Source organism: Mobula hypostoma, chromosome 8, assembly GCF_963921235.1.
Source record: "Mobula hypostoma chromosome 8, sMobHyp1.1, whole genome shotgun sequence".
NCBI classification, from domain to species: domain Eukaryota; kingdom Metazoa; phylum Chordata; class Chondrichthyes; order Myliobatiformes; family Myliobatidae; genus Mobula; species Mobula hypostoma.
In genome coordinates, this window is record NC_086104.1 from 71,858,723 (window position 1) to 72,002,901 (window position 144,179).

The following is a 144,179-nucleotide window of genomic DNA, read 5'->3' on the forward strand; positions in this document are numbered from 1 at the left end:
GGTCCCGGGGATTTATCCACTTTAATTTTCCTCAAGACAGCAAGCACCTCCTCCTTTTCAATCTGTACAGTTTCCATGGTCTCCCTACTTGATTCCCTCAATTCCATAGATTTCATGCCAGCTTCCTTAGTAAATACAGACGCAAAAAACCTATTTAAGATCTCCCCCATTTCCTTTGATTCCGCACAAAGCCGACCACTCTGATCTTCAAGAGGACCAATTTTATCCCTTACAATCCTTTTGCTCTTAATATACTTGTAAAAGCTCTTTGGATTATCCTTCACTTTGACTGCCAAGGCAACCTCATGTCTTCTTTTAGCCCTCCTGATTTCTTTCTTAAGTATTTTCTTGCACTTCTTATACTCCTCAAGCACCTGATTTACCCCCTGTTTCCTATACATTTCATACAACTCCCTCTTCTTCTTTATCAGAGTTGCAATATCCCTTGAGAAACAAGGTTCCTTATTCCTATTCAATTTGCCTTTAATCTTGACAGGAACATACAAACTCTGCACTCTCAAAATTTCCCCTTTGAAGGCTTCCCACCTACCAATCACATCTTTGCCAGAGAACAACATGTCCCAATCCACGCTTTTTAGATCCTTTCTCATTTCTTCAAATTTGGCCTTCTTCCAGTTCAGAACCTCAACCCTAGGACCAGATCTATCCTTGTCCATGATCAAATTGAAACTAATGGTGTTATAATCACTGGAACAAAAGTGCTCCCCTACACAGACTTCTGTCTCTTGCCCTAATTCGTTACCTAACAGGAGATCCAATATTGCATCCCCTCTAGTTGGTCCCTCTATATATTGATTTAGAAAACTTTCCTGAACACATTTTACAAACTCTAAACCATCTAGACCCCTAACAGTATGGGAGTCCCAATCAATGTATGGAAAATTAAAATCCCCCACCACCACAACTTTATGTTTCCTGCAGTTGCCTGCTATCTCTCTGCAGATTTGCTCTTCCAAGTCTCGTTGACTATTGGGTGGTTTGTAATACAATCCCACTAATGTGGCCATACCTTTCCTGTTTCTCAGCTCCACCCATAAGGACTCAGTAGACAAGCCCTCTAATCTGTCCTGCCTGAGCACTGCTGTAATATTTTCCCTAACAAGCAATGCTGCTCCCCCACCTTTCATTCCTCTGCCTCGATCACATCTGAATCATCGGAACCCTGGAATATTAAGCTGCCAGTCCTGCCCCTCCTGTAGCCAAGTTTCACTAATTGCTACAACATCATAATTCCACGTGTCAATCCACGCCCTCAACTCATCCGCCTTCCCCGCAATACTCCAAGCATTGAAATATATACACCTCAGAAGATTTTTACCACCACTCACAACCTTCATCAACTTTACATATCAATACCAGAATATACCTACTTAATTTCCATAATTGTCATACAAACAAGCATTTCGATCAATATTATTATCATATGCTTGCATCATTATAACAGACATACCCCAATGGAACTGTTTCAATATTACAACAGTTACACCACGTATAACTGTTTCTATGATATGGTAATCACAGACACATAAATCACTTTGGTCTTTATTTGTTTCAATTATATAATGTTACACCAACATTTAATTTTATGACAATAATTTCATTTAATTTTATAATGTATTTTCCAATCTCAGTTTTATAAATGTTAACGCAACATATACCTCAGTCAAAGTGAAAGGTACTTCCTTCAGTTTTAGTAACATTCACACAAACATCTACCTTCTTTTACTTTTCAAACAATCACAGAAGTGTGCACTTACTTCAGATTGCACCAATATACTTCAATTCTATTACATTTATGACTTTCTATTTATGCTTCAGGTTTATAATATTTACTCCAACATACAGTATATCAACTTCAGGTTAGGGTAATTATTAAATGCTCTTCTCCAATTCTGATCTCATTATTGTCCACAAGTAGGAAGCGGGAAGCGCAGAATCAAATATCGCTGTGACGATTGTATGTTCTAGTATCAATTGTTTGGCACCAGTAAAGTATGAAGTATAAAGTATTAAGTATTTGAATTTGATGAAGAGTCCAACGTGTGACACTGTGTGCAACTGTTCAATCATGACACACCAACTGCCCCATCATTAATTTAATAAAATTATTAACATGGCCAATTATGCTTTAACTTTATAACAGTTACTACAAAATATAATTCTTTCAGTTTTATAACTGTTACATGAGTGTGAGCTCCTACAATGTATTAGCAGTCTCACTGGAACACAAACAAAAATCACAGAACATAGGAGCAGGAACAGCCCATTTGTGCTTGTTCTGCATTCAGTATGATCATCAAATTTATTGCCCCATCTGTGCTTCCTCTCCACTTCCCTTCAACCTCTTTAGCCATTAGTACTATGTATAACTCATTTTACTTTTCTTTTCCAATCTTTTTATTAATATAAAATGTTAAACATAACATAGTATTAATACAAAGCTATTGGGATTACATTGTTAATAATTAGCATATATAAATATAAACTCAGTTAACACACAGATATTAAACCTCCCAAAATCTTACAGATTACGAATATAAGAATAAGGATATAAGAATATAAACTGAACTAAAGTAAAGAAAAAGACATGGGCTGTTGTGTTACGTCAAATAGGACCATTAGTGTCATTAACTCCGCTCCTCCCTCCATATATTTGAAAGTAATAGAATAGGTTTGGAAAAGGTCAAATTATATCATATGGAAGTGTTGAATAAATGGCCTCCAAGTCTTTTCGAATTTAATAGAAGGATCATAAACAACATTTCTAATTTTTTCTAAATTTAAACACAACATAGTTTGAGAGAACCAATGAAATGTAGTGGGAGGATTAATCTCTTTCCAATTCAGCAAAATGGATCTTCTAGCCATTAATGTAACAAAAGCAATCATCCAACGAGCTGAAGAGGTTAAATGATTTGGTTCTATCATTGGTAAACCAAAAATTGCAGTAATAGGGTGAGGTTGTAAATCAATACTCAAAACAGTTGAAATGATATCAAAGATATCTTTCCAGTAATTTTTCAAAAAAGGACATGACCAAAACATATGAGTTAAAGAAGCTATCTCAGAGTGACATCTATCACGTACAGGATTTATATGAGAGTAATAACGAGCTAATTTATTCTTAGACATATGGGCCCTATGTACTATTTTAAACTGTATCAGCGTGTGTTTAGCACATATAGAGGAAGAATTAACTAATTGAAGAATTTTTTCCCAATTTTCAATAGGTAAAGTAAGCTTAAGTTCCCTTTCCCAATCGTTCTTAATTTTATTAGATAAGTCTGGATGTATTTTCGTAATTATATTATAAATAGTTGCTATTACACCTTTCTGGAAAGGATTTAAATCTAAATTTTTTTCCAAAATATCTGTTGGATATAGATTTGGAAAGGTAGGAAGAACAGTATTTAAGAAGTTTCTAATCTGTAAATATCTAAAGAAATGGGATCTAGGCAAATTATATTTATTAGATAATTGTTCAAAGGACATGAAACAATTATCCAAAAAGCTTTTGACAGAGTTGAATAGCCATATTTATTTAGTGTGCTTGAGAATTTAATTTTAGTCTAATATTTGGATGGGGAGGAGAAGATGGCGGTGAGATGCAGCGCGCGCGGCTGCTCCGAAATGATATCGTATTTGTTAAGTAGGTACCGTGCACAATCCTGATTTGATGGAGACAGACGTGAGAAGCACAGAGGAACATCTGGAGAAACTTCTGAAATGCCTGCTTCGCTGTTGTTGCTACTGTGAGATCGAGAATCTCCAGAGGGGAAGGCCCCAAATCCTCAGCTTTGCCTGTTGCTGGTGGCCTGGGCTGGGGTCGAAGCGCTCGGCAGAGGTGGTTCTCAGTGCTCGGTGTCGGAGGGCTGGTTGGAGGCTCGAAGTTTTCGGACAGACTCAAGAGTCAGCTGTGGTCGGGTGCTTCCAGGGTGCTGCATCAGCAAGTTTGCGGCGCTGGAGGTTCATGGCAGGAAGAGAGTTTCTCTTCCTCCTGCCATCTGTGTGAGATGATGGGACTTTCGAGAGACTTTGAGACTTTTTTTTACTGTGCCCATGGTCTGTTCTTTATCAAATTATGGTATTGCTTTGCACTGTTTTAACTATATGTTATAATTATGTGGTTTTTGTCAGTTTTTTTAGTCGTGGTTTGTCTTGTGTTTCTGTGATATCATTCTGGAGGAACATTGTATCATTTCTTAATGCATGCATTACTAAATGACAATAAAAGAGGACTGCGTGTCCTCATAATCTAATCTAATCTCATATTTATATCTTGGATTAAATTGATATATCGTACCCCTGTAGTTTTGGTTTTTACTAATAATCAAAGATCTCCCTTTTTTCACTTATTTCGGGGTACTAGGCAGGGATGTCCTCTTAGTCTGTTATTATTTGATATTACTGTAGAACATTTAGCAATTGGTATTTGAGATTCACCTAATATTCTTGGTATTACCCGTGGGAATGAGATACATAAGTTATCACTATATGCACACGATTTGTTATTACTGTATATATTTCCAATCCTGAGAAATCTATTCCTGCAGTTTTATCCTTGTTGGCTCAGTTTAGTAATTTTTCTGGTTATAAATTGAACCTTAATAACAGTGAACTCTTTCCGTTAAATATGCAAGCTTCAATTTATGGATGTTTACCATTCAGATTGGTTACCGACTATCTTACTTATTTAGTGGTTAAAATCACTAAAAAGAACAAGGATTTATTTAAAGCTAATTTTTTTACCTTTAATTGATCAGATTAAACATCTGTTTACTAAATGGTCACCAATGTCTCTGTCATTGATAGGTCGGATCAATGCTATCAAGATGATTATTTACCTAAATTCTTATATTTATTTCAAGCAGTGCCAATTTTTATTCCAAAATCCTTTTTTGATGATGTTGATTCTACAATTTCTTCATATATATGGCAGAATAAAAATCCTAGGTTAGGTAAAAGATATTTACAGAAGTCTAAAAAGAAGGATGGTCTGGCATTGACGAACTTTAGATTCTATTATTGGGTGATTAATATTCAATATTTAAAATTTTGGACATGGGACTTGGACATAATTTCAAGTCCACATTGGGTATGTCTTGAATGTAAATCTGTACAACGGTTTTCACTGGGTTCTATTGAATGTAAATCTGTACAACGGTTTTCACTGGGTTCTATTTTAGGGACTTCACTTCTCTTTGCTTTTTCTAAATTTGCATAAACAAATGGATAATCCAATAGTTAAATATACTTTATGAATATGGTTTCAATTTCAAAAATTTTTTGGGTTGAATCAATTTATTCCAGCAAGCCCTATTATATCTAATTTTTTTTCAACCCTCTATTATGGATCAAGCCTATTTGGCTTGGAAATCCAAAGGTATATTACGACTTTGTGATCTATTTTCGTATAACTCATTTTTGAATGTATTTAATGATGTCTTCTCCATTACCTTCTAAGGAAGGGAATTTCCACATTGTTCCACCACTCACTGGGTGAAGAAATTGCTTCTCTCCTCAGCTCTAACTGGCCTACCTTGAATGTAAAGGTTATGATCCCTGATTCTGGACTTCCCCACCATCAAAAACATACCTCCTGTATTGAACCTGTCCAGTTCCATCAGGATTGTATACATTTGAATAAGGTCGCTTGTTTCATTCTTCTAAACTTTAGTGAATATAAGCTTACACTTCACAACTCTCTTCACATGTTAGTCTTGCCATTCCAAAAAAATCAGCGTGATGAACTTTTGTGGTTCTCCTAAAGGCATCCTTTCTCAGAAAGGGAAACCAAAATTGTTTAAGGTATTTAAAGTGTGGCCTCATTATGGCCCCGTGGAGCTGCAACATAACTGCTCCTGAACTCAATTCTTCTTGCTATGGAACCAAGATGTAGAGTCATTGAACACTACAGCACAGAAACAGGCTCTTCATCCCATCTTGTCTGTGCCAAACAATCAATTCGCTTGGTCCCATCAACCGGCCCATAGTCCTCCCATCCATGTACTTATCTAAATTTCTCCCAAATGTTGAACTCAAACCTATATCCAGCTCAGTATCTTGTAGTGAGTGACTATCTCCTGTCATCCCAAGACCTTGCCATCATTAACAAGGTAAAAATCAAGAATATCTTCATTGATCTGGATAAATGCAAATGCAGAACATTCAGGATGTTCTACACTCTCCAGCATGTAACAGTCCTTTTGATTGGTATTCCCACTCACCAGATTAAACATTCATTTTTTCTATCACTGGGACACAGAGACTGTGGTGTCTCTCACTTACTGATTGGATTACTGTTACTTGCCTGAGCTACTCAGACAGCACCTCCCAAACCCGTGACTTCTCCCATGAAGATAATGACATAGAACATAGAACAGTACAGCACAGTACAGACCCTGTGGCCCATGCTGTTGTGTCGACCTTTCAACCTAATCCAATGTCAATCTAATGCTTCTCTCCACATAACTCTCCACTTTTCTTTCATTCATGTGCTTATTTAAGAGTCTCTTAAATCTCCCTAACGTATCCACCTCTACCAACACGCCCAGCCGAGCATTCCATGTATTTATCACTTTCTGTGTAAAAGACATACCTCTGACAACCCCCCGCCTGCCCCATACTTTATCCCAGTCACCTTAAAATTATGGCCTCTCTATCTGCCCTTTCTGCCCTGGGCAAAAGGTGCTGGGTGTCCACTCTATCAATGCCTCTTGCACCTTATACACTCCTGTCATCCCACACTTCCTCCTTTACTCCAAAGAGAAAAGCCCAAGCTCACTCAACCTCTCCTCATAGGACATGCTCTCTATAATGAGGTGACCAGAACTAAACACAATACTTCAAGTGTGGTCTAACCGGAGTTTAATAGAGCTACAAATTACCTCATAGCTCTTGAACTCAATCCCCCAACTATTGAAGGCCAACACACCTTATGCCTTCTTAACCACCTTATCAACTTGCACAGCAACTTTGAGGAATTTATGGATGTGGACACCAAGGTCCCATTGTTCATCCACAGTGCTAAGAATCCTGCCATTGACTTTGAACTCTCCCATCAAGTTCAACCATGCAAGGTGTATCATTTCACATGTCTGGATTGAACTCCATCTGCCACTCTCAGCCCAGCTCTGTATCATATCCATGTCTTGTTGTAACATAGTACAGCCTTCTAACCTATTCACAACACCAGCAAACTTTATGTTATCTTCAAACTTACTCACCCACCTTTCCATTTCCTCACCACCAACTGCCCACAACTCTCCAAGTTGCACATTATCCTCACTTGGTATTATATCCTCGATCCTTCATTATCACTAGTTCAAGATTTTGAAACACACTCTCTAACTGTATTACTGGAAGGACCTTTGTCAGAAGAACTGCAATGATTCAAGAAGCTGACTTGCAACAATCTTCCAAGGGCAATTAGAGTTGAATAATAACACCTGCCATGCCAGTGATGTTCTGATTCTGAAAAATTCAGTAAATGAAGAAAACACTAACACTTATCTGCCTCAATATTACACTCAGATCAAAATAAAACCTTTTCCCATTTTAATTTGTTGGAACAAGTTGGATCGTTAGTGAACAATGGCACCATTCCCATTGATGTTGAAACATGTGAAGGTAGTGATAAATCCCATAGCAAATGGAAGATGATGAAAATTTTTGCATGTCTCCAGGTACAAATGCAATGCCCAGACATGTCCCTTAGACCATTTTTCTCTGTTATTTCTTCTTCTTTGAAAATGGAACAACACATTTGCATTCAAGTAATACATAATGCTACTTTAGGTATCATTATTACTGACTATCTGATGAGACATAGCAGTGCCCGGGAATATATGAACATGAAAATGTCAGTGTGTTTTCTCTTATTCAATGAGATGCTGGCTGATGGGCAACCTACCTTCATCTGCCTGCCTTTCCCCACATCCCATGCTGACTTGTCCATTCCTCCCAGATTTAAAATTAATTTACCTAATGTTCAATTTCCCTGGTAGAATAGAATTTTAAGTTCCCATCACCTTCTGAGTGCTTCCTCTTTGAAAAACCTGGTTCTGATTTTTAGGTTATTCTCACCAGTTAATCAAGAGAGCTTCTCTCCATCTACCTTATCAATTCCCCTTAGTATCCAGAGAATCGATTAAATCAGCACTCTCCATTAGTGTGGAGAAATGCAGCTACAATAACTCTTGCTTCAAATTTCAAGCAACACTGTTGTAGCTTCTGTAATGTCCCCTCACAATTTAACCTTTGGTGGGCAGATGTCATTTGTCTAAATCCACCTTGCACTCTTTCCAAGTCGATATATACACACTTCATCAGACAATGCACAGAACTGCACAAGTTTTCCAGGTACTGTCAAACCTGGGCTTTGTACAGCTGCAATACACCGGCCACTTGCAGATCATGGAATCAGAGAAATACAGCACGGAGAGGGGTGTTGCGTTTGTGCTGACAATCAATCACCCATTTAAACAATAGTACAGTAGTTTCGATTTAAAATTTCTCTCTCCACACTTTCAGCAATTCCACACTGCACCCCCCCCCCCATAACTGAACTATATAAGCCATAGTACCCGAAGGAAATCCACATGATCACAGGAAGAATGTGCAGAGTTCACCTGCACAGTAACTGTGGTCGGGACTCAGCCTGGGGCACCGCCACTGAGAAGTTGTGGGTCTAGTAGCTGTGCCACTGTGTTGGCCTATTCCAATTTACAAAACAAAAAGGCCCGAATTCCCAGACATTTAACTCTAGCTGGATGAAGTCTCTTGATTGGGATTAGACTGGGATGAGTTTCCAACAACATCTTCTGCTCTACTTTGTTGTCCCAATGATGAGGTCATCCTATTTTTTTTAAACTGTAGGCAGTGTATATCTATTCTTGGATCAGGATATAGTTTTGGCCAAATACTAACTGTGGTGTATCTTGAACACAAGAGATTCTGCATATGCTGGAAATCCAGAGTAATGCACACAAGTTGCTGAAGGAGCTCAGCATGTCAGGCAGCATCTATGAAAAGGAATAAATTGTCAACGTTTTGAGCTGAGCCCCTTCACCAGGACTGTTCTGATGAAGAGTTTCATCCTGAAATGTCGACTCTTTATTCCTCTCCATAGGTGCAGCCTGGCCTGCTGAGTTCCTCCACTGAGTCCTAGGCGGTGCACTTGCATCTGAGACAAAAGCGATTGAACACAAACCTCACCCTGGGGTCATTCACAAAAATATGGATGTTGCTTTGCACTGCTCACTCAAGTTGACATAACAGTTTCAATTATACTGTTTCAAAGAAGTGTAGGAATGTTACAAACACCCTCTGCTATTCCAGACCCTATTTCCTGAGCTAGCATTTATTCCTCCATCAGTCCCACAAAAGCCAGTGTATTAGATCAATAACACAATGCTGAAAGCTACAACTGGCTCTCATAATTTTCTCTATCACAAGTGTCTACATGTTTACATTGTTAGTTGTGAGGATCTTTAGAGGCTTTTGACTTTTTAAAGGGTGCTATGTAAAGGAAATTCTTCAAATCAGAGCCAGCATGCTTTTCCAGGTTAAACGAAATGGTATGGTCAAAGAGGATAATTGTTGGCCAAGAATTACAGTGCTATATTATCTGTTCATGTTTGTTTCTCTTCTGCAATTCCTTTGCAAAGATCTTTATATCTGCCACTGTTTTCTGGTGGGGTGAGGTGAGGAAGCAAAGATGTAGTCAGCAGAGGTATGGCTGCAGTGGTGAATAAAACTCTGGGGGACCAAGAAACCTGCATTGGAAGTGTACAGAGGTATGGACTGGATTGTATGGCTGGAGGAGGTTATGACAGAAACATCACAGATTTGAGAAAGGTCAGATTTGAGGAAGAACATGGAGAAGGCAGGGCAGACTTTACCCTTCAGCATTTGCAGGTACTGCACAACAGGTCATGTCCCCTAGGTAGGAAAGTGGAGTGACTTTTGAAGTGGACAAGGGATCGCCACCTCTGAAGGCAGATGCTACAGTAATGAGAGCTAAAATCCTTTGCACACACAGCAGGGTGACTCCCGTGACTAACGTATGCTCTGCTAGAAGGTTATATTGATTACATTCATGCCTGGTGTTGTCCGACTTTCCGAGTCGGCCATGACTTACAAGAAGAAGAGACTGCAAGCTTTCATATGTAGTGCTACTGCTTCATGACCAAACGCTGTAAATAATGGGGAAAGCTGGTCTCTCCTCACTCTCAGAGCTCTCCTCCAGCCAGCTGTCCCCGACTGAAATCTCCCCCTGTAAACCCTCTCTGCCTCAGTCTTCCGTACAGACTGCGTCCATGGTCAGGCAGCACAATGTGTTTTTGGTTGAAAAGGCAGCAATGGTCAGAAGCAATGTTGTTGAAATAGCCTAGCTCCTCTCTGCCTTTTTCAGGCAGGCTCATTACTTGACTGCAGCCGTACTCAGGATTAGAAATGTCCTCTTGAAGGAAAAGGAGCCATTTTGAATCACTGCATTTCCTCTGAGCTTATTACTTTCCTGTAAGCATGCTCCTACTTTCAAATATTAAATAGACCACTTTCCATAGTGCATGCTCTTGAGACCATTATTGAAACCTATCACGCCTTGACTAAGCTGGAAAGTGCTGGGTTTAATCTTTGCTTTTAACTGTTGCTTTTGGGTGAGGTGAGGTAGAAAATTCCAGCCAAGTGTCTGTGGCAGGCATCGCCGGATCAGTGACTATGGGTAAAGGCTACGCAATTTGCTTGATTAGGGCCTCAGACTGAAAGACAGGGAGTGTAGTGGAGTGTATCATCCTCTCGTCTCATTTACAGATCTGCAGAATGCAGGAGGCCCTATTCCAAGGGACCTTTGATATAGGCCACCCTCAGGTGAAACGTCACTGCTCAGTCACCTTTTCGTAAATCTGCTCAAATGATATGCTGCCGTAAGCCCTCTAACTCCTGACATTTATTAATCATATCAGCCATATCATGACCTGCAGGCTAGCTTGAATACAAGCAGATGTAAAGCATAATTGAACATTGATGAGCAGTTTTATAAAAATATCATTTAGGGAGCCTTCACAAAATGTCTGTCTGTCTCAGTAAAAATAACAGGTATAATAACAGGCCCTTTCAGACACAAAATGGCTATTACTAAAGCATATATATTTACTGTAGTTGTGGATGAATCCCTTTGCAATTAGGGGCAAAACCACACCATATCTGCACTGCGTCCTACAAGTTCATGAAACAATTACATTATGTAGTCAATTTCAAACAGATGTGAATGAGACTAAAATGATCGATGCACTTAGCATTTTAAAAGAAAAAGGTAAGTTTCATGTTACCTTTAAATTACATCAAAGATTTCTACCTGAAGTATTAACCTACCATTATAGTCTTTCCTAGATTTATTACACTGAAATTTTGAAGAATGGGTGTTTATGAATGTACCTTATGCAGACATTGTATATGTTGATTACATGTTTGCTTGCGAGTAGAATACAGTGACAGCTGAATTTTTCTCTGTGCAGTTGTTGTGGCGGGAGTGATATATGTCTAAGAGTTGAAGAAATTTTACTAAAGTTGAAGTGAAAAATGTAACAAATATAAGCAAGAGCATGCCATTCGTTCTACAGTGCTTGATTCACTATTGTTATTATAAGAACATGAATGATCTTTAATCTCAGTACACTTATTGTACTTGCCCCTCAATGAGATATTATATCCCTTAATTTCTAAGAAACTATTGATCTCTACCTTAAAAGAAATTGGAGTCTGAGCCTTTGCAGCCATTCTGGAAAGAAAATTTCAAAGAATTGCTACTGTCTGAGTGAAAATAAAAACTTTTATCCCTGTGCTGAATGGTTAACCCCTTATTTTGAGAATGTAGCCCCAGGGTTTAGAAATCTAGATTTGGTTAACTCCTTGTTTTTGCTGGGTAAAAATTTATCATTAGCTTTATACCTATGTATTTTTTAGATTTCACCGTGAACATAGCAGAGTGGAGGCTTGGGCGGTGTCAAGGAAGTCGTGGTGTTTTCCTGCAAAATGGTGAAATGGTAACAGTGGTACTCACTATGGCCATGGTATATCAACTGGGAAGAGAGTTGATTAGGCAGGGTGGTGGATGGATGTGTATGGGCTGCTTATCAAGCCAGATTCAATGTCCTGTACATGTGTTGAGCTTCCTACGTGTTGTTGAAGCTCTACTCATCCTGGCACCTGGACAGTATTCTATCACATTCCTGATGTGACTTGTAGATAGTGGACAGATTTTGGAGAATTAGAAGGAAAGTTACTCACGGGAGGGACCGTAGCTTTTAATCCACTCGTGTAGCCATATTGTGCACATGGTTACTTCAATTCAGTTTCAGATTTGAGTTTCCTACTTGGTGCAGTAGATCAGTAAATTTGGCATGCAGACAGTCATAGAGCCATAGAGTGATACAGCATGGAGAAAGGCCCTTCACACCAACTCATCCATGGTGACCAAAGTGCCCATCTAAGCTAGCCCAATTTCCCCTTATCCCTCTGAGCCTTTCCTCCTATGTTCTTGTCCAAGTATCTTTTAAATGCTATTGTATTATAGGTGGAATTTATGCCAACTTATAATGAAAAAAGTTGCCAGATATTTTTTCCTCCTTTTTTTGCTGCTCCCATCAGCTATAGTATGGAATATATTTAGTTTCTCTCTGCTATCATTTGTCACGGAGGAGAACCTGGGGCTACGGTTTCAAGAAGGTCTGTATAGTTAGTGATGGAGGTTTAGCCAAAACATGGAAGAGTTGATCTCATAGTCGGATTGGCAAATCTGCAACTTGTTATTGGTTTTCTGGTATAATTTTAAAGGTTTCTTTATTGGATAAACAGAACATATTTCAGACTTTATGTTATAGCGATGAAAAACAGTTCATCCTTTTCAGAGAATCCAATTGTTTGCTATATGAACTTGATTTAAAATAATTTCACAGTTGTGTCAGAACAAATGGTCATTCGATTTGAATGTAGCATCCTAAAGCACATTGAACCTTGATTAATAATTCTTTACACAGCATGGAAAACATTGCCCAAATACGTTCAATAATTTAAAATATCAACAGTATTAAATAAACAGACTATTTTAGAAACAGACTTTAGAAATTCCCCAAACTTAAAGAGAGTAGAATGGGAAAGGTTGGTCAGGAATAATCATATATGAACCTTTAATATATCATTATGTGGTTTGAAATAGTCCTAGGACCTTCTCAGTGACAACCAAGAATGAGCAGCAAATATTGATCTTACCAGCAATTCACAAGATACAAAGCTAAGTATTCAGAACTGGATCAGGTTTAAGAGGTCCAAAGTAATATTTATTCTCTGCAAGTTACCTCTTGAACCATACTTGACCTAACTCTGTTAATATATCCTTTCCAATTTGAGTATTAATTGAACTTCCCTTTAAATATAGCTTGCTCCTTAGCTTCACTGTTCCCTGTGGTAGTGAATTCCACATTCTTCAGGATTTATTAATGACTTTGTTATGTTAATCACTCTCAGTTCTAGTCTCATCCATTATTCCATGTTCTGTCAGTGAACTGAAAATAGAAATAGAACTTCTGCAGAATAGAATTCGTCATAAGCATGTTTATATCTCTAACATTTTGCTCTGATAGCAGAACTTCTGAAAAGCATAAACAATGTTGGCTCAACTATTAACTCAGTGTTGTGGATAGTAAAATAAGAAATAAATGATTCAAATGGCAAAATAATAATTTGATAGTAATTCAAAACTCTCTGACAAATTAAATACAAGCTCAGTTTCCATGTAGTCATGAGAGGACATGCTTTAGCATTAAGGGTGTTTTCAGGCAGACAAACTGGACATTTTTCTCTCCAGGCACGTTTACATTAACTGCATGAATGTTTGTTCTGAGTAACTCACATATTGTTGAAGGCTAATGCACTATTAGTGAAAGCCATGACTCGGTTGATACCATCCATTTCACTGAGAAGTACAAATAGAAACAGGCCCCTTGGCCCACTGAATTTGTCCCTACCATCAGCCACTCACTTACAGTGATTCAATGTCAATCCCATGTTTGTTCTCCCCACTTTCTGTGACTGACCCACACATAAGGGGCAATTTACAGAGGCCAGTTAATCCACCAACCAAGATTGTGGAAACAAGCAGCCTGAGCCTCGGTCCAACAGCGGATGATCGGCTCATTGTGACATCGATGCTTGTGTGGGAAATTGACATGGGCAAATTGCTCACTGCATTTGCACAATAACAATGACTATGCTTTTAAACTGCTTCGTTGCTTAGGGACGTATTTGGTCATGAATGGTTTTATGTACAACCTGGAGTTAAAAGACATTTTGTGAATGTTAGATTCTGCTGCTGATATCTTCCAAGTTGATTAAAAACTAGAGAGAAATTGATTTTGGCTCATCCAAGCACTATTCATCCTAACATGTCTGACATTTTCCTATTGAAAAACACACATCTAATAATGTCATCAGGTATGCAGCACCAGATCTATGTACACTGACAGAAATAGTTTGGTAAAGCTGCAACCCTTGTCTTGCATTTCAAACTTGTAACATCATAAAACAAAGCTTAAATCCTACAGCAGGCCAGCAAACGGATGGTTCAAAATATTTCTTCATTGTATAGATGCAGCCTGACCTGCTGAGTATTTTCAGCATTTTCTGTTTTCTTTAGTTCTGAGCCTACTGGGACATGGAACATTTTCTCCTGCAGCCTGTAATACAGCCATTTTTTTCTGTGTTCAACTTTTGTCTCCAAGTCTCACCGACAAACGCTGCAAAGGGCCCACATTTGGCACCTCTGTGCAGCATGCTGTGATCACTGTCGATTTAATTAGATTGTAATGCACAGATGCTTGGGAAAGACTCTGGTAGCATTGGGTGGATTGGTTGCTCAATCGCATAAGAGAATGTTGTGGTCCCTTCACTTTTCATCAGACAATTATGCTGCTGTAGTGTGACTGCCATTCAGTGTTCTTCAATAGCTGAATTGTAGGAAGGATGTGGAAGCGCTAGAGAGGGTGTAGTGAAGATTTACCTGTCTAGATTAGAGACCATGTCTTATGAGGAAAGACTGAATGAGCTGGTGCTTTTCTCTTGGGAGCGAAGGAGGATGGGAGGTGACTTGATAGAGGTATATACAGTAAAATTATAAGGGGCATTGTTAGAGAGGACAGCAGGCACCTTTTTCCCAGGGTGGTAGTAGCCTATATGAGAGGGCATAACCTTAAGGTGATTGAAGAAAAGCAGAGGGGGGAAGGTGTCAGAGGTAGGTTTTTTAAACAAAGTGGTAAGAACATGGAGCACATTGCCAGGTGTGGTGATAGAGCCAGATACATTAGGGAGAGTTAAGAGACTCTTAGATAGGCACATGGATGAAAAAATAACGAAGAGCTACGTGGGAAGGATAGGTTAGAATGATCTTAGCACAACACCATGGGCCAAAGAGCCTATAGTGTTCTATGTTCTTTGATGTATTTCCTAGCATTCATACCAGTGATAATACAGTGGATGCCATCGTGCGACAGTTGTGCAGGTAATGTTTGACTTATGATTCAAGGTAAAAAAAAACTCTAATTATTTTATTCACCAGTTTTTTTCACCAATTTCCTAATTATTTGCATGACACCTGATTAAATATTGGTATCAGAAATGAATGATTGCCTTGTTCTATGGAGAAACTTGAAGTAGGAATGGAGAAATTCCTTTGTTATCCCTCCTTGTCCTTTCCAAGATGATTGAGCTGTGGTTTAGACTCTAGGCCACATAGATTAAATTTCTTAAGAAGTGTAGTTATCCCATTAGATTGTGGTGGCATAGTAGCCCAAAGGCAAAAGCATGCTTGGTACAGCTTCCTTCTTTTGCTTGCACATATCCCAAAGTATAACATTCTGAATAAAGAATCAAATGTGACCTGAAGAACCATCAGATCTAATTTTTCTTTGCAATTAAACTTTAGGTCCTTGCCTAATAACAGACGAGAATCCGTCTAAAGGCTCCAGTCTTTCTGTTTTAACTGATCATTAATTCAGCACCACTTTACATGAATGCTTTAAATGCAATTCTGCAGATCAAAGATATTATGTGAACATTTCATTCTCTGAAGTGTAAAAAAATGTCAGCAATCAATTGGTCAGATCACTAAAATTAATTTCCCAGACCTGGTGAGAATAGTGGAGATTGGGAAAAAAAGAAATACCACATACAGATTTTAAAAAGGTACATAAGGATGAGGTTTGAGTAATCATGTGTTAGCGCTGGGAATCTTCCTGTCCTATTAACACCATTGATTTGTCCAATCTGAAAGAGGTCATGTGATAGGTGTCCGAATTGATCAGCCAGTTTAGGCAATATGACTATTTTAATATTAGAAATTAAGGACCTTTGATGTAAATTGGACTCTGATTGCCCTTTAAAGTTATCAGTGGTCACATCTTATACATCATAGAGAGATACAGCATGAAAATAGCTGCCCTTTGGTCCACTGATCAGCAACTACCCATTAATAATGCTAGTTCTACATTAATCTCGTTTTAAAAAATTCTCCCCACAAATTCCATCAATTCTTGGTCATCTCTTCCACTGACCTCCACACCGGGGGTATTTTATAGTGGCTAACTAACCCATCGACCCACGCACCTGTGGGCTGTTGGATGCTATTAGAGCATCCAAAGCAAGGCCATGTGGACCCTGGGAGAATGTGCAAACTCCACAGTGATATGAACCTGCCTATTACATAAGCCACCACGGTATTCACCAGGCCCACTTCTAAAGGATACAGGCCCAATTATGGCAAGTTTTGAGATGGCTTTGTGGTCAACTTCATGACCTGTTTATAAAATCCAAGTTCATGTTGTTGCTTCCTACATCCATTATCCTGTCTGCCTCTCTAACTTCAGTGTAATAACTCCACATCATTTTCCCTTGGGCTATTTGATGTTCCTGCAGCTTGTCTGATCAATGTCTCTTAGACCAAAGCCTCAATTTCACAGGGTAGATGGGCCACCCCACATTACCCAAGATAAATGCCCCTGTAAAACAGAGCATTATCATCATCATCATTATCTAAGCACATCTATCACTGACCCAGCACTGACTTGTTTGAGCCTTTTGCTCAAGTGCTAGGAGGCTTGTGGAGGCAGGAACCCAACATCCTCTCTTCCTTTGTTTGATGATTATCTCATCCAATTGGTAACCACTGCAGAGTTCCCTTAAAATAATCCTTTAAATGTGGGTGAAGGTGTATCAATTACAGTACCCTTGCAGTGATGCTCTTTGCACACATCCCAGCAGCTGAATTGTCACTCAGCTGGATGAGACGGTGAATCCCTTGCTCGAAGCAGCTGAACTATGGACTGCACTTAGCAGCAAAGTGTGAGGATTTTCCATTGTTTGCTATTGCTGGGCTGAAGTCATGATCAAAAGTGATCACTTTGACCTTGTAATAATGAAAAATAGATAATATAATTACAGAGAATTTACAGACACAATACATTCTATACAACAGTGCCAATGGTTATGCTCTGCACAGGCCTCCCACCACTATCATTCAGCTCACCCTATCTGCATTTCCTATCATTCCTTTATCCCTCCTGTACATATCCAGCTTTCTCTTCATCATTCTATCTCTTCCATGTGTCTCACATGTTTTCTTTGATATCGACTTCCACATTTTCATTGTTCACTGGGTGCAGAAATTTCCTCTAAGTTCCCTGATGGATTATTAAATCCTCTATGGCATTTCCAACAACATTCAATTTTGTTTTCACTTTAGAATGACTTTTGGGAGAGCTTTGTCTAAGCAGCCATCATAACTTCAACAAAAGAGCCATGGTAACCTTTGAGTTATGGTAAAGATGACTAAATGTAGTTTCTCCGATTCCTTGACCAAAATCATATCACATTCTTTTGTCTGCAGTCTTACAGTTGTCCTGGTCCAATAACAATAAAAAAAATGCTAAAGTAACTCAACGGGTCCTGATGATTCTCACCATGAAACATTGTCCTTTTCGCTCCTCAGATGCTGCCTGACCTGCTGAGTTCCTTCCTCTTTGTTACACGCTTGCCTATTTTTCAAGCTTCACCATTGGCGCTTAGCATCTTGCTTGTTGCTCCAGATTCCAGTATTCAGAATCAGAATCAGGTTTATTATCACCGGCATGTGACGTGAAGTTTGCTAACTTAGCAGCAGCAGTTCAATGCAATACATAAGATAGAAGAGGAAAAAAAAATTTTTTTTTAAATAGATAAATAAATAAATTGCAGTATATGTATATTGAATAGATTTTTAAAAAGTGCAAAAAACAGAAATACTGAGTGTTAAAAAAGTGAGGTAGTGTCCAAGGGTTCAATGTCTATTTAGGAATTGGATGGCAAGGGGAAGAAGCTGTTCCTGAATCACTGAGTGTGTGCCTTCAGGCTTCTGTACCTCCTACCTGATAGTAGCAGTGAGAAAAGGGTATGCTCTGGGTGTTGGGGGTCCTTAATAATGGATGCTGCCTTCCTGAGATACTGCCCCCTAAAGATGTCCTGGGTACTTTGTAGGCTAGTACCCAAGATGGAGCTGACTAGATTTACAACCATCAGCAACTTATTTTGGTCCTGTGCAGTAGCCACCCCCACCCCCCATACCAGACAGTGATGCAGCCTGTCAGAATGCTCTCCACGGTACATTGATCAAAGTTTTTGAGTGTATTAGTTAACATGCTAAATCTCTTCAAACTCCTAATGAAGTATAGCTGCTGTCTTGCTTTCTTTATGACTACATCGATATGTTGGGACCAGGTTAGATCCTTAAATATCTTGACACCCAGGAACTTGAAACTGCTCACACTCTCCACTTCTGATCCCTCTATGAGGATTGGTGTGTGTTCCTTCATCTTACCCTTCCGGAAGTGCACAATCAGCTCTTTCGTCTTACTGACTTTGAGTGCCAGGTTTTTGTTGCAGCACCACTCCGCTAGTTGGCATATCTCACTCTTGTCACCACCTGAGATTCTACCAACCATGGTTTTATCGTTAACAAATTTCTTAATCCCCTTGGGTTTCTTAGTCCAATATTACCTTGATTTGAAAATTCTCAACCTTGTTTTCAAATCCTTTGTGGCCTCCAATGACCTCTTAAGCCCACTCTCCCCCAGAGATCTTAAGTCCTCTGATCACCTGGTTTCTAATCATTCCTCCATTTGAGGCAAATATGAATTTGTGAGCTGCTTTGGGCCTAGCTTGAGAGGCTCTTCTTCAGCTTCTATATTGATTATCAATGATGATTGGATAAGGATGTAGCTAAAGATGGCTCCCGATTCACTGAAGACTTTATCAGTGTTGAGTGCAAAAGATGTTGGAATTGAACTTACAACTTTGTTTTCATTATCTGAACATTCTTGTTCTGTTTGTTTCCATCTCCTTTCGAAACTGAATACTGTAATAAGACAAGGAATTTTTAAAAGTTATGTTTTCCTCACTCTAAAAATGTGAAAAGCAAAAGTGCGGCTTTTACATTGGAGTACTTTATATTTTATTGTCGCCAAACAATTGATACTAGAACATACAATCATCATAGCGATATTTGATTCTGCACTTCCCGCTCCCTGGATTACAAATCGATAGTAAATATTAAAAATTTAAATTATAAATTAGAAATAGAAAATAGAAAAATGGAAAGTAAGGAGGTGCAAAAAAACCAAGAGGCAGGTCCGGATATTTGGAGGGTACGGCCCAGATCCGGGTCAGGATCCGTTCAGCAGTCTTATCACAGTTGGAAAGAAGCTGTTCCCAAATCTGGCTGTACTATTTGTGACTGTTTTGAAATAGTCACATTTACATCTCACTTCTTTGAACTGAAACATCAGTAAACAAAGTGTTTTAAAAAGGCCTGTGCCCTAGTTTTAAAAATATAATGTATGGTGTCTCTGGGCTGACAAAGTCTCTTCTACAGTTGACCCCCGCAAATAACATGATCACTAATGGTGCACTTGGCTGCAATGAATATAAAATAGCCAGACCAATGCACTTAATCCTATTGGTAATCCCTTGTAACACACAGATTTAGAAACACTTGTCCCTTGATATTTTTTATGTATGGGTGGGGGTGGCTGGGAGAACACAGTGTAATAGATAGAGACAAAGATTCAAATACAATCCACATATACAGGGGCTTGTATGTATAAAAAAAAACATTGTTTATAAATACTGTGAAGCCACTCACCCAGAAAAAATGGGGCAAATTAGCATGCATCTTGCCCAAGGGTGTCAGCCGTACACTGACGAGATGCTTAGCTTTTATTGGAAGGTTAGTCAGCGAGAAAGCTTTGTCAGATGCCTTGTAAAGATTCAGACATTTGTCACTCTCCTTTGCTGTAAATAGGTTCTGGCTCTCCAAAGGGCATAAGGACTACAGGATGCACAAGGTGTGGCTCTCCAAACACAATTAATTAATGATGTTGGCGCTTGAAAGGAGTGAAGAGCAGGGGCATGACTGATGGTGAGAAGGATAATTACTTGACTGTCACCAGCCAGTGTTTTGATTAGGAAATGAATGTCCTCCCTGTGCAGATTATCATATTTCCATTGATGCCTGAGATTTTATGATGGGTTCAGGATGACCAGCGTACTGTCAGTTATTCAATACTGAAAGACCTCATGCATCCCAATTCATTAAAACACCAGTGCCTTTTTACAACTTGAATTAAACAGAGATGACAAGTAGAGATTAATGCCAGTCTTAAAGTGACACAACAAACTAATTGTCATAACCCATTATGAGCTGAGATCCTCGGCTTTAGTTTTTGTGTAAGCTTCAATGATGCAGAAATTGTGTGACATTTTCAAAATTTGCAGCTGGTTAATCAAGCTATTAAAATTGATGGCTGTGGACTGATAGGATCACTGGCTTGAATTAAAATTCACATCTTTGTTTTTAAATTCCTGCAAGGCCTCGCCCCCTCCTTCTTTCTGAAATCTCTTTGAGCCCTCAGAGGGTTCAGCAATCCTCCTGTTGTGTCCTCTTGACATCCCTGATTCCAGCCACTTCCATTGCCTGGATGCTAAGCTCTGTAACTCTCTCCCTGAACCATAGCAGAGAGATTACTTTCCTCTTTAAAACCTACCTCTTTGTCCAAGATTACACAGCTCAGCAATAAGTCTGGTGCTGTGGCTCAGAAGGATAGGGAACTGAAGAGAATGGCAGCAGTAAGAGGGGATTCTATAGTCGGGGGACAGGTAGGTGATTCTGTCAACACAAAAAAGAAACACGATGGCAGTTTGCTTCCCAGGTGCTAGGGTCCAAGATGTTTCTGGACGCATCCACAATATCCTGAAAAGGGAGGTACAGCCAGAAGTCGTGGTACATATTGCTACCAACAACATAGGAAGAAAAAGGGATCACATCCAGCACATTATCCTCCACAACTTCTGCCACCTTCAACAGGACCCCACCACTAAGCACATCTTTCCCTCTCCACCCCTCTCCCTCGGTCCCTCTGCGACTCCCTGGTCTACACGTCCCACCCCACGGATCTCCCACCTGGCACTTATCCCTGTAAGCGCAAGTGCTACACCTGTCCCTACACCTCCTCTCTTGCCACCATTCAGGGCCCCAAACAGTCCTTCCAAGTGAGGCAACACTTCACTTGTGAGTCTGTTGGGGTCATCTATTGCATCCGGTGCTCTCAGTGCGGCCTCCTCTACATCGGTGAAACCCGACGCAGATTGGGAGACTGCTTCGTCGAGCACCTCCGCTCCGTCCACCAAAACAGACAAGATCTCCCAGTAGCCACCCACTTCAACTCTGCTTCCCACTCCCATTCAGATATGTCCATACATGGTCTCCTGTACTGCCATGATGAGGCTAAACTCAGGTTGGAGGAGCAACACCTCATATACCGTCTAGGTAGTCTACTGCCCCTTGGCATGAACATAGAATTCTCCAACTTCCGGTAATTCCTTCCCCCTCCCTTCCCCTATCCCTATGTCACTCTGCCCCCTCCCCCAGCTGCCTATCACCTCCCTCATGGTTCCGCCTCCTTCTACTACCCATTGTGTTTTCCCCTATTCTTTCTTCACCTTTCCTGCTTATCACCTCCCTGCCTCTCTTCCCCCACCCCTTTAACTTTCCCCTTACTGGTTTTTCACCTGGAACCTACCAGCCTTCTCCTTCCCACCCTCCCCCCACCTTCTTTATAGGGCCTCTGCCCCTTCCCTCTACAGTCCTGATGAAGGGTTCTGGCCCGAAACGTCGACCGATCTTTTCCACGGATGCTGCCCGACCTGCTGAGTTCCTCCAGCATGTTGTGAGTATTGCTTTGACCCCAGCATCTTCAGATTATTTTGTGGTTAGAAAAAGGGAGGAGGTCCTGAAAAAAGAATACAGGGATTTAGAAAGGAAGCTGAGAAGCAGGACCTCAAAGGTAGTAATCCTAGGATTGCTACCTGTGCCAGGTGACATTGATCGGAATAGAATCAGGTGGCAGATAAATGTGTGGCTGAAGAATTGGAACAGGAGGCAGGGATTTAGGTTTCTGAGTAATTGGGACCTTTCCTGGGGCAGGTGGGACCTGTACAAAAGGGATGGGTTGTGCTTGAATCTGAGGGGGCCAATATTCTTGCAGGTAAGTTTACTAGTGCTGTTGGGAGTGGTTTAAGCCAATATGGCAGAGGGATGAGAACCAGTATGATAGAGCTGAGGATGAGCCAGCAGGCTTACAAGTAGATGATGGGTGTAACATTAATGTAAGGAAGGACAAGCCAATAATTGGGTACAAATACAGACAGAGCAAAAAATTAAATTGTATCACAGAGGCAAAACTCAAAATGGTGCGGAGTGCAGGACTGAGGAAGCTGTATGTAAATGCACGTGGCATTTGGAACAAGGTGGATGAACTCGTGGCGCAATTACAGATTGGTCAGTATGATGTTGTGGGCTGCGTCATGGCTGAAAGATGGCCATAGTTGGGAGTTTAACATCAAAGGATGTACTTTGTATCAAAAGGACAGGCAGAAAGGCATAGGGGGTGGTGTGGTTCTGTTGGTAAGAGATGGAATCATATCTTTAGAAAGAGGTGACATAGGGTCAGAGAATGTTGAATCTTTGTAGGTGGAGTTAAGAAACTGCAAGGGTAAAAAAACCATTACGGGAATCGTATATAGGCCTCCAAATAGTAGTCAAGATGTGGGGCTGAGATTGCAAAGGGAGCTGGAAAAGGCATGTAATAAGGGTAGTGACCCAATTGTAATGGGGGAACTCAATATCCAAAGGGATTGGGAAAATCAGGTTGGTGTTGGATCACAAGAGCGGGAATTTGTTGCATGCCTATGAGATGGCTTTTTAGAGCAGCTTGTGCTTGAGCCTACTCGGGGAAAGGCCATCTTAGATTGGGTGTTGTGCAATGAACCAGATCTTATTAGGGAGTTTAATGTAAAGGAACCCTCAGGAAGCAGTGATCATAATATGATTGAATTCATACTGCAATTTGAGAGTCACATGTATCAGTATTGCAAAGGAATAAAGGGAGTTACAGAGGCATCAGAGAGGAGATTACCCAGGTAGATTGGAGGAGCATACTGGCGGGGATGGCGGCAAAACAGGGATGGCTGAAGTTACTGAGAAAAGTTCACACTGTGCAGGATAGATCTGTCCCACAGAGGAACAAGTTCCAAAATGGCAGGGGTAGTCAACCGTGACTGACAAAGGAAGTTAAGGACTGCATAAAAGCATACAAGGTAGCAAAAGTGAACGGGAAGTTAAATCATTGGGAAGCTTTTAAAATCCAACAAAAGGCAACCAGAAAAGCTATAAGAAGGAAAAAGATGAACATGAGGGCAGACCAACCAATAATATAAAACAGGATACCAAAAATTTTTTCAGTTATATAAAGAGTAAAAGGGAGGTGAGAGTTGATCAGGCAGGGCATCAAAGGATATGGCGAGAAGGCAGGAGTATGGGGTTGAGTGGGATCCGTGATAAACCATTATGGAATAATGGGCATAAAAGTTGCTGGTGAATGAAGCAGGCCAGGCAGCATCTCTAGGAAGAGGTATAGTCGACGTTTTGGGCCAAGACCCTTCATCAGGACTAACTGAAAGCCCAAAACGTCAACTGTACCTCTTCCTAGAGATGCTGCCTGGCCTGCTGCATTCACCAGAAACTTTTATGTGTGTTGCTTGAAATTCCAGCATCTGCAGATTTCCTCGTGTTTATGGAATGATGGAGCAGACCTGATGGGCCATTCAGACCATCAAGTCTGCTCCACCATCTCATCATTCCTGATCCCAGATCCCATTCAACCCCATACACCAGCCCTCTCACTATATCCCTTGATGCCCTGACCGATCAAGAATCTATCAACTTCCGCTTTAAATATACCACGGACTTGGCCTCATATATACTTGGCCTCAACTGTAATGTAATAAGTGTAATGTCACAATTGTAATGGGGGATTTCAATATGCAAGGGGATTGGAAAAATCAGGTTGGTGTCAGGTAGCAAGAGAGGGAATTCATTGAATGCCTATGAGATGGCTTTTTTGAAAGATCTATACTTGGCTTCAACTGCAGTCTGTGGAGCATTCCACAGATTCACTACTCTTTGGCAAAAAAAATTCTTCTATCCCTCTGTCCTTAAAGCTCATCCCTCAATTTTGAGGCTGTGCTCTCTAGTTCTGGATACCCCCACCAGAGGAAACATCCTCCCTACGTACACCTTATATAGTCTTATCAACATTCGATAGTTTCAATGCATTCTTCTAAATTCCAGTGAGTACAAGCCCAAAGCTGCCAAACACTCCTCAAATGTTAACCTCTTCATTCCCGGAATCATCCTTATGAACCTCCTCTGGACTCTCTCAATGATAACACATTCTTTCTGAGATAAGGGGCCCTAAACTGTTGACAATACTTCAAGTGCGGCCTAACTATTGTCTTATAAAGCCTCAGTATTATCTCCTTGTTTTTATATTCTATTCTCTTTGAAATAAATCCCAACATTGCATTTGTCTTCTTTACCACAGATTCAACCTGTGAATTAACCTTCTGGGAGTCTTGCACAAGGACTCCTGAGTCCCTTTGCACCTCTGATGTTTGAATTTTCTCCCTATTTAGATAATAGTACACACTCTTGTTCCTTTTACCAAAATGCATTATCATACATTTCCCAACAATGTATCCCATCTACCACTTTTTTTGCCCATTCTTCTAATTTGTCAAAATCCTGCTGCTGTCACGTTCCTTGCCCAGTACTACCTACTCCTTCACCTATCTTTGTATGATCTGCAAACTTTGCCATAAAGCCATTATCCAAATCATTGACAAACAATGTGAAAAGTAGTGGTCTCAATACTGACCCCTAAGAAACACCACTAATCAATAGCAGCCAACCAGAAAAGCCCCCTTTATTCCCACTTACTGCTTCCTGCCCGTCAGCCATTCCTCTATCCATGCCAGTATCTTTCCTGTAACGCCATAGGGTTTTATCTTGCTCAGTAGTCTCATGCGAGGCACCTTTTCAAATGCCTTCTGAAATTCTAAGTAAGTGCCATCCACTGCCTCTTCTTTGTCCACCCTGCTTGTTACTTCTTCAAAGAATTCCAACAGATTTCATGCAAGATTTCCCTTCGCAGAAATCATGCTGACTTTGACTTATGCTATTATTAGTCTCCAAGTACTCCAAAACCTCATCCTTATTAATTAATTTTCCAACCACTGAGGTTAGGCTAAATGGCCTATAATTTCCATCTTTTGTCTTCCTATCTTCTTAAAGAATGAAGTGACATTGGCATTTTTCCAGTCCTCTGGGACAATGAAGAACAAACTGATTCTTGAAAGATCATGACCAATGCATCCGGTATCTCTTAAGCAATTTCTTTCAGGACTCTGGGATGTAGTCCATCTGGACCAGGTGACTCATACACCTTAAGATCTTTCAGTTTGCCTACCACCTTTTTCCTTTGTAATAGTAATGGCACTCACTCCTGCTCCTTGACACTCACGGACCTCTGGCACACAGCTAGTGCCTTCCACACTAAAGACTGAAGAAAAGTACTTATTAAGTTCATCTGCCATTTCTTTGTCCCCCATTACTACCTCACCAGCATCATTTTGCAGTAGTCCAACACCAACTTTCACCTCCCTTTTATTCTTTGTATAACTGAATAAAAAACTTCTCGTATCCTGCCGTGTATTATTGGCTAGTTCACCCTCATATTTCATCTTTTCCCTTCTTATAACTTTTTCAGTTGCCTTTTGTTGAATTTTAAAAGCTTTCAAATCATCCTACTTCCCATTCACTTTTGCTACCTTATATACCCTTTCCTTGGCTTTTATGCAGTCCTTAACTTCCCTTGTCAGCCACGGTTTCCTAGCCCTGCCATTTGAGAACTTCTTCAGTGGGACATATCTATCCTGCACCTTGTGAACTATTTCCAGAAGCTTCAGCCATCTCTGTTCTGTTGGTCATCCCCACCAGTATCCCTCTTCAATCAACCTCATCTCTCATGCCTTTGTAATTCCCTTTATTCTGTTGCGATACTGATTCATGTGACTTATGCTTCTCCCTCTCAAATTGCAGTATGAATTCAATCATATTATGATCACTGTCTCCTAAGGGTTCCTTTATGTTCCCTAATAAGATCTGGGTTATTACACAACAGCCGATCTAAGATAGCCTTTCCCCGAGTAGGCTCAAGCACAAGCTGCTCTAAAAAAGGAATCTCATAGGTATTCAACAAATTCCCTCTCTTGCTTCCTGACACCAACCTGACTTTTCCAATCCCCTTGCATATTGAAATCCCCCATTACAATTATGTCATTACACTTATTACACGCCCGTACCTGCTCTCTTTGCAATCTCAACCCCACATCATGGCTACTATTCGAAGACCCATAATAGATTTTTTACCCATTTTCTTAACTCCACGCACATAGATTTGACATTCTCTGACCCTATGTCGCCTCTTTCTAAAGATGTCATCCCATCCTTACCAACAGAGCCACACCACCGCCTGTGCCTTCCTGCCTGTCCTTTCAATACAAAGTACATCCTTTGATGTTAAACTCCCACTATGACCTCCTTCCAGCCACGACTCAGTGATGCCCACAATGTCATATGGACCAATCTCTAATTGTGCCACGAGTTCACCCACCGTATTCCGAATGCTATGCAAATTTAAATACAGCACCTTTAGTCCTGCGTTCTTCACCCTTCTAAATTTTCCCTCTGTGTTACAACTTAACTCTTTGATCTGCCTGCATTTGTTCCCAATCTTGCAAACCTGCTGGCTCATCCTCAGCTCTATCATACTGCTTCCCACCCACCCCCACCATATTAAAACAAAAAAAAAGAACAATTTGGATTTGACTCTAACTGCTCCTGTTGGATTGGAGCCAGGATCTGGCATCATTTGGAGTGCCTGACTTCCCATTCTACGGAGGGGGATGATGAAGTGTGTGAAATGGGTAGCCAGGCAGGATACACCAGTCCCTTCCTCTCTGGCAGGAACTGTTACTCTTAGCCAGCACAGGATAAATAGAAACTTCTCCCCGTGCATGCTGCCATTGTGCTTATGTGGGCTTATCTGTACACTTACAGTGGATTTCAGCCTCTATGTTTGCATCTGGAACTGAAGCCCCCTTAATCGGGGATTTGGCTTAAGCCGTTTATTTGTGATAGGAATTGGCTGGTGAGTGTGAATGGTGTTACATGGTACAGAACGATCCCACAAGGGTAAGGTGATAGGAAGGGGAGGATATGACTTGCAGGGAACCCAGGGATGAATAAACAATAGTTACTTATGTCTTCTGATCTGGTGACAGCACAGTGTCATTCTCGGACAGCTGCATAAGCTTCTCCAGCAGCTGGCAGTGCTCCTGGTCAGAGCAGCATCACCGGCGGGCACCCGTGGCAACCAGAGCAGTGATGTCAGTGATTTATGGTGATGACATCATTGCCACACAAACAGCCTTAATAGTCACTGGGTTTCAGCCACTCAGTCAGTGTCAGAAGCTTCAGTATGGCTCACAGGTCAAAATGGCCATAAGAGTGAATGCGAACTGACTCTCAAAGAACATAAAACATAGAATAGTACAGCACAGTACAGGCCCTTCAGCCCACAATGTTGTGCCAACCCTCAAACCCTGCCTCCCATATAATCCCCCACCTTAAATTCCTCCATTTACCTGTCTAGTAGTCTCTTAAACTCTCACGCAGATCAAATTAATAAACACAGGAGTTTCTGCTGTGGCTGGAAACCTTGAGCAACACACAAAAATAAAAGTTGGAGGAACTCTTCTAGACAGGCAGCATCTTTGGAGGGGAATAAATCGTCAACATTTTGGGCTGAGGCCATTCATGCTTCTGCCCCCTTCCTTTCCAGTCCAGATGAAGGGTTTTGGCCTGAGATGTCGACTGTTTATTCCCCTCCATAGGTACAGCCTGATTTGTTGAGTGCTTCCAGCATTTTGAGAGCAAATTCATGCAACTTTCCTGCATGCCGGTCCCAGATGTTTGTACACCAGTTGAAATAGTCTCAAGTTCAACACAGAAAAACCAGGGCTATCAGAGAACAAGCATGCACAACTGAAATTGTAGAGTCAAATAACCTTCCTCGTCCATTTCTCCCCTTCAAAGTCTTAGGTCAGAGGTTGAATGGGAAACAAACCATTTACTTCATAATAATAATAATACATCCCATGATGGCTGGAACCTCTATTCCAAATCACATCTGGAAGCCTGAAATCCATCAAAATGAGAATAGTTCAGGGGAAATAAGCCAGAACCCAGAACCATTTGGTAACTGAGTATAACTGGAAGGAGGTGAGTGTGTGCTGGTTGCCATTTTAGATACTTCTCCACCCATGCCCATAGGAAGAGAAACCAGGACACACTGACAGACTAAATCTCACGAAAAAGCAACACCAACTCCCTCTGATAGATACTGTAGGTCAAGACATTCAACTGCATAACTTACATCCCTCCAGACTGATCCTTTACTCCCAGCTGAAGGAAGGCCAGCAAGCCTCGTGGGCAAAGGAAACACATCAAAGATAAAATCAAAATCAGTCCGAAGAAATTCAACATTACATTTAAAAATTGGGAAGACTTTGCACTCAATAGATACAGTTGGAGGAAATCTGTTGAAGAGGGGAGCTGGGCTACATGAAACCATCCACCATTGTGGCACAGAGAGCAAACAGCAGCTGTGAAAGGAGAGATTGAACAACCAAAGACCCAACTACTAACCACAGTCACCGCAATATGTGGATCAGCCTGTACAACAATTTGAGCAAGTAAAATTAGAGTATGTTCAAATCAATTTCACTTATCCTATTCTAGTGTTTATGTGCATGTCTCATACTTGCTTACTTAAGGATTGTTATTTTAAGGGACAGATCTGATGATCAGATGTGGAAATTTTTCATCTCAAATGGCCTAAATATGGCAGCTCAATAGGGAAATGAAAGATTGCACCTTAATTAATGTATTGAAGTCACATGCACTTATTTAACTTTGTTCGTGATGCACTGTCAAAAACAGAGTTGGATACGTATGAATGTTTAAATTTACTACTTCATTCACATTTCCAATTGACACCGATCAATTTTAGCAACTGTTTTAAGGTGACATAACTGCAGAGTTTGGACAGTCTGGTTTTGTTGTGGTCAGCCCCCTGTTAATCAGTTTTAGACATTGTACCATTAACTGAGAAAAAACATAGTACGTACACACACACACACACACACACACACACACACACACACACACCCCTGTACTGATGATCTATTAGCAAGTGTTCTTGATGCTGAACTGAGCCTCAGGGATTGTGAAAGCCCAGTGTTTGATCTGTTCTGAGTTTGCTGATCTCAGCTGCAGCAGCATGAGAAGATTTATAGTTGGTCTCTGTGATCATTGGGCTGGGGAGGGGAGAACTAGCCCACATTTGTAATGTCAACTGCCAGCTACTGCCACCTGCCACTGATGTGTATAAATGTATGTGTTGGTGGGGTGGGGGTTGTTCTCACAACTGCAGAGACTTTAAATATTGCATATTTGTCACTTCTATTTTCCTACTTCGAAATCTCGGGACTCCAGATGGATTTCCGATCTATCTGCATCAACAGTTTTGTTATGTACCATTATCAACTTTGTAGCATCAGTCAAATGCACCCCTGCCTCAGCCTTCTGCTTCTGGAATGCTGCCCCATGTCATTGCTACCCCCTGCAACCCAATAGTCACTCAGACAGTGCAAGCCCTGCAAATGCACCCCCTAGTACATTAAGTTAAATTGCACAGGCTTGTGTGTGTTTCTGTGTGAGTGTGTGTGTGTGTGTGTGTGTGTGTGTGTGTGTACATGTATGTGCATGTTTCTATGTGTGTGTGTGAAAATATGTGTGTGCTGATGAAGCTGTTTTGAACATCATAATATAGAACTTACTACCTAGACATTTATCTCTGATTGATCGCTATTTAATAGCTGCATATACAACATCCAGTTCCATTACAGTCAATGAAATTGATTTTGGAAGCAGACTATAGCATGCTGAGGATACAGTAAAGCACCTTTATTATTATGAACGAGCCAGGACTGAACTTCTGGACAATTGCTTTTTAGCTAGAGATTTGCCTGCCTGTCCCCACCTGGCCACAAAGTAATACTTTTGTTTTATAGACCAGGGGTTACTCAGCTGCATTCATCCCATTCTCCTTCCTCCCCCATTGGTCCTTAATTTCATAATATTCAATTTTTAAAAATGTGCTATTAAAAGTACACTATACATTACCTCGAGATTCATTTCCTTTTAGGCATTTACAGGAAAATAAAGAAATGGGAGAGCTAAGATCACTATTTGCCAGGGGTATAAGCAACTTGAGGGATGTGTGGGTTTCAACATTGGAAGTAGACTCTAATCAAACTGTAAATTGTCTGTGATTTGCTTTGCTCTTTCAAACTAATTTAGAAGCAAGGTTGTTGGAATTTTGACCCCTTAGTCTGATTCTAAGGAAATGTCCATAGTTCAAAAACTATCCTTTACAATGCTGATTATGACTGGCCACAGAGCAAATGCTCCCAAAAGGCCTGAGCGCAGACATTGGCTTTTTAAAGTATAACGTACAATATGTCTGGTTGTAAAACAACTCGTGTTCCTCCTGCAAATTGAAGTGTAAAGCTGAACATTAAAGGGAGAAACTCTATGGAAACAAGCTGAAGAAAGAATTTGATTGGCCTAATTTCTGATTTGGTGAGGGATAGCCACATTACTCAGACCTTGAAAGATGAAAAGGTAAGCTTGCAATAATTGAAGAAATATCACATTTGGATAATTAATGTGCTTTTGATATTTTCTTTTACTGATTCTCCCTGTTCTGTCAGTGCAGTACATTCAACTTCACTCTGGCACCTTCCAAAATGGCCAAGTTTGACAGCTTCTTGTAGTTGATCTGGAAAAATAACCTTTTTGGCATTCCCCTGGCCCTAGAGGATGATTTCAGTGGGAAAGAATGTGAATGATACGTTGAAAATAAATATGCACAAGAAATTACAACTATGCCTGAATGACCCTCTACCTTGGAATGTCTCGAACTGTGAGAATTATAAGGACAGGAAAAATGTGATTAGCATGACACTTGAAAACCCAGTATTCCTTATTAGGAGTCTACAAAAGCAGACAAGCCCTAATTGTATAAACTAAAGGCAGAATTTCCTGCCCGTTACAGATCTGGACCTTGAACTATTCCATTTATAGTTATTGTTTAAAATGATAGCAAGTATGGGGGGATTTTCTTAGTAATCAGTGCATGAAATAAAAGTTGGCAGAATACAGCATGCCGTTCCCTAAAAGCATTGTTGCAATGATCAGTCCTCCTTTGTGATTGAATGTTCTTTCCTTGTTTGATTGCGTACAGGAGGAGGGAGAACAAAGTACAAGGAAACAGATATCCCCCTTGGTTGGATATTGTTCATTCTCTGTGATAGGGAATAGCCATTCATGTTGGGTGAAGCTTGACCTCACAGCTTATGTAACTTGTTTTAAAATTTTCTCCACCCTGATACTGAAGACATTAGGATCTTTCTCGACTTCACTCACAGAGTATGTGTCTTGCTAGCAAGGCCAACGTTTCTAATTGCCCTTAAACTGAACATCGTGTGAGGAGAGCAGTCAAGAGCAAACAACTTTACCATGGACCTGAATTCACATACACTTCAGACCTGGTAAGGTTATCAGAATTGTGATTCCAAAGGCTATTAAACAGGGCTTCAAATGACAATCCAGTTGCTTTTCTGGTTATATTTAATACCAGATTTAATTAATTGACATCAAGTGCACAACCTTCTGTGGTGGGATTTGAGTTAGGGATCCAAGTTAGAAATGAAGGCCCCAGTGCTCGACCAGGCCTAGACTTGTCTCAGTACCTCAGTGATGTCTGGTGCTGAGACAGATCTTCAGGCAGACTGCTCCCCTCTGACACATCACACCGATGGCTTAGTCTCACCTGGGTACTTCTTGGCTCTGAATGCTAATGATGCCACACACTGGACCATTACCTAATGCCGTGAATCATATCGTAAATTAGGAGGCTGAGTAATTTTTCACATTAAGTGGAGAACAGGTGTTACAAATCCTACCTCCAATTGTTAGGGTAGGCCTGAAGGAATGTGAGCAGTCTCTCGCAATTGCACATTAAATAATTGTTAACCTGAGGAAGGAAATGAGATGTATAGCAGGTGAGGGAGGAGCAGCGGGGAACAAAACCAGATCAGTGGCTGTGATTCAGGAAGGCAGTAGGACTTAAACATGGACCCATCTACTGCTCAAGCAAGAGAGCTAAGGTTGTTTCCTCTGGAGTGGCAGACACTGAGGGGAGACCTGATAGAAATTTATAAAATAATAAGAGACACAGATAGAATAGACAGTCAGTATCTTTTTCCCAGGGTCAAAATGTCTCCTACCAGGGTGAGAGAGGAAATTTGAAAGGAGATACGCAGGTTACAATTTTAAAACTGGATGGTGGGTGCCTGGAATGCACTATGAGGGGTGGCGGCAGGTATGATAGAGGCAATTAAGAGGCTCTTAGATAGGCATATGAATGTGCGGAATAGAGTCATATAGACAACGTGCAGGTAGAAGGGATTAGGTGTCATTGTTTTAATTGGTTCGGGAGAACGTCATGGGCTGGAGGGCTGATACACTTCCATGGTCTACTTAAAGAACTAAAGGAGAGAGAAAAAAACAACTTTTCCAACTACGGTTGCATCCAGATTGACATAACAACTGAAAAGCTTCAGCTGAGAGCTCTGTGTCTTCAGACTGGGGAGCGGGAAAGGAAGCAATGATATATTTGTAATTAATGACAGAGATCAGGCAAAAACAGTTACAAGAGGGAAGTCACTACACAGGGATTGAAAATGTCTTGGCTCCCAAGGTGCTCCCAAGATATAACGGGAGTAGTTAAGGTGAACTCTTTTCTTACCCCAATCATTTCTAGCTGTCTCACTATGTCTGCAATACCTTCTTTTTTATCCATGCTCAGAATACTCAGATTACACTGCTAAGATTATCCATGCTAAGATTACACTCTGAATTTGAGATCCCTTCTCCTTTTCATTTGTTGCCAATTAAGGTATAAGATATTGGAAGGGACCCAATGTGAGCTGCAAATCAAGTTGGATAACATTTTAATTTACATGTATAATATTTTGAAAGCACAAGCATATCCGTAAGAAGCAAACCTGTATCTCAAGTTGTCACAATAGCCAACTAATATTTTTTCTATTTCCCTTTTTGGCTTTTGCTTAACAAAGACAAAAGGCAGCCAAGAGGCCAAGAAAAAGGAAGAGGAAATAGACCGAACACGGGGAAATCTGCAGATGCTGGAATTTCAAGCAACACACACAAAAAATGCAGGTGGAACGCAGCAGGCCAGGCAGCATCTCTAGGAAGAGGTACAGTCGACGTTTTGGGCTGAGACCCTTCGTCAGGACTAACTGAAAGAAGAGATAGTAAGAGATTCGAAAGTGGGAGGGGGAGGGGGAGATCCGAAATAGACCAGTCATCTTTTATCTCAATAGATATGTTAAGACAGCAATAATACCAACATTCATCCTTTCTTGCTCACCACGCCAGGAAACATCACCAAAGGAGGTGCAGGTAATTCTGGTGGAGATATGTTACTGTATGATTGCTGTAAATGAAGGTAACAGATGTGTGAGATGTGGAAGTGTAAATTCACAGTGTACTACTACTAAATCCGGACTTCAGTAGCAGAACTTAAAGCACGAATCTCAGCAGGTCTGGCAGCATCTGTGGAAAGAGGAACAGTTTAAACACTCTGGAGGCATTTTCTATTTTTATTCCAAATTTCTACTCTTTCTCATTCTGTAACAGAACTCCTGATGTAGGAAGCATGACCGTTTGAAATGAAGCTGCTAGTATTTAGCTCAAAGGGCTTGAAGGAGATGGCAGAGGCTCTAAGTTGCTGAGCCAAGGTCAGTACAGATTCTGGTCCCATTCCTATCGGTAGGTACCTTGATAGAACAATAGTTGATTAACAACACAGAACAGCAGAAAAAATTTGCATGGTGATGAGAGGAGTTAACATTTATAAGGGTTTACATGGGCATGAGATGAAGTCCAATGCATTTTAAATATGATTTTGTTTTTTTGTTTTTGTGTCTGAGAGGTTATTTGAATATAACTGCAGCAACACGCAATCTCCTCGATGAAATTCTGTCTGCCTAAACCATATAACCTCATCAGTAGATTCTGATGGAACAGTGCTTTTCACTCTCTCTTCTCTTTTCTTGAACAATTACCTGCCATTTCTTTCATGTGTCTTTAGCCTTCTGTCTCCATCAGGAGGGTGTACAGGGAAATGTCCATGATGAGGGCAAAAGTAAGGACCACAGAACAGAAGGATGGGATCTGTCAAATTCCCTTGCCTGAAGCTGCTGAAACAGCTCATGCAGAATCTTTCCTTAGTAAACTAGCCAATTAGTCAAAATAGAAATTTCAGAATAAATTTGTGGATAAATGCTGGGAACTTAACCGCTTCCTGTCTAGAAAAAAGTCCTTGGTGTTTTTCGTGGAGTTCAAAGGCTGCACAATAGCTAACTCATTGACGAAGCAATTAACCTGCATGTCCTGGGAACACAGGAGGAACCTGGAGCACTCTGGGGAGCCCCATGCAGTCACAAGGAGATCGCGATAGCAGCAGAGGTTAGGATCGAGCCTGTATTGCTGAAGCATCTCAGACAACTCTGTCTACTGTTCCACTGTCCCAGCCACAGCAAAACCTGTGGACAGCACTGTTAATCCAGAGGCCTGGGGTCACAATTCATAGACCTATTGCAACTGTACAATTTACAGTAAATTCAATTTACAATCAGGAATTCAAGGAAAAACGTGTCAACAGTAACAATGGCTAGAAAATTACAACATTGCCATTAAAACCTACCTGGTTCACTTGTAAATTCCACATGAGGAACCCTGACACTCTTCTCCAGTATGATTTAAATGTGACTGAATCTATGAATGCAGTTGACTCTCAAATGTCTCAGCAAGCCATTCAGCTCAAGGGGTGTGCTAGAAATACTGGCCTCACTAGTGATACATAGAACTGTGCAGGCCATTCCGCCCATGATATTTAGCCGACCTTTAACCTACTCCAAATTCAATCCAATTCTTCCCACCCACATAGCCTTCCACTTCTCTTTCATCCCTGTGCCTATCTAACAGTATCTTAAAAGTCTCTAATGTATCTGCCTCAACTACTAAGCCTGACGACACATTTCAGGCACACACCACTCTCTGTGTGAGAAAAAAAACTACCTCTGACATTCCGCCTGTACTTTCCACCCTATACCTTAATACCCGAAAAATAACTATGTGAGAAAGAATATTAATAGAGATGTTTTGCTTTTGAAGAGCAATGCAGGTCACACAACAAGGGCAACGTGATATTCGCCCGCTTTATTTTTTACTTTGGTGATTTTGACTAACATCGACTCCTGATGCTGGGGGAATCCAATAGTCTCGTTCAAAATAGTATGAATAAACCTTTTAAGTTGAGTTGATAGAGCAGATGAGCTTACAGTTTAAATCCTTTCTGGAATGATAGAGTCCTCTTATAGTGCTGCATAGGAGCATCACACTCAGCTTTGGTGCCCCAGCCTCTTAAACCTACAAACGGATGCTAATACCAATGACACAGGCCAGGCAGGTAACCATCTTCATTTAAATCAGTGTCATTCTCATGAAAAATAGAGGAAAGTGAAAGGATTTATCAATTTCAGTATTCTTTCCTTTGCACACAACCCTGAAAACTTAGAGAGGAGCAGATGACGTAATTAGAGCAATGCTAGAGTTATCAGTGAACGTGGCCTGTAAGTTAAGGCAGCGTTACAACTTGGAATTACATCATGGATGTTCACTGCCCTCGTTCTATTATCCATGGTGTCTGCAGGAATTTCTGATCTCTAATTCAGTTATGCAATCACAGAATTTCACAGCACAGGAAGGTATTTGTCCTGTACAGTTTGCATGGATTTATTTGGGAATACCTAACCGGAATGATAGGAGTAAGTTCTGATGGAGGATGATGGTGCAGGTAAATTAGAAAGCCCAGTTGGCTTCCACTCCACCTAATGGTCTTTTCCATTGTTCGGAGTGTGCAATCCCTATGTGCATCATCTTATGGGGATTTAAGCCCCAGGTGCCCCCGATCTATCGTTCCAACATCAAAAAAGCCTATATCAAATTCCAAATGCGCATCAGGCTGCAAATTCTGCCAGAAGTTATCTGCTGTTGAGTGTTATATTAGCATAAGTAGTAGAGCTATTCTTGGAAGCCACCTCTCCTGGACAACCACAGGACACAGACAAAAGGTGATTAATAAAAGAATTAAGCTACTTGAAGAAAAATCTGTTCTTCCAGTGCTTGTTAAGAACTGGCTGATGGCAAATGATGTAATTGATTTAAAAAGGAGGAAGCTTGAGTGGAAACTCCAGCAGAACAACATGAGAGAGGTCTGGAGGGGGTTGAGGACCATCACTGGGTTCCGGCAAACTAGCAACAGAGGAGCTGAAGGCAGTGTGGACAGGGCCAATGAACATAACCTGTTCTTTAACAGATTTGACATTGTGGCCCCTGCCCATCCCCCACATGAGTCATCTGTTGTCGGCCCCCAACCAACACATATTCCACTCTCCCCTCCTACCCCTCCTCACAGTCCCCCACCCTGCTCTCATGACTATACCCCTTCCCCATACGAAACCACCACAGTGGGCTTCACAGCTGAACAGGTGAGAAGACAGCTGAAACGTCTCAACCCAAGCAAGGCTGCAGGACCAGATGGTGTCAGTACCAGGGTGCTCAAAGCCTGTGCCCCTCAGCTATGTAGAGTACTTCGCCATGTCTTCAACCTGAGCCTGAGGCTCCGGAGGGTTCCTGTGCTCTGGAAGAAGTCCTGCCTCGTCCCTGTGCTGAAGACGCCGCGCCCCAGCGGCCTCAATGACTACAGACCAGTGGCATTGACTTCCCACATCATGAAGACCCTGGAGAGACTTGTTCTGGAGCTGCTCCGGCCTATGGTCAGGCCACGCTTAGATCCCCTCCAGTTCGCCTACCAGCCCCGACTAGGAATTGAGGATGCCATCATCTGCCTACTGTCTACACCCACCTGGACAAGCCAGCCAGCACTGTGAGGGTCATGTTTTTTGACTTCTCCAGTGCGTTCAACACCATCTGCCCTGCTCTGCTGGGGGAGAAGCTGACAGCGATGCAGGTGGATGCTTCCATGGATTCTTGATTACCTGACTGGCAGACCACAGTACATGTGTTTGCAACACTGTGTGTCCGACAGAGTGATCAGCAGCACTGGGGCTCCACAGGGGACTGTCTTGTCTCCCTTTCTCTTCACCATTTACACTTCGGACTTCAACTACTACACAGAGTCTTGTCATTTTCAGAAGTTTTCTGATGACTCTGCCATAGTTGGATGCATCAGCAAGGGAGATGAGGCTGAGTACAGGGCTATGGTAGGAAACTTTGTCACATGGTGTGAGCAGAATTATCTGCAGCTTAATGTGAAAAAGACTAAGGAGCTGGTGGTAGACCTGAGGAGAGCTAAGGTACCGGCGACCCTTGTGTCCATCCAGGGGGTCAGTGTGGACATGGTGGAGGATTACAAATACCTGGGGATACGAATTGACAATAAACTGGACTGGTCAAAGAATACTGAGGCTGTCTACAAGAAGGGTCAGAGCTGTCTCTATTTCCTGAGGAGAGTGAGGTCCTTTAACATCTGTCGGACGATGCTGAGGATGTTCTATGAGTCTGTGGTGGCCAGTGCGATCACGTTTGCTGCTGTATGCTGGGGCAGCAGGCTGAGGGTAGCAGACACCTACAGAATCAACGAACTCATTCGTAAGGCCAGTGATGTTGTGGGGATGGAACTTGACTCTCTGACGGTGGTGTCTGAAAAGAGGATGCTGTCTAAGTTGCATGCCATCTTGGTCAATGTCTCCCATCCACTACATAATGTACTGGGTGGGCACAGGAGTACATTCAGCCAGAGACTCATTCCACCGAGATGCAGCACTGAGCGTCGTAGGAAGTCATTCCTGCCTGTGGCCATCAAACTTTACAACTCCTCCCTTGGAGGGTCAGACACCCTGAGCCAATAGGCTGGTCCTGGACTTACTTCCTGCATAAATAATTTACATGTTACTATTTAACTATTTATGGTTTTATTACTATTTATTATTTATGGTGCAACTGTAACGAAAACCATTTTCCCCCGGGATCAATAAAGTATGACTATGACTATAAAAGAGAATCGGCTAATTACATGAAGGAGAATAAAACTGCAAGAACATTCAAAGTTCAAGGTAAATTTATTATCAAAGTACATATATGTCAGCATTCACTACCCTGAGTTTCTTTTACTTGTGGGTAATTCACAGTAAATACAAGAAACACAACAAGACAAACAGCCAATGTGACAACAAACTGTGCAAATACAAAAAGAGGTAACAATAATAATATCAAATAAACAAGCAAAACTATCAAGAACATAAGATGAATGTCTATGAATGTGAGTCTGTAGGTTGTGGGAACAGTTCAGTGCTGGGATGAGTGAACTTGAGTGAAGTTATCCCCTCTGGTTCAAGAGCCTGATGGTTGAGGGGTAATAACTGTTCCTCAACCTGGTGGTGTGGGTCCTAAGGCTCCTGTACCTCCTTCCTGATAGCAGCAGTGGGAAGAAAGCATGTTCAGGGTGGTGGGGAAAATAATAGTGGAATTATTTGGCTGCCACTTAGAAAAAAATCATCAGTCATTGAGCTGAATAGCTTAGCTCAGTGTTGTATGTTTTTCTGATTCCAGATTACAGGCGAGACGATCAAAAGGAAGCAAAAACTCCTTGAGAAATTAAAGGCTTTTTCATGGGTCTACACTTAAGTGCTAGGGACCAGTTTTGATTTTATGCATTAGTGGTAAATGGTTGGGAGTGAATTGACCACCCATTTTAACACTTATCCCCATATCTATTTCCAGTGACATCAATCAGCGGTGTTTTAAAATGGCCGGTTAACTCACCATTACCTGCCTTACACTGCTTCACCATGAAATTAGCTCTCACAGACCACTAAATGATACCACCCAAGGATCTGAGGCACAGTCCAAACATTAAACACAGTCATGTAAAATTCCTCAGCCTATTGTGTAACTGAGGTACCAGTTCACTTAAACTAAAATAAATGTAATTTGAATGTGGTAATCTTTTACACTTTGGAATTTCAAAAGCATGATTATCTGTTGATGAGCAGCTTTTCCCAGCAGGCAGCACAGCAGTATTACAGCCTGTTTGTAAGATCTCCACTGAGGTGGCAACAGTCTTTCAGTGCATGCTTATTTTGATCAAATTGCTCTTAGGCAAGGCCCAAGGGTTTCAGAATACTGTTGGCTCATGAAAGCCATTCAGGTTTATCTAAAGCTAGGCTGTTGCCAGTTGAATGCATTCCTTGGCATCTGTTGGTTGTAACCATAGGATTAAAGAATAATTGTAGATTTACATTGCTTCACACCTCTAAACCAGGCGTGGTGCCAATGAATTTCCAGGCTGATGTATTTTGGAAGAGACATTTAACTGATTCACCATCTGCCCAGGTGGATGCAGAAGATCCCTCAAGACCATTTGAAAAATAGCGAGGCTGGCCTCTGATGTCCTGGCTAACAATCCACAAACATACATTACCTGATCATCCACCTCATTTGTGGTTTTGTGAGACTTAGCTTTGTGTGAAAAGGCTCCACGTTCATCTCAGAAAGACCCGGTGGCGTTTTGAGGTTATGAAAGGGCCATTGCCCTGAATGTTGTGACAGGGAGCAAAGGAACTAACATCTCAGTATGCTGAGAGCTTTCCATGGAGACTCTGCAGGCCCTTAAAAGGGCAGCTTGCTATCATTAGGTGCCTGATCCAGTGTGGAGTCCTCTGTAAGGTAGCTCTGATGTCTACAAACAAACAGAGCAACAGTATTTTTTAAAAATGCATTTTAAAACGCATTTTTAAAGAGCAACAGTATTGTTGTGCAGCTAATCAGATTGATGAATATTCTTAACCACACTAAACCTAAACCAGAAAGTATAAATTAGATTTAAATATGCACAGAAAGCAAAACAAAAATCAGGAGAGACAAGCTTTCAATTTTTTCAGCTATTACTTCAAAATTTCTAACATTAATTAAAATCTCAGGGATAAAGATCCCACTTTTAAATTTTCACTGCTGGGGATATTGTTAGGCAGGAACTATAAAATTTCACATTTTTCAAAGCTTACCCGCTTTGAATGGCCCATTATTTTTTTTTCCAGTGTGTTTTTTGGGTAACTAATGCATGGATACCATACTTGTGCACTTGGATCTGTCAGTGAGGTATTGGTATTGTATGGACTGGAGGAGCAGGATAACTGGGATTGTATATTCCGGATTTTCACATGTACAGTAATTGTGTATCTATTGACTCTGGAGTTTACCATCCTTTAAAAATGTCATTCCTAAGATAAAGTTCAGAGCAACAAGAATTTAGTACCTTTCTCAGTAAAAAAAAACTATCAAAATATACACAGATATATCTTAAACATGTGTTATATAATTACATAGAAAATTCTATGTTTTGGCATATTTTACTGTAGTTTTGCTTTCTCTTTGGGAATGATTGGCTGCTCTGTTGAAAATATATTAAATGGAGATTAAGATAGTAATCAGTGTTGCTAAAGCCCTGGATATCAGGTATTTTTTCTGGCTGGTAATGGAGATACCGAATATCTTTATCTCCATGACTGAACAGGATTTCAAAAGTTTATATGTAGCAATTCAATTTAGTTCCGCAATTTGCTCCAAGAAGCTGCTGCGTTTATTCAGATACCAAAAGCTACACAGCCATTTAAGGCATTTGTAGTGTGCAGATCCCAAAATAGACATCCTCCTGAACTTGCAAGTTAAAAGCAGAAATCCTGAATCCAGCCTTTTCCATAGTTCTTTCCGATTCAGAGCATGGAGACATTTACGGGCCTGATAACTATATTGAGTTAAGGAGAAGTACTTAAAGGAAACCTACATCGAGTATGTTTCAGATTGAACTACAGACTGCAAATTCTTACTGTTGACGAGGTGCCTGGAATATGACTGCATTGATTAAATTGCAATATAAACCCAAAGTGCATAGGATTTGGCAACTGCTGCCTGAGAAAGTGATGGGCAGGCTTGATGAGCCTATTGCTTAGTCCCAATTCATATGTTTGTACAGTCTTCAAAAGGGTAATGGATGAATACTTAAAGTCGGAAAGAACAGCGAAATGGATGAAACTAGACTAACCTCTGAAAGGGCTGGCGGATACAGTCACTATTCTGTAATTCTATGCACAGGTGAACAAGTTGAAAAAACCCATGGGTGTAATCAAAGTTGCAACACTTTTCATTTTGTTATATGTGCATGTTTCCATTCATTTTTACCCTGAGATGAATCTACAGGCTGCCTCTTAGTGAACACCACAATAACTCAATCCTGGTGCGATCTTTTATACTATTCAGCTGCATATTTCACCCAGACCTGATCCTTCAATAGTGTACAGCTGGCTTGGTGTGTTTTCACCAGTCAGAAGTAGGAACATGATTGTTTGTTCTGTCTCTCAGGCCTAGGGATTTTGAAGGATATCTTAGCACCACCCAAACAAAGTGAGATCAGCTACCTAGACATGTACAACATGTGCCTTACGAACTAAGTATGGAAGCAAGTTCCTTTACCTGGCCCTGAAACTCCTGCTAGCTCTTCTGATTTTAAACACATAAAGCTGATTATGACTTCAGCTTAACTTCAGCTCATTAAACTCCTTTTTTCTGGAGGACCCTCAGAAAGCCATTCTTTGATTGGCAATTTTAGGCTAACCAGGAAACACCTTTACATGTAAATCAATCCAATAGCCCAAATTAGTTTCAGGGTTTGCCGTAGCATGGAAACAGGACGTTTGGCCTTTCAGATTTGGTGCTAACCATGAGGCACACAGTTGTATCAATCCCACACTAGTACCATTTTTATTCTCCCTTACATTCCCAAATCCTACTACACATTGTCTGAAGAGAGAGACAGAAAGGAAAAGCAAAAGAGAACAAATCCAGAAGAATGCACATTGTATTTTAATTCTAGTTGTTTGGAAAAGTCCCGCATCGGAAGCCCAGTCTTCTGTGTAATGGGGAGGGGTGCAACAATAACACCAGTCTTGCTTACGTTACAACATCCAGGTCTCCGACCAGCAAAATAAACATCAGTATGTGAAGGAGAAGGGAAGAAGAAAGAAAGAGTTGGAATTAGAGAGAGATGGAAATGGTAAGAAAGAAGAGGGAAGAAGGAGGATGGTGAAGGTACTTGAGAATGAGAGAGACAGAGAGAAGAACAGAGGGAGAATAAGAAGAGAGGTGATGTGACGGACAAGAAGTGAGGAAGCAAAAATGTTAAGAGTACAGAGAAAGAGGAAAGGGAGTAATATAGAGGGCAAAGACCAGTGGAGGGAGAAAGAGAAGGAGAAAATGAGGGGAAGAGAGGTGGACAGAAATGGGTGAAAAGGAGAAGGAAGCAAGTGAGTGAAATACCGACAGGATAAGAGACGAAAACAGGAAAGGGAAAGGGAGAGTTTAGTGGAAAAAAAGTTCAGGAGAAAGAAAGCAGAAATGGAGAAACTCAAAAGAGGGGGATAACGAGAGTGAGGGGAACATATAAAAGAGTAAGAAAGAGGAAGAGGGGGCAGCAATAGGGAACCAGTAAGGGATTCATTTTAGTTTTCCAGAAAAATTCAGCATGGAAACCCCAATCTTCTATGCAATGGAGGAGAGCATAATGATAATGTCGATTGTTATTACATTACAACTTCAATTAATTGGCTGTAAGGGACTTGGGGAAGTGTTGAGATCTTATTTTATAGAGCGATTGGTGCAGGTTTTGACTCCTCCACTGTCACAGCAGGAGTTGGAAAGGGGGCAGGGGTCGGGCAGGTGGTGATGATATCTAGTAGATGAAATACCTGCACTCAGGCCTAGCTTCAGCCTTAAGATAACCACAGAAATGGAGTGGCACTTCCCTGCCATGAGGGTGGACAATGCCTGGGGGAAAATTTAACAGGGGTAATCATCGATGATTAAATGCGAATGTGATGAATTAAATTTGGAACATTTTGAAAATAGAACAACACAGCAAAATAGAGGACCTTGTCCCATCTACAGCTCCACCAAGTTCATTTTTTAATTAGCAGATAGATCTGGAACCTGTCAGACCTGTTTGGAACTCTTGTCAGAAACTACCTACCTCAACACCCCCCATCCACCAGATAAATGTACTAACCTTTACATCCCAGTTCACTGCTATAGCCTTGGTTGCGCACCTCCCACAACCTGCTCCAGTAACCAGTCACTCCTTTATCCTTTTCACTGAATAGATATGGTTATCTCCATTTTGGAAAAGAGCAATACTCTGATCACCTGTCCCTGTTACCTGATTAAAACAACTAATTTAGGCTCCATTAAACCATCTGAGGATCCATTCATCCTGGGTTTGGAACATCAACATAGAACATAGGACACACAACATAGTACAGGCCTTTCGACCCATAATATCGTGCTAACCTTTTAACCCATTCCAAGATCAATCTAATGCTTCCCTCCCACATAGCCCTCGACTTCTCTATCATCTGTGTGCCTTTCTAGGAGTCTCTTAAATGTCCTGAATGTATCTGCCTCTACCATCACTCCTGGCAAACCAATCCACACACCCACTAATCTTTGTCCAAAACATCTGCCTCTTAAACCACACCCCCCCCCATGCTTTCCTCCAATTCCCTTAAAATCATGCTCCCTCATATTAGCCATTACCGCCCTGAGAACCAGGTGCTGACTGTCCATTCCATCTCTGCTTCTTATTATCTTATACACCTCATATCACCTCTTATTCTCCTTCACTCCAAAGATAAAAGCCCTAGCCTGCTCAACTTGTCTTTATGACAAACTCTCTAATCCAGGCAACATCCTGAAAAATCTCCTCTGCATGCTCTCCAAAGCTTTCACATCCTTCCCATTATGGGATTACTAAAACTGAATACAATAATCCAAGTGTTGACTAACCTGAGTTTTATAGAGCTGCATCTTCCACTGCATCACTTCCTGGGATGTGTGCTGTTTTCTCACTTGTTCATCTGGAGGATGTACAGAGCACTCTCCATTGAGAAACAGAATATGCTTACTCATTTAAGTGATAAAGGAATCAAGATTTAGCTGGGTGAATGGCATTAGGATACAGATCACCATGAAGATTTGGGCAAACTTGTAGGTATAAATGACCTAAACACACGAGATTCTGCAGATGCTGGAAATCCAGAGCAACTCACACATGCTTGAGGAGCTCAGGAGGTCAGGCAGCATCTATGGAAAGGAATAAAGAGTTGCAGTTCAGGCTGTAATTCTTTTCCCTTATATATCATATAATTTAATATATGATTTAAGATAAATTATATGTTATATCATATCTCAGTGACCTTCAGCAGATTCAGTAGACTTTGGTAAATGGGAGGAAAATTCACTACCTCATAAAATAACATTGAAAAGCCACTACCCACACTTCAAGATCTAGGGAGCAAGGAAAGATCAATTTAATCTTAGCATAAGATTATGCACACAATCAGGTGATAAAACTCCTTGAATCTCCTCCACCATTCAAGAAGATCATGGCTGATGTTAAATCTGCTCCAATTCATAAACACAAGAGATTCCGCAGAGGCCAGAAAGCTTGAGTAACACACACAAAAAGCTGGAGAAATTCAACAAATCAGGCAACATCTATGGACGGGAATAAACATTTGACTGTTTATTTTCCTCCATAGATGCTGCTTGACTTGTTGAGTCAACAACAATTTCCTGCTCTATTGCCATATCCATTGTCTCAAAAGGATTATTAAATCTGAGTCTAAAATAATTGAGCATCCAAAATTTGCACCTCAAATGACCAAACCCCTATTCTGGCACTGTAACCCCAAGGAAACAACCTCTCAACAGGTACCTATTAATCTATGTAAAACACTTTCATCCGATACACCACTGTGTGCTATTGGGAGAATACGAGAGAGAGAGATTGCTAGAAATGAATAGTACCATGACATAGTATGGCACCCTCCTCTAGTACCACAATCATGTGAAGGTGTAGAGATGACTTAGCTACAGCATGTAGGCCTGGCAGTGCAGGTACTGTATGATGAGTGAAGCAGCCCCTTGAGACAAGGGAGAGGCTAATTATGGGGAAAAATGAAGTGTAATAAAGATGAGCAACACACATCAAAGTTGCTGGTGAACGCAGCAGGCCAAGCAGCATCTGTAGGAAGAGGTACAGTTGACGTTTCGGGCCGAGACCCTTCGTCAGGACTAACTGAAGGAAGAGCTAGAAATCTCTTACTAGCTCTTCCTTCAGTTAGTCCTGACGAAGGGTCTCGGCCTGAAACGTCGACTGCACCTCTTCCTACAGATGCTGCTTGGCCTGCTGCGTTCACCAGCAACTTTGATGTGTGTTGCTTGAATTTCCAGCATCTGCAGAATTCCCGTTGTTTGTAATAAAGATGATGTGTTTTTGCCCTACTGCAATTTTGCCTGTGTTTAACTTTTCTATAGTAATGTCTTCTATCATTAGATCCATTCACTGACTGCCATCAATGCAGACTTGAAGAGAAACAGAATGAATCTCAATAGCAAACATAAATAAACTCTCCCACAGGAACAACACAGCTTCGACTGACTCTTCTACACTCAAAACCAGTGAAGAACAATTTTATGGCAGCACACATGAGGTTTTATTGCAGATTAAATTGAGTTTATTCCCTAGATCTTCTGCTTTGAGTTTATTCCCCAGATCTTCTGCTCTGATTTGTTTGTTCCACTCTGTGCTGATATTATCACATGTGCAGCTCAGGCAGGATTTCACCACATGTAAAACAACGGTGGAAAGCATCCCGTAGTACTCAGAATATTAAAACTTGCTTGAAACTGACTGGACAGGACTGCATCCCTGCCGTGTGATTATTAAAGTGCTCTTGACTATTACTGCGGACATCATCATCGTCTGCACATCGTGCTGTGTCAATGTGCTGGCTTTGAAGCAGGAAAACATTGGCACAACCATTCCTTTAGTCATTTGGAACCAATGGCAATATTTTATTTCATCCTTATGGCAATCTTGCATGATCCCTTTTCGTCTATTAAGTCTAATCACATTATTCAATATTAACTTGAAGAAAATTAAAAGAAAAAACTGCAGATGCTGGAGAAACAGAACATTCCTGAAACACTCAGCAGGCCGGCGGCACCTGTGGAAAGAGAAACAGAGCCAAAATTTCAGATCCAAGGTAACCTGCTTCCTCTGTGTGTGTATCAGGATTAGCCAGTTTTACTAATAACCGTCTATGATATTATCTCACTTTCTTTTCCTCTTTTCTTTGACGCAGTCTGACCGCTGGGCATGTCCCACAACCTTGTCATTACCAACATGCAACACAGAGAAAGAAGTGTAGCCACCATCTAAATGCCCCATTGACCCATCAGTGTGGCTTCCTTACACCCACCCTCTCTGCAACTCTGAACTGACTTGTATTCCTCTCTTTCCTCGCTCTGCAAAGAGTCTTTGACCTGAAATCTCCCCCAAAAGTGTTGCCGAACCTGATTTTAAATTGTAGTAACTCAAAGAAACAGTACGTAATTTGAAAACTTGACATCCTTGGAATATAGACTAGATTTATTTACTGGACCATAAGCCCATAAGACATAGAAACAGAATTAGGCTACTTGCCCCATTGAGTCTGCTTCACCATTCCGTCATGGCTAATTATCCCTCTCAACTCCGTTGTCTTGCCTTCTCCCTGTAACCTTTGACACCCTAACTAATGACAAGCTATCAACCCTCGCTTTAAATATACCCAATGAATTGGCCTCTATAGCCATCTGTGGCAAACGAATTCCACAGTTTCACCACCCATTGGCTAAAGAAATTCCTTATCTCTGTTCTAAAGAGACATCCTTCTATTCTGAGACTGTGTCCTCTGATCCTCTTAAGAATCATATGTAATGGCTTCTTTGTAATGTTTCACTGCTAATGCTACTGTAATGGCTTCTTTGTAATGTTCACTGCTGAGGTAATGGTTTCTCTGTAGCAGCAATATTTGGGCTATGGCTGGAGATAACAGGACTGTTAGCCAATCAGGGATTGTTGTTTTGTCTTGTGTTGTTTTTGCGGTCTTTTATCAAGAAGAGATGAAGAGGGAAGATGCACGTGGAGAGAGCCGGTAGACCACTGGATGGAGTGGACTGGGATCTGAGGGTCCGAAGGTCGGCAATGTTCGGAGGAGACTGATGGTGGAAGACTGACTACTGAGTGAGATCCAACGTGACTTTGACTTTGACTTGGGCCCTTTTTTGTTGTTTATTTTCAATACTAACCCTATATTCAGATTAAGATTCATAAAGTTCTATCATTTAATTGTATATGGTGTACTGTGGGTTTGTAACGGGGGTACATTACACAGCATCCACACAAGCGTGATTACCCAGTTTGGCGGGGCAGTTTTTCCTCACGCGAGCTGGGTGAGCCTGAGGGTTACACATACGTACAATGAAACATACCATGAAATATGTTGTTTGCATTAAAAATCATCACGATCTGAGGATGTGCTGGGGCAGATCAATTCACCGAAAAAGAAACTTTCTTTCTCCTATATTCTAAGACTTATATGGTTAAATGTTATGAGCTCTTGCCTGCATGTATTGAAAGAAGCTACATTTTTTTCCCTGAGGAAAGTTTTTTTTAAGCGCAGCGAGGGCCAGCTGTTATATATCTGGTCTTATCTTCAGCAACATTCCTTCTACCATGGAGATGGGAAAACCAGGGGCAGTTCAACAGCTGGACTCACCACTCCTGCCAGCAAAAACTAGCTCACCTCAATCCTACACTGTCCCCCTGCGGGGAATCTACAATTCTCAGCTCAACCCAATTCTTTGAAATGCAACTGTGCATCAACGTGAAGCCCAGCAGTTCGCAAAGTATCTTCTTTATAATTCAATTTTAAAACTCCGACAGATTTCCTGCAAAATAGTTTTCCTTCATAACGGAAAGAAGCAGCACACCAGTTAAATACAACCAGGGAATTAACAATTTTGCACCAATAGCAAAGTTTCATTGCTTGCACTTCATTATAAACAAAAATTCATATTGTTAACTTTGGGCTTGAAATGTACAACCTTGTCTTTAATGCACTGCTAAAATTGCCATATTATATTTGCCATAGTTTAATGTATTCAAAAAGCTCATTATCCTTTTTTGAGGTTCAGTGCTATATACAGTGGCGTCACTGCCCTGCTGTGCTGTGAACAAATTTTTAGTAAACAAGATGTTGAGGGGCGGGCTGCCACTCACACAACACTTGGAAGTCTCTCTTCACCTTCTGGCGCCTTTGTGTCACTCTCAGATCCCTCACTAACTGTTGGTGAAATACTAATCACACATCTAAAGCTCGTGCCAGGTCCAGATCCCATGAGATACTTTAGACTTGCTGATGATTGCTCCCCTCTTTCATTTAGTTTGCAAATTTCTTTCTTTTCTCTCTCTGTGAAGGTCTTGCAACAATTACACACCACTCATGGGGGTTTACACTTTAGCAATATAAATGATATAAAGTATGCCTCAGCTACCAGAGATTTTATGCCCGCTTTCTAAATACCTAATTTATGGTAAGCCTCTGAGTAATTGTACATTCCTTTGGTAAAATTATCTTATATTTTAAACATTCATCTATTCAATAATAGTGGCTTTGATAATATATCTGAAAAGTGTAAACAGAATAAAAATCGTGGCATTTATCATCCTGTTTAACCTTCTTCATTTATATAATAAAGTTGAAATTGTATAAAATTCTGCTTTAATTCTTTACTTGTAATTTGAAAAGAACATATGAATTATTCATGAAATATCTTTTAGCAAATAATAAAACACAGCATGAATATTTGACAGAAAGGTAAGTAATACTCCTTTTGCACTTGATGTTTACCTGAGTCCATGGAATGAACTTTTAAATTCTAGTATCTCTCTCTCTCTCTCATTCACTTAATCACTCACTCATAAGAACACATGAGCAATCTTAATATGGCATTTCAGTTCTGGATTCAAATTAAAATGGGAACTTCTCCAATTGCACCCAGTATGCAGTCATCTCATTAGATACCCATGGTGCTCCAATGCCGGCCTCCTGAGGAACACCAATACTAATCACTCTGTCTTCAGTAGCTGTTCCTTCAGCTGCCCGTCTACTGCACAAGCTCAGGAATTCCTTTACAAAAACTTTTTGCTTCACTACCTTTCCTCTCTTAACTTAAAACTGACATTTTAATCATTTTAGTGCCCAAATATCTCCGGTAAAGTTTGTTAATAACTCTGCGAAGTTCCTTGAGGTACTTACAACATTAAAGGTGCAATATAAATACATTCTTGTGGTTACTGTGTGAGAGCAGCGGTAGTGTGGCAGCCTTATTCACTCGTTCCTTCCTCGCTCCTACCTTAACTCTTCAATGACCAAGAAGAATCCATTGCTGCCACAGAGACACTTCAACGAGCCCTGAAAAAAGTATACAATTGATTTGTACAGTTACTATTTGAGGCTGCAAATTAGGTCAGGTCCCAGGCTGGGTAATGGTGATAATTGAAGGGAGATGGGCATAAGGATAGTTACCAATGCAACTAGAATCTGTTGTGTTGATATTGGGATCACAATAAGTAAGTGAAAGTAACAAGTAAACTTATTTGCTCTTTTCAAAAAATAACCATTTGAGGGCAAGTTCTTCAACATTTTTTTACAAAATTGGCTTCAAAAAATCCTGGTCCCTCAATCTGCATTTGTTAAAGATACAAAATCCATCTTTCATTGGCATCTGTCCACCTAGACATGATCCCAATCCTAGTCCAAAGCCATTTTGAACGAGATGAGAACCAGACATAAGTCATGGACTAATCTCATACTACCTTGCACGTCCTGTGCCTTTCGTATAGCTGTTAGATGGATGGGATATCATTAGCTTTTTTAGGTTATGGACTTACAAGTGGTGACAGAAAAGAAAGTATAGACTTGTGTGCAACATTGTCTCTGAATAAGTATGAAGGTATTAAATTCCTGCATCACTGAGCCAAATTCATGTGAAGTTGTCAACTACTTATAAAAATGAATTTGGTAAGAAACATCAAGGTACTTGAACTTTTATTGGAAAGGATTTCTATAAGAAGCTATTAAAATTATTTATTTATTTTGTGATACAGTGGGGCAATGTTCCCTCTAACATGTGCAAATGCACACACCCATTTGCTACTAGCGCACAAAGGAATTTAAACTGCCACAGAACGTTGTCACCCTGTACCTCGTTGGTGTGTTAAGTATACTTCATGATCGTACACAATTACATCTCCTTTTCTGGTTTCTGGTGCGGGCGATGTTGACAACATGGAGGTTTGCAATGATTCCTCTGCAGATTTTAGAACGGGCTTATTTATACTGTTTTTATTAAAGAAATTATTCGGTGCACACATGTTGTTGTGACTGGGTAAGAAATTGCACAGCGCAAGATTTTTGCTCACACTAGTCATTACAAGGTAGAGGGACCACTGCAGCGGGGAATAGGCTCGTCGGGCTCTTTGAATCACGCCACCCCAGCAAACCCATAACTCTGATTAACCCAAAACCTAATCATAGGACAACTTACAATAACCTACTAACTTACCTGGTATGACTGTGGAAGGAAACCAGGAGACGTGGGGAAAGCCCAGGCGTTCCATGGGGAATGTATCTGGAGACATCTTACAGTATGGCACCGGAAATTGAACTCCAAACTCTGGAACGTCCCGAGCTATGATAGCATTGCGATAACAACTACACTATGGTGGCACCCAATGCAACAGATTGAAGGGCATGTCATTGATCAGCACAGGTATTGAGGTGCAAGGACACCTGGTAATCTGCCTGCACTCTGTGCATTGCCAGGTAAGTGGCCATTCGTTCCGGTGGTTGAAAGGTTCTGCTGTTGACCCTGAAGACCACTCCTCATTGCCAGATCAGTAGGATATGGTCTTCGTGGATAACCTGGGACCTATGTCGATGGTGCTGCTGTTGCATTGCTAGCACTTATCCTACGAGCATATTTGTTAAGCTCTTCTGATGAGATAGCCTCTTCCACAGATTTTAAAATTAATTTTTACATATTATTATATGTTATTTTCTTCAGTGGAAGAAGCTGTAGATTCCTCATGAGAGGGGTCATACAATATAGGTGACAAAAATAATCAATGCCTGGGGTTTACCAACATTCTACACATCCCGCCCCTTTATGTGTTCTTTTCCCGCTAGCAAAAGATCCACTAATACTTATAAAATGACAAGAGAAAGGGAAAGCAGAAGAGAGAGAGGGCAAGATTTAACGTTACTATTCATTGCTCATTCCTGATAACTCAAATTATATTTAGTACCAGAACTTCACCCTCATGACTTGACTTAGGTGCTTCTGTTTGCCCAGTGCTGTCTTCCATTTTAAGCTCAGCTGAGTGAAGCAATAGGATTGACTTATAGGATGGCTTTGACAGCCAGTGAGGGACCTCCCTCAGCACCATGAGCTGTCAAAGCAGTTATTGACTAAGCATTTCTGTGACATTCACAAGTTGACAGTAAGTAACACCTAGGAGCTGGTATAAAGTTTAAAAAAAAACACGATTTAAAAATCTTGCATATATTGAAAAGTGTTAAAGCACATCCATGCATCAAAAATCATGTAGAAACTTTGAAAATTAATAAAAAGAAGTCTTAGATTGTTCCCATCATTCAACATGTCCCATTGATTGAACGGGTTATGGCTTCAGCAGGCAGGCTGGCCACCAGATAGCTGGGAAGCCTCCAGAAGATCATGCAGTCCCATTGAAGGCCACCGGGGGCACTCCAGCCAGAGACAGCAGGGCATACTATGCCTCAACCACCTTAGTCTCACAGTAGTGCTGGAAACCCATAACAATAAGTGCTAGTAGAACCACTGATGCCATAACACAAAATCTACTCCAGAAAGCTGGATTCTAATCTCACTGCAGCAGCTGGTAATTGCAAGTCTTTGTGCCTGTCTTTTATTTGTTAAAGGGAAAGCATGTGATTAGCTTTTTAGGTCAAGGACTGATCCATTAAACGGAAAAAATGCATTTAATGAGAAGAAAAGTGCCCTTGATATTGGTAATGCAACTGTCATAACCCCTCCATCCTCGTTCCTCAATCTTCTTTGCTAAAATCAACAACTCTTATCTGGTAAGGCCTATACAGAACTCCAAAACCATTAAAATGTGGTTGACTTTTAACAACTCTTCAAAATGTCTGAATAAGCCAGTCAACTTGGGATGACATGAAATTCTGGTTTTACATTTGTTGTTGCTAACACCACCCACATTCCATCCATGGAGAAGAGTCTTTATAATGCATACCTATCTGTCCACTGAACTGTGGAGTAAATTTTGATCTCTGTAGCCAGCCCATTACAAAACCTGTTGGTTTTCATTCCATTGAAGGTCAGGTGTGTTATAATGCAGGCAGAATTTGCACGGGCTCCTTCTTAAATCTGACTCAAAGGCCATGTTTCTTTTAGTGTTGAACTCATATTGTTCATAACAACAGTGCTTGCTGTCTCATACTTCCATGGTCATATTAATTTATTTTATATATTACTCAGAAATTGAGTAGACTAAAAAAAATTAAAAAGACCAATCCTCTTCCCAAATTGAGCAATAAATATCATATTTTAATAAGGCACTGTGGTGGCTTTTATTGGAGAAAAAGCCTTTGGATGTGAAAAATAACCATTTTAACTCCGCAGAGAGTCACCAGAGAGCTAAAAGTTGCAGATTAATTTACTATTTTAAAAAAAGCTGCTATCTAATGCATTGCCCAAATGGCAAAATACTGCTTGGAATGCTTCAGTGAAATGAATGATGAGACTGGAGCATTATGCGTTACAGCTCTAAGATTGCACTTACAAAGCCCGATAAGGAAGCAGCTGTAACCCTTTAATGACCAAGGGTTGACTTCAATGTTTGAACACAGGGCATGCTCCACTCTCCTTGGTATGCTGCTTAGATAACGGATCACATTACATGTCATTGGACACTTTGTTCCTGCTTGGATTAGTTTAGTGATACATTTTGAAATTGACAATTTTGGTTAAAAATGATTAAGGGAAGAAACAGGTTTGTGTTTTTCCTTCTTCTTAGGCAGGTCCTCGGGATCAAAGATGGCTTATCTCAGCTCCAAGTTTCTGTATTGTGAGGTATCTAATGAGACCACTGTGGGATATGCAGGTTCTTCTATAAGTTTGGAGGGCAGGAGGTGGCTAATGGAATGACATCTGAGATGGTCCACTGATTAGGCAGGGCTTCTTTGCACTCCTGATGCATGGTCTTGTGGATCTCAGTATCATCATGAATGCTCCCTTCCCATGTTCAGTGGACATGATGCAGAAGTTCCGAAGGAGTCAGCTGAAATGTTTCATTTCTTTAAGGAGACACTGAACAGATCCTTGAATTTGTCTAACTGTTAATCTTTAACTCTCGCATATTTGGAAGACTGTCAGTTTCAGGAGTCTGGTAGGGGAATACAAATGGTCTGCCCAGATGAAGCCAACTGAATGTAGCTGAACTTATGATAGCAATCAGAAGGCTTTGTGCATGGGGACATTTTCCTTTCCCTTAGTGCTACCTCATGCATCCCACAAAATTCTGACATCCATCCTCACCTCTCTCTTATCACCTCAAGGGAAATAACAGGCTCTATATATTGTAGACTTTGGTATCAGCACCATACAGAACTGTAAATACATTCATGGGCAAAGTATGTCAGTGCTTTCTTCCAGCTGCAAATTGTACTGTTATGCCCTATTAAACTGAATAGACATGTAGAATTCTATTGACCCCATGCACAACTCTCCTTCGGTAAAAGTAAATTGAAAAATCTTAGATGGCTCACAGTTGGTAGCATCCTTTCTAAGTGTCAAAAGTCTTCTCAAGGTTCTTGAGCATAGGTTGATGTGGTCGTCGTGGCTATCCCTCGAGGTCGAGGATGATGGTCTTCGTTCTGTTGTGATGGCATGGTATATTTCTGAGGAAGTCACCTTTTCTATCTTCCTTTCTTATGTGGGAAAAGATCTCAAGCCACCCTTTTCTAGAAAGAACAGAAGAGTCATCCCTGCTTGCCCTGACCAATGTTTTGTTCCTCAACCGAAACTCATTACCTAGTAAATACTACTTAGTGCAAATTGACTGTTAACTTTCCTACATCACAACATTGCCAATAGTTCAATAGCTGTAAAGTCCTTTGAGAGTAGCCTGTAAGCATGAGGACTCCTGGAGGTAAAACAAAATCCAAGGTGACAATGTCTCCGTTTGCATCCTACATTAGAAAAATGTCTTCAGGGTTAAGTACGAATGGGCACCCCAGAGCCTAGGATACATCACAATCACTTGCATTTAAAGCACAAAGTTTTGTACTTCCATTGATATCCCAGTGCTTTTAACACACAGTCACTGTTGAAATGTACAATACATAATAAATTTATATACAGTAAGTTCCTCAAACAGCAATGGCTAATAACTCTTCTTTCTGTGATGATTGACAAATACTTCAATCATTAGTTTTCAAGAAGATGGGAAGATTAAACTTGGAAATTAAAGGATCAAAATAATAATGAAACAAAAACTCAGAATAAAATATGATTTCCATCTTTACTGACTCATTCCCAGTTTTAAAAGAGAACAAAAGCTTTTAGCTGAAATGTTACACTTTTCCTTCAAGCACTCAAAGACTGAAGTAATTTTTAAAATCAATCTCCCTATATGTCACCACATATAGTGATATAGTGATTCATCTTCTTGCAGGCATTTACAGGAAACTAAAGAAATACAATAGAATTTATCAAAAACTCTACATAAACAAAGACCAACAATGTGCAAAAGAAGGAACATTTTGCAAATAATAAAAAGATAAATAAATACTAGTGAGAACATGTTATCAAATCCTTGAAAGTGATTCTGGAGAGATGGATGATAGTTTAGAATGGAGAGGAAGGCGTTTTGGCCCTGTATTTGCCAATGGAGAAAAGCATTACGTAGATTGATACACTGTATTAAATGAAGAAAACAAATTCCTGGAGGAACTCAGCAATTGTGGAACAAAAGGAATAGTTACCCCGCACCCCACTCCACCACAGGTACTGCTGCTGATTCTAGCATGTGCAGTTTCTTGTGTCTCCACTAATCACATATATACCCAAATACGCTTAAAAATGCAGTGAAAGTTTTTGTTTCTTCTGCCACCTCAGGCAGTGAGGCTTCAGACCTCTATCGCCCTCTGGGTGAAAAGAAATTCCTCACGTCCAGGTCTAATCCTTCCACCAATTACCTTAAATCTCTACTTCCTTATGTTTTGTTTTTTAGTAAGAGAAGTAGATTCTTCCTTTTTTCCTTTTTCTAGGTTCCTAATAATTTCATACACTACAATTAAGATTCTCCACAACCTTCTCTAAACCAATCTAGCACATCCAGTCATTCCAGATTGCTTGCATTTGTCCAGTGCTGACAACGTCCGTGCACCTTCTCCAGTGCAATCACGTTTTTTCTGTAATGTAGCAGACAGAACATTAAGTAGTCCTAATGAGTGGACCGATCATTATATATCATTACAGTATAATGTTCATACTCTTATATTCTATGTTTTCGCAAAAAAGATAATAACTCTTCTTAACCATTGCAATCCATCTTCAAGGATCTGTAGACATCCACTCCAAGTCTTTGTGTTCCTCCACAGCTCTCAGAATCCTCCCATATATTCTATCTCCTTGCCTTATTACTTCTCAAATAATTATTTCATACTTCTTGGAATTGCACCCTCTTTCCACTTTTCTGCGCAATCGGGAAACCTCTTGAAGACATGTCAATTTTCCTATTAACTGTATACTTTACAATTACTCGATATAATTAAATCTAAATCATGAATATATATCACAAAAATGCAATGGACTTAATCTTGAATTCTTTGGAACCCCACTGGTTACAGTCTTCCTGTTGCAAATACACCAGCTAACCATTACCCTTGTGTCCTGTCTCTGGATCTAATTTGGTACTCTCTCTTGGATGACATGGGCCTTTATCATTTTTGAGCAGACTAGCATAGAGCAGCTGGTTTCAAATGACAGATCACATCAAACACACTGCCCTTATTGAGATCCACTTTGATAGCCCCTCAAAACATCAAATCTTTACACAGACATAACTTCTTTATTGGGTCTCTGGTTAATAAAGCCATTCGACATGGAGCAAAATTAGGCCATTCAGAATGTCTGGTCATCGCTGATTTATTTTTCTTCTCAACTCCATTCCCCTGCCTTCTCCCCACAAACTTTGGTGCCCTTACTAATCACAAACCTAGCTATTTTCACTGTAAATATACCCGATGACCTGTCCTCCTCAGTAGTCTATGGAAATAAATTCCACTGATTCACCATCCTCTGGCTAAACAAATTCCTACTCATCTCTGTTTTAAAGGGATGTCCTTCTATTCCAGGGCTGCGCTCTCTTGTTCTAGACTCTTCCACAATTGGAAACATCCTCTCCATATCCACTCTGTCTTATCTGTGTCTTTCCAGATAAAGGTTTATTCTGTCTCTCAGAAGGAGATAGAACAGCTCTGAATGCTTCACATATCGTGAGCTATATGGAACTGAAGGGCAAATAAAGATAGCTTAGTACAAGAAAAGGAATCAGATAATTATGTCGAGTGAATGCCCACACAATCAGGTTTTAATAATGTAATGTTAGTTGAGACAGAAGTTTAGAGTGAAGGAAACGCTTAAACTGGTCGCCATGCAAACTTTTCAGAACAAGGGAAAGCTGGTTGAACGGAGATTCCCGCAATTTGTTCCAAATGAACAGTAAATAACCAGCCATATGCTTACAAAATTCCTTCAGTGCACTGTCACGTCTCCCACATTCCCGTCCTTAAAATCAAATTTACAATGCTAAACGGAACCTACGTGAGGCGGCTTTAATGCACCGCGTCAGTTATTGTCACAGCTTGGATGAACGTGGATATTCGAAAAGTGAAAACACAGCTGAGATACCCGCAGATTCTCTGAAATATGTCTAACTCGTGTCTCCCGGCCTTGTGCGGGCTGGACTCCTAAAAGATTATTTTAAAACACTGGATGAAGTACAGTCGCGCCATTGTCCAAAATTTAAAACGTACACTGTACAAGCAGAGACTTTTCATCTTTGACACTTGGCATAGACGAGCGGAAGTAATATATAAAAAAATACATCCCTGCTACAAACCAGACGGTCTCATTTACACCACACTATTCTTGCCTTTAGCTGCGAGTCGCTTCGTGAACTCGCACACCAGCATTTTACGCAGGGTATGTGAGAAATAGACGTACTTAAGATCACAGGTGAACACAGAATATATTAACATTCAAATCTCCAATTTTGCTGTTAACATGCATTTTTTTCCCTGCGACATTTATTAATTAACACTTACACAATTAATGTTTGCGCTTTTGGGGATTTAGCTCATAGGTATTACAATGGTTATTTTGAACAATTTATTTTAAAAACTACACAATGCTTCCAAAACACTTTCGGAAAATCTCTTCGCGTGAAGTCTTTCCGCTTTCACTGGCCGGACTGGTTTCCAGACTAAAGCTTGGAACGTAGCTGTCAGACTGAAATGTGTTTAATTGTTCCACCCAGATTTATTAAATGACTTCTTGCTGATGACTCAAAAAAAGTCAATTTAGAACAAACATGCTTTCACACATTTAATAAAAAGACATATAATACAGAACACGCGAAGCCCGCGCAATAGGAACTGACTTAGTGCTGTTCCTGACCTGATAGTAATATGTAAACCACAATACGGTATTTATCATTTAATTGCCACAAGTTCCTGTCACTGGGGGACAGAACATCGCCCTTCGGTAATGTGAACAGTGTAAGGTAATACACGGTTCAGTGAAACAACCTTTACAAAATTTCCCTTTAGACATTGACTGATGTATTTCTGTTTCTGTAATAAAGTTGGAAGGGAAACAATAAACGGAGAGTTGCCCAGAAAAAAACGGAGTTCTTGTGAGTCTCTCGAACAAGAAGGATATGTACTTAGAAGCGATTAAGATTGAACAAATCGATGATTTGATTGACTCAACGTGGCAATAGGACAATTCATCCAAAACAAGGAACAACTGACATCCAAGTTATGTGCACTACATGAGTCTGCAGTTTCAATATCTGACGTGAACGAAATCTTATAATTTATATTCGTGGGAGTGCTTGACTAGAAAATAATAAAATATAACGCGCATTCCGCGGCCGCTGGAGCGGTATCATGTGGCTGGCGTTGGATCCCGAGGGCCCTCAAGTCGCCGATCACAGTTCCAACCCAAGGTCATGTTACTGACCAGAAAGACGAAGGAGTCGGGTGACAGGGGAGCGCGGTAGTCGCCAGTCGCAGGGCGAGAGGGATGTGTTCACGGCGAATGTTTTCAGCACTGCCGCGCGGCACAAAGAAGCAGCCGGGATCCCATGCCAGCACGTCCAGCGAGCAGCGAGCAGCGATCGACCGAGGTGAAGCACTTGGTCCTGATGGGTAGCCGACTGCACCTGTTAAACAAAAGCGCCTAGGATGCACATTCATAAGCAGCTAGTCTGACACATGGTGCGTTCACAAGTCGTCAAGAGTGGTACTTGTGAATACTTTGAAGAATGATTGTTAGTCGGATGTAATTGGTCCACTACAGTCCCAACACCTTTAATTGATGCCAAAATTTAGGAAGATATAAACTGGTCCTTTCAAAGTATATTGCTGCAAGAATGTGAATGTTAGAATTAGAATCTAAATGGGGGGGGGGCGGATATGGAACGCTCTGACAGGAAAAGGGTCTTGAAATTATCATTCCCTAACATGTTAACTGTGATTCAGAAATACCAAAGGAAAAAGGAAATATTAGACTCAGATTGACATCTTTTTGGCTGAGATGCATTTGCCTTTTCTTTTATGAGCCCATACAGATAATCTTAAATAAGAAGTATTTAATCTACAATATAGTTCCAGGAATGGTACACGTATTGTATTTGTCAATACTGCAGCAGGAAACAACTGCATGTCTTATTTCAGACCCTAATTCTCAAAGAGCAAATTTCAACATTGGCATCTTTGCCTACAACTTGCTCATGAAGCACAGGAGACTATCGTTTGACCAACAAACCTACTGCTGCTCCATTACAGAACCAGACTTGCTGAAATTACAGCACACCAGACACAGAAATATCAGGGAAAAAAAAGCAGGAGAAATACAAATTGAAAATGCAAAATTCCTGTCCTGTCTCAATCCTTTCAAATGCAAAATTTGGTCCAAGTTCTTTTGAAGGTTTTTGTGGCATCTTCCACAGATTAAATATTTATATTTTCTGAATTTATTTTGCCTATAGTTTCCCACTCCTAAACCAAAGGATCTGCCGGAACGTTTGCTCTCTCTTTTTTTAGACATAGGCATCTGTTAGTCTCGTAAGACCATGGATTTGCACCTTGGAAGGTTTCCAGGGCACAGGCCTGGGCAAGGTTGTATGGAAGACCGGCAGTTGCCCATGCTGCATGTCTCCCTTCTCCATGCCACCGATGTTTTCCAAGGGAAGGGCACTAGGGCCGATACAGCTTGGCACCGGTGTCATTGCAGAGCAATGTGTGGTTAAGTGCCTTGCTCAAGGACACAACACACTGCCTCAGCTGAGGCTCGAACTAATGACCTTCAGATCACTAGACAGATGCCTTAACCATTTGGCATGCGCTCTCTCTATTATTTCAATAACATTGAAAATTTTCCCCCATTAAAGCCTGAAAACATTCTGACTCTTTTGTCATTGAAAATCAAGCCTGACAAGAGAGCTGAAAGGTCTTTATAAATTTAAATTTATCTATTACAGGACTTACTTGTAATTTTCCTTTTGTGTTTCCCGATGCAATTATTCCCCAGAATTTAAAAAAAGCAGGATATATACTTGTTTTGGACTTTAGTAATAGGCGATTTAAATCATAATTCTTATCAAATCAAGTAACTGAGAACCATAATTTAACTGAAATGAGGCACATATTTTAAAATGTGAGTGAGTGTTGCTTTTCTATGAAACTCCTGTGGCTTTAAATCAGATAAAACATGGCAAGATGTCATTTAGGTGGGAGAATCCTTTGAAGACTATAAACAAGCATTTATTTCCAATTTTTATATATTTTTACAAACTTCCAACCTCATGAACACTCGGATTTGCTGACATACGATATGCAATGGCAAGTACATTTAGAAAAAAATGTTATGTTATCAAATGCATTTCAAAACATTCCAGTTTCATGGGATAATAAATTAGTCCAAAAAAGAGTTGTCATTTAAAAAAAACTCTGGATTCACATCAAGTATTGTCCAGGGCCTGATAATATATTTTCATTGTGTTAAATATAATTGCCTGGACCTTGTCTAAAGCAATGTTCTCTTTTTGGACTTCTAACAAGAAGCTCTCTAAATGTAAAATATTTAATTTCTCTGCATTCCTCCCCCTACCTATTCAGCTCCTTAGATCTGGAAAAGAAGCCTCATTCAATGAAAACCTCAGTTCAAGATATATATAGAAAGGTCAAAAAAAACTTTTTTTTTAACAAATTGAATGCAGACTAAAGGCACTGAAAGACAAGTGGGAAAATATGTCAATTTAATTGCCCAGGCAGCTCCTGTGAGTAGTATTTATTTCAGTGACAAACAGTAATTCATTCTGGTTCGGCCGTCACTAGCATTCACCACAGAATGTTCTTGTTTAAGTCTCATAGTCTGCTGAGGTTGTGTATGATGGAAATGAAGTGTTTCTAATGGTGATTGAAGAGGGATCCCACTGCTTGTGGCAACTGTTGGTTTTCAGGGGTGAATTCATGGCAAGGATCACGACAGGAGTCAGTAAACTCTTCCTCATACTTGCTAAACTTTAAGTCACCTCTGCCACCACAGCCATTCAGTCTGGCCAATTTGGGGAAAACTGATATTATAATTAGTGATCTCAGCGAGGGCCTAATGTGCAACTCGAATCCTGCCCTGGCTCTTGTAGTAATTAAAGCAGTGCTGGGGAGGCCTACAGGCACTCTTCCACCCATCACCCTCCCCCTAAACAAGCAAGATTAGATTACTGCTACTTCCAGACTGCCATGGACAGGTAGATGATAAGTAGTCTGTTTTCTCCTTGCAATGAAGAAAATTATCATCGTAAAACTGGCTGGGAGCTATTAAAGGCTTGAATATCACCTAAAAGGAACTTTTTTTCCGACCTTTACGCGGTGGTATTGCTAGGACTAATTTTGGGAGGACTTGTGCTTTCCTTGGGTTTTAGTTTTGCTTGCTAAACCTTTCCACTTGTCGTACAGTAACTTCAAAGACGTGCCACACCTGCCTGAAAATGTCCATTAAGTGTTCAGAATGTAACCTAATACTGATTACGTCCACTGCACACTTTGCTCAAAGTTGTAAAGTGGCAATATACACTGGCTTTGAGGGAGTGGCTGACTCAACAATACAGGCACTAAGTTTGGATTCCACTTATTTCATTCTGTCCCTTCACTCCTGCTGGGCAGAAAAATTCATTCCACTGCCATTGCTTTCAAAAGGGGAGATGAGGGGAAGTGTCAAACTGAAAGGAAGAGGCAAGACCATACCTTGTAGTGAAGCTCAGGGATGCAATCCACAGGCACATCCAGCTGCATGTTCAGTGGACTTTGTAAAACACAGCATCTATGTTTCAACGACACAATCACCAGTCACCCTTGGGGTTTTGTCCTAAGTGCTTAGAGAAATACTACTTCCATTTTTCATCTTTGGTGTTTTAAGCTACTTATTTATTGAAGACTAGGAATAAAGTCCCAATTTTGTCATCTGTGAAAGAAAACTCTCCTATCCTGAGGGGAAAAGTACCAATCTGTTGATTAGTTGCTGACTTTAGGACACACAAACTAGATATTAACTCTCTGGGACCCAGTACCATTTTATTAGTTCTACTCAACCATTGCTCCTGCAGTGTGGCCATTTAAGATCTAGAGGGTTTAGGGTTAATCTCCTTTCAAACTGTAATTGCCAGCAGAAGCAGTTGACATTTGTTTTAAAAAAACAGATCAGTAAAAAATGCACCAATTTTATTTATAAAGAAACCTGATACCTCTCCTTAATTTACCAAAGCCCTTGTTAAACCCTACATTTATGCACTTGAACTAATTTTAAGTCTGTGCCCATTGTCTCTTTGTGGAGCCGGTGCATCCTGTCTCATGCTAAAAGTCTTTACACTGCAGTCAGGCTGCAGAAAATAGTGTAACTCTTGAGAAGATAACGAGCTGGCCAGTAATCACCACAATCACAACTGTCTTGATTGCTTTAATGACCTATAGCCAAGTTAAGTCTTGAATAGTCTGCTCTGATTGTTAAGAAAGAAAATACTGGAAATCTGAAGTAAAGGATATGATGCAACTAGTATGAAGAAAATCTGAACTTGAGTGAATACCCAAGAGTAAATACATGTCCCTGCATGAAAATCTTTGTGTAACTTGTAAACATTCTGGTTCCAAATTTTTTCTTAATTAGCATTAGTCATTAATGTTTTTTTCCCTAATGACTTAATGGGAGGAGGAGAAGATGGCGGTGCTACGCAGCTTGCGCGGCCACTCCGGTGAATGATATCTGTAATCTGTCAAGTAGGGTGCCGTGCACAATTCTGTTTTGATGGAGACAGACGTGAGAGAATGGAAGAAAGTCTGGAGAAACTTCTGAAATGCCTTTTTCGCTGGCACTGTTACTGTGTGATCCAGAATCTCCGGAGGGGAAGGCCCCGAATCCTTGGCTTTGCTTGTTGCTCGGCAGCTGGGACGGGGTCGAAACGCTCAGCAGAGATGGTGCTCAGTGCTCGGTGTCGAAGGGCTGGTCGGAGGCTCGAAGTTTTAGGACGGACTCAGAGTCAGCTGTGGTCGGGTGCTTCCAATGCATCGACAGTTGTCGGTGCCTGGTGGTTTATGGCAGAGAGAGTTTCTCCCTTCTGCCACCTGCTGTCGGGGACTATCGGGAGTTGATCGGAACTTTGAGACTTTTTTTACCATTCCCATGGTCTGCTCTTTATCAAATGTTAGCACTGCTTTGCACTGCTGTAACTATATGTGGTCTTGTCAGTGTTAGTCTTTGGTTTGTCTTGTTTTTTTGTGGTATCACTCTAGAGGAACATTGTATCATTTGTTAATGCATGTATGCATTTCTAAATGACAATAAACGAGGACTGAGTGTCCTCATAATCTAATCTAATTATCACGACCTCTTTTGAAATCCAGATTCTGTGTTCCTTTCAAGAAGAGGTGATGATGCTCTGGTTGATAGTTTCCTCTGATTTCTTATTCAGTCAGTCTTTTCCCATTACGTACAAATCATTCAGGCACAAATCTTGATCATATTCACATGAACTATGTCTTCTAGTTACCTTTCAGACTCAGGATTCCTGAAGCTAATTGACTAATACAACAGTGTTCTCATCATAATCCCACTTGTTGCCCTCGTCTGAAATGTTGTCATTATGCAAACCAGCATGAAACCCCATTTAATGCACACAAATACTGGAGGAACTCAGCAGACCAGACAGCATCAATGGAAAGGAGTAAATAGTCGATGTTTTGGGCGGAAACTCTTCTCATCCCAAAATATCGACTGTTTACTCTTTTCCGTAGATACTGCCAAGCCTGCTGAGTTCCTCCAGCATTTTGTGTGTATTACTTTGATTTCCAGCATCTGCAGATTTTCTTTTGCTTATCAATCCCCACTTACCCATTCAACTGCACTCAATAAGCTGGTCTAGCAATTCCTTGACTTTAAATTTATATTACCACAGGAAAGCAGTGTCCATGATCAGAGATCCCCACCATCCACGTCTTGCTCTCTTCTCACTGCTACTATCAGGTAGAAGTACAGGAGCCTCAAGACTTGTGCAACTGGGGTTCAAGAACAGTTACTGCCTCTCAACCGTCTGGCTCTTGACTAAAAGGTGTAACTACACTCATTTGCTCCATCATTGAAATGTTCCTACAACCAATGATCTCACTTTTAAAACTATTTATCTCATTATTAATTGCTATTTATTTATATTTGCATTCGCACAGTTTGTTGTCTTCTGCACTCTGACTGATCTTTCATTGATCCCGTTATAGCTACTACTATATAGATTTACAGAGTTTGCGCAGAAGAAAATGAATCCTGGGGTTGTATATAGTGATATATATATATATTTTTTGATGATAAAGTTTACTTTGAACTTTGAACTCCGAAAGCCTTCATGAACAACTTCCACCATTCTCACAACTTTAACATTTCTTCAATTCTGGCTCTTGCAAATTATCAATATTTGTTCCATTGGTCAGGCAGCTTCTGTGGAGGATGGAACTGCTCTGATTAGTAATAATCAATCTGTTCCTTTCTCCACAGATGTTTCCTGACCAGTTGAGTAGTGGTCTGTGTTTCATGATCAACTCTTTGTGGCGTTGCATTCTTGTTCCCCTGACCTGGACCATCCAGTGATTAAATGCCAACCATTTCACTTACAAAGAGTGTTATTCTCTGTGATCTGGACCACAGTTTACATACCACTGAAAGCCAACAGTAAGCAGGTACTTGAGGTACTGAGTACCGCCATCAGTAAACATGAAACAGTCTACCCTGACGCCTTTCAAATCATTGTCAGGGACTTCAGTCGGGCTTGTTTGAAGAAATCCCTGCCCAATTATCATCAACATTTCACCCGCAGCATCAGGGGTGCCAATGCACTCGACCACGGCTACACTATGACTAGGAAATGCCAACCGTTTCATATCCAGACCGCACCTTGAGAAATCTGATCACTTGACTATCCTACCTGCACACAGGCAGAGGCGGAAGAGTAAGGCTCCAGAGATTAGGACAACAAAGAAGTGGTCACGAGAGGCAGTGGGGAGTGGCTATGGGATTGCTTCAAGATACTGGACTGGGTTTTTTTAAGGACTCATCAGAGGATCTGAATAAATATAGCACAGTTGTCATGAAGATTATAAAAACACTGATAGACACATGCAACCCCACAAAAGTACTCAGAGTGTTCTTCAACCAGAAGCCCTGGATGAACCATGCGATCCGTAACCAGTTGAAGGCCAGATCAGTGTCATTCAGGTCTGGTGACCAAGTAAAATACAAGTGGTCCAGGTACGATCTCTGGAAAGCCATCTTATGTGCTCAGTACCAATTGTGAACCAAACTTGCATCATTCAAGGATGCTTAACAGCTGTGGCAGGGCTTGAATGCTATCACTTCCTACAAAAGTGAAACCAAGCTATGTAAATGACAACAAACCTTTGCCCCAAATGAGCACAATGCCTTTTATGCTCACTTTGACCATCAAAGCAAGGAGGAAACTTCGTGAACTCCCACAGTCCCCAATGACCCTGTGATTTCAGACCTTGAGGCTGATGTGAGAGCATCCTTCAGGAGGATGAACCCACGGAAAGCATTCAGCCCAGACGAGAAACCTGACCAAGTAGTAAAGACGTGCTGATGAACTGGTTAGAGTGTTCACCAATATTATTAACAACTACTTCACGAACCTGCTTGAAGCAGGATTCAATCATACCAGCGCCTAAGAAGAACATGGTGACCTTCCTCAATGACTATCGTCCAGTCACATTTATATCCACTGTGATGACGTGCTTTGAGAGGTTGGTAATAGAGTTTATCAACTCCTGCCCGGGAAACAACTTGGATCCACTCCATTTTGCCTACCATCACAACAGGTCAACAGCAGATGCATGTCATTGGCTCTCTACTCAACCCTGGAACATCTCAACAGCAAAGATGCATACATCAGGATGCACTTCATTGACAACAGCTCTGCATTCAATACTATCATCCCCCCAATAAGATTTAAGATCTTGGTCAATATATCCCAGTGCAATTGGATCCTCAATTTCCTCATTTGCATACTGTAGTCAGTTCAGATTGGCAAAACATATTTGTGGGTGGAGTAAAGAAACTGCAAGGGTAAAAAAACCATTATGGGAATCATATATAGGCCTCCAAGTAATAGTCAAGATATAGGGCTGAGATTGCAAAGGGATCTGGAGAAGGCATTTAAGGAGGGTAATGACACAATTGTAATGGGGGACTTCAATTTGTAAGGGGATTTGGAAAATCAGGTTGGTGTTGGGCACCAAGAGAGGGAATTTGTTGAATGCCTACAAGATGTATTTTTAGAGCAGTTTGTGTTTGAGCCTACTCGGGAAAGGCTATCTTAGATTGGGTGTTGTGTTATGACCCAGATCTTATAGGGAGCTTTATGTAAAGGAACCCTTAGGAGGCAGTGATCATAATATGATTGAATTCATACTGCAATTTGAGAGGGAGAAGCATAAGTCACATGTATCAATATTACAAAGGGAATTACAGAGGGATGAGAGAGGAGCTTGCGCAGGTGGATTAGAGGAGGATATTGGCGGGGATGATGGTAGAACAGAGATGGCTGAAGATGCTGGGAATAGTTCACAAGGCGCAGGATAGATATGTCCCACAGAAGAAGTTCTCAAATGGCAGGGGTAGGCAACTGTGGTTGACAAGGGAAGTTAAGGACTGCATAAAAGCCAAGGGAAGGGTATATAAGGTAGCAAAAGTGAGTGGGAAGTTGGATGATTGGGAAGCTTATAAAATCCAAACAAAAAGGCAACTAAAAAAAGCTATAAGAAGGGAAAAGATGTAATATGAGGGCAAACTAGCCAATAATATAAAGCAGGATACCAAAGGTTTTTTCAGTTATATGAAGAGTAAAAGGGATGTGAGAGTTGTCATTGGACCACTGGAAAAAGAAGCTGGTGAGGTAGTAATGGGGGACAAAGAAATTGCAGATGAAGTTAATGGGTATTTCGCATCAGTGTTCACTGTGGAGGACACCAGCAGTGTGCCAGAAGTCTGTAACTGTCCGGGAGCAGGAGTGAGTGCCATTGCTATTACAAAGGAAAAAGTGCTGGACAGAATCAAAGGTCTTAAGGTGGATAAGTCACCTAGTCCCGATGGACTACATCCCAGAGTCCTGTAAGAGGTTGCTGAAGAGATAATGGATGCATTGGTCATGATCTTTCAAGAATCACTTGATTCTGGCAGGGTCTCTGAGGACTGGAAGATTGGAAATCTCACTCCACTCTTTAAGAAGGGAGGAAGACAAAAGAGAGGAAATTATAAACCAGTTAGCCTAACCTCAGTGGTTGGGAAAGTGTTGGAGTCTATTATTAAGGATGAGGTTTCGGATACTTGGAGATTAATGACTTAATAAGTCAAAATGGTTTCTGTAAAGGGAAATCTTGCCTGAGAAATCTGTTGGAGTTCTTTGAGGAAGTAACAAGTGGGGAGGACAAAGGAGAGGCAGGGCATGTCATTTACTTGGATTTTCAGAAGGCATTTGATAAGGTGACACACATGAGGCTGCTTAACAAGATAAAATCCTATGACATTACAGAAAAGATATTGGCATGGATAGAGGAATGGCTGACAGGCAGGAGGCAGTGACTGGAAATAAAGGGGGCCTTTTCTGGTTGGCTGCTAATGACTAGTGATGTTCCTCAGGGGTCAGTATTGGGACTACTACTTCTCACATTGTTTGTCAGAGATTTAGATAATGAAATTGATGGTTTTGTGGCAAAGTTTGTGGATGATACAAAGATAGGTGGAGGGCTAGGTAGTGCTGAGGAAGCAATGTGATTGTAGCAGGACTTAGACAATTTGTGAGAGTAGGCAAAAAAGTGGCAGATAGAATACAGTTTTGGGAAATGTATGATAATGCATTTTGGTAAAAGGGACAATAGTGCAGACTATTATCTAAATGATGGAATGGCAGAGCAGACTCGATGGGCTGAATAGCCTAATTCTGCTCCTATGTCTTATGGTCTCCTTAATTTCAGTCAGCAGTGGTGCACCCTGCTCTACTCACTTTATACTTATGACAGTGAGGCTAAGCACAGCTCCAATGCCATATTGAAGTTTGCTGACAACATCACTGTTGTTGGCCAAAGCAAAGGTAGTGATGAATCAGCACACAGGGGGGAGATTGATAATCTGGCTGAGTGGGGTGTCATTCAATGTCAGCAAGACCAACGAGCCACTTACTGACTTCAGGAGGAGGAAAGTGGAGATCCATAAGTCAGCTGGCACGAGGGAGGAGAGTTGGAGAGGATCAGCAACTTTAAATTCCACAATGTTATCATTTCAAAGCATCTGTCATAAGTCCAGCATTTAAGTGCCATTATGAAGAAAGCACAGCAGTGCCTCTACTTTTACCTGAAGTTTTTACAGACTTCTACAGCTGTGCAGTGGAGAGGGCATTGACTGGTTGCATCATGGCCTGATATAGAAATGCCAATGCACCTGGATAGAAAAGCCTACAAAAAGTAGTAGATATGGCCCAGTCCATCATGGGTAAGGCCCACTCCACCGTTGAGCACATCTACATGGAGCGCTGTTGTAGGAAAGCAGCTTCCCTCCTCGTGGACCCCCCACCATCCAGACCATGATCTCCTCTGATAGTACCATCAAGAAGAAGGTACAGGAGCCTTGGGACCCACAGCTCCACATTCAGAAACAGTTATTACCCCACATACATCAGGCTCTTGAACCTGTTGCATCACTTAGGTCAAGTCAAGTCAAGTCACTTTTTATTGTCATTTCAACCTTAACTGTTGGTACAAAACATAGTAAAAATGAGACAATGTTTTCCAGGACCATGGTGCTACATGAAACAATACAAAAACTACACTGAACTACAGAAGAAAAAAACACAAAAACTACACTAGACTACAGACGTATCTAGGACTGCATAAAGTGCACAAAACAGTGCAGGTACTACAATAAATAATAATAAATAATAAGCAAGACAGTAGGCACAGTAGAGGGTGTAATAGGTTGGTGTTAAGCCTGGCTCTGGGTATTGAGGAGTCTGATGGCTTGGGGGAAGAAACTGTTACATAGTCTGGTCGTGAGAGCCCGAATGCTTCGGTGCCTTTTTCCAGATGGCAGGAGGGAGAAGAGTTTGTATGAGGGGTGTGTGGGGTCCTTCATAATGCTGTTTGATTTGCGGATGCAGCGTGTAGTGTAAATGTCTGTGATGGCGGGAGGAGAGACCCTGATGATCTTCTCAGCTGACCTCACTATCCACTGCAGGGTCCTGTGATCCGAGTTGGTGCAATTTCCGAACCAGGCAGTGACGCAGCTGCTCAGGATGCTCTCAATACAACCTCTGTAGAATGTGGTGAGGGTGGGGGGTGGGAGATGAACTTTTCTCAGCCTTTGCAGAAAATAGAGACGCTGCTGGGCTTTCTTTGCTACGGAGCTGGTGTTGAGGGACCAGGTGAGATTCTCTGCCAGGTGAACACCAAGAAATTTGGTGCTCTTAACAATCCCTACGGAGGAGTCATCGATGTTCAGCGGAGAGTGGTCGCTCCGTGTCCTCCTGAAGTCAACAACCATCTCTTTTGTTCCCACAACCTATGGACTCACTTTCAAGGACCCTTCATCTCATGCTCTTGATATGTATTCCTTATTTACTTATTACTATTATCATTTTTTTTCTTTTTATATATGCAGTTTGTTGTCTTTTGCACATAGGCTGGTTGCCCATGCTCTTGGGTGGAGTCTTTCATTGATTCTAGTACATTTCTTCTATTTCCTATAAATGCCCATAAGAAAATGAATCTCAGGATTGTATATGGTGATATATATGTACTTTGATAATAAATTTACTTTGAAATCTGAACTTAAGAGTATTTCAAACACATTCCATTATTAATTCTGATTTCCAGCATCTGCAGGTCTTCGTTTTTTAAATTGCTTCATAACTAGTAGCTATATCTTCAACTCTCTCACCTATCCTCTTAAATTCCTCTGGAGATTTCTTGCTATTTCTAAGTGTCTATCCTCCCTTTGAATATCCTTTAAAACATAGTTCTTTGATCAGGTTTTGGCCAAAACCTTCTGATATCTTCCTAAATGTATTGCTGTACCAAATCTGTTTAATCATATGTATGCAAAATACCTCAGTTTAATCAGCAATTTATTGTTTGCTAATTTATTGTTGGTGTTCAGTTTCTTGGCCTCAGATCAGATTATGTTAAAGTGAAGCTGAGGCCAGACTAGTCCATTTTCCCAAACACAATTCTAATCCTCTTTGAACCACAGGAACATAATGTGTATAGCTAATACCACCATGGGCTTCTCTCAATTATAGTGGAAGTCCATTTATAACTCACTTAATTTGTTTATGGAAATAAAATCTAATTAGCATAATTCATTAATATGTTCTTTCTTGTCACAGAATTACCATACTATCCACATTGTTGAAAGAAGTCCATATTATAATTAACCTAATTCCATACACATATTAGTTGCATTTCTCTCTGTGTGCTATTCCTAATCTCATAAACACTGAGCCAAATTTGCTGAAGCTGAGACTTACTGGCTTCAGCTAGCGAGCTCAGTAGATTTTTTAATTAAATTCATTTGCAATATAAATGATGCTATTAGTTTTAGGACAATTTTCTTCCCTTTTATCCCTTCCAATCCCAGAGGTAATGACACACTACAGGTGTACAGTTCCATGTGTGCAGGCAGTGTTCGAGGCACCTTGCCAAATAGTCGATCACGTTCAAGTCTATGCAGTGAATGCTGACAGTCTAATTAACCAGGAAAGAATCTGGTTAAAGGTGAAATCTTGCCGCAGATGGAATCTGATCCCTTTCCAACAAGTGGCAGTTTCCATGACTGTGTGGAATGGTGTGTTAGCTCCCTGATGTGAGGGTCCAAGATGTTGCAGAGTGGCTACACAATGATCTTAAGGGGGAGGATGAGAAGCCCAAAGCCATTAAGCATGTTGGCACAAGTGACACGGGTAGAGATGGGGATGAAGTCCTGTAGAATGAATATAGAGAGCTAGGGAAGAAGGTGAAAAACAGAACATTGAGGGCAGTAACCGCTGTACTTCTAGTGCCACATCCTAGTGGGAAGGAGAATAAGAGGATATTGACATGTTTGGCTAGAAAATTGGTGTAGGAGACAGGGATTCAGATTCTTGGACCACTGGGATCTCTTTTGGGACTGTAGTGACCGGCACAAGAGTGATGGTTCCACCTGAACTGGAGGGAGACCAGTATCCTGGCAGCAAATTTGCTAGTATCTCTAGGATGGGTTTCAGCTAGATTGGCAAGAGGCTGGAATCCCAAATAGTTGAAGCAGGTACAGTAACAGAACAGGTACATGGATTGAAAAGCTTCAGGTTATGAGCCAAATGCTAGCAAATTGGACTACCTTGGATGGGGTATTTTGGTCAGCATGAACCAGTTGGCCATGCTCTATGATTGTCTGACTAAGTCTGCTTGATTTTATTCTTAGAATTAGTGAAACCAATTACTACATCCTGAGTATGAACCTAGCAGAAACAAGGGCATAAGTTTACTTCATGAACGGTGACAGCAGGATTACCATTACAAAAGACTTCCAAGGCAACAGTGTGGACAGTTCAGCTGTGATGAGCCTCTTCACCTGCTGCAGTCCTACCTGTGACATTTCCCTCACAGTGTCTTGCAGTTTTGATCAAAGTAATGACTTGAAAGGCCATTTTTGAAGATATTTACAAGTGAACGACATTGCTTTGAGTCTCGAGTCACTGATAAAACTGGTCGCACAGGAGCAGTAGATTATCTTCCCAAAGGACCATAGTTAACCAGCTGTGTTTATGGCCATCCTGAAGGGTTTATGACAATTTTAACCTCGACTGTACTACAACTGACTGCATTCAGCTTGGACCATTAGGCTGAAGAGCCTGTTTCTGTGCCATAATAGGCAACCGGCGATCCCAGGGATCATGGGTTTGCGCCTCTGGTGGACTGTGTCCTCTCCAGGGTGCAAGCCTGGGCAGAAAGACTGAAGAACCGGTTGCTGCCCATGCAGCGGGTTCCCCCTCTCCATGTCACTGATGTAGTCCAAGGGAAGGGCATGTGCGGATACAGCTCAGCACCAGTGTCGTCATAGAGGTTGCCTGAGTGAAGTTGTAAACAATATTAAACTGCTTTAGGGACCCCGGCTCTGGATTTCTTCTTTGGGGTTTACTCCCGAAGCCTTTCCCATGGGTGGGTATGGCCGCAAGGCAGCAGAGATTTAAAATCAGTTTTCCTTCTCCTAGGTGGGCTGCCGTCCAAGGCTGATGAGCCCCACCTGCCCAAAGCAACTGGTTTCGAGGTGCTGGTGGTCTGCCTTGGCCCCTTCTCTTGTCAGTAGAAACAGTTTCGCCAGGCCTTGTAGCTAAGCCACACCTGAAGGCCAAGAGTTAGACTTGGTTGTCAGAGGCTGTTAGAGTCACATGCCATTTGGAGCACTTTATAGGTAGTGGGAGCTTATCCCCACTACCCCACCCCCCAGCTATGACAACCTTAGGAACCTTCTGTGCCATATGACTCTGTAATTGATGACTTAGTTAAAAGGAGGAACGTTAAGCTCCACAAGCTTCTTCTGTCATTTAATTAAATCATATCTAATCTACATCTTAACTCTATCCACTTGAAATTGTTTTTCAATTTAATCAAGGTCATTGGGCATAAGAACAGAAGAAGATTCTCAGTGATGCCAACAGTTTATTTACTACTTTCATAGAACATGGAACACTGCAGCACAGTACAGACCCTTTGGCCAACAATGTTGTGCCGATCGTGTAACTCTACTCTGAGATCAATCTAACTACATTCTCTCACATAGCTCTCCAATTTTCTATCATCCACACATTTATATAAAAAGTTTCCTTAACGTCCCTAACGTATCTGCCTCTACCACCACCATTTGCAGGGTTTTCTACACACCCACCACTCTGTGTGTAGAAAATTTACCTCTGACATCCCCGCCTCCCTTTATTTTCCTCCAATCATTTTAAAATGACGCTCCCCCTCCAGGTGTTAGCCATTTCTACTCTGTGAAAAAGTCTCTGACTGACTACCCATTTGATCTATGCTCACGATCATCTTGTACGCTTCTATCAAGTCGCTTCTCATCCTCTGCTCCAAAGAGAAAGGCTCAACCTACCCCATAAGACATACTTGCTAAACCAGGCATCAGGAATTTTGCCTCTTAATTTACAGAAAATGGAAACAAAAGCATTGAAAAATGCAAACACGAGGAATTCTGCAGATGCTGGAAATTCAAGCACCACACATCAACACACATCACGCATCTGCTCTCAAGATGAGGCTTTTCATTCCAGGACGAGGCAGATGTCCTCCTTTTTTAAAGAAAGGGGCTTCCCTTCCTCCACCATCAACTCTGCTCTCAAATGCATCTCCCCCAGTTCACGCACATCTACTCTCACTCCATCCTCCCGCCACCCCACTAGGAATAGGGTTCCCTTTGTCCTCACCTACCACCCCACCAGCCTCCGGGTCCAACATATTATTCTCTGTAACTTCCACCACCTCCAACGGGATCCCACCACTAAGCACATCTTTTCCTCCCCCCCCCCCGCTTTCCGCAGGGATCGCTCCCTACGTGACTCCCTTGTCCATTCGACACCCCCATCCCTCCCCACTGATCTCCCTCCTGGCACCTATCCTTGTAAGCGGAACAAGTGCTACACACGCCCTTACACTTCCTCCCTTACCACCATTCAGGGCCCCAGAAAGTCCAACCAGGTGAGGCGACACTTCACCTGTGAGTCAACTGGGGTGATATACTGCATCTGGTGCTCCCGATGTGGCCTTCTATATATTGGCGAGACCCGACGCAGACCGGGAGATCGTTTCGCTGAACACCTACACTCTGTCCGCCAGAGAAAGCGGGATCTCCCAGTGGCTACACATTTTAATTCCACATCCCATTCCCATTCTGATATGTCGATCCACGGCCTCCTCTACTGTAAAGATGAAGCCACACTCAGGTTGGAGGAACAACACCTTATATTCCGTCTGGGTAGCCTCCAACCTAATGGCATGAACATTGACTTCTCGAACTTCCGCTAATGCCCCGCCTCCCCCTCGTACCCCATCCGTTAATTATTTATATACACATATTCTTTCTCTCTCTCTCTTTTTTCTCCCTCTGTCCCTCTCACTATACCCCTCGCCCATCCTCTGGATTTTCCCCCCTCCCCCTTTTCCTTCTCCCTGGGCCTCCTGTCCCATGATCCTCTCATATCCCTTTTGCCAATCAACTGTCCAGCTCTTGGCTCCATCCCTCCCCCTCCTGTCTTCTCCTATCATTTTGGATCTCCCCTCCCCTCCCAGTTTAAAATCTCTTACTAGCTCTTCCTTCAGTTAATCCTGACGAAGGGTCTCGGCCTGAAACGTCGACTGTACCTCTTCCTAGGGATGCTGCCTGGCCTGCTGTGTTCACCAGAAACTTTGATGTGTGTTGCAAAAGCATTGAAGTCGGTAATGTTCTCATGCAGATAGGTGCTGGAATTTATATTGTGCTTTCCACAACTTCAGGACACCCTAAAGGACTTCCTTGGCAAGCAAGTACTTTTGAAGTGTTATTGTCAAGTACACGTATCCACTGACCTGTTTGTATCATTGTCAGTAATCTCTTCACTTAGCTGTGTGTAATTACTAAGTATACAAAACATGTGCTGCCACAAACTTTTAAAATAGTTTGCAAGTTCATGTTAAAGCTGCTGAATATGGATGTATTATTGGCTGAAATACAAGCCTACAGCACAAAAGTCCTCCCAATACATATGAATCAAGTGAAAAGCACTCCCTTGTTAAAGGAAACAAACTGTAATCATACAGCAGCAACACTTGCATAATTTGTACCCAGTTATATTTTCTTGCATATCTTTAACACTAGGCAGTTACTCACACAAAGATTAAGCAATTTAAGAACACAGAAAATAAGAGCAGGATCAAGTCCTGATCATTGAGGTCATGGCTGATCCTCCATCTTTCTGATGTGCATCTATAGTCAGCAGATCAACATATGTACAGGCTTCTATATATAGTGTGGTGCACTGTCGAAATTGCCAGGAGGATGAGTACTGGATCAGTCTAGATCAGAGATTCCCAACCTCTTTTATGCAATGTAATAGTTACATTCTGACATGTCTTATTAGCGGGGCAGAAGCATGGTTGCATTGTTTATTCCAGGGACCAGCTGATTGAGCTTATGCCGGCCGGTTTAGTGAGCAAAGTGACGGACACCCCGGCTGAAATCTGGAGGCAAACTCACAGAGGATGCAGAGAGGGATCACAAAGGCGAGGAAAGAGGACCGGGTCGAGACAACAGAGACTTATGGAGAAGAGCATTTCGGTGGGTAATAAAGTGGACGAGTTCACAGCGCCAGCCAGGCGTCAGAGAACATTTCAGGAGTGCAGTGTTATGTGTTTTACTGGAATGGGGCTGCACGAGGACATACCCGATCAGAACTTTTCCATGGTCGGCTTCCAGACCGTTCGGGCTGACTGGAAGTGCACTGAGAGTGGTAAGCATAAAGGAGTTGGGTGCTTACTGTTCTGGTTAACAACGGATGGTGCAATCCGGGTCATATTATGATCGAGGAACGTGTTTGTAGACTGGATATTGAACTTTTTGCTGTTGGACTCCGGCCATATTCCACCGAGATACAACACTGGGCGTCACGGGAGGTTGTTCCTGCCTGTGGCCATCTGAATTTTTTTTCAAGAAGGCAGTCATTGCATCCTTGAAGCTTTTCCTCTATCCACCTTGTAACCTCTTCCCCTGACAGCTCAGAATGGGGCATCTTCTTTGGGAATACGGTAATGGAGCTTACTGGAAGTAACTAAAACCTCAAAGCAGAGCTATTGGCTTGGGAGAGGACACGTCTATTTAAGAAGCATCCTTCCTAATTTCTCAGAGCATCTGAAACATTGGCATTAGTAGAACAACTGCCGAAGGTAAATGCAACTGTATCCCTTTAAATGAATGGAAAATTTACTGTGCATGAAGACAATATAATGTAGAGTATTCAACACAATGACAGAATTACAGAATTTTATTATCTCAACTTGCATGAACCAGTTCTCTGAGGGATTTGAAATTACATTCTTTCTAACTTTTCAGTCCGTGTAACTATCAGATGTCATGGAAAACATTATGTTGAAAAAATTAGCTTACAGACATTAATGTTTTCCTTCCAATTAAATTGCATTTCCCACACTCTCTTCCCTTCCAACTATGTATTGTTGAGTGTTAAATTAACAAAGTTAAGTTAATAGAGGTCCAGGTGGGCCAAAAACTGTCAATTAATTTATCCACTCATTGTCCACATTTATAAACTATAATTCATGCTTTCGTCCTTCTAATAATTAAATAAAAATGCTGCTTTGGTGGTAGGTTTACCGCATTGTGTGACATTGTTCTGTGCCAATCTGGTGAAGGTGGGTCATTGTAAATTGGAAGTGTTCTCTGTGCCACATCTGATTCCGTTTGGAAATACAAAGGATACACATATCTAATCAGCTTCTGATTCACTGCAAGTTTGTGTAATTGAATTGGTGATGACTAATTTCAGCCCTGGCATTTCAACCACACAAGATTTAGAGTCAGGTTTTATATATAAAAATAAAGTGCAAAAGATCACAATGGTAGCTAGCTGTATAGACCTGGAGTCAGTGCAGTGAGACATCAAGTAGGAATTTCTCAGCTTTGTGCTTTGGGTCTACATTCACTGAATCAAGTCGACTGGCTGTGTGTAAAGGAAATATTGTCGCTAACCTTGTTGATTAAAGAATTGAAGCCCAAGAATTTTCCACAAGATTTAACATTTTGTTTTCTTTTCCTGCTGTTGCACAAGTCATGAAGAGAAGGGAATGTGTTGCAGCCACCACTGAATGCCCATCAATGAGGTGTTAATGGCTGTAAAAATATACTTGTGTAAAATCCCTTTATCTCATTAAAGTGGCACAGGCCTATCTTCACTGAAAATGGTACTCTGATATTGCATTGCTGATCTTGGATGCCTGCTATGTGGAAATTACCAGTTCTACTGGCGCCTGTGGATTAAATATACTTGGGGACTTTAGTTGTGCACGTTGAAAGATAAGGGAGGGAACGTCGACTCAGACCATGACAGGCCTGTGTCGGGCATTTTCATGCCTTACAAGGCGCAGATTGGAAGTCTGTGTGGGGCGCCACTCCTCGCACAGACTAGAGCAATGTGTGATTATGCACCTTGCTCAAGGGCACAAACACACTGCCACAGCTGAGGCTCGAACTAGCGACCTTAAGGTAACTAGACGAACGCCTTAACCACTCCCAACATAAAGATAAAATCCTGAACAATAGAAGGGCACATTACAGGTGATCAAAGAATTAAACTGAGGAGCATCTTAAAGAGTGAAAATAAGCCAGAGGGATGGATAGGTTCAAGGAGGGAATTCCATCTGATGTCTCAGGCAGTCTAATCATGGAGTAACGGTAGAATCAGGGATACCTCAGAGGTTAGCATTGGAGAAGTACAGGGAGTTGTAGGTTTGAGGGAGGGCAGAGCAATGGAGGAATCTGTGCACAACAATTGGAAATGTGCTTGATGAAAATTATAAACATTTCCTGAATGAAAAAAATAAACATTGAGATTTTGGTTTGAGAGTTCACCAACAAATTAAAACATAACTGATTTTAGAATATCCGAAGATCTCATACTTTTGGATGATGCTTTGTCTCTAGATGTTAAGGCAGCACCATCTTAAAATAATGTTCAGGATGGTGGTAAGTACTTAAATGTAGTGCACTGCTCTCAAAACATCTTTTTAATATGACTTGAGGGAAAATATAATATAGCATGTTAATAAATACCTCTAAAGTATTGCAAACCTTTCAAAATAATATTCATTGTGTGATATAGTGATAAGGTGTAATTGCTGGCTATAGATGATGATTTATACTGCCCTTCAGGAGTCTGATCATAACTCAAGACTGACTTCATCACTCGTTAACTACCCAGACTGCTTTACTCATGGAAGTATAAATCACATCGCACAGCAGGTCATGACATCCCCTGTGTGTACTGCCCTGCTATATTGTTTCTTTAACGTTCAATATCAATATTTTTATACATGTATAACTGTTAAGTGAACATTACTGCAAAGTATATTAAGTTACTCGAATCTAGTCTGCAGACTCATTTCTTAATTGACAGGAAACTACGCATTATGGCTACTTCATTTACTGAATTTGTAAAAGAAATCTGATATTTCATTATCATCTGCAGGATAAACCCTCCCTTGCAGTACCACAGCATTCTTTGATACAGCCTACATCTATACTGTTTCTCCACCTCAGTTCCAACACTGTCTGCACTCTATCCCCAATCATTATTCTGCTTTCAGTCCTGCTTTTCCTTTACCAATAATTTCTCAAACACTCTTTAACCCAGTGCCTCTCATCCCTCTGCCAGCATCCCCTTGAGACCCACAAATACTTCTTTCCAATGGCACATCCATGTACTCTCCACCCTGTACTTTTCCACTTTTCCACTTGCTAGTTCAACATTCCTTGTCTTTGTCACGGAACACGGTCCATAGAACATTACACCACAGTAGAAGTCCTTTGGCCCATGGTGCTGTGCTCACTTCTTCACCTATTACAATCGAGTAACTTAACCCTTCCCTCCTACATAACCTTCCAGTTATCTTTCATTCATGTGCCTGTCTAAGATTCTCTTCAAGTGTCCCTGACGTATCTACCTATAAGTCCATCCCTAGTAATGCGTTCCTAGTACTTACCACTCTCTACGTAAAAAAACTATCTCTGACCTCTCCCCTATATTTTCCTCCAATATACATGCCACCTCACTTCACAGACCTCTTTTGCCCAACAGGCATATCCAATAGACAATAGACAATAGACAATAGGTGCAGGAGTAGGCCATTTGGCCCTTCGAGCCAGCACTGCCATTCACTGTGATCATGGCTGATCATCCACAATCAGTACCCCGTTCCTGCCTTCTCCCCATATCCCTTGACTTCGCTATCATTAAGAGCTCTATCTGACTTTTTCTTGAAAGCATCCAGAGAATTGGTCTCCACTGCCTTCTGAGGCAGAGCATTCCACATATCCACAACTCACTGGGTGAAAAAGTTTTTCCTCAACTCCGTTCTAAATGGCCTACCCCTTATTCTCAGATTGTGGCCTCTGATTCTGGACTCCTAGTTAGCTGGATCCCTCCATCCACCCCGACAATTCAATAATCATCTCCCACAACTGATCTCTGTCATTACTGCTTCCTTCACCCCATCATAACAGAATTTCTCAAGAATCCTGACCACTCTTCCATAAACCAGCATCCCAATGATCTTTCTAGCCATGCCTGATCATATCCCTTCCTCTACTCTCTATTTCTCCAGCCAGGGATCACATAACCTACCAAACAGCAGCAATTGAGGAGGCTGTGATTTAGTCTTGCTTCAGTTTTTTATTGAAGTGTTTTAACAACGTCTAATACAGCAAAACAAATTGTCCATCACTTCACGTATAAAATGCATCTATAGATGGCATCCATCATTAAGGACCCTCACTATCTCAGAGATGCATTCTTCTGATTACTATCATCAGGAAGGAGGCGTGGGAGCCTAACAGTGCACACTCGGCATTTTAGAAACACCACCTTCCCTCTCTCATCAGATTTCAGAAAGGTCCAGGAACACTATTTCACTATTTTACTCTCTTTTTGCACAATTTATTTTAGGTTACATTTCTTATTGTAACCTATAATGGTTTTATTGTATTGCACTGTACTCCTGCCATGAAACAACATATTTTGCAACATATGCCTGTGATAATAAACCTGATTCTGTCATGAGAGACCTGGGTGAGGATGGTTAGGATCCATGTACTGGAGTATCCAAGACTAGAATTGAGACATGACACGAGACTGAAATGAAGGCAGGCATCTAAACTAGATACCAGATGCTTGAGCACTGAACATCTTTAAATATGAAAACCTTGGTACCAAAACATGGCTGTCAATTAGCAGGGCAGGCCTGAATCTTTAAAGGGATTGTACTGGCTATCCATATTATGGAGAGTTAGAGCGTCCAAACCCCGGAAGCTGGCATGGCTGGGTGCGTGTCATAACAGGATGCCTTCCCCTATGGCCAACTCCTAGTGGCCCTGGCTGCTATGAGAGAAGATGATGGTAGTCACGGATGACAGCCAGATCCAAGATGTCTCTTTCCAGAACCCAGCACCGTTCCTCGGGACCGAATCCTTCCCAGTCTACGAGGAACTGCTGAACACTCCGAACAGTTTGTGAATCTAGAATTCTTCTTACGGTGAAGACCTGTTCCCCATCGACAAACCTGGGTGGTGGTAGGACTGATGGCGTTGGTGCTAAAAGACTGGTGTTTACAGGTTTTAATTTGGAAATGTGGAAACTGAGATTGATCTTGAGGGTCTTGGGGAAATGCAAGTGTAAGCCTTACTTTCCTGAGAATCTTGAAAGGTCCAATGAACTTGGGCACTAACTTCCTAAACTCCACCCAGAGAGGCAAATCCTGAGTCAACAGCCAGATCCGTTGACCAAGCTGCAAATCTGGTCCCTGGCTTTTCTTGCAGTTTGCCCTTATTTCAGCCAACTGGATAGAGGCCAACAAGATCTCCCTTGCCCTAATTCATTTTTCATTTTCCTTGCAGCATTGAAAGAGATCTTCAGGCACAGGAAGCCCAGCCTCAGCCTCCTACTGAGGGGAGAGTGGCAGAAGAAAACCAAAGTGGCATTCAAACGGGGGCATCCTGGGTGCAAAACGCTGTAAGGTGTTATGGGCGACCTCTGGCTACATCAAATGGTCGCACCATTCATCGAGTTTTCCTGAGGCCAGGCATCTCACTCCATATCCTGTCTCACCCGTTCCATTTGGCCGATGGATAGTGGGTGTAACCCAGAGGAAAGACTCACTGTTGCCCCAATCAGCTTGCAGACCACCCTCCAAAAATATGATGCGAATTGAGGACCACGATCCGACACAATGTCCACTGGAAATCTATGGATCCCGAAGACCTGGTTCAGGACAATTTTGGCCATCCCTGCCGCAGGTAGTAGTTTGTCAAGGCAATGAATTTGCAGATCTTCAAAAACTGATCTACAATTACCATGATAATAGTCTACCCCTTGAAGCCATAATTCCTGAGGCAAAGCCCATGGAGATGTGTGCTTATGGTAGAGGTAGAGGGTGAAGGAGTCCTTGCAGTTTTGTGCAGGGCTCTTGGTCCCAGGTGCACATCTCACATGCCTGCATGTATTGTTGAGCCCCTCTCACCATTCCAGGCCACCAGTATCTTCACTTGATGAACTCAAGGGTCCTGGCAATCCAAGGGTGAGCAGTCATCATGGCTGACTGTAAAAGTTGGTAAATCCCAGGAATCGTTGGACTTCTTTCATATTGTATGGCTGTGGCCAATCTCCAGCTGTCTGTGCCTTAGTAGGGTCTATCTTGAAATTGCCATGAAATCTGATAAAAATGAAACAGTGGTTACGTGAAATTCGGATTTCTCCAGCTTGACATAAAGTCCATGATTTAGAAGCCTCTTTAAGATATCTCTGATGTGAGTGACATGCTCTTCCATGGACTTTGAGAAGATTAGGATATCACCCAAGTAGATGAAGGCATACTTATGGAGACCCTCCCAGAGCATATGGTTTTAAAACTTCTGGCACTTTCGTGAGGCTGAAGGGCATGACCAGGTACTCATAGCTCCCTGTCAGTGTGTTGAACGCAGTCCTCCACTCGTTGCCGTCCTTTATGCAGACCAAATTGTACACAGCTTCCTCAGTAGACACATCACCGATGATCTCACCTTGACTGTACACACCGGCTTTGTGGCAAAAAAAGCACAACAGTGCCTCTTCCACCTCAGGTGACTGAAGAAGCTCGGCATGGGCCCCCAAATCCTCAAGACCTTTCACAGGGGCACCATTGAGAACATACTGACTGGCTGTATCACCGCCTGGTATGGGAACTGCACCAACCTTGATCGCTGGGCACTGCAGAGAGTGGTACGGACAGCGCAGCGCAGCTGTGGATGTGAACTTCCCTCCATTGAGGACATTTATAGCAGCAGGTGCAGAAAGAAGGCCTGGAAGATCACTAGGGACACTGGTCACCCCAGCCATAAACTGTTTCAGCTGCTTCTGTCTGGCAAATGGTACCGCAGCATTAAGGCCAGGACCGATAGGCTATGGGACAGCTTCTTTCTACAAGCCATTAGACTTCTAAATTCACATGTCTGTACATTGCAACGGAGTCATGAAGCAAATATTTTTACTCCCTGACATTGTGGGATGGATGTAAGATTTAAATAAATGCTAAATTCTAAGTTCAAGAATATTCATTCCCCTTGGAGAATTCGAAGACAGTGTTCATGAGTGGAAGGGGGTTATGGTTTTTGGCTATTATGTGATTCAGCCCATTATATTCAATGCATGGCCACAGATTCTTGTCCTTTCTTTGTACAAAAAAGAAGCCTGCATTGGCTGGTGAGGTGGAGGGCAGAATGAATCCCAAGGCAAGAGCCTCCTTAACGTACTCCTCCATAGTGATTCCCACCGGGCCGGAGAGCACATATACTCGACTGTGCGGAGGACAAGTACCAGGCAGTAGATCTATAGGACAGTTTTAGGGTCGGTGCAGTGGAAGAGTAGAGGCCTTTCCCTTTCTAAAAACCTCTTCAAAGTCCTTGAAGACAGAAGAAATCTCGAACGACTTGTGCGTTGCAATTACCTCTGAACCTCCCTCCGAGAATGACTCCTGAGGCTCCTTGGGTAACGGGGGGGGGGGGAGGTGTGGTTTGGAAAACCTCAGTCACCCTCCATAGGTTCACTAGAGTGAAACAGAGACCAAATCAGAGTCCAATTCCTCATCTGTATCCTCAGACAACAGCAACAAAGTGCTACAAATGGTCTTTATGCTCCTGGGACTAGGCTCTAAGGATCTATGTTTAGGAGCCTTTCCCTTAGATGGGACATGGCCACTGGATCCCTTAGGTTTTCCGGCCATCTCCTTGGCTTGCTCCTGAACTGGAGACCCTCTCTTTCTAGTTTCAGTGCATCCCCTGACTAGACAGGGTTGGGACCTGCACAGTCATGCAGGCTGGAGCTGGCTGGTCTGTCCTCGGAGGCAGGACTGGGTTTCCCAAAGGCTCCAGGTTATCCTGAACAAACGTCTGCCTCCTCATCGGCCTCAGGTCTTGGAAAGTCTGGGATTGGAACATCAAGTCAAAGACATACCCTCTTGAAGCGACTGGACTATGCAATGATCCTGCCTTCCTTCCAGTTCACAGAGAGGTTATGCTGGGATAGCCAAGGGTGCTCGAGGGTCAAGAGTATGTGAGGTCCAGTGCTGTTGCGGGCAAGGGTTGACTCAACTCTTGCACAGGTATGTTGAGCCGAAGGGTTGTCCCCAAGTCCAGGAAATTGCTGGCTGCCCAAGAGTCCATAAAGGCATTCACCTCTCATCGGATCCACCCTCAGTGTGACACCAGGCTCAGCAGGGGTGGGAGTTGTGACTGCTACCATTACTGTGCTCCTGGCACTGGATGGTCCTAGCAGTGACAACTGCAGTTTCGGACATTCATCCCACAGGTGATCTGTTTCCACGCAGTAATAACAGCACCTCGATTCCTATGGGGACCTCTCGCTCTGCCAGGCGATTATCAAGGTGGATGAACTGGTTGATCAGAGCCTCTAAGCCCTCTACCAGCTCTCCCAGGGCAAGGGCATCCTTTTTTTTCACCTTGGAGTACATGGCGGTACAGAGTGGTCAAGGTCTCCTGGTTCTAGCCACTCTCCTCGGCTAAAGTCCAAAATTCAATAGCATGGTCAGCTGCTGACCGATACCCTGATGCATCTTCATCAGACGTTCTGAGGCTCTGTTTTCTCTGGCAGGATGACCGGACACCCTCTTCATGGCGTCCATGAATTCCTCAGAATCTGAGCAAATCTCCAACCTTCACCAGTGCTCTTCCGGTCAGGAGAGAGATCAAGAAGGCCACCTTTCTGAGGTCTGTAAGGAGCCGGGACGGCTGGAGTTCAAATGCCAATGAATACTGAGTGAGGAGCTGTGATAAGAGCCCGGGTCACTGCTGAACCTCTACGGGGTCGGAAGATGGATTGACTCCACAGAGCAACTGACGGCCTCACCTGAGTGACTCTGATTTCCTCATTGCGATAGTTGGCACATGGTGACCTGGAGGTCGCATTATCTCCAGAGCTAGCCATAGTGGACAAGAGGCTCTGACACCCCGCTGGGTCCATGTTAGACTTAATCATACTGTGACAAGGGACCCAGGCGAGTTTGATTAGGACCAGATTGCTGGAGTATCCAGGACTAGAATCCAGCCATGATACGAGACTGAAATGAAGATAGGGTTCTAAACTAAATGCAAGACAAGAATCCAAAGTTGAGCTGACGATTGAGCACTGAACCTCAATTCAGGTGATCTTTAAATATTAAAATCCTGGTGCAAAACATGGCCACCAATTATCCATATTCCAGACATTTACAGCATCTAAACCCTGGAGGCTGGCGTGGTCAGGTGCACGTTGGATCAGATTTTAATTCTGATTCTGTCTTGTATTCTGCAAGCTGAGAACATGGTCCTACAATGTGATAACGAGCAGTGAACAGTTGTCCAAAATCAGAAACACACACTTAGAATTACATACGGCCTTTCACATCCCTTTCATGATGTTCCAAAACATCTAAAATTAATGAAGTATTTTGAAGTGTGGTCACTGCTGTAAATGATGCCAACTTGTGCAAGAACATTTCTTACAAACACCGCTGAGGTAAAAACCAGGCAATATCAGGTAATCACGAGGAAATCTGCAGATGCTGGAATTTCAAGCAACACACATAAAAGTTGCTGGTGAACGCAGCAGGCCAGGCAGCATCTCTAGGAAGAGGTACAGTCGACGTTTCGGGCCGAGACCCTTTGTCAGGACTAACTGAAAGAAGAGCTAGTAAGAGGTTTGAAAGTGGGAGGGGGAGGGGGAGATCCAAAGTGATAGGAGAAGACAGGAGGGGGAGGGACGGAGCCAAGAGCTGGACAGTTGATTGGCAAAAGGGATATGAGAGGATCATGGAACAGGAGGCCCAGGGGGAAGGAAAAGGGTGGGGGTGGAATATCAGGTAATGTTGACGTAACCATAAGTACAGAGCAGGATATAGATGATAATACCTCAACATCCCCACAAAAATATGTGAATTAACCTTTTATGTTCCTCTGAGAAGATAGAAAATGCCTTGGTTTGATGTACCTTAACAGGGGCATGCACAGCAATTTTAGCTTAAAGGCTATTGTGGGTCACAGTAATTAACTATAATACACAAATATGTACATGCATGCATTCTAGGAAGATTAGTTCTCTTCAGCCAATCCGAGCCCCTTTAATTGGAAGGATATTGTATCACTCTCCCTACTGCAGTTAAATGACAGAATTGATTTTTTGTGCTTAATTCTATCCGGTTGTCCAACCAGCCTATCCATGTGCTTCAAATCTCTTCTTTTCTTATGTACATATAAAATGAGTCAAGCTTTTCCGAATATTTTCCAAAAGAACATTCTCAGACATTCTTGTCTGCTGAGCAAAGTACTAATGAAAGAAATCTCACCAAAGAAGGAAGAGCACATTTCTCTGCCTGTCCCCCCTTGTTCCATTGGTCTGTGCACTGATTGCCATCAAAGAAATTTCATAAATTTTTTACAATACTGATAATGCCACATCCAACGTTTCAGGTGACAGTCCATAAGTTAAACTCCTTTTAGTATATTTCCCTTAAAACATTCAAATCTTAGCTGAGAACATTTCTAAAAAAGCAAGCTTTAAATACCTTATTTTCGTTCCTCTCAATCTGAGAGCCCACTAGCAAACAAAGCTATTGCAGAAAAGTGGCTTCTAACCTAAGAGAAGAGAAAGGTCACTGAAAGTGTTAATTACTGCTATTAGCTTATAAATATTTAGTGACAAATATTTACAAACTCAAACCTGAATTTCTGCCAAAGAATCCTGCCAAATGTGATATAATAAGTCCACGAAATCAAAAATATTTCACTGACTGTTTTAAAAAAAATACCCAAAAGGATGTAAATTAGGCAGGCAACGTGTTGAGCAGGGCTTTAGCAAAGATCCTCTTGGTTGCATTTTCCAGCTGTCAGTCTGCATCTGAAAACAACCTTTATAGTTTGCAATCTGTCAACACTGCCTTTCAAACCCTGTATGAGGGAGTATTGGCTACCAGTTAACTCATTTCATCAGCTGCTCTGTCCACATTAAGAATACAGCAAAGAATCATGGTGGTGCAGCAATCAGTACAGCTCTAGTGACTTAGTTTCAGTCCTGGATTTGGCCACTGTTTACGTGGAGTTTGCAGGTTCTCCATGTCAGGTCAAGTTTTTTTGTGTTACAGTGACATACAAGTATGATGAAAATTTTGCTTGTGGTAGCATCACAGGCATTTTAGTACAGACAATACACCAAATTTAAATTATACATAAATTCTACAATTGTGAAGAGAAAGAGATTTAAAAAAGCACATTTGTGTGAAGTAAAGCCTTAGTTTGAAGTAAAATCAAAGGCTCCATCAGAGAAAAGTGCATGGTAGTGCAAGAGGTGCTCTATAGTGTTCCATGTTCCTTCCATAACCCTATGAACTGCTGGCTGGTAGTTTATCAAGCAATTGTAAACTACCCTACATAGGCAAGTGCCCAGAGATGGATATGTGGAAGAATAGGTGACAGGATTCTAAGTGGGACAATGGACACAAGGAAACATTGTGAAAGATAGCAATGAGTTAAAAGGCTGCCTTCTCTATCTAAAATAAATTAGTCATGGATAATAGTATACTGATAAGTACATGTCCTATCTTTGTTTATGCTGCTCAAGTGTTTCACGTTTTTAGCTATTCCAGCCCTTTAAATCTCTTTTCATCTCTCATGTGGACAATACTAGGAGGCAAGGCAAAGTTTTCCCAGAGAGAAGAAGGTTAGAAAGATATAACAGAGGCAGGAGGATTCAATGCTAACTTAAGGAATGGATTCTTTAAACTAATTGAGCCTTTCCTGTACCTTAACAAGATATTCCTGAATCATGTGATGTAATGGCTCCTATAAAACAGAAAAGTAGAAAAAGCATTGCAATTTGTAGGTTAAAAACTACCAATGCTACTGAATTATTAGTAAGGGACATTCATTAAGAATTGTATAGCTATGGAATCTCTTGTTTCTCACCACTTGACAATTTTAACCAAAATTCCTGGAGATTAATAAACTGGTCAAACATCATAAGGGTGTCGTTCTTCATAAGGGTATTCAAATATAGCTTGTTTATATTTGAATAAATTGAGCATCCATTACACAGATTTAAATCTGCATTCCTGCATGGTTCTGTCTCTTAAAGGGATTTTGGATAGCTTTTCCCCTTTTGCAAACTTCGTCATGGACCCTGAGCTATTCATCCAAGTTTTGTCTCTTTAGTACTATGAGGTTGCTCAGACAAAATAGTCTAATTACTGTGAAGGTGTTGAGATCTTGAAGCAACCAAGCATTTTCATTTTGGCGAAAACTGCAGAAGCTGGAAATCTGAAGTAAAACAGAAAATGCTGCAAATACTCAATGGGTCAGGCAGCATCTGTGGAAAGAGAGAGAGAAAAACAATCCACCTCTGAGCTGAAACATTAACTCTGTTTCTCTTTCCCCAAATGATGCCTGACCACCTTTGTCATAAGTTCAGGTGTGTCATGAGGTATAGCAGAACACTGAGCAAATCTTCCCCAAGTTAACACAAAATGATCAATGGTTCAACTCTGTTGTAAGGTTACAGAATAGCCGTGAATGAACAACAACACATGGCGCACACTAACTTAGTCATATGCTTCTTCATGATCTACTTTTTTAAATGATTCTTTGGTTCTTTGCTTATTACCCTTACAACTGGGATTTTGCCTTTATTAATCACTGTTTGTGTACAAAAGACATCAGGACTAAATTTGGCACCCTAACCTGTGACTCCTTGCCTTCCTGTATAATTTGAGTTAATCCCTTAGGTTTATCTTCCCTGAACTATTTTATGTCCAACAGCTCATCCCTTGGTGAGTACAGAGTTCATTAGTAATTGAATTTTAAATTGTTAGTACAAACATATGCAGAAAAATGACCTTAAATGACAGAAACACATAAAACATGAATTGCAGTGTCCAATCCACAAACTGCATCGATTAAATCTTGCCCGAGACCCAAGACTCTGGCACCATCCTTTAGCGGTACCAAACCAGGGTGAAAGAAGACCAGTCAAATGCAGGCACCTTCCTTTGAGAGCAACAAAAGAGAGAGAGACCGGTCACATGCAGAAGTAGTGACTTTTGAAGAAAAACCATAAAATAACAGCACTGTTGGGAAAGAACAATGGATTCCATTAAGCTGAATTGATCTTCCAAAGAACCAGCAAGAATGATGGGTTGGATAGATACCTTCAGTGCTACATGAGTCTCTCAGCCTCAGCTTCACAAGTTTTACACAATTTGAGGTGTCACCCTCCTGTTGTTGTTAGAATAAATCGTTTAGGTTTATAAGATCATAAGACCTTATGACATAGTAGCAGAATTAGACCATCTGGCCCATCGAATCATGACCCTCTGGTTAAAGAAATTCCTCCTTATCTCTGTTTTAAAGGATGTCCCTCTATTTTGAGGCTGTGTCCTCTGGTCTTAGACTTCGCTGCCCCCCACCAGTTCTGGAGGACTAGAAAATTGCAAATGTCACTCCACTCTTTAAGAAGGGAGGGAAGCAAAATAAAGGAAATTGTGGGCCAATTAATCCAACCTCATTGGTTGGGAAGATGTTGGAGTCCATTTTTAAGGGTGAAGTTTTGGGGTACTTGGAGACACATGATAAAATAGGCCAAAGTCAGCATGGTTTCTTTGAGGGGAGTTCTTGCCTGACAAACCTGTTGGAATTTTTGAGGAAATAACAGGCAGGATAGACAAAGAAGAGTCAGTTGATGGTATTTATTTGGATTTTCAGAAGGCCTGTGACAATGCGACATACATGACACTGCTGAACAAGATAAGAGGTCATTGTTACAGCAAAGATATTAGCATGGATAGAAGATTGGCTGACTGGCAGGAGACAAAGAATATGAATAAAGGGAGCCTTTTCTAGTTGGCTGCCAGTGGCTAGTACTGTTCTGCAAGGGTCAGTGTTGGGACCACTTCTTTTCATGTTATATGTCAATGATTTGCATGATGTAATTGATGGCTTTGTGGCCAAGTTTGTGGATAATATGAAGATGGGTGGAGGGCCAGGCAGTGTTGAGGAAGCAAAGCATCTGCAGAAGGACATAGATTGATTGGGAGAATGGGCAAAGATGTGGCAAATGGAATAGTGTAGGGAAATGTATGGTCATGCACTTCAGTAGAAGAAATAAAGGCATGGACTATTTTCTAAATAGGGAGAAAATTTAAAAAAATCAGAGGTGCAAAGGGACTTGAGAGTCCTCGTGCAGGATTCCCTAAAGATTAAATTGCAGTTTGAGTCAGTGGTAAGGAAAGCAAATGCAATGTTAGCATTCACTTCAAGAGGACTGGAATATAAAACCAAGGATGTAATGCTGAGGCTTTATAAGGCATTGGTCAGACTACACTTGGAGTATTGTGAGCAGTTTTGCGTCCCTCATCTAAGAAAAAATGTGCTGGTGTTGAAGAAGGTGCAGAGGAGGTTCACAAGAATGATTCTGGGAATGAAAGTGTTAACATATGAGGAACGTTTGTTGGCTCTGGGCCCGTACTTGCTGGAGTTTCGAAGAATGAGGGCGGAGTCTCAATGAAACCTATTGAATATTGAAAAGCCTAGAGAGAATGGATGTGGAGAGCATATTTCCTACAGTGGGGGAGTTTAGGACCAGAGGGCCCAGCCTCAGAATAGAGGAAGGTCTATTTAGAAAAGAGATGAGGAGGAATTTCTTTAGCCAGAGGGTAGTGAATCTGTGGAATTCATTGCTACAGGCAGCTGTGGAGGCCAAGTCATTGGGTATATTTAAGGTGGAGGTTGATAGGTTCTTGATTAGTCAGGTGTGAAAGGTTATGGGGAGAAGGCTGGAAAATGGTGTTCAGAGGGATATCAGCTATGATGGAATGGTGGAGCAGATTTGATAAGCCAAATGGTATAATTCTGGTCTCATGTCTTATGGTCTTATTTTCTTATTGTCAAACTCCATGGATAACAACACCCAAGGTCAGAATCAAACTTGGATCTCTGGCACTGAGGGAGCAGAGGCACCATTTACGGTGGCATCGTGCTGCTCAGTCTGGTAAGCCCTGTGGCAGCTGACTGCATGAGTAATCTGAAAAAAATGTGCAGTACTCCTTTGTCAACAGGATGAGAAAATGGGTCTTCAATATCCCCATACCCTATCAAGTGTACAAATTTCACTATTGGATATATCGGTATCAATCTTCAATATCCCCCTCCCCCATCAAGTGTACAAGTTTCACTATTGGATATATTGGTGTCAAGCTCAACTAACACTGCACTGTTAACTCCATTAAAATGCACCTACTTTCAAGCACCAGTTGTATGGATCAGCACAAGATGAGCATCTAAGGATGAAAAAACATTCAGTATAAACAAGACGTCGCATCTAACAAATAAAAGGCAAAACAACTTTCCACCCATGACTCATGTTGCCATTATTTATAGCTTGATCAGTTTGTACTGTGTTTGAAAGTTGTTGGAGTTTGATGTCAGGGTAAGATGGGCCTGATTATGTTGACCATGGCTCCTACTTCATATTCACCCTGCTCCCTTGTCGTCCTTCTGTTCCACCCAAACCCTTCCCTCTGTGTGATCTCTGTCCCACACTTTTGCAGGTTCATGCATCCAGCTGAGCCAGAGAATCACGGCAGTGGGTTTCCCACGTGGCAGAACGCTCTGTAAATGAATCTTAGTCCTCACATTACAATGCCCTGTCCTAACACGAGTCCAGATTGTGCTGATGGCTTTTTCACCAGTTTGTGCTACCAAAGATCACATCCTCAAATCCGACACTTCACTGCTAATCAGGGACTTTAAATACAATTCAGTAGCTTTAAAATATTTTAAAATATAGAAATATTTTCTTCTATTTATTTCTACATTTTAAAATATTTTAAAGCTACTGAATTGTATTTTAGCACAAGCTGGTTTAATATTAATGTTAGTGACATCAATATTAATATGCTTACTTCTGCTGATCTTCCCATCCTAGTCAGTGACATGAATTCTCATGAATGTAGTCACACCATATGTGCCAGCCATGGCCATCATAAAACCAAGAGGTCAAGGTCAAAATAGATTGGCCCCTTAGTTCAGCATGACCGGGCTCCACTTTCAGACTATGACAGCAGCACTCCCAGCCTCTTTTATGCCTTGGCCCAATACGAATAAGCCAGGGGTCTGGAGACCCCAGGTTGGGGACCCCTGGTCTGGTCTTAAAGTGAGTGTTCAGTGCTGACATGCAGAACTGAATGTTGAGTATTTTTATGGTGTGGTACTTCAATGCAGGATTATTGTCAAATTGAGACCGGTGCCCCATTTGAAACGTGAGAATTTCTAAATAGAAAAAATCTTTTTAACTGAGAAGGAGTCCAATGAAGATAAAGATGAGGAAAAAGAATATGTCACCAAAGAGAGCCTTTCAGGATATCTCAAAGAGATCTACAGCCAAAGACCTACTTTTAATTTCCATTATACCATAAGAAATCGGATGCCCATTTGTTCACAGCAAGCTCCTGCAGAAAAAAAAATCGGAGGTCATACAATCCGGTTTCATAATAACGAGGGGGTATAAATATTGATTAGAACACTGGGGATACCTTTCCTGCTTTCTTTGCCTGAAAGCAGAAGGGACTTCATTTCAACTTCTTATTCAAAAGAAGGATGTGTGAACAGTACAATGTTCACTCAGTATAATGTGAGGATGGATTTCTTTGCTTAAATCTCCTGAATGGAATCTGACCCTACTATATGCTGCTTCAAAAGTAACAATGCTGAAAATTGTGGCACACCTCACACCTGCAGAGGTCTGGATGTTTTGAAGTTTACAGAGAGTAGAGTGAGGGATAGTATAATTCTCATTTTTATAATTACAGACAAAATGCATTGGGACCTTCATTGCCATGCCTACGTTTGCCATTTCAACAAAGCCAGTGTATCATAATTTTTCACCAGTATCCCAAGTAGTACCATTAGCAAGTGCTATAGCAAACATAGAAGTGAATAATGGAAAATGGGTAAATCCGAAATTTAATGTTTGAAAAAAGTTTACTGCATGAGGACGGTACGTGTACCCCAATAATATCAACAGAATTAAACCATTTCAACAATTTCAAATGGTGGCTTTGCTTTGCTATAAACTGAAGATTTTACTATAATCTACTTCCTTAAATGTCGGATTCAATCCACAATGACATACCAATTCACAATTCTGTTCAGAATTTGACCTTTTGTTACACATCGGCAAACATTTTGCACTTCCCCCAAGGTGCAGACAATGGAATTCTTTAGAGCATTTGTACATTTGCAGAAGACAGGTGTCACTACTAAGTCCAGTATTTATTTCCATCCCCATTTGGCTTTGGGTGGTTGTGATGAGCCATTCCATTTGAAACGCTGCTGTCTATTCAAACCATTGCTGTTGGGCAGAAAACTCCAGCATTCTCATCCAATGATGATCAATAATATTGATAGGTTTCCAGGTTCAGATGCATGAGGACAGAAAGTCATACAGGTAAGAGTAGGTCATTTATCTCCAGAGGCCCATCCCACTTGGGTGATCTTCCCCAGGCCCCTCTTTTTTCCATGATAGTTTCACATAAATTTCAATTTCCTTTTGAGAATTTCTCTATCCCCTATTTGATTATCTCCAGTGATCTGTGGTCCATCAGTAGGTAATTGGAAGTATTTTGGAGCAAGGATTTCCATACTGGATGAGTGGGGCATGAAGGATTGTGCAAAAACTGGTGCTTCCTGTGTCCTTTAAGATGGTAGAAATCAGGGATTTGGAGGAAGCTGAGAAGAAGGTTGGTTATTGCAAAGCATGTTGGAGATACCACGTACTGTTCCTTGCTTCTTGCTGGAGAGTGATAAACTTGAGTACAGTTTAATCAACCCCTCAGTGGATGATAGTGGGAGGTATATGATCATCAATTAAAGCAAAATCAATAATCTAAGTTTCATTTGGGATTTCACCGGGGTTTTCAAATGTTAATTTGACAACTCACTGGTCAAATGTTCTACTTAAAAATAAAATGAACGATAGAGTAACGCACAGAAAATTCTGGAAGTACTCAGCAGATCAGACAGCATTAATGGAGAGGTAGAAATAGGATTCTTGATGAAAAGCCTCGGCCCAAAACTTCAACTTTTTATTCCTCTCCATACATGCAGCCAGACCTGCTGAGTACCTTCAGCATTTTCAGTGTGTTCCCCTGAATTTCTGGCACCTGCAGAATCTCTTGTATTTATGGTCAACAGAGTAACTGTCTTCCAACAAAAATTATAAAAGCATGGCTTCAACTGAAGTTATAAGGTCAACATGCACTGATATAGTGCCTTCAGTGTACCAAAAACACCCAAAGTAATATTTAACAAAATATGATACTGAACCATGTTAAGGAGCTATGAGGGAATTGACCAGCTGCTGATCAAAGAGATAGTTTTTTTAGATGCATACAAAATGCTGCAGGAACTCAACAGGTCAGGCAGCATCTATGGAATCTTCCACTGATGCTGCCTGACCTGCTGAGTTCTTCCAGTGTTTTGTTTGTGTTACTCTGGATTTAGGTTTAGGTTTTTAGATGCTTTCTGTATGACGAAAGGAAGTAAAGGGAGGCAGAGTGGCCAGGAGTGAAAGGGGTAATATCAAAGCTTAGGACCTTGACTGCCAAAGGTATAGTGGCCAAAGGTGATAGAATTAAATTCTGGAATGATCAACTACCAGAACTGGATGATTGCAGATACCTCTGAGGCTGCAAAACAGCAAGAGGTTATTTGGATGGGGAAGGTAGAGGCTAGGGAGAGTTCTTTCCTAGTTGCTGCTGTGGACTTGTCATAACTTAAAAGGCTGACATTTATAGCAAGCACACCTATCAATCAAAAGAACAATGTATATATGCATGGGCCTTGCGAACGATAAATGAATAAATAAGCATTAGAGGGAGCACACTTAGAAAAAAAATCCGCAAAATTCTAATGGTTTGTTTTACATGGACTGATGTGGTCTTGACAGAAGCTGACTGTTGAGAAAAAAAGTTTTAAAAAAGTGTTAAGACATGTTGGTTCATAATTAAAAATTGCAAAAGAAAGGGGGCTGGTTACTTAATTCTGTTAATTCAAATGATGTTGATCAAACAGTTCCCGTGAGTATGGCGTGACAGTCGGCTTTGGGAGAAAGCTGGCTTAACTGATAAGACAAGAGTTTAATATCTGCAAGGTAATAAAGAGCCACCTCTCCATTCTAGTGTTACCAATATTTTTTGTGTGAAATGTATGTTATTAAAACAACTAGCAGCATCTGAATTAAAGTGACAGTTTGATGGATGACTAGTGAAGTGGAATAGGAGTTCGTTTGCAGTCTTTTCAGCTGGTTGTGGGAAATCTGCCTTGCAGGCAGGCAGCTTGGCAGCTGCATTGATCCTGCCTTTACGTGTGCTCTTAAATATCCCCCCAGAGAGGTGTGGCTTATAGGCTAGAAGAGTCAGAAGATGAGGTCCATACAATATTTAAAGCAGTAATGACTGTATATTATAAAGAAGGGCCCAGCAGTGAACTCTAAATTGTGCAGGATAAATCCCATGGCTGGAGAAACTCAAGCTGATGGAGGGCGGTATTAGCCTTGAAAAGCCACTGGCGAATGAAGCAGGGACCTTACTTTCCCCATGACAAGGGCAAACTTCCATACCTGTCCTCCATCAATCTCAGCATATGTAGACTTATTACATTTACACTTCAATTAAAAAAGCATAAAGCCAGATCTGGTGTGTGGGGAAAGGAAAACACATTTTACCCACCATTGTAACAGTTGTTAATCAGTAACCCCTAATTGCCAGCTATGGAACCAGGACATTCAACCATGCAGAAACAGTTCAGCAAAAGATAATAAGGGGAAAGGGTAATGACAGTAATGGAGATAATCACAGATAAACATCATGCTGAATCCTATCAAGATGTGCAACTGCTAATACAATGATGCTCATTTCTCTTGGATGACACTTCTGAATAAGCATTGCTTGCTCTAACTATCATCTTATCTGACTGCTTTTCATTTTGAACCACTTACCACCATCTACCCTTTTACTTCCTCAAGTTGTTTCTTCTGGTCACTGTTCCTTACAAAATCATGCAAGAAAGTTTCATGGGCTGTGAAGGTTAATGCAAGTGATTCGGAATAAAAGACTAAACAAGTCACACAATGTAAAATTTAATCTTTCATGTGGAGCATACTACAATAACATGCTGAAAGCTTAATCAATATTTGGATCATTGGGAAATAATTCATTATCATCTCAAGATTATGTATTTGACTCTAAATGGAAACATTTACTGTAAATGTTATTTCAATGTGCATTAGAATAGGTTTTGAAAAGTAACAACCTATACCTCAACCTATCACTATCCACATACCATAACTAGCACCAAGATTTGCCAATGGGTTTCTGATTTTAAAAGAGAACAATAAAAATTGTCCCATGTAAAAGAAATCAAGAAATAGACTGGAATTTCTCATTTCTCTTGCATTAAGAATGAAAAAGAGAAAAGATATGCGAGTATTTGTGTTAAAGTTCATTTGTAAGCTGGTGCCAGTCTGTGGGTCAGTTTGGAAATTCTCACACTTACATCGTGTACTGACTGAATGTTTCAGCGATGTTTGTACGGTACGTTCAGTTCACAGTCCCTACCCTTTTTGTCATTATATAAACACGTATGCTAGCTTGTAGGAAAAGTCCTTGATTATTACAAAAGATACTATCCAGCACAGACTTTGTGTTTGTTTCATCAAGAAATCTCTATTTTGCCCTCTACTACTTGGATGTAGACTCTAAATTCCAACCTTTGTAATCCATCTTGGCTGCATCCTTCCCTGCTTTCCCACTCAGAGTGGCTTTCTGTTCAATTTCTGTTATTAGCAGGTATTTCCTTCTGCCTGTTTCCCCGCTTTGCCTCTTAACTCCTGTCAATGGCATGCAAAAGTATATTAGTCTGAAGGTATTGCCAACTATCACTAATACCAGGAAATCATCACAAAAGGACAACAAAGGATGCAGGCCTAGAATATTCTCTGTGCATTCTTTTAAAGTGCTTTTAGAACAGAAGAATTCTCAAGCCTCTTGAGTTGATATTGTCCTTCCAACAACATTATTAAAACAGCTTATCTGGTCAATAATTTATTACTTTTTATTTGGGAGCTTGCTGTAGGCAAATTTTCTGCTGTATTTTCCACATTGTAATGGCGATCATGCTTAAAAAGTACCGCAAAATAGTTTGTACATCCTAAAAGGGGCTAAATAAATGCAAGTTTTTCTTATTTTTTCCACAGATGATTGGCCCAAGGAAGAGATAGTATTTGCTTCTGCTTTCTGCTTCCTTTGACACTGCACTGACTTGCATTGTACTTTATTAGGCTGGTATGAAGATTTTTTTAATGAAGATGGGGATTCCACCAGTGTGACTGGCCAGCATAGTTAACGAAACTTGTGGGGTTACTACAGACTGAAGTCCTGACCCTAAAGCTACCCATAGTGGCTTGGCTAATCTGGAATCTCAGTATCAAGTTGATAATTTGGACTGGAGCATCCATTTATGATAGAACACATCCCAGTGTTATTTTTTCAAAATTGATACGCGTATTTGTAAGATTTTATAACTTGTGCTATCTGCTCCTCTAGAGTACAACCCATGCTTTGTAAATAATAATTTCCTATATGATCTTTTATTCATTAGTTCTTGCAATGACTCTGCACAAATGTGGTCTAGGTTGAGGCATAAAAGAACTCAAAGCAGTTGTGCTAAGAAGACAGGATACCTCTGACAGGTTGCTTGGGGCAGTGGCACAACAATTGGTTTGACTTTCTTGGGGTCAGGTAATATTGTTTGAGGACTCAGTTAAAACATTCTTCTTATTTCAGACTAATGTCACACCCTTCACATACGATCAGCAGGCCAGAAGCTTGCAGCTTGTAAAGAAAGGAATGCCGTGGAATGCTTTCACTCTGTTTGGTTTTGGAACGATGTTTCAAAATATCTTCTGGAATTTGGTCAATATATTAATAGAGAGTACAGTGAAATACTTCCTGCTTAAGATTTACTTTAAGTAAGTCTTTTATGTAACTTGAGATCAGTTCAATACGGCAGCTTTTGTCACGGAAACAGAGTACTTGACACATAGATTTCAGGCCCTGCTGTCAAGGAGAATGATGGGATGTCATTCAACAATGATAAGCTAATTTTCAATTGGCATTGTGTTGTTCACATTCATAACTTTGCTTTACTGTGTAATGCAAACATTATGACATTAACATCCAAGAAGTGCAGTCATCGCTGACATCCACTGGACAATCATCCTCCAATATTTTTCTGCCAGACGTACAGTTTGTGAGGAGATTAGCAACTGAGAATGACACTAAGCATCAAAATTAACCATGTCATCACTATGCTATCCCAGAGGGATTTAAAGACAGTTGTCAATTCAGGGATAAAGTTGGTCAATGTACAATAAACAAGTATGGTCAAGACGGAGACTGTAACTTTTTATTCACTTCTCAATGTACTGTATATTGCTTAGCATGTGAAAGTGATGCCAAATTCAGTAAATTGAGAGGTGTGGCTGACGGGCCTATTCAGCTACAGCAAGCTTATGGCATAAGTCAGTGGAGGCAATTTTCTTCAATTCTGAGAGTATGACTCTTAGTGCCAAATTCTCAGAGATGAGAAATAATGCTTCAACTTCTCCACTGCTTACTATTCCAGGCAATATTACAAAATTACCCAAAAACAGCATATCTATAATTTTGTATTAAACATGTTGTCAAAGCATGAGTGATTCATATTTTGTATATATTTTGGAGCAAAATTTTAAGCATTGTTTTTCTTATGCTTATCACAGATCAGCTCTTAATAATCTTCAATAGACTGCTAAGCATATACTCTGTGGCCACTTTACTTGGTACTCCCTGCAGACCAATGCCGTAGTGCCTGGTTGTTTGAGTTATTTTTTTTCTTCCTGTCATCTTGAAACAGTCTGGCCATTCTCCTTTAGCCTCTGTCATTAACAAGGTGTTTTCACCCACAGACAGACCGCTCCTTGGATGCTTTTTGTTCTTCACACCATTCTTTGTTGGCCCTGGAATGGTTGTGCGTGAAAATCCCAGGAGATCAGCAGTTTCTGGGATACTCAAACCACCCCATCTGGCACCAACAATCATTCCACGGTCAAAGTTGCTTAGATCATATTTCTTCCACATTATGATGTTTGGTCTAAAGCTCTTGAATGTCTGCATGCTCTTATGCATTGAGTCGCTGCCATACGATTGGCTGATTAAATTTTTGTATTAACAAACAGATATACAGGTGTACTGAATAAAATGAGCACTGAAGGAACATTTTATAAACATCCTTGTAACACACACACAACATTCTGAAAGAACTCAGCAGGCTTAGGCAACATTTATGGAAAAGAATAAACAGTCGACATTTTGGGCTGAGACCCTTCATCAGGATCTGCAACCTGGACTGCTGAGTTGCCCCAGCATTTTGTGTTTGTTGCTTGGATTTCCAGCATTTGCAGATTTTCTCTTGTTTGTTATAAACATCCTCCTTCATAATGCAAAAACAAAGCTCTCATTCATTAATATTGACAATGAGAAAACCTAGATTGGGATATAAACCAATCTACCCGTTACTTTTATCTCCGAGAGACTACAGTTGGGTTTCTGTATTAGTCGTAAAGGGAAAGACCCTGTAACAATTTCACTGATTACAGCTCCAGCAATGTAGATGTATACATAGGATGTTTTGGTTTTTGATTCCTTGCAGACATATACAAACCTGTTGGTTGACGGAGTCTGTATAATGTGCAGGAATTTATTAACTCCTTAAACTTGTGTGTGATTATCCATGAGGCTTCCCACTTTATTCCTACATGAATTCCAAGATCCCTTATTTGCCATTATGAGCATTTTTTAAGAGCAGGAACATCGTAAGTTGTTACAAACTGGTATGGTGTCTGTTTCAACATGATAAGTATTGTCCCCGCTAGAGTCTGGATGAATACACTACTGTATTTTGATATAAACTGAATAAAAAGAAGAAATGGATAGGGAATTATTTTGAAAACAAAAACTAAAATTGATTGAAATATTGCAAAAGAAAGAACCTAGATCTACAGATCACTTCAGGTTCAATGAAGTATTTAAAGTGGAAGTTAATTTTGTAATTAACTGTGGCTGATTTGTACACAGCAACAAAGCAACACTAGCGGGGATGTGAGTTGACAAATAAACTTTGAACAGTTTCTTCTTGATGTAGTATTTGGGGTATACCATTTTATCGGAAAATGCATTCTTCTTTTAATGAATCAAGTTTTGTTGCAGCAACACACACAAAATGCTGGAGGAACTCAACAGGCCAGGCGGCATCTATGGAAAAGAATACTGTCCTGCCGAAGGGTTTAAGCCCAAAATATTGACTGTACTCTTTTCCATAGATGCTGCTTGCTTGCTGCGTTCCTCCACTATTTTGTGTGTGTTCTTCGGATTTCCAGCATCTGCAGATTTTCTCTTGTTTGTGAAAAGATTTGCTGCAAGACGTTTTTAGGCTTTTTGCAGATCATTATACTAATTTCATCAATATATCCCAAAATAACTTAAATAGTGCTTACCCTTGAATTTCATGCTGTAAATAATGATTCCACTTTCTAAAAATTAATTTTTAGAGCGATAACAGTCATTGCTTTGTGCTCTGGTTGGATCTACAATCAATTAGATCCAGGAGTGAACAGGGAAAGAAGCAGCCTTCTGGTAGACAGCCCAGTATTCAGCAATAAGCATTCAGATTCACTGAGCTACAGAGAGATGATGCAGATAGCACTGCATCCAACTCTCTGCTCATGGCATTAAACATTCAAAAAGCCTAATCATTTTAAGTAATCTTAAGGGAAAGAAGTTTCTTGCAGTTGGATTAATTCTTATCTAAAATTATTATTTAAGGATTGTTTGTTTAAAATGATTTCCAGCTACTGAGAAATGTTCTCAACAGAACAGCAATCAAACTGTCCTTATATTATTAAAAAACATTTTTTAAGGAATCCCCAGGATGGACGTTTCTTCATTTTATTTTGAAATTCTGGTCCAGCCTCTATTTGGTCTTAATCATATCTCATTCTTTACTCCAAGCAGATTTCTCATAAAATTCCTTTACAATATTTTTGCTTCAATATTAAGTGTTATTGCATTAGAGGGGAAGATGTTCTCATTATGACATGCGTTGCAACATAGTAAGCCTGCTCTTTTTAAATGCATTTATAATTTTATTGTCCATGGCACAGAAAGCAAATCTTCCTCTGTCATCACAGAAACTTCACTGATCATTAGTCAGAACCATTAATGTAGTGTGTTTCAATGATCTGGCCGTATTAGCAGTTACCTTTAATTCAAATAACTCAGAACATCAAATTTGGTTTCTTCTCCACGTTAATGTCATCAGCATTCAATTTTTTAAACAAGTGCTTAAACACTAACAAAGGCAGAGGAGTTACTAATGATTTAAACCATTTTGATCTTCAAACCTGAGGAAGTACACAAACTCTCTGTAATCAGTAGTCCAATGCTGAGTGCTCTGGGTGTGGACACCTACATTGTTAGACAGAGGAACTAATTGTGGCATTTGATGTTCTGCAAACACGAGGAAATCTGCAGATGCTGGAATTTCAAGCAACACACGTAAAGGTTGCTGGTGAATGCAGCAGGCCAGGCAGCATCTTTAGGAAGAGTCCCTCTCCCACTTTCAAATCTTTTACTAGCTCTTCTTTCAGTTAGTCCTGACGGAGGGTCTCGGCCCGAAATGTCAACTGTACCTCTTCCTAGAGATGCTGCCTGGCCTGCTGCATTCACCAGCAACTTTTTTGATGTTCTGCATTGACTTTCAGCTTACTCTGACCTCTGAGTAGCAGATACTGGTTGCAGGCTGGTTAGGGCATGAAGAGTCATCACTGTATCAGGCCACAAGAGAAGGGCTGCCCAGTTAGTTTGATTTTTTTGCTGGGGGAAGGGGTGTGTGAGGTGGGAGGATTTGAGTTGGCGGTATAGCCTATTCTTTATTTTATTTAGAGATACAGCGCGGAACAAGCCCTCCCAGCAGCACACAGATTTTACCCTAACCTCATCACAGGACTGCCTACAATGACAAATCTATCTACTAATGGGTACTTTGGAATGTGGGATGAAACTGGAGCACGCCAGCGCTCATGGGAGGGACATACAAACTTCTTTTAGATGATGTCGGAATTGAACTCCAAAATCCGACGCCCTCGGCTGTAATAATGTTGTGCTAGCACTGCGCCACCATACCTCCCCGCACTTTCCTTCTGTCTTGAACGATCTTTTTGGATATTCCTGTTTCTGTGCCTTTGACTGTGTTGCCGTTACTGTCTGAAAGACACTCTCTAGCAGATCTCACCAGATAACATGAGGTTGTTTCCTTTATTCTGGGCTGTGGAGGTGAGTAAAGGAGGCACAGCACCTGTGATATGTTTGTGCCCACCCGTCACAAACCCACTTCCATCAGGTGGGAGGGTTTGAAAGAGCAACCCATGTCAAACCATATGGCCATGGCTTACATTATCTGGTAAAAGCCATGAAAGATCAACATTTATACTTTAAGTATGTAACACAGTCATTGAGACTGAAGGATGTCTTTGCTACTGCACACTTGAAAATAGAAACATGAGAAGAGGTCATTCAGCTCCTGCAACACGTTCAGCCATTCCTCTACTGTCACCATGCTGACATGTCAGTCCATGGTCTCCTCTATCGTTGTGATGAGGTCACAATCTGGTTGGAGGAGCAACACCTTATGTTCCTTCTGGGTAACCTCCAACTTGATGACATGAACATTGATTTCTCAAACTGCTGGTAACGCCCCCTGTTTTCACCATTCCCCGCTCTCACCTTATCTCCTTACCTGCTCATCACCTCGCTCTGGTGCTCCTCCCTTGTTTCTTTCTTCCATGGCCTTTTGTCCTCTCCTGTCAGATTCCCCCTTCTCCAGCCCTGTATCTCATTCACCAATCAACATCCCAGGTTTTATTTCACCCCCTCCCCCTCCCGGTTTCACCTATCACCTTGTGTTTCTTCCTCCCCCTCCGCCCACCTTCTTACCCTGACTTCATCTTTTTGACTCCATCCTGATGAAGGGTCTTGGCCCAAAATGTCAGCCGTACTCTTTTCCATAGATGCTGCCTGCTCTGCTGAGTTCCTCCAGCATTTTGTGTGTGATGTTCAGTCGTTCAATCACATCATAGCTAATCAGTATCATAAATCTATTTATCCTCATGTTATCATAATTTCTAGTGCATTTGAAAATCAAAATCCCAGTCTTAAAGCTTTGAAGAGCAGGTTTATTCCAGATTTCCATTGTGCGAAGAAGTGCTTTTCAATACCAAAGCTTGATAATCTACACCTAATTTTGAGTTTTGCTCTTTGATATCCATGTACATGAAAGCATCTTGTGGTGCACTTTCAACACATTGATCTGAGGCATTTAAACATTACAGATTGTCCTGGGTTAACGGATGTAATTGAGTTTTCTCCTGCACCAGAACGGGAAAGGGAAACAGGCCAGGCTCCTGCTTCTGCTTGCCAGGGACTGCTGCTGAAACACACATGAATGCCAGATGGCAATAGGATTGGGCCATCTTGCTTCATCCAATCAGATACCTTGACAATGTTCATCATGTTGGTTTACACATACAACACTGTCATTTGGGCAATGCTCCACCTACCTGTAAGCGTTAATGCAGTGGCATGAAAAACTGATGGAACATTGTGTTATATGCAAAAGAGTTGGGTTTAGAGTTCCGAGAGGCAGGACTAGAACATGGAACACTATAGCACTGCACAGGCTCCTCAGCGCACAGTGTTATGCTGATCTTTTAACCTACTCCAAGACCTACCTATCCCTTACCTCCTACATTGCCCTGCATTCTTCTATCATCCAGGAATGAAAGAACATCTGAAGCCTGCGGCAAACGAAGAGACCTTTGACAGATTATTTGAGTTATTGATAAAAGAAGGAAAGACCTGCATTTATGCATCATCATTCACTATGTCTGAAAATAATTTACATACACTGGAGTACTTTAGAAATGTGGTTACTGCTGTAATGTAGGAAACAGAGCAAAAATTTGCTCCCGGAAAGCACCCTCAACAAAATAGTGAACCTACCTTTTAATAATGTTGAATGAAGATAAATGTTGGCCCAAACAATATCATAAATTAATGCCAATTTAAGAGAGCAAGCAGTTTAAAATGATATCTGAATGTTGTTACCTCCAGCTGTGCTCCACAACACTGTATAGTTGCTCTAGCATTTATTGATCATGTCTCTGGATTCAGACAGTTGAATTAGTGGCAAATGTGCTATCTATGGGCCTATCATGCCTGTGCAACAACAATGTTTAGACAGGCATATGAAGAGACAGAAAACTGAGAGATGGAGACCATCTACAGGTGGACGTGCAGTTCAAAATGGCACCTTAGTTGCCACATCAGCATGGGCAGGGGAGTTTGTTCCTGTACTCTACTCTTCTATGTTCAAATGGAAGTTCCAATACAGCATTAAATAATGTTCAATTAATTGCAGATGTACAAAGTGTATTGAACCATCAAAATGTGGCACCAAGGATTAAAGACATGGCAAGATCCCATAGCAGAGACCTTCCCATTCTTAGTAGTGGGGAGAGAAATTCTGCAGGGCGTCTTGTGAATCTCAAAGGGGCAGCTCACACAGCACTACTAACACAGTAAACTGGCAGCAAGCTTTTAACTCGTCTGGTTTTGGTTTTATACAGAGAACAGGCTTTCTGTTAATGAGCAAGATGGAAACCAGACATTAAAAAGAAAAACAACCTTTTCAAAAATAGAAATCTGCTTTTTTTTAGTTGCCCTGTTTAGTATTTCTGATGTGGAGTCATTAGTCACAAGATTTCCCTGTTTCTACATGGGGGGGCAGATGGTGGGGAGAATCAGAGCTGAAACCAGGATACAACCCGTCTATAAAGCTGGCCTTGGAGAGAATTAGTTATTACAACATGCCTTCTCAAACTATGCAAGACGGACAGCATAGCTGCTCTTAAAATTAGATGTAGGGGAAAAGTTCAAACCAACAGTACTTTAATTGTCACAGAACAAAAAGAAGTACAATTCTTTTGTGCCTTTCTTCAGGGTCTCATTTACAGCCACAGATAGAAGGCAGAGGAGTCAAGATGTGCAAGACGAGCTCCCACAAAGTGTATTAAAAAAAATGAACAACAGGAATTCTGCAGATGCTGGAAATTCAAGCAACACACATAAAAGTTGCTGGTGAACGCAGCAGGCCAGGCTGCATCTCTAGGAAGAGATGCAGTCGACGTTTCAGGCCGAGACCCTTCGTCAGGACTAACTGAAGGAAGAGTGAGTAAGAGATTTGAAAGTTGGAGGGGGAGGGGGAGATCCAAAATGATAGGAGAAGACAGGAGGGGGAGGGATAGAGCCAAGAGCTGGACAGGTGATTGGCAAAAGGGATAAGAGAGGATCATGGGACAGGACGTCCGGGAAGAAAGACAAGGAGGTGGGGGGGGGACCCAGAGGATGGGCAAGGGGTATATTCAGAGGGACAGAGGGAGAAAAAGGAGAGTGAGAGAAAGAATGTGTGTATAAAAATAAGTAACAGATGGGATACGAGGGGGAGGTGGGGCATTAGCGGAAGTTAGAGAAGTCGATGTTCATGCCATCAGGTTGGAGGCTACCCAGACGGAATATAAGGTGTTGTTCCTCCAACCTGAGTGTGGTTTCATCTTTACAGTAGAGGAGGCCGTGGATAGACATGTCAGAATGGGAATGGGATGTGGAATTAAAATGTGTGGCCACTGGGAGATCCTGCTTTCTCTGACGGACAGAGCGTAGATGTTCAGCAAAGCGGTCTCCCAGTCTGCGTCGGGTCACGCCAATATATAAAAGGCCATATCGGGAGCACCGGACGCAGTATATCACACCAGCCGACTCACAGGTGAAGTGTTGCCTCACCTGGAAGGACTGTTTGGGGCCCTGAATGGTGGTAAGGGAGGAAGTGTAAGGGCATGTGTAGCACTTGTTCTGCTTACACGGATAAGTGCTAGGAGGGAGATCAGTGGGGAGGGATGAGGGGGACGAATGGACAAGGGAGTTGCGTAGGGAGCGATCCCTGCGGAATGCAGAGAGAGGGGGGAGGGAAAGATGTGCTTAGTGGTGGGATCCAGTTGGAGGTGGCGGAAGTTACGGAGAAGAATATGTTGGACCCGGAGGCTGGTGGGGTGGTAGGTGAGGACCAGGGGAACCCTATTCCTAGTGGGGTGGCGGGAGGATGGAGTGAGAGCAGATGTACGTGAAATGGGGGAGATGCATTTAAGAGCAGAGTTGATAGTGGAGGAAGGGAAGCCCCTTTCTTTAAAAAAGGAAGACATCTCCCTCGTCCTAGAATGAAAAGCCTCAACCTGAGAGCAGATGCGGCGGAGACGGAGGAATTGCGAGAAGGGGATGGCGTTTTTGCAAGAGACAGGGTGAGAAGAGGAATAGACCAGATAGCTGTGAGAGTCAGTAGGCTTATAGTAGACATCAGTGGATAAGCTGTCTCCAGAGACAGAGACAGAAAGATCTAGAAAGGGGAGGGAGATGTCAGAAATGACCAGGTAAACTTGAGGGCAGGGTGAAAGTTGGAGGCAAAGTTAATGAAGTCAACGAGTTCTGCATGCGTGCAGGAAGCAGCGCCAATGCAGTCGGCAAAGTTAATAAAGTCAACGAGTTCTGCATGCTGCTTCCTGCACTTTATTAACTTTGCCTCCAACTTTCACTCAGGTTGGAGGAACAGCATCTTATATTCCGTCTGGGTAGCCTCCAACCTGATGGCATGAACATCGACTTCTCTAACTTCCGCTAATGCCCCACCTCCCCCTCGTACCCCATCTGTTACTTATTTTTATACACACATTCTTTCTCTCACTCTCCTTTTTCTCCCTCTGTCCCTCTGAATATACCCCTTGCCCATCCTCTGGGTCCCCCCCCCCCACCTCCTTGTCTTTCTTCCCGGACGTCCTGTCCCATGATCCTCTCTTATCCCTTTTGCCAATCACCTGTCCAGCTCTTGGCTCTATCCCTCCCCCTCCTGTCTTCTCCTATCATTTTGGATTTCCCCTCCCCCTCCAACTTTCAAATCCCTTACTCACTCTTCCTTCAGTTAGTCCTGACGAAGGATCTCGGCCTGAAACGTCGACTGCACCTCTTCCTAGAGATGCTGCCTGGCCTGCTGTGTTCACCAGCAACTTTTAAAAAAAGTGATGTTGATTGAGGGAGAACTGGCCTCAGGACATCAGGGCTAACTCCTCTGTTCTAGCATCATTGCGAAGTGTCAAATAGGCCGTACTCATGCAACAGCCAAAGCTTGCCTGAAATTGGACCATAAAGTACAATTGTGCATTCTGTTTTCTAACAGAAACAACGTGGATCATCCAAGCTCTCATTCATAATCATGGCATCTGAAGTCTTCGCTTAGTTGCAAGAACATCCTGTAATATCTGCCGCAGATGTGAGCGGTTGTTTTTAAAGTCAGCAGATTTCAGCAGCAAGGTGTTATTTATTATCAGGGGTTTGGTGTTCAAATGGCAAAATATCAGAGCTAACACACAAAAAGGCGTACTCAGTCTATTACATGGGGAGATCTTTGCAGTAGCAGGTTTCATTTAAATAAATAATGCTTAATCCTTCGGTCTAATCTAAATAGAAAGAAAGGTTTACACTGAGTGTCTTTAACAGCTTGAGGTGGTCCCACAGCACATGACAATCAATGGTCTTTTTGAATTGAAGAAAATCCACCAGCCAACTTGTGGAAAGCAGGTTCTCACTAGAAGCCATATGACAAGGTATGAGGTGAAATTCAAAGCAGTGTAGGACTTGCACTGATAATGTAGGGCACTATGGAATGTCATGAAACGGAGGGACTTAGGAGTACAAGAGCATAGTTCATTGAAAGCTGGTAGACAGGGTGATGAAAAACTATTTAGCACACTGGCCTTCGTCAGTCAGGGCATTGAGTTTAAGAGTTGGGACATTATGCTAGTTACATGAATTGCTGGTGAAGCCACACTTGGAATACTGTGTAGAGTTTTGGTCACCTTGTTATAGAAGAGATACAGTTAAACAGGAATGAGTGTAGAAAAGGTTTTCAAGGATGCAGGACCGAAGAGCCTGAGTTACAGGGAGACGTTAGATAGACTGAGTCTTTATACATTGGTTTCTAGGAGATTGAGGGAGTGACCATATAGAAATTATAATAATTATGAGAGACTAATAAATGAAGGTGGATATTAATGATCTTTTCCCTAGAGTAGGGGAGTCTAGATTTAGGGCAAGAGGGGAAAGACTTAAAAGAGACCCAAGGAGCAACTTTTTCATGCAAAGAATGGTGAGCAGAACTGCCAAAAGAAGTGGTTGAGGTAGGTACAGGAGTATCATTTAAGAAGCGCTTAGATAGGAATGTAGAGAAGTGGGATAAGCTGAATGCAAGAAATTGGAACTAGGGACGTGTTGGGCACTGTGGTTAGCGTGAACTCATCGAGCTGAAAGGCCTGTATCCTTGGTCTATAGCACTATGACTTTATGATAAAGATTGTTTAATTGATGCTGATTTAGGGATAAATATTGATGTGGAGACCATTAATACACTGTTCTACACAGGATGTGGGATCTATTACAGCCAGTGAGCAGAATTTCCTGGGTACTAGCTCATCATTTCAATCTCCTTCTCAGAAACTTTCACCCAGCTTTATTTTTTTGTTGTATCCAGGAAAGCCACTGGTTCCCACCCCTTAGGAGCTTCCCCAGAGCATCTTCATTTGTGTTGCTTGATAGAACATATTTAAGAGGAATTTCGAACAATTTCTGCAGCCTACAGTAAGTTGCCAATGATCGCTGGCATCATCTCTAAATCCAGAATGTAAGTGAAACTGTGAAGGAAGTGTAGTAGTGCTTCTACTTCCTTCAGAGTCTGTGGAGACTCGGCATGACATTGAAAACTTTGACAAACGTCTATAGATGTGCAGTGGAGAGTGTATTGATTGGTTGCATTACAGCCTGGTCTGGAAACACCAATCCCTTTGAATGGAAAAATCTGACAAATAATAGTGGATTCGGCCCAGTATATCATGGGTAAAACCCTCCAATCCATTGAACATATCTACATGAAACATTGTAGGAAAGCAGAGATACTCACTGCCCAGGCCATGTTCTTTTCTCACTGCTGCCAACAAGTAGAAAGGGTAAGAGCCACAGGACTCGCACCACCAGATTCAAGAACAGTTACTAGCCACACAACCTTCAGGCTCTTGACCAAAGGCGATAACTACACTCACTTGCCCATCCATTGAGATGTTCCCACAACCAGTGATCTCACTTTAAAGACTCGTTATCTTGTTATTTCATGTTCTCGTTATTTAGTACTATTTAGTTATATTTGCATTTACACAGTTTGTTGTCTTCTGCATTCCAGTTGCTCTTTCACTGATCTTGTTATAGTTACTATTCTGTAGATTTGCTGAGTATGCCCACAAGAAAATGAATCTCAGGGTTGTATATGGTGACATACTGTATATGTACTTTGATAATCAAATTTACTTTTGAACTTTGAACATTATAACATAAAGAGCTGGAACAGAAGTCAACCATAAAACCATGAAATAAGATTCTGCCATTCTATGTCAACCTCAGCCTGTGGGCATGACTGAGAACCCATGTGATGTATACACAACCATTCACATTATTGCACCTTTTACATTTTTGTCTATTAACAACAGTTAAAGTACCTGTAAACACGTATCAGCATACAAGATCATCAGAGTACAGAAACAAAATTTATTATTTTTAATTCTACTCTATTTTTCCTAAAATCAATGTTGATTTCTTTTTGCTCTAAATGTTTGTAAAACAAAACAAAAATTAAGAACAATCTTTCTGGTCATGCAGAGGGAAGAGTGTTTACAGGAGAAAAATGCTCACCCCCTTCTAACTGTTGTTCCATGCATTCTTTAGCTTCATGTATCACTGTAAAGGTCTTTAATGGATGAGCAGCTGGGAACTGGAGATAAACCAAATATTCTCCCACCCAACTCCCCTTTTTTTGAATGCAATGTTGTGGAGTGCAACAGGGTGATGGATAGTATCTTTCATCTGAGGTGTTAAATTCTACTTTCTCGGGATGCTGAAGAAATCCAGCAAGTCACCATTAACCATTACTAAGTTTTATCAATGCACCATATCTGGATGCCTAACAGCTTGGTATGGCAACTGCTCTGCACGTAACTGCAAGAAACTGCAGAGAGTTGCAGACACAGCTCAGCACATCACAGGAACCGAGCTCCACTCTACTGACTTTGGCTATGCTTCTCACTCCCTCAGAAAGCAGACAGCGTAACCAAAGACCTTCCTGCCATGGACATTGTATTTCTCTCCTCTCCCATCGGCAGAAGATAAAGAAGTCCAAAAGTAGGTACCACCAGGCTTCTACCAAGGATAGCTTCTACCCAGCTATTATAAGACTATATAGAATAAGATGGACACTTGACATCATAATCTACCTTGTTATGATCTTGCACCTTATTACTGACCTACACTTCACTTTCCCTGTAGCTGTTACACTTTATTCTGCATCGTTAATTTTTTACCTTTTTCGACCTCAGTGCACTGCAAGATGACTTGATCTGTATGAACAGTATGATAGGCAAGCTTTCCGCTGAGTTGCACTGCGTGTGACAATAATAAACCAATTCCGGTCTCAGTTCCAAAACTGAGAGCAAAAGGTCCCATGGCGCTATTTTGAACCACTGCAGATAAGTCACTGAGAATGCCTTCATCAATATTTACCCCTCTATCAACAATTAGCAAGAGATAAAATGACTGGATTCATATTATTGCTTATGGGATCCTACTGTGCACAAGCTCACATGTCCCACACTGCATCACTTTAAAAGTACTTGGTTGGATGTGACAGATTTTGGACACCTCAGAGTGCAGTGGTAGGGACAGTCTTTTCTTGTTATTAAACTAACATTTGAAATCACAGCCAATGCACCTTCCCCCTGCAAACCCTTGTCCCTCTCTACCAGATGCTACCCTCTGAAGACTTAAACTGGGATTTGTTTGGCCTTTTCAGCTTATTCATTCTTCACCTGATTATAATATAGCCCGGGAGTGTCCTGTTTATAAAAAGTCAGGGCACAAACATAAAATGTTCGTACTGATTTTTTTTTGGAGGGTGACTATGTAACATTTAACATTTACCAGCCATTTCCTATATCAGCAGGTGTCAAGTCCAACTCACAGTCCGATACTTCAGCTGTACAAAATCATTACATTTTGTGTAATCTTCCAACCATTGGAAGGAGTTTCCTAATCAAATCAGAATGATCAGCTTAAACTCACCTTCAGTTGACCACATACTGCATCATATGGACCTTAGATTACACTACTGTTTAGTTTATGTAACCACAGATACATGTAACGGACAGATAACATCCAGCCAGGACCTCCACTGAGCAAGGTGAACAAATCTGATTTCCGCACATGCTGTTTGTGTTTGAATGGCAATAAGTTGAAAGTTGAAGTTCAGACTTGACAGTAACCAATTTGATCCAGTAGTGGTGACAATCTTCCTTCCTGATCTGATATCAGGCACTGTAAGGAATCATCCCTTTTCATTTGAACAGGACCACTGCAGAATGGGTTCAATTCAATGTCTTGCTGTGTCATTCACATCTCTACTCATTGTTGGATCTTTACACAACAGACATTGAGCACCTCAGTGGTGGAAGTTAGTGGGGTGGGATGAACCAGACATACATATTAGCCCAGTTTAGTGGTGCCCTTGTCACCAGATGAAATGTAACACCATGAAAACACTCCATTGTGTATTATTGTGGAGTTGATATGTTTCAAACGACATCTTATGGAGGTTTAAAAAGAAACAAACAGTCTGAAGTAAATCACTTTCTACCCTGAGTGCTTACAGATAAAAACCAGTTTGCAAGAGCTGAATGCTGTAAAATGCCTGCGAGTTCTGATGGTGCCCAGGAGCTTTGATTTTAATGAAAACCTCTCTATTCCACAAGCATGGCTCCTACTGGACAACGGGTATATTTTCCCCTTGAATTAGGGTGGCTTATGACAAATCATGATGGGTAAATCAATAGACAGAAGGCAATATCTGGAGAGGTACCCGTATGAGTCTGCAAGATAAATTATCGACCACAGGCTTGGTGCTGTCTCCTTTCTCAAAGTGTTTCTATCCCATCTTACTAACAATCTGAAAGAAAATCAAATATTTTGTTTGGGCTTCACTAATATCAGCAACTTTTACTATCTTAATGGCATTTTTATTGATTTTACCCTTAATGGGAGCTGTATATATTTGATGTCGGTCATTTAAAATAGATGTGAGTAATAGACTTTCCCACCCAGGATCATAAAGCAGCCTTTTGTCTCAGAGGCTGTGTGAACCGAATATAAGAAGGCATTTAATCTACTGTTGGCTCTACTTATCGGCGAGAGAGAAAAAAAATTAAAAATTAAAGGCTCCCTTCTCACACGCTCGAGTCTCGGGCAATCTGGTCATCAGCAACAAAACAACAGAAAGGCCATTGGGAGAATGACCTTGGCTGTGACATCATGTGCTGGTGGAAAGAAATGAAGCCATTAGATTGAAGCAGCAGAGGGTTATAAATCAAGCCATTTTCAATATGCGGCTGTACTGGTAATCCATCATTGCCAGCAACAGCACACAGCAGACCATGGAGACATTGGAGCTGCAAAAACAGAGACATAAACAATAATAATCCCGACTTGATGTTTCAGCCCTTCAGGAAATCCAGTAACATTTTCTTTTTTTTTGTTTGTCAGAAGTGATATTTAAAGGTTGAGAAGTAATTTATGAGCAAAGTCGATGTGTAATTGCGGTCATGAGCGCACCAGAGCAGGTTCATTAAATGAAGCTATCATCAGATATGTATGATGTATACACCACTTTAGAATACACTTTTTTAAAAAAATGGTCCTTTTGCAGTGGTTTCTCAAAGCTATTGTTTCTTCCTCTATGACAGGATTCTGGACAATTACTGCAAGTAACCCAACTTACCATTTCCCCACAATTAACCCTTCCGTTTTCTCCTTTCCCCAGTCGCTTCATCACAACTCAAAACAAAACCTGTTGGTCTGTATTTTTCCACATTCTATTGTGCACTATTGATTCAGGGGCATTAGAAACAGCCACTTCCAGCTCACCCCAATGAACATAAAGATAAAGCTAGTTCTCCATAGTCTAATCATATTTGCTTCAGACAAAACAAAGTCAGGAGATGAAGAAATCAAATTGGAAAAAATAATGCTGCATAATGTAAAAAATGTGACAGAATATTAAAGAATTTGATTAACAAAAATGCAATTACCAAGGCTAATCAACAAGCATTAGCAGTTCTCCTTGGTATTGACAGCACAACAAGAATATTCTGCAGTCTCCTCTAATGACAGCAGGAACATTTCTACCTTGAAATAACAAATAGATGATATTACGATATGTTTCTGTTTATTCTGATAAGATTATAAATCAGGCAGTGCAAAGCCAAGAAGACATTCAGTAGAATGTGGAAAACGTTGCACATCACCAAACATACAACTGCACATATTTTCAGTGCATGTTTGCCTTAGATATTGTGTTTGAGGTTGTGTGTGTGTTTGTGTCTCTGTGTGCATGAGTGTGTTGTGCATATGTGTCTGTTTCAGAAAGCCCCAGTGTTTCTGAGACCTGAGCAATGTACAGAAGGCTCCTTAACAATGCTGTCACTGCAAATTGACTGGAAAGGTAAATGAATCAACATCAGCATCCTTTCCCAGTCTGAAATTCTCGGGACCTGCAGCCCTGAGTTACATTCATTCAGTTATGCTGGCCACATTGTGTTGTTCGCATGCCTCATATCAGGCTCCTAAAACAAACACTCTATTGCAAGTTCTGTCTTTGGAAGAGATTACCAAGTGGGCTGCTGAAAAGATTCAAGGACATCTTCCAACCTCCTTGAAGAAGTGCAACGTCCACACTGACTCCTGGGACGTATGTCTGCTCAAAGTGGAGGAGGGGCATTGGGCTAGTACTGAATTCAGCAAATCCATGAATTGGGAGCAGGCAGAGATCTGGCCCATACTGCATGTTCAAAGGAGCAGACCACCTCACAACCTACCCACTATACCTTGACACAGCTCCTGCTCCATCTGTAGAAGAGTCTCCAGTTTCTACATTAGCCTCATCAGCTGCCTCAGAACATACAAACTGGATTAGAAGCAAGTCATCCTTGATCCTGAGGGTATATGTGTACGTGTTTAAAGTTGAAGATTCCTACACCCTCTTGACCGATGAGTTTGAGTTTACTCAAAAGATTACTTCCTGCGTCATTGCATAGTTAGCAATAAAAGACATCTACACTGGAGTCATTGTAAGACTGGATTTAGGCTTGTGGAAGGAGGAAGAGAAAGGGAGTGAGAGAGGTTGGTGGATGGAGTGCATGTCTGATGACTTTAGATACAGACCATAGTGTCCACCCCAGATGCAAGGAGTCCTCCTCTTCTCCTTCCTTCGTAAACAAATAAATTTTAAATGGTGTAATAGCAAAGCATGGAAGGAAATGGATAAATTGATTTACTACAGTCATATGTACTGAGGTACAGTGAAACATTTCGTTCTGCATACCATTCATACAGATTATTTCATTAAACAGTGCACTTCGGTAGTACTACGTAAAATAAAAGAATACAGAATAAAGTTTTACAGTTACAGAGAGAGTACAAGAGGACCATTAAATAGTCTAATAGCTCTCCTTGAGCCTGGTGCTATGTGATTTCAGACTTTAATATTTTCTGCCTGATAGGAGGAAGAAGACAACAGAATGTTCAGGGATGGATGGGGCCTTTGATTATGCTGGCTGCATTACTGAAGGGGCAAGAAGTATAGACAGAGTCCATAGAAGGAAGCCTGGTTTCCATGGTGTGCTGAGCTGTGTCCACAACTCTGCAGTTTCTTGTGGTCACAGGCACAGCAATTACCATTACTAAGTTGTTATGCAGTGGGATATCAATGCACTGTATTCCTATGGTGTATTGATGAAAATTGTGACGTTCAAAAGGGACATGACAAATTTCGTTAGCCTTCTGAAGAAGTAGAAGAATTAGGGAGATTTCTTGGCCATGTCATCTATGTGATTAAACCAGGAGAGCTATTAGGTGATTTTCATTCCTAGGAACATGACGAGCTCAACGCTCTTGATCTCAATGCCATTGATGTAAACAGAGGCATCAGTGCTGTCACCCTTCTGGAAGTCAATGACCAGTTCTTTTGTTTTACTGATACTGAGGGAAAGATTGTTGTCACGATATCATTAGGCTCTCTGTCTCCTTCCTGTACTTGGACTCATTGTGATATGGACCTCTGTGCTGGTATCATCTGCAAACTTATAGATAGCGTCAGAGCAGAATGTGGACACACAGTCGTGAGTGCAAAGGGAGTAGAGTCAGGGGCTGAGGACAGAGCATTCCAGTGCCAAGAATAATCATAAGACTATAATACCATCAGACAAAGGAGCAGAATTAGACAATTTGGCCCATCATGTCTGCGCCACCATTTGATCATGGCTTTCAACTCCTTTCTCTGCCTTCTTCTCATAACTTTTGATGCCTTTACTAATGAAGAAGCGATCAACCTCTGCAAATGACCTGACCCCCATACCTGTCTGTAGCAATAAATTCCACAGATTCACCGCCCTCTGGTTAAAGAATTTCCTCCTTTCTCCGCCCTTGTATTCTGAGACTGTGTCCTCTGGTCTTAGACTCCCCCACTACTGGAAATTCAATGCCCACTCTATCTAGGCCTTTCAGTAAGATTTATTGAAAGCACCCATTCTTCTAAACTCCAGTGAGCACAGGCTCAATCCCATCAAATGCTCCTCATACATTAATCCTTTCATATGGTGGAGATGTTGCTGCTGATCCTTAGATTTCAGTCTATTGGTTAGGAAGTTCAGAGTACACTTGCAAACTGGGGCATTGAGACCCAGACCAAGGTGCTTTTCAGATGGCCTTTCTTGGAATTACAATATTGAAGAAGGATTTATAGTTAAACAAAAAGGTGCCTTTACTGTCTAGATGCTCCAGAAATGAGTGTAGGGCCAAAGAGATAGTATCCACGATCAATGCCTCAATGCCTCTCATCATCTTATACACCTCTATCAGGTTACCTCTCATCCTCTGTCACTCCAAGGAGAAAAGGTCAAGTTCACTCAACCTATTCTCATAAGGCTGCTCTCCAATCTAGGCAACATCCATGTAAATCTCCTCTGCACTCTCTCCATAGTATCCACATTCTTCCTGTAGTGAGGTGACCAGAACTGAAAACTCCCTGGCTCTTTCTAACAGTGTCCAGACTGTGCCTCTCCCCCATATACCTTTTCCACTATCCCTGGCATTTTAAATCCTAATCACTTGTTGCATAAATACATTGCCTGTGTTGAAGCACTTTACCTTTGAATTCTCCAATTATTCACCTTACAGCAACTAAAAGCAGCTCCACCTGATTTATTCTGTCTGAAGCTCCTTCATCAAATCTCCTTCACATCTTCGCTCAGCTTCTCCAGTCTATTTAGGCTTACAGTGGTCACTTTCTGAACCACAGATATACTGTCGTTACCTCATTGGCCGAATGAAATGATTACAATATGCACAGTGCATAGGATAGACAAAAGTGATCCAATTTAGCAAAGATGTTAGGAGCAGTAAAAAGGATGACTGTTTCCAGGTACCTACAGCGTGCTTCAAACAGTCTAAGTACAAGATGCAAGGAAGTCATTCACACTATCAAATCAGCTTTGGCTCTTATAACATTTCAGACTCAAAAGACTAAAGGACATTAACACCATTTTGGCATTGATGATTTCCTCTATATTTTAGCTATAGGTAATCAGAAACAAGAATCATTGGGTAATGAAAACAAATATATTTTTTAAAATGGCTGAAAGAATTTCCAATTTCCCCTAGTTTTGCTGCTTTCTGTTCCTTGCTGGTTGTTTACAGATTGTATTGTAGCTGGAAAACGCGGAGACAAATTAATCCTCAGTAGACATAGTTTATGGGAGGAAAGATGAAGTAAAACAAAGGTCTATATTTAGTGTAATGTCCCATGCCCAATCATGTCTGCCTCCCAACTCGTAAATTTCTTATCAACAGAATGGATATGCCCCATTTAGAATTTTTTTTGGGGAATCTGTGTGAACGTTTTCGAGAGATTCACTAACAATCATTGCTGGGAGGCTGGGAGCAGCTTGTGATAACCTTAGGGCATTAACACCCTGTATATAACCTGCACAGCAATTCCATTGCTAACACCAACTTCCATTAGCTGAATGGAATAATAAAAATGATCCTTCCTCAGGGCAAGCATGTTTGTTTTGTTATCATACTCTTTTATCTAATTTCTAATGGATATTTAAATCTATTCAATCATGCAACTATGATTACTGGTGGTGAGTTTTGAGATAGAGGAGTTTATTTGAGAGATTTTGGGATCTTCAGCATAGCAACATAGTTTACTGAAAATAGGCTGAACTTTATTAATACACTTTTTTTTGCATGCCTCAATTACTGAGTGCAATAGTCAAGTCAAGATGGCTGCAGCTGATACATTAGATTCCTTCAGTAGCTCGACCAAGTCAAGGATTGAGTGCGCAGAAAGAATGAGATGCTTTTCACTGCAATGCAAGGGGAAAAAAAATTCCCTCATCCATAATTACTAAGACTGTCAGAAGTAGGAGCAGCGTTAGGTCATTTGGCGCCAGATTTTACACCTTAATGCACTGCCCTTTTACTGTAGCTGTTACACTTTATTCTGCATTGTTATTGTTTTTACCTTGTTCTACCTTAATGCACTGTGTAATGGCTTGATCTGTATGAACAATATGTAAGACAAGCTTTTCACTGCATCTTGGTACATGTAACAATAAACCAATTCTAATTCCAATCATGGCCGATCTTACACCTCAAAATCATTCTACTGCCCTACCTCCATATCACTTGATTCTTTTCATGGAAAACTATCATTCACAGCTTTTAAAAACTATAATTTTCTGAGTCCCTATGGAATTTTAAGTAGAAGTTTCAAAGGTTCACAAGCCAGTGAGTGAAAACACTTATTTCACTACCCAATGGCCGACTCTTAATTTGTGACTGTGAAACCTGGTTTTAGACTTCTCAGCCTGGTGAAGTATTCTCTCCACACTTAGGCTGTCGAGGCCTCTAGGAATTTTATACTTAGTTTCTGGAGAACAGAGGCCTTACTTATTCAATCCCTCCTTGTATGCAAGCAAGATTTTTTAAATATATTGTACCTCATTTTACCTGTGCACGTGACAATAAAGTTAAGCTCATCCTCGGAACCAGTCTGATGAATCTTTACTGTGCTCCTCTGCTGCATGTACAGTGGCATGCAAAAGTTTCAACACCCCTGGTCAAAATTTCTGTTATTGTGAATAGTTAAGTGAGTAGAAGATGAATTGATCTCCAAAAGTCATAAAGTTAAAGATAAAACATTCTTTTCAACATTTTAGGCAAGATTAGTGTATTATTTTTGTTTTCTACAATTTTAGAGTGAAAAAAACGAAAGGAGCACCTTGCAAAAGTTCGGGCACCCCAAGAGATTTGAGCTCTCATATAACATTTACCCAGTCTCAGACCTTAATTAGCTTGTTAGGGCTATGGCTTGTTCACAGTCATCGTTAGGAAAGGCCAGGTGATGCAAATTTCAAAGCTTTGTAAATACCCTGACACCTCAAATCTTGTCCCAACAGTCAGCAGCCATGGGCTCCTCTAAGCAGCTGCCTAGTACTCTGAAAATTAAGATAAATGATGCCCACAAAGCAGGAGAAGGCTATAAGAAGATAGCAAAGCATTTTCAGGAAGCCATTTCTCAGTTTGTAATGTAATAAGAAATGGCAGTTAACAGGAACAGTGGAGGTCAAGTTGAGGTCTGAAAGACCAAGAAAACTTTCTGAGAGAACTGCTCATAGGATTGCTAGAAAGGCAAATCAAAACCCCTGTTTGACTGCAAAAGACCTTCAAGAACATTTAGCAGACTCTGGAGAGGTGGTGCATTGTTCTACAGTGCAGCGACACCTGCACAAATATGACCTTCATGGAAGAGTCATCAGAAGAAAACCTTTCCTGCATCCTCACCACAAAATTCAGCGTCAGAAGTTTGCAAAGGAACATCCTGATGCATTTTGGAAATAAGTCCTGTGGATTGATGAAGTTAAAATAGAACTTTTTGGCTGCAGTGAGCAAAGGTATGTTTGGAGAAAAAAAAGGTGCAGAACTTCATGAAAAGAACACCTTTCCTACTGTTAAGCGGGGCGGGGGGGGGGGTAGATCGATCATGCTTTGGGCTTGTGTTGCAGCCAGTGGCACGGGGAGTATTTCACTGGTAGAGGGAAGAATGAATTCAATTAAATTCCAGCAAATTCTGGAAGCAAACATCACACCATCTGTAAAAAAGCTGAAGTTGAAAAGAGGATGGCTTCTACAACAGGATAATGATCCTAAACATACCTCAAAATCCACAATGGGCTACTTTAAGAGGCACAAGCTGAAGGTTTTGCCATGGCCCTCACAGTCCCCTGACCTAAACATAATGGAAAATCTGTGGATAGACCTCAAAAGAGCAGTGCATGCAGAACAGCCCAAAAATCTCACAGAACTGGAAGCCTTTTGCAAGGAAGAATGGGCAAAAATCTCCCAAACAAGAATTTGGCTACAGAAAGCGTTTACAAGCTGTGATACTTGCCAAAGGGGGTGTTACTAAGTACTGACCATGCAGGGTACCCAAACTTTTGCTTCGGGCCCTTTTCCTTTTTTGTTATTTTAAACTGTAAAAGATGGAAATAAAAAAGTAATCTTGATAAGGTATTAAAGAAAAGTGTCATCTTTAACTCTATGCCTTTTGGAAATCAGGTTATCTTTTACTTGCTTAGCTATTCACAGTAACAGAAATTTTGACCAGGCATGCCCAAACTTTTGCATGCTCCTGTATATCCTTTTATTTAGACAAGGATATCAACATTGTATACTCAGCATTTTCTCATTAACATCTATTATGACTGTGGTAAGACAAATCTTCTTTAAACAAATTCTAGTTTATCATTTGCCTTCCTAACTACTTGCTGCACCTGTATGTTGGGTTTCAAAACACTAAATTAATTTCAATCTTTTTAAGATTTTGATCAATTTACACATCTGTAATGTTTTAAAATGATGCTGGATCCCGCAAAAACACGAGATAAGACATTGGGAGTTGATTAAACAGTGTGAGTATCCATGAATGTGCTCAAAGAAGCCTCCCAGTAATAGGGAATAGAATTAGTGCATACATTTAATATTGTGCTGGCAGAGGAGACAGTGGCCAAGCATCTACAGGATTTGCAACATTATCAATGTGAAGGGTCAGAATGTTCATAGCTGGGTTTTATGTCTTCAAGCAACACCACTGGGAACAAGCATCACTATGGAAAGGCTAGTTGAAGACTGAGCGATGAGTGCTCAAGGTGTGTAACTTAAATAGTAGTACAACATCGCATGAGAAACCCTCAGTTACCAATAAACAACACAAAAAACTTCAGAGAGTAATTCACAGATAAAACAAGCCACAATGATATTCAGGTGAAGTAGAGCACCAAAGTCTGGGGACCTCCTGTTGATCGAAAGGGTTCCAAACAGGGCTCCCCCATCCCCACCCCAATGACTGGCGCCTGATGACCCAGGGTGATCAGAGTGCTGGTTGTGAAAGTTCCTTATCAACTCAGGATCCAAAATGTCCTGTGAGGGAACCCAGCACATCTTCTCTGGACCATATCCTTCTAAGTCCACCAAGTATTGCCTCTTGCCCCATACCATGCAAGAGTCCAAAAGTCACTGAACTGTATACACTGGTTGTCCATTAGTTATACAGGCTATGTGGGTATGACCAAAGAAAAATATGTATGGAAAATAAACCTGACAAAGATTAGTGAAAATTAGTGAAAATTAGTGAAAATAGTGAAAAGAAAACTGCCAATATTAACAAAATATCTCTAAGAAAACACAATAATAGCTCCCTACTTATCCTTGTCCAGGGTGAACTTCTCACAGCCCCTATCTTTCTCCCCTACTGAGGGCAATGAGCTCCCTTTTTTTTAGGCACAAGGACGTACCATCTTTTATTACCCACAAATTTAACTTTTTGAACTGAATTGAATTGAATTGAATTGACTTTATTACTTCATATACATGAGGAGTAAAAATCTTTGTTACACCTCCATCTGAATGTGCAATGTATAGTAATTTATAATAAATAGTATGTACAACAGGACAGTAACAAGATGGTTAAATATGAACAGTCAATATAACATAACAATACAGTTCTGTTAGCATGAATTAATCAGTCTGATGGCCTGGTGGAAGAAGCTGTCCCGGAGCCTGTTGCTCCTGGCTTTTATGCTGCGGCACTGTTTCCCGGATAGTGGCAGCTGGAACAGTTTATGGTTGGAGTGACTCGGTTCCCCAATGATCCTTTGGTCCCTTTTTACGCACCTGTCTTTGTAAATGTCCTGAATAGTGGGAAGTTCACATCTACAGATGCGCTGGGCTGTCCGCACCATTCTCTGCCGGGATCTGCGATTGAGGGAAGTACAGTTCCCACACCAGGCAGTGATGCAGCCAGTCAGGATGCTCTCAATTGTGCCCCTGTAGGAAGTCCTTAGAACCTGGGGGCCCATACCAAACTTCTTCAACCGTCCGAGGTGAAAGAGGCGCTGTTGTGCCTTTTTCACCGCACAGCTGGTGTGTACAGACCACATGAGATCCTCGGTGATGTTTATGCTGACAAACTTAAAGCTGTTCACCCTCTCAATTCCAGATCCATTCATGTCAATAAGGGCTAGCCTGTCTCCATTCCTCTTGTAGTCCACAACAAGCTCCTTTGTTTTTGCAACATTGAGTGAGAGGTTATTTTCTTGACACCACTGTGTCAGGGTGATGACTTCTCCTCTGTAGGCTGCCTCATTATTATTTGAGATTAGGCCAATCAGTGTAGTGTCGTCAACAAATTTAGTTAGCAGATTGGAGCTGTGGGAGGCGACACAGTCATTGGTGTACAGGAAATAAAGGAGGGGGTTTAGGACATAGCACTGAGGGGCACCTGTGTTGAGGGTCAGAGGGGCAGAAGTGAGGGAGCCCACTCCTACCACCTGTGGGTGATCTGACAGGAAGTCCAGGATCCAGCTGCACAAGACAGGCTCAAGGCCAAGGTCTCTGATCTTCTTGTCGATTCTGGAGGGAATTATAGTGTTGAATGCTGAACTGTAGTTCAAGAACATCATTCTCACATAAGACTACTCGTGAATTAGAAGACTATGTACCATAGAATGTAATTACAATCATCTTTCAAAAAAGGAACCCAGAAATATCTACCTTAATTCAGTCTACAAACAATATACATCCCCATTACTAAAGAAATAGAATATTCCACTGTGTGTAGTAGGGAAGGAACCATAAAGCAAAGCTGAGCACATCAGCGGGGTTTAGAATTAAACTAAAGTTTGGTGTCTGGCTCTGAAAGTACCGTATGTAGCAATGTGGAGAGAATAGAGAGGGTATAGCAGGGAAAACATTGAAGTGCGTACACTCTCCACAATGATAGCAGAATGACAAGATAATGTTTGCGAGTGAATGCATGTGTGTAAGGAGTGTGTTTACTGGGTGCTCTCCATCACAGAGAAGTTAGCATTGTGGCTCTCTTTTGCTAAATACCTCCAGCAGGTCTAGATATTCTGGAGGCATTCTAGCCAACTCCACTGACTTATGACTGACTACTTGGCATAATTCACAGTGGGTATCTCGGAAACTCAGACTGACTTCTCAGAAACTACTTGGGAGATCCTGCTGGCAGCCTCAGGAGATCAACAATTGGTCAGGCACGAGGGTGACCCACTCTGGATGGAGCCAGTAGATCAATTGGTCAGAGGGTTGTGGAAAGCCAGCCAAGGATGACCATGAAAGAGTGGAATCTCAGAGGAGTGGATAAGATGAAGTTGAACAGATTCCACATGCCAGCCAATAGCAAGTTTGAGAGGAGAGGTAATAAAACAAATTTATCCCAGGACCAGTGGTCTTCCATCCAGAGAGGGTGGTCTAGATGGGAAAAGGGCCTTTTAAGTCGTCTGGCCAGCTTAGGATCTAGGAAATTTCCTGGAGCGCTGGAGTCAATGAAGGCTGTAAGGTTGTACTGATGTCCCCCCAACCCCCAAGACAATAAAGAAGGTAATCCCACTCCCAAGTTCATTGAACCAGGAGAGAGAGAATAGAGACCCTCACATTCTTACCCTCACAAGATGTTTCTGGGAATCTCCCGACAATTCAGGACAAGGAACTCGAAAGTGGTCAGCATTACCACAGCTAACACAACACTTTTTTGTCTCTCCTGCTCAGATGGAGGCAACCTGGTTCTGCCTATTTGCTTTGGCTCCTCAGGAGGAGGAATCGGTGGAGGTCTGGGTGGAGTCCTTGAAAGTGGGGTCAAAGAAGATGTCAAACGGGCATGAAGGAAATTTCTTCGGGAAAATTCACCATGTCTTTCTCGCCTCCTCTCGGATAGTTGGTTATCAGTCCGTATTGTCCGGTCTTTGAGACTCTCCAGATCTTCATCTGGGTCTCGAGCCGCTAAAACATCCTTGAACAACAGGAATTCTGCAGATGCTGGAAATTCAAGCAACATACATCAAAGTTGCTGGTGAACGCAGCAGGCCAGGCAGCATCTATAGGAAGCGGCGCAGTCGACGTTTCAGGCTGAGACCCTTCGTCAGGACTAACTTGAAACATCCTTGAGGTCATTTTTAAGATCCTGGTGAAATGTGGTTTTCAGGGTCTCCATGTTCCAACCACTCTCTGCAACCAAAGCACAAAATTCAACAAAGTAGTCCACCGCAGACGGATGCCCTGACGTAGACGGAGAGGCCTATTGCCTGGTCCTGACCACCAATACGGTGATTGAACACCCATCTCATTGCCCAAAAGAGAGGCCTGCCTGAAAGGAGTGAGATGATGTGTGCCACCATACTTCAATCTGTAAGGAACTTGGAAGGCCGTAACTCAAAGGAGCATCATATCAAAAGGTCCCAGCAAAACTCGAGGTTACCACTGAACCACTCAGGGGCCACTAGGTTAAGGAAGTTAAGGAATTCCATGGCAGGATGCACAGGCGAGTGCTTGGAACTAGAACCAACCTCAGAAGAATGTACATCTCGCCCACCAGACTCGGATAACTTCTGCAGCAAGGTTAGTGTCTCCTGGAACATGTGTTCATGCCTCCCAAAAGTTTCTTCCCGACAGGCCATTGCCATACACAGTTGTTCACACTCTGCTGGCTCCATGGAGGTTCAGTCTCGTTGTAACAATGAACTCAAGCTAGTAAACTCAGATGTGGAGTAGCTGGACAATCGGGTATAAAACACCAACCAGAGATTCTTCACAGAAGAATCAATGAATATTCACAAGTCACTCGGAACACGGAAAGGCTGAACAGCAAGTGCCCAGCGCGTGTAACTTAAATAGTACACGGTCATAGGAGAAACCTGCAATTACCAATAATCAACACAAAAAAGGTTCAGGGAGCAATTAACAGGTAAAACAAGCCGCAATTGATGACAGGAGTGTAGATAGGACCGATTAGAGATAAAGGTGGGAAGATGTGTCTGGAGGCTGTGGAAGTGAGCGAGGTCCTCAATGAATATTCACCAATTAGAGGGAACTTGATGACGGTGAGGGCAATATGAGTGAGGTTGATGTTCTGGAGCATGTTGATATTAAGGGAGAGGAGGTGTTGGAGTTGTTAAAATACATTAGGACGATTAAGTCCCCGGGGCTTGACGGACTATTCCCCAGGCTGCTCCACGAGGTGAGGGAAGAGATTGCTGAGCCTCTGGCTAGGATCTTAATCTCCTCGTTGCCCACGGGAATGGTACCGGAGGACTGGAGGGAGGCAAATGTTGCCTCCATGTTCAAAAAAGGTACTAGCGCTAGTCTGAGTAATTATAGACCAGTGAGCCTTATGTCTGTGGTGGGAAAGCTGTTGGAAAAGATCCTTAGAGATAGGATCTATGGGCACTTAGAGAATCATGGTCTGATCAGGGACAGTCAGCATGGCTTTGTGAAGGGCAGATAGTGTCTAACAAGCCTGATAGAGTTCTTTGAGGAGGTGACCAGGCATATAGATGAGGGTAGTGCAGTGGATATGATCTACATGGATTTTAGTAAGGCATTTGTCAAGGTTCCACACGGTAGGCTTATTCAGAAAGTCAGAAGGCATAGGATCCGGGGAAGTTTGATCAGGTGGATTCAGAATTGGCTTGCCTGCAGAAAGCAAAGGGTCGTGGTGGAGGGAGTACATTCAGATTGGAGGGTTGACTAGTGGTGTCCCACAATGATCGGTTCTGGGACCTCTACTTTTCGTGATTTTTATTAACGACCTGGATGTGGGGGTAGAAGGGTGGGTAGGCAAGTTTGCAGACGACACAAAGGTTGGTGGTGTTGTGGATAGTGTAGAGGATAGGCGAAGATTGCAGAGAGACATTGATTGGATGCAGAAGTGGGCTGAGAAGTGGCAGATGGAGTTCAACCCAGAGAAGTGTGAGGTGGTACACTTTGGAAGGACAAACTCCAAGGTAGAACATAGAACATAGAATAGTACAGCACATTACGGGCCCTTTGGTCCACAATGTTGTGCTGACCCTCAATCCCTGCCTCCCATATAACCAACATACATCAAAGTTGCTGGTGAACGCAGCAGGCCAAGCAGCATCTGTAGGAAGAGGTGCAGTCGACGTTTCAGGCCGAGACCCTTCGTCAGGACGAAGGGTCTCGGCCTGAAACGTCGACCTCACCTCTTCCTACAGATGCTGCTTGGCCTGCTGCATTCACCAGCAACTTTGATGTATGTTGCTTGAATTTCCAGCATCTGCAGAATTCCTGTTGCTCCCATATAACCCCTCACCTTAAATTTCTCCATATACCTGTGTAGTAGTCTCTTAAACTTCACTAGTGTATCTGCCTCCACCGCTGACTCAGGCAGTGCATTCTACGCACCAACCACTCTCTGAGTAAAAAACCTTCCTCTAATATCCCCCTTGAACTTTCCACCCGTTACCTTAAAATCATATCCTCTTGTATTGAGCAGTGGTGCCCTGGGGAAAAGGCACTGGCTATCCACTCTATCTATTCCTCTTATTATCTTGTACACCTCTATCATGTCCCCGCTCATCCTCCTTCTCTCCAAAGAGTAAAGCCCTAGCTCCCTTAATCTCTGATCATAATGCATACTCTCTAAACCAGGCAACATCCTGGTAAATCTCCTCTGTACCCTTTCCAATGCTTCCACATCCTTCCTATAGTGAGGCGACCAGAACTGGACACAGTACTCCAAGTGTGGCCTAACCAGAGTTTTATAGATCTGCATCATTACATCGCGACTCTTGAACTCTATCCCTCGACTTATGAAAGCTGACACCCCATAAGCTTTCTTAACTACCCTATCCACTTGTGAGGCAACTTTCAGGGATCTGTGGACATGTACCCCCAGATCCCTCTGCTCCTCACACTACCAAGTATCCTGCCATTTACTTTGTACTCTGCCTTGAAGTTTGTCCTTCCGAATTTTGCCAGCTCACACTTCTCCGGGTTGAACTCCATCTGCCACTTCTCAGCGCACTTCTGCATCCTATCAATGTCTCTCTGCAATCTTCGACAATCCTCTACACCATCCACAACACCACCAACCTTTGTGTCGTCTGGAAACTTGCCAACCCACCCTTCTACCCCCACATCCAGGTTGTTAATAAAAATCACGAAAAGTAGAGGTCCCAGAACAGATCCTTGTGGGACACCACTAGTCACGATCCTCCAGTCTGAATGTACTCTCTACACCACGACCCTCTGCCTTCTTCAGGCAAACCAATTCTGAATTCACCTGGTCAAACTTCCCTGGATCCCATACCTTCTGACTTCCTGAATAAGCCTACCGAGTGGAACCTTGTCAAATGCCTTACTGAAGTCCATATAGATCACATCCACTGCACTACTCTGCAGAGTACAAAGTAAATGGCAGGATACTTGGAAGTGTGGAGGAGCAGAGGGGTCTGGGGGTACATATCCCCAGATCCCTGAAAGTTGCCTCACAGGTAGATAGGGTAGTTAAGAAAGCTTATGGAGTGTTAGCTTTCATAAGTCGAGGGATAGAGTTTAAGAGTCGTGGGGTAATGATGCAGCTCTATAAAACTCTGGTTAGGCCACACTTGGAGTACTGTGTCCAGTTCTGGGCGCCTCACTATAGGAAGGATGTGGAAGCATTGGAAAGGGTACAGAGGAGATTTACCAGGATGCTGCCTGGTTTAGAGAGTATGCATTATGATCAGAGATTAAGGGAGCTAGGGCTTTACTCTCTGGAGAGAAGGAGGATGAGAGGAGACATGATTGAGGTATATAAGATATTAAGAGGAATAGATAGAGTGGACAGCCAGCGCCTCTTCCCCAGGGTACCACTGCTCAGTACAAGAGGACATGGCTTTAAGGTGGGAAGTTCAGTGGGGATATTAGAGGAAGGTTTTTTACTCAGAGAGTGGTTTGTGCATGGAATGCACTGCCTGAGTCAATGGTGGAGGCAGATACACTAGTGAAGTTTAAGAGACTACTAGATAGGTATATGGAGGAATTTAAGGTGAGGGTTATATGGGAGGCAGGGTTTAAGGATCAGCACAACATTGTGGGCTGAAGGGCCTGTGCTGTGCAGTGCTGTTCTATGTTCTAATTAAGTCAATTAATGATACTCAGGTGAAGCAGGGCAACGAGGGCCTACCACTGATCCAAAGGGTTCATGACAGAAACTTACAGTATGAAGGGAAATGTTAGTAAACAACAGATGATTATACAGGAAGCGAGTATAATTGAACTGTTTTGAGCCTTCTGATAGGGTTGTTCCAATACTTCCTGTAGTGAAGACAGATGGCAGCACTGGGATCTGTGGAGAGTCTAATTTAACCAACAGGAAGCAGAGATTGGCAGATAGGTATTACCACTGACAGTGTGATTGTTTATTCAACTGAGAGGATGGCAGGTCTTCAAAACCTTGAGTGTTATGTGCTTGGCTGCAAACTTCATTGGTCACTGGTGGAAAAGTGTATGCAAGGGTGCATCATGAATTCTCCTATTTCTCATGACATACACCCGACTTTACGAATTTTTTTCTGACATATGTCTAAATGATTTGAAGTAAGCAGATGATTCTGTATTCACACTGAATATCTGATGCATCATTTGGTTGGGCAGCACACACAAAATGCTGGAGGAACTCACCAGGCCAGGCAGTATCTATGGAAAAAAGTGCAGTCGATGTTTCAGGCCAAAATCCTGCCAAAGTATCTCCAGAATCTGCAGATTTTCTCTTGTTTGTTCATCATTTCTTCTATTTCTGATTCATTCTCATGTTGCTTTACCAAAGCCACAGTGGATTAAACTCATCCAATGGGTATATGATGGAACCAGAGCTTTGCTCACTGCACTTGACAGACTGAAGGAGATACCCACTTGTCTTGTTTCAGTGAAACACGAGTGACATTGTTCTCAACAGGGGAGCAAACCATCAGACCAATGGAACTTCAAAACAGGGACATTATAATTTTGTTGTAAGCATGAGAGATTTTCATAATTTTATATGAATTTTATGTACTGCATATAATGGTTTATTTATTTATTCAGTGCAGATTAAGAGGGGAGTAAATATGATAACCTTTGAGTAGAAACATATAGAAACATAGAAACATAGAAAATAGGTGCAGGAGTAGGCCATTCGGCCCTTCGAGCCTGCACCGCCATTTATTATGATCATGGCTGATCATCCAACTCAGAACCCAGCCTTCCCTCCATACCCCCTGACCCCTGTAGCCACAAGGGCCATATCTAACTTCCTTTTAAACATAGCTAATGAACTGGCCTCAACAGTTTGCTGTGGCAGAGAATTCCACAGATTCACCACTCTCTGTGTGAAGAAGTTTTTCCTAACCTCGGTCCTAAAAGGCTTCCCCTCTATCCTCAAACTGTGACCCCTCGTTCTAGACCTCCCCAACATCGGGAACAATCTTCCCGCATCTAGCCTGTCCAATCCCTTTAGGATCTTATACATTTCAATCAGATCCCCCCTCAATCTTCTAAATTCCAACGAGTACAAGCCCAGTTCATCCAGTCTTTCTTCATATGAAAGACCTGCCATCCCAGGAATCAATCTGGTGAACCTTCTTTGTACTCCCTCTATGGCAAGGATGTCTTTCCTCAGATTAGGGGACCAAAACTGCACACAATACTCCAGGTGTGGTCTCACCAAGGCCTTGTACAACTGCAGTAGTACCTCCCTGCTCCTGTACTCGAATCCTCTCGCTATAAATGCCAGCATACCGTTCGCCTTTTTCACCGCCTGCTGTACCTGCATGCCCACTTTCAATGACTGGTGTATAATGACACCCAGGTCTCGTTGCACCTCCCCTTTTCCTAATCGGCCACCATTCAGATAATAATCTGTTTTCCTATTTTTGCCACCAAAGTGGATAACTTCACATTTATCCACATTAAATTGCATCTGCCATGAGTTTGCCCACTCACCCAACCTATCCAAGTCACCCTGCATCCTCTTAGCATCCTCCTCACTGCTAACACTGCCACCCAGCTTTGTGTCATCTGCAAACTTGGAGATGCTGCATTTAATTCCCTCATCCAAGTCATTAATATATATTGTAAACAACTGGGGTCCCAGCACTGAGCCTTGCGGTACCCCACTAGTCACCGCCTGCCATTCTGAAAAGGTCCCGTTTATTCCCACTCTTTGCTTCCTGTCTGCTAACCAATTCTCCACCCACACCAATACCTTACCCCCAATACCGTGTGCTTTAAGTTTGCACACTAATCTCCTGTGTGGGACCTTGTCAAAAGCCTTTTGAAAATCCAAATATACCACATCCACTGGTTCTCCCCTATCCACTCTACTAGTTACATCCTCAAAAAATTCTATGAGATTCGTCAGACATGATTTTCCTTTCACAAATCCATGCTGACTTTGTCCGATCATTTCACCGCTTTCCAAATGTGCTGTTATCACATCCTTGATAACTGACTCCAGCAGTTTCCCCACCACCGACGTTAGGCTAACCGGCCTATAATTCCCCGGTTTCTCTCTCCCTCCTTTTTTAAAAAGTGGGGTTACATTAGCCACCCTCCAATCCTCAGGAACTAGTCCAGAATCTAACGAGTTTTGAAAAATTATCACTAATGCATCCACTATTTCTTGGGCCACTTCCTTAAGCACTCTGGGATGCAGACCATCTGGCCCTGGGGATTTATCTGCCTTCAATCCCTTCAATTTACCTAACACCACTTCCCTACTAACATGTATTTCGCTCAGTTCCTCCATCTCACTGGACCCTCTGTCCCTTACTATTTCTGGAAGATTATTTATGTCCTCCTTAGTGAAGACAGAACCAAAGTAATTATTCAATTGGTCTGCCATGTCCTTGCTCCCCATAATCAATTCACCTGTTACTGTTTGCAGGGGACCTACATTTGTCTTTATCAGTCTTTTCCTTTTTACATATCTATAAAAGCTTTTACAGTCTGTTTTTATGTTCTCTGCCAGTTTTCTCTCATAATCTTTTTTCCCCTTCCTAATTAAGCCCTTTGTCCTCCTCTGCTGAACTCTGAATTTCTCCCAGTCCTCAGGTGAGCCACTTTCTCTGGCTAATTTGTATGCTACTTCTTTGGAATTGATACTATCCCTAATTTCTCTTGTCAGCCACGGGTGCACTACCTTCCTTGATTTATTCTTTTGCCAAACTGGGATGAACAATTGTTGTAGTTCATCCATGCAACCTTTAAATGCCTGCCATTGCATATCCACCGTCAATCCTTGAAGTGTCATTTGCCAGTCTATCTTAGCTAATTCACATCTCATACCTTCAAAGTTACCCCTCTTTAAGTTCAGAACCTTTGTTTCTGAATTAACTACGTCACTCTCCATGTTAATGAAGAATTCCACCATATTATGGTCACTCTTACCCAAGGGGCCTCTCACGACAAGATCGCTAATTAACCCTTCCTCATTGCTCAAAACCCAGTCCAGAATAGCCTGCTCTCTAGTCGGTTCCTCGACATGTTGGTTCAAAAAACCATCCCGCATACATTCCAAGAAATCCTCTTCCTCAGCACCTTTACCAATTTGGTTCACCCAGTCTACATGTAGATTGAAGTCACCCATTATAACTGCTGTTCCTTTATTGCACACATTTCTAATTTCCTGTTTAATACCATCTCCGACCTCACTACTACTGTTAGGTGGCCTGTACACAACTCCCACCAGCGTCTTCTGCCCCTTAGTGTTACGCAGCTCTACCCATATCGATTCCACATCTTCCCGGCTTATGTCCTTCCTTTCTATTGCGTTAATCTCTTTTTTAACCAGCAACGCCACCCCACCTCCCCTTCCTTCATGTCTATCCCTCCTGAATATTGAATATCCCTGAACGTTGAGCTCCCATCCCTGGTCACCCTGGAGCCATGTCTCTGTGATCCCAACTATATCATAATCATTAATAACAATCTGCACTTTCAATTCATCCACCTTATTACGAATGCTCCTTGCATTGACACATAAAGCCTTCAGGCGCTCTTTTACAACTCTCTTAGCCCTTTTTAATGCTTGCCCTGGATTTGTCGGCCTGCCACTTTTACTTTTCCCCTTTGTACTTTTTGCTTCTACGCTCACTTTACACCCCTCTGTCTCTCTGCACTGGTTCCCATCCCTCTGTTGTGAACTAACCTCCTCACACCTAGCCGCTTTAATTTGATTCCCACCCCCCAACCATTCTAGTTTAAATGGAACTAGCATCATCTGTACAAGCTGTATTTTAGTCCTATTGTTATTAATGTTTTTTATGCAGAAGTAGAATAATTCAGGCAGTATCTGTGGTAATAGTGATAAATACGTAGGACATTAAACAATATTGGGCGTGTGGTATAGTAAACTCATAGCCAGTGCATTGTGCGTGATCTTACAAGAACGTCTCCCTGTTCTTCATGTAAGTTCTACTAGGCACAGGTCCTCCCCAGGTTACAGAAGGGTTCCATTCCCATGAACTGCTTCTAACCCAGAGAGCTCGCGAGTTGGAAATGTGACCGTGAACCAAGTTCCCAGAGAGCAGCAAGAAATTGTGTTGCCACAGCAGCCAGCCAGTCCATCCCACTGGTCTTCTCCTGCTTGTGTCAGGCCATAGAAAAGTTAAATGTTTGTAAGATGGGGATGATCTGTACCTGGAATCCAGCATATTGTTGGGTGCATTGTTTGCTAACATGGTCAAAGCACTGTATATTTTGATGTTCATGTGATAAATGAAAGAAACAGAATCTGAGATCCAACAAAGAACTTCAATATGTTGAGGTGTAGGCCAGAATCAGAATTCGAAGAAGAAGCAGAATCTGAAACAGTTTCATTATCACTGACATATGACAAAATTTGCTGCTTTGGTGCAGCAATACAGTGCAGGACATGAAATATTACTATTTTCCATCAAGAAATAAGATAAATAAATAGTGCAAAAGAGGGATATCGAGGTAGTGTTCATGGGTTCATGAACCGTTCAGAAACCTGGTGGCATATGGGAAGGAACTGTTCCTAAAACTTTGAGTATGCACCTTCAAGTTCCTGTAACTCCCGCCCAATAACGAAGGCATTTCCTGGATGGCGAGGGTCCTTCGCGAGGCACTGAATTTTGAAAATGTTCTTGATGGTGAAGAGGCTTGAGCTGGCTGAGTCTACAGCCATCTGCAGCTTCTTGAGATCCTATGCATTGGAGCCTCCTTACTAGGCAGTAATGCAACTAGTTAGAACGCTCTCCACAGTACATCTGTAGAAATTTGTTAGTCAATGGTGACATACAAAAATCTCCTCAAATTCCTAATGAAGTAGAGCCACTGGTATGATTTCTTTACGATTATATCAATATGTTGCATTGATATCCTCCATGACTCTATAGCTCTTGTTATTAACTTCCTACCTGTCACTATTCAATTCCCTCTCCAGGGAATAACACAGGAAAACAGGCCACCGAAATTGGGGGCTGGGGGGGAGGGGTGTTGAAGAGAGACACTAGACACTGCCGATTTTAATGAAATGGACCAATCCCCCATTTAAGTCTTTTGTCACTCATAATTCCTACTAATGTAAGAACAGTGCCAGCTTCAGCCCCTAAAGCCTCCTCAAGATATGTATATATTTTTTTCAGTGGTACATCTCCAGTTGGCAAGATCAAACTCTGACTCCAAAATTCATCCTATTGAAATCAATGGAATTAACTTCAGAGAGACAATCCACAAAATTGCTGAATTTCTGGAAAAGGCCTTTGGGTTTGCTGCCTTTTGTGGAAAGAAATCTTCTCTGTATGTGGCTGAAGACTCAAAACTGAACTGCCTTTTAAAATGTCCCAGAAACTCAGTTCAAGGACAACTATAGATGAAGACTAGGAGGTGAACTTATCAGCAATGTTCACTTTCAATGCATTAATAAAAAAATAACTCTTCACTGTTGTCAAGCCCAGATATGATTCAAGTTCCAGCATTTAGTTTGGTATTTGTACAATTTTATGTAAATTAAGACAGTTTTATTTTCTCAAAATGTGTTATGTCTACCAATGGAGAATAATTCGCTGCAGGGTTATGGAAAACCTCTGTATAAGCAGTGCATTTTTTTTTGCAAATGTAAAACACTCATTTCTTCATTCAAGAAATGTAATAAAGCAGGAAAAAAGTAATCAAGTTTGTGTTATCCTGGATTTTATCTGCATGTGCCTTTGTAAATGCACCGTTGTTGACAGCCGAGAAGACACAAGCTGATCTGTAAATTCAGTCACAACAGAAAATCCTGCAAAGCCCAGAGGGGGAAAAGATCTGACACGTGCACATACATCGTTGTTACAGAAATTGGCAGTCAGTTTCTGTACTCTAAAGCTGAAAGAGTCTCCGAGAAGTAACTGGCCTAAATGGGCACCAAGCAGTGAATGGAAGTCTTTGCAGCTGCTGAGATTAGCTTCAATTGTTCTGGTAAGGAAGTGAGACAACTTTAAGGCCATGAACATAACACAGGAGGTCTGAAGTCAAGCAAGGGATTATAATAATAATTGTGATCTTTCCAGCTGGATTTTGCTTTCACAAAAATAAAACCCTGAATACTGTATAGTTTTAAAAGACACTGCGAGGTTACAGTATTTCAATGACACTTGAAGATGCAAAATATCTTGTTTAATGAAAAATGGGCAGGATACCTGGCATTCCTTTAAATTCATGGCTGCCAATGAAAGTGCAAGAAAAGTCATGCTTCAAGATCAGTTAGTGGTTTGTTTACAGATCTTTAACATTGTTCCTTGGACAAAGCATTTGTAAATACACCAAATAAAATATATAATGGTTTTTCCTTCTATGGGATAGTTCATAGAAATGTTACTTTTTAATGTGATCAGAGAAATCTTAATGCCCTACTTGAAAGATGGCCCACTGACAATGCTATACTCCCAAATTACTGTACTTGAGTGTTAGCCAGGATATTCTGCTCAAGTCCCTGGGGTAAGGTTTAAGTCCTCAAATGCTCTGAATCAGAGCTGACACTCTACTCATTGACCTATGTCAGACAAGTGGCACTAACATTCTTTGATACAGAGTTCATTCTTGATTTGTAACACTGAGCCATAAATGTTAGAACAAGACAGTGAATGCTTATAGAGTGTTCCCATTCTCTACAGCCCAAAATCCAGACTTGTCAGTAGACTGTGTTGAAAAACAGGATATCTGGAATGTGCTCAGGAGATGGACTAATAGGCATTTTCTTCTACAAGGGCATCAAGACTGTTATCTCTACTTTAGTGTTGACTGGGATCAGCTGCCTTGGGTTAGATCATGGATCTAACTTGGGGCTCATTTTTGTTGATTAGGACAGATGCTATGCCTCAATGCATCCACTAATAAGGTGATTGAGTGTGGAAACCTTGCCTACATTTTAAAATACTCTATTTCAGGGTTCCAAATTCCGAAAAGGTAATAACTTCTAACTTTATTTCGAGCTGAAATGTAGTTAGTATCACATTGATAAAGTACCTGAACTTTTCTAAGCCACATGGGAATTTATTTGGCTCACTTCCAAGAACAATTCTTTTATTAAACAGTATGTTTCCTAAAATGCATTAATAATTGAAAGTTGTATAAGTAGAGCATATAGATTTGTAGGGATTGCAAAGGAACCATGAGAAAAGAAACCTTTTGTTAGTGAGCACATCATTTTTTAATTTATGAACTGTCTCTAGACATCATGCAATCTGTGATGCAAATAAAGCTCTTGAGAATCACAACACTGTCAGTCTACATGTTTTAAAATCATTTGGCGTTGTCTTGAATGCATTGTGAAATGTCAAACAATTGGGTCTGATCGTGAATGTTATTAACAAAAGTATTTCGATTCCAATTTCATTTTGTTTTAGAATTTTAGTTGCCTTTATGTGGATCCAAAGTGTTCAGAGTATCACAGCAGTTAATACCACTCATCCAGAAATACAAGCTTTAATAGTAGACATTTCAGTAGATGTCTGCTGTCGTTTTACATTAACTTACCCTACCAGCAATTATATCTTCATTGTTTCTTACTGGAAAGCTAAAAGAAAGTGATTTTTTTTTACAAACTCAGAACATCCCAGAACACTCCACAGTGTAGAATTCATTTATTTATTTGTTTTTGTTTTTTTTTGTTTACTTATTTATTGAGAAGCAGTGTGGAATAGGCCCTTCTGGCATTTCGAGCCATGTTGCCCAGCAACACCCGATTGAATCCTAGCCTAATTACAGAACAATTTACAATGCCAAATTAACCAACTAACTGATACTTCTTTGGATTGTGGTAGGAAACTGGAGCACCTGGGGAAAACTCACATATTCCATGGGGAGGACTTTCAGATACTGCCAGAACTGAACTCCAAACTCAGCTGTAGTCATGCCATGCTGACCACTATGCCTCTATTGTGCCCCTGATGAAAGAAATTAGTTATCTCATTTTACAATGCCAGAAAGCTGCACACAGTAAACTTCTAAAATCAGTGGTTTGATAATGTCTAGATCTTCAGTTTTTTCTTCAAATCTTTGATTAGTATAATTAATAGTGGATATTTGATTAATATTTGGATAATTTTTGGATTAGATACACAGTAAATTAGCTGTATGAAATAGTGCCACTAGATCACTTAAGTTCACCTTAGAAGGCCAGTGGAGTTTGAGTTTAACATTTCGTCCATAGACGGCTGCTCTGATATTGCATACACACTAAAGACTGCACTTCTGTGAGAGCCTTGAATTTGCCTTTATGCCTCCCACCATCTCATGGATTGATAATAATCAGATTTAGAGACAAGAGTGCTACCAATTGGACCACAGCTAGCCCTGAAGCACATCAGCCTCACCCCAATAAATTAAAGAAATAAAGAGCCACAATGGTGGGTAAACTTCTCACTACATAATTAGAAGTTATGACTCAAGATGTACAAGCTGACATCCATTGGAAAAAAATAGCAGCTCTAATGAGACTTAAGAGTTCAGATATTTCTCTAGATAGGTAATATTGTACAAAAGAGGCAAAATTCTAATTGACATCAGGTTTGCAAATGAAGGATACTACGACAGGAAGGGGTTAATATTCAACAGACTTGTCAGTAGAAGTGATGATTTTATTTCTTTGATTCACACTGACTTTTTCAACATTCCCAGAAAGAAACTAATAGAACTTACCTATTGATATTTAACTTAGTAAAGAGAGGATAATGATGAAAAATATCAACTTTTCAAACAGCTTAAGATTGAAAACAGGAAAACAGAATTTGGGATAATGATTTATTGCATATTATAGTCAGAGCCTGAAACTGAAACTGATATAGTTGGGCAACTGGAATTTTAATTCAGCTTGATTATATAATCAAATTACAACCATTCAGTAAGGGGGTATGAAAACCCTTCTCCCAAGGAAGTATGCAATTCATACAGAAGCCCTTTTACTGACTAGCAGAACACACTATGATGCTAGTAGGTACTGTCAAGTCTTACTTTATAAAATTGCAAAATATTTTGATAATTAATATTGCATAATTACATTATTACACATTCTGTATCAAATTCTTTGAAAATAGCAATACATTCTTTCCCATATGTAAACATAATTTATAACAATTAATGGATAAAGGTATTGGATTGATTTCTTATGTTGTCAAAATATTTGAAATTTTAGCTTTTGGCATTTCAAACTCCATCATTAAAGACCCCTATCACCCAGGACTTGCTCTCTTCTTATTAATACCATCAGAGAGGAGTTACAGGAGCCTGAAGACTTACACTCAATATCTTAGGAACAGTTTCTTGTGCTCTGCCAACAGCTTTCTGAACAGATGAAACCAACTTATGAACATTACCTCAATATTTAAGTCCTGAACAAGGGACTTTTCCCAAAATGTTGACTATCTATTCATTTCTATACATGCTACCTGGCCTGCTGAGCTCCTCCAGCATTTTGTGTGTGTGTTGCTTTGGATTTCCAGCACTGGCAGACTTCCACATGCTTATGACCTCACTATTTGTGCTCATAAAATGATTTAATTTAACTTTTTTCTGTATATATATCTCTTCTTGTAATTGATAGGTTTTTATGTATCGCACTGTACTGTTGCTCTAAAACAACGAGTTTCACAATCTACGTTAGTGCTATTAAATCTAGTTCTGATTCTCAATATAAAATATTTTTTTTCAAGTGTAGGAGAAAATAGTTTACTTCTTTAAAAAATTAACTGAAGTTGAGCCACATTACCATGTTATGTTTACAGTGCACAAGTAAACAGCAAGCCCAAACTTAACACACAGACAATGGCATATCAGTACTGAACAGGCTCAGAATTACAGAGGATTAACGGTGAAGGTGTTTACTGATCGCAGGCCTAAATAACAGGGTGGCATTACATATTTGTTATCTAAAAATCTGAATGATGATGATGGACAAATAGAAGATTGGTCAGCGCTCTGACATTTCCGCAAACTCCAGTGACCTCTTGTATATGACTGCTATGGGAACCAGTCTGGAAATACTCACCGGCTGGCTACATACTAGAAGTGATCACTTAGGTGATTGAAGTTGAGTTTCTTGCCTTATGTGCAGTAGTTTCCCAAGATCAAGAAGAAAAGCTTGGATTCATGTATTGGCTTTCACAAACTTAGGCTGTCTCACAGTCAATTATGTACTTTTGAAGAGTACTAGCTGTTGAAATGTAGGAAATGTAGTAACAATTAGTGATAGTGCCTTGATAGAGAAAATACCGTGCAGGATTGTATGTTTAATTAGCGCTGTGGTATTTTTATGTCTGCCAATGAGGTTTTGGCTTGAAATCTCGTCTGAATGATATTACCTCCATTAGTACAGTTTGCTGCTGGCAATAAGACATTTATTGTCCAACCTGAATTGCCCTTGAGAAGATGGTGCTTCAATTTGCAGGCCAACTAACTGGGAGCTTCCCTGAATTGCTAATATGCCCTATTAGTAGGAATGGAATCCTCCATGGGCCACTAAGAACAATACTGAATGCCATTTTAGTAGAATGTATTAAATAAATTACAACAACATGGCTATTGTTAACTTAAAATTGTTTCAGCAGCTAATGATCTAGAATAGAATTATGAATATATTGTAAGTGCATATCACTAGAAAAATTAAGATTCAGCCAACCTACACAAAGAACAACAATTTTTTTTTGCTTTTACTTCTAATTCTCATACAGCTTTAGAGACTTGAAATGCCCACCTCTGCCTTTTTACTATGCATGGGATATATTAATATTATTTTTAATTTAAGCACTTTGATATTAAAACCAAAAATGAAAAATACTGCTGATTCCAGAAACCTGAAATGAAAACAGAGTGGATTCTCAGTAGGATAGGCAGTATCTGTGAGGAGTGATATTTTAGAAAGTGGTAAGCATTCTGAAAAATAAGAATATTTCGAATCTTCAAAATAAGACAAATTGAAAAGCAATTCTTTTCTAACAAATATTTTGGAAGAGTCATGCTATTTTGAAATTCTTATCTGATGTAATTCGGTATCAAATGTATATGATGGGTATCTATGCTGCTTTCTTGTTGAGCCTTCATAGTGTCAGGGAGACCCAAGTTAATATCACCACCACTGCATTCGATTCACTCCTTGATTTTGTTTTTGCAGTAGATATCTTAGACCATTACAGTGTGTTAAATCTCACTGACCAATTAACACTTATACAGAGAGTTTTCTGGATTGAATTTCACCTGCCACTTCTCTGTCCAGTTCTACATCCCGTCTGTATCCTATTGTAGCCTATGACAATCTTCTACACAATCCACAACACCACAAACTTTTGTGTCATCTGCAAACTTGCTAACCCACCCTTCCACTTTCTTATCCAAGTCAGTTATAAAAATCACAAATTGCAGGGGTCCCAGAACAGATCCCTGTAGAACACCACTAGCCACACACCTCCAGGAAGAAAATGCTCCATCTACTACCACCCTCTGTCTTCTGTGGGTAAGCCAGTCTGAATCCACACAGCAAACATTCCATGGATACCATGCCTCATAACTTTCTACCATGGGGAAGCTTACTAAAATCTATATACAACACATCCACTGCTCTATCTCCATCCTCAAAAAAATCAGTCACACTGGTGCCTCATAAAGCCATGCTAACTATCCCTAATAAGATTATGCTTTTCTAGCTGATGCAAATCCTGTTTCTAAGAACCCTCTACAATAATTTGCCCACCACGAACATAAAACTCACTGACCTATAGCTCCCAAAATTATTCCTATTAACTTTCTTGTACAATGGAACAACATTTGCCATCCTCCAATCTTCGGGTGCTGGTCTTGTAGCCAGAGAGTCAACACACCAACAATCTCTTTCCTCGTTTCCTGTAGTAACCTGGGATATATCCAGTCCAGCCCTGGGGGCTTATCTATCCAAATGTTTTTCAGAAGGTCCAACACTGCCTCTTAACCTCGACTTGCTCCAGCACATTAGTCTGTTCTATGCTGACCTCTCAGTCATCAAATTCCCTCTCACTAGTGAATACTAAAACAAAATATTAACTGAGGACCTCCCCTACCTCCTCCAAATCTAGGCACATGTTTCCCCCTTCACCCCTCTGTGATCCCACCCTTCTGTTCTTCATGCTCATGTAAAATGTCTTGGGATTTTCCTTAAGCTTACGTGTCAAGGCTTTCTCACATCCCACTTCATTTGTATACTGCCTTCAATAGAGATAAAATGTCCCTACGTGCTGCAAGAACTATTCTGCCATAAGCAATTATTTGATGAAGTGACCAGAAATTTATGCTTTAGTAGTGCTTTAAAGGAGGAAAACGGTGGCGTGAGAGTAAGGAGACATTTGTGCTCAGACAATTTAGTATAAAGTTGCCAATTATAGAACAATTGAATTTTGGATGAGCATGTGGCTACAGCTCCCATTACTCACAGTAGTGAAATAACAATGTGCTCTTTAAGTTGAGTGATATTAGTACTAAGAATGGAAACATACCATCTTAGTAACATCAAGTACCTAATGGTCAGAGACAGAGAAAAAGCAAAACTTGCATTGAAATACAGCTTTTCATTAAATTGAGATGTTTGAAGTGTCAAAAACACAATGAACTACAGTATCTTTAGAGAGGAAAAGTGAAGTTTCTGTTACTATTGCACTTATTAAGTTTAATGCTCATTTTGTGTGTAAAGAATAATGGAATCATGAACCTGTTATATTTAAATATATTTATAGTTATTAAATGTAAGGCACTGATACAATGTATCCCTGTTGTCGATTAAATCCATCCTCAGGCAGTCATTGCTTATAAATTTAGGCATTTATGAGATTTTAGACAAGATAGTTGAGTTAATGCCAAGACTCTGGACAGGTTAGTCATCAGTGACGTTGGTATTGTGCCCATCTAAATGCAATCCAGGTATAATCTCTTCCTTACAACAAAGCGATTAGACTTTTAACGTCAACAACAGGAATTCTGCAGATGCTGGAAATTCAAGCAACACACATCAAAGTTGCTGGTGAACGCAGCAGGCCTGACGAAGGGTCTCGGCCTGAATCGTCGACTGCACCTCTTCCTACAGATGCTGCCTGGCCTGCTGCGTTCACCAGACTTTTAACGTCATCTTCTTGAGCTGGATTCATTAGAAGCTTTTCAGACCTCACATCAGAATTTGTGCCCCATGTAATTTGCACTGACAATCAGCAAATGGTAACCTTGCAATCCTCACATGACGAGGAGCAGAGGGCTTTAGATTCCACACTCCACAAGTAGGCCTCAGATAATGGGTCATTCCAAGTTGATTTTCAGATGTGAACAGAGAGTAAAGCATAGGGAATGGAGAGAGTAATGAACGTTACAAACCAGAACATTATAAACCTTAACATTATAATGAGTTGTTGGCACGTGGCCAAGTGGCTCAGGCGTTCGTCTCCTGAAGGTCGCTAGTTTGAGCCTTGGCTGAGGCAGCGTGTGTGTCCTTGAGCAAGGCACTTAACCACACGCTGCTCTGTGATGACACCCTTGCCAAGCTGTATGTGTCCTAATGCCCTTCCCTTAGACAACATCGGTGGTGTGGAGAGGGGAGACTTGCAGCATGGACAACTGCCGGTCTTCCATACAACCTTGCCCAGGCCTGTGCCCTGGAAACCTTCCAAGGTGCAAATCCATGGTCTCACGTGACTAACAGATGCCTATATATAAAATGAGTTAAGGTTTAGTTCACCACGTGAGTTCCAAACTAGATAACATTTTTCTAAATAAACAGCATTGGACTTGTAAATTGATGTCTTATGTTTAAGTTTATAAATTATTTATGTGCGTGTGTGTAGGTGTACATGCATGTGTGTGTATTTTTTAAACACACTAACTGGCTGAAAACTGATTCCTTTGGTTACTTGCAGTAATAAATCAACACTCTGATGTAATCTTAGGTGTCTAGAATGCATGGGAGAGATTTGGAACATAATGGCTTTGGTTGTCTATTGTCATCCAGACATGAGCGGTAGGAGAGAAAAGGCTTGTGTGAAACTGATAAGAGTTGTTTAAGAGTGGCTCATAAATCATGCTGAAAAAGAGGATTTTGCTGATTTCAGACAATCCCAGGCGAAATGATAGATACCCAATTTACTTCTTATCGCATCTACAAGAATATGCTTTCTATATAAAAAAATCTGATTTTCACAGATTAAGTGCCATACTTTTTTATACATGCTGCCATGTGTGAGACAAGAGCACACACACACGGAGGTGGGAAGTTCAAGTGGTGCAGAAGCAAAGATAAATTGACCGATCGAATGCAAGAAAAGGAGTTTTAAGAACCCATCAGTTTAAATTTATGTGATAGTTTAATTCATTTTCAAGCATTGGTTGACATAAAAAAAATACCTGTGATTCAAAGAAGTGGATTTGTAAATGGTTGGGAGACATTTTAATGAAACATTTTTTTTGTGGGATGAGGCTTGGTATTCATATGGTGGTAATGGTGAAGTAGAAGAATGGTATGGAATGGAAGCCAATATCCACCTTCAACATATAGTAGAAAGAGATCAAACTGTGATGAGATATGCTTCCTGCCATGTATTTGAAGTTTCATTCTGAGCCCTGGGAATATGGAAAAAAAACGCTTTCTCCCAATCCCAGATCACATTTTTCATGTAAAGCATTTTGCAGTTTGTTTCAGTCCAGCATTTATAAAAACACTGCCTGAAAGCAATGGTGCATAAATGAATTATTTAAGCTTTGCTGTGAATAACTGTGAGACTCTGTGCGCATTCTTAATGTGTGCTAAGTGAACCCTAGGAGAGAAACAAGGGTTATAATGTAAACTAAGTTTTATTAGCCACAAAAAGCCACAGCTATAACATTTATTAAGAAAGAAGACAGTGTGCAAAGATCCAGTGCCCTTTTTTTTCCTAGTGGTGTAGCAATATCAGCATACATTACAATTCTTTCTTTCAAATTTATGCTGGCTTTTAGGTTTTGCCTGCAGGTAATAGCAATTAAAGTGGATGCTAGCATTAATAAATCTGTCATTAATTTCTCCGTTTAATATTTTTATTGTAAAAATTGTTTCAAAATTGTTCAATAAATTACAGTGGAAGGAGGAGTATATGGCATTTACTGTGTCAATATTGTAGTTAAAAATATCACAGCAAAATTGCCGGACATCATTTACAATATGAACAGAAAAATTACACTTGACACTGAAAAATGTATTCTATGAATATTTAAGAAAAAATGGAATTGCTCTGTTTATGATTAGTCTCGTTACCATCAAATCTTACTTATTGCTAAAATTTGCTTTTATTGCATCTGCCACCAGCACGTTACAGTGCAACAAATGTATTTTTATAAAAATGTGTGGTTTCAGTATGAAAATAGGCACTATGTGTAAGATCTGTGGTGAGATTATGCAGTACTGAGGTTTCCTCCAGTGGAGAGGAAAAGGGTTTGAGAATGTTGTGGTTAGAGTCGTTCAGAACTATGAAAGGGAATTTAGATAAGCTGCCTGCGTGTTGCTTTCATCCTGAAAACAGTTTTTTTTTGCACAAAGAACATTATTTAGCTGCGGCTCAGTAGGTTATACTTCCAATGCTATGTCAGAAGGTCAAGGGTTTAATCCCCGCATCATGGATTTGAGCCAAACATTTAGGTTCTTCCATTTCTGCATTGGGGAAGTGCTACATCGTTGGAGATTCATGTTTTACAATGACATGTTAAATTAATGTCTTGTCTATTCTCTCAAATACATGCAAATAATTAGCTTCAAGAAGAGTAGGGGAGTTATCGCTGGCTAAAACTTATCTATCTTTAATAGAATATCTGTGAAT